At 38.5% G+C, this 144,179-nt stretch overlaps 2 protein-coding genes and 1 long non-coding RNA gene across 6 annotated transcripts; 2 read left to right on the forward strand and 1 right to left on the reverse strand.

Moving 5' to 3' along the window:
- The first annotated feature begins 10,598 nt into the window (after window positions 1–10,598).
- LOC124155803 lies at window positions 10,599–56,728 on the forward strand. 4 transcript variants are annotated; one of them, XM_046529921.1, is made up of 22 exons: window positions 10,599–10,733; window positions 11,315–11,621; window positions 11,962–12,125; window positions 12,640–12,915; window positions 14,743–16,012; window positions 21,178–21,531; window positions 26,868–26,987; window positions 27,164–27,292; window positions 27,442–27,643; window positions 29,155–29,252; window positions 29,848–30,094; window positions 31,051–31,317; window positions 31,708–31,925; window positions 33,981–34,492; window positions 35,442–35,502; window positions 35,643–35,771; window positions 42,145–42,446; window positions 44,745–45,712; window positions 46,659–47,219; window positions 53,635–53,904; window positions 54,350–54,913; window positions 55,426–56,728. In XM_046529921.1, the coding sequence occupies exons 4-22, from the start codon at window positions 12,702–12,704 to the stop codon at window positions 55,588–55,590; spliced, it is 6,651 nt and encodes a 2,216-aa protein (XP_046385877.1). In that variant the 5' UTR covers window positions 10,599–10,733; window positions 11,315–11,621; window positions 11,962–12,125; window positions 12,640–12,701; the 3' UTR covers window positions 55,591–56,728. The 4 variants fall into 4 exon arrangements, with proteins under 4 accessions (XP_046385877.1, XP_046385875.1, XP_046385878.1 ...); XM_046529919.1 differs by lacking the exon at window positions 11,315–11,621; XM_046529922.1 differs by lacking the exons at window positions 11,315–11,621; window positions 53,635–53,904.
- A 2,763-nt stretch (window positions 56,729–59,491) lies between these two features.
- Window positions 59,492–93,251, forward strand: LOC124155804 (GPI transamidase component PIG-S). The gene is made up of 10 exons (XM_046529923.1): window positions 59,492–59,716; window positions 59,806–60,036; window positions 60,310–60,531; window positions 62,468–62,686; window positions 63,776–63,970; window positions 77,416–77,561; window positions 79,515–79,709; window positions 80,107–80,229; window positions 91,367–91,590; window positions 93,055–93,251. Exons 1-10 carry the CDS (start codon window positions 59,677–59,679, stop codon window positions 93,173–93,175), a joined length of 1,716 nt encoding a protein of 571 aa, XP_046385879.1. The 5' UTR covers window positions 59,492–59,676; the 3' UTR covers window positions 93,176–93,251.
- Window positions 93,252–108,292: 15,041 nt separating this feature from the next.
- Window positions 108,293–109,955, reverse strand: LOC124155010. Its single transcript, XR_006864092.1, has 2 exons — window positions 109,617–109,955; window positions 108,293–108,713 (listed from the first exon to the last, which is right to left on the reverse strand). It is a non-coding gene; the product is annotated as an uncharacterized LOC124155010 (long non-coding RNA).
- Window positions 109,956–144,179: the final 34,224 nt, after the last annotated feature.

Here is a 144,179-nt window from a genome sequence, read left to right on the forward strand (position 1 = left end):
CACATCGTTTTATGAAAGAAAAGTAAATGCTCGTATGTACGCCAATGTTCATATTGTCGGTTGTGTCACGGTTATCATCCATGCATGCGTTCACTCGTGTCGGCGGCGAAGAATTTTCAGTAATTTTTCAATGTTTATAAGTGAAATAGCAGTTGCTCCCCAAGTTCTAGTTTATTCGGAATATAAGTGGTGCCTACACTTTAAATACTGCAACATATTCCCATCCTATAAAGAGAAAATAAGAGGTGTTTAAATTTTTAATCGGTAAAAACTACCGATAAGGCAATTTTTTCATGAGAGAAGATTATTTTTGCATTACATTTTCAGATGAGCAATTGGATTGCCTTGTGTCGCTGATATAAGTATAAGATAAATATAATTTTTCACTGAAAGAAGTAGTGACATATTTATGGGCATTGAATAAAATGGCAGGCTTTTAGACCACAGTGCGTCGTAGGAAGTGTTGACCATTTCTTTCTGGGGAATACTCGTACTTTGGTATTGTTCAGTGTTTTTAAGAAAACTAGTGCGAGCAACAAGCATATAAGATAGATAATTTATTATCTAATAGATCTTCGGGCCGAGTAAATTTCCCTTAGTTTCACCGCAGGTGGACAAAATTTTTTTAAATCCTTCTTTTTCTTCATTCTACCTCGTCTTGAGCTCCCCCTCCGATTTTTAGGGAAAAGAACAGAAGGTGGCATTCCTTTCCTCGTTTCTTCTTTCTCGAATCAAGCTCTTCCTTCTTCTTCATCTGTCTTATCTCGTTCTTCTCTTTTTGAGACCCCGACCGCCCTTGATGTCTCCCCTTGTCCAGAGGAGCCTCCTGTCACGGAGAGGGCAGAAGAGCAGCCGTACTCTGCCGACGTACGCACTACCCAACTCGCTCCCTTTTACTCGTCCCTCGTCCTTTGGGAGCAGTTTTTTTACATTTTTCGTTCCAGCATTCCTCGTTGAAAGGGACAAATTGGGATGGTGGTAGCGTGAAATTAGGAGAATATTTTGCGCTCACGACGCGGAAGAAAAAGATAAAAGTCGTGGGAACATATTATAAATATTGCTTTTTTTATTATCTCATCTATTTACGTAATCACTCGCAGGCTTTTGTTTCAGCAAAAATTTCAACGAGCGACTCCATTTAAAAAACCATATATTTCTCACCTCAGCCTCGCAGTCGGCACAGAGTGCACTCAAGTTTGGACGCAAATCGGACTAAAAATCGGAATTGTAGTTTCAAAAAGGAATCTAACTACATTTTTTAGCGTCAATTCTACCATTTATTAGACTGATTTTAAATTTATTATCCCCACAAAAATGCATTTTTTCTCAATTACAATTAATTTTAACCTCTTTTTAATAGTTTAGAGCAAAGCGTCGGCTTTCGTTGTAGATAATGCATTAACATGAAGTTATATTCCTCCAAATCTGAGCTGTCGCTCGATTGATACCTAAGATATGCATGTTGTAACGTTTAGGCTTTATTAACATGTTGAAATAAAAGATAGCAGCTCTTTTTTAGTATAATTATTTAATGCGCACGACGCTTTTCGGCTTACAGAGCCATCATTTGGTACACGACTTGACCAGATTATGGCTCTTTGAGTCGAAACGCGTCGTACGCATTAAATAATTGTGGAAAAGTGAAAATACCTTTTATTTCAGTATATCGAACTTCGACCATATCACGCCTGAATCGGATGAACTTATTTATTGCCCAGCAAAACAGTCGTGGGATGGTTTGAAGTGTTAATCCTGGAACAACATGAGGACGTAACAAACTTATTGCTGTGGTAGGCATTGCCTCCACTATAGCTGGTATTTCGACACCAAGAATGTGGTTTGTGGGGAGAAGTAGGGTACTTTCTTGAAATTTGTTGACAAATTTACTTTGACCAGAAGCTGAGTACGTCCCTCGAATAGGGGTACGCAATGGATTTTTTTCTCGTGATGCCCATGAAGAATCTCGCTACCATTGAAAAATGTATGTTGGAACATCTGTTAAAATACCGGCTCTTCCACCAAGAATAAGATTAATCAATATGGTGAACGATTTTCAAGCAGAAAATGGAAAAGTCTCATACAAATGAGCCTCATATCGTTCTCCATCGTTGATTGACCTCTGTGGTGAGAGTCATTATAATTGAGGGTGCAAAAATTCCATTTTCCACCGAAATTCTTTTGCCGATTGATAGAGGGGTCATTAAACAGAATATTAAGAATAAAATGTGTAATTTATCCCCAGTAAAAAATTATTCTGTGCATGATGTGCAAAAGTACTACGAGATAGTTGCCTGATATTCTACACAAACATCATCTTCAAAATTAAATTTTCTTAAAAAGTTACGGTAGCAGATTAAAAATAAAATGCTCGTTGTGTTTTAATGCCATGGAAATAGCAAAGGTATCCTCTCAAGAAATTCAACTAGTACTTAATAAGTTGAACCAAAATATCGGGTTTATTTTGCTCATCAATGCTTACCAACATTTTCTTAATGAAATGCTTAATGTGTAATATACTATGTAGGTCTTATTACTTATTCGGAGAAAAGGAATATAGTAAAAAGTTTCTTGGACAATTCACTTTCACTTATACCGCTATACTTTTTTAGATAACGGCGTTAGGCTTTCGATTAGTAATCATCATCTTCAGGAGCTAATTATGATGTATTTATCTTACTATTGCTACATAGTTACCTAACGGAGGAACTGATGAATTTTAAAGCATGCGTCAGAATAGGGGAAGTGGATGGGTAAAGATATTTGTTTATCAGAGTGCTGTCTTAACTTTCAATAATTTTTAAAATTTCCAACTGCTCTCTAGAATCTAACTCATAGTCGTTGCATAATTTTGATCTAAAATTTTGGTCTGAGCAATTTTTATCAGAAAACCAACCGTTTGGCCAAAAATGCAAAAAAACTCATTTTTGTGACCTTTGACCTTGAATAAAAATTTTTTCACGCACGGGATCGATGGGGACTTTTCAGGATTTCATTAGAGTGGTATCCTTAAGGTTCATGCAAATTTTCAGCATGTTGGCAATTTATGCAAGGGTACCCCTATTTTTTGGGCTAATTTGACCGGGCTATAAGCTGTGAAATTTTCACTTTTTGTAGTATTTTTTCGTACGAAATTGCTATATTATATCTTTTCTCCAATTTTGAAGGGCCAGAATAGCATCAAAACCCATTTCCGAGTATGGACTTTCCTAAAATATTCCAGGGAAGGGGCCCCGAATACCACCGTAAGATCTCAACATGACCCCCAGCCGAGGGCCCTCAATTACCTCAGACTGGCCCTGTTCTAAGGCCACTTTAATTAATTCAAATTTGGTTTAAGCTAAATTAATATAAATTTTTGCTTTACATTTTATTTCCCAAAGGACCTGCTGTCATAGAATAAGAAACCTGTTCTATCCATCCTGTAGCGGATACAGATGGGGGGCGCGCTCCCCCCCTTGCGGGTCCACCTGCATTGCAGAACCACAATTGTAACATTTTTATATATAATTAGATGGTATTCTCTTGAATATGAGTAAAATAAGTTTAAATAAAACTATCTTAAACTTTGCATGTAATTTGATTGTTTTTTATCTCTATAAAACTACAGCTAGCTCAAGTAATATTTTGCGCCCTCTTTGAGTTTTTTCTGTATGCGCCACTCAGCAGTGGCGTAACTATGGGAGGATGAGATGGGAGGATCCCTCCCCAAAGCTTTAAAGAAATAGATAAAATATTTAAAGCTATTGTCTAGTTTTGGCATACAATAACTACAACTGCTTAAAGTTAAATTTTAAGTGCCAAAATGATATACAATGGATTTCCATTGAGTTCAGCATTCTTTCGGGCTGCATCCGCGTCCGTTGTCGAAGAACCACAACAGTTTCGCCAGCTCTCCTGCCAGCGTCCTCAGGTGAAGGATGAAGTGAAGCTTTTAGTCCTCTCTTATATGTATAGTCAATTGACTATATAAGAGAGGACTAAAAGCTTCACTTCATCCTTCACCTGAGGACGCTGGCAGGAGAGCTGGCGAAACTGTTGTGGTTCTTCGACAACGGACGCGGATGCAGCCCGAAAGAATGCTGAACTCAAGTAATCACCGCGGAAACCTGCGTACGAACATGGATTTCAATTCATTTCATTTTTGGAAATTTTTCTCTGTATTCCCGTTGAATGGAGGGTTCTCCACCCTAGGCCCCTTCATCCCCCCAGAGCATATTCCTAGTTACGACACTGTGTCACTGTATCCATCTGCATTGGCTTGTCGGTTTATGATCGGGTTATGTCGGTAACGGCTAGTTGTCTTCCCTCAGAACCGGGTTTCAATCCAGGTGGTGGTAAATAGTTTTCCGGGGGAGCGCGATCTCTGCTTGAGAGTAGTGTGGAGGTATTTCCCTGTTCGCCGTATGGGACGATGATCCCCCTTGAAACCTTTCGCTAAGAGTGGGCTAATATCGACGCCTGGTTTCTAACCGCCCTGCCCATCCCCTCCTTCCCTCATATCGCAAATGACCTTAGCTAGGGATTGGGCGGTCCATGAAATCGTGAACCGGTTCTCGGCTGGGAGAGAAACCATTTAGGCCGGCGCGCCGTCACAAGTGGTTTTTACCGCGGCGATGCACCCGTTTGTGGACCGGAATTTTTAAGAAGACTCATCACTCTCTTTCGTCCGGTCATTATTTTAACCTGCTTCACACGATCATTTATTCGTCCCTCAGAGTGATAGCTACAGCGATAGGTTTTCAGGAACCAAAAGAATGATCACTTGACCAATCATTTTCTGAATCACACGGTCATTCTCACCGTCCTTCTTTTCCCATCGCTTATTCCGCCGCTTTCCGCATTTGCAACTGCCATGTCAATTACTATGGCCATTACAATCATAGGCGGATTTAGGGGTGAGCACGGGGGCACGTGAAACCGCCCCCCCCCCCTTAGACGCTTAAAAAATAGACAAAATTGTTTATTCGGTTGTAATGAAGTTCGTATTGTTTTGTGTATTACGTAGCCTTAATCATTTAATTTCATATTAATAACTTTCATATTAAAATAAAGAGAATATTTCGTATATTAATTGTTGTATTTTTTTTTAAACTCAAGTATGAGTAGATGTTCAAATCAGTGAGATTCGCGGATGATCAGGCGTTGATTAGCCAGTCAGCGAGGGGGCTTCAGGCTCTAGTGGATGCGTTATACGAGCGTTGCGAGGAATATGGGATGAGGATTAATCAAATGAAAACTAAGGTTATGCGGTTTTGTAAAGCATCACGAGCGAGGAATGTGAGACTCAAGATAAAGGTGGGTGGTGAAAAACTTGAGCAGGTTGAGCAATTCAACTATTTAGGCAGTACGTTAAAGGAAACGGATACAGTAGTAAGGACATAAGGAAGAGAATCGCATTAGCGAAGGAGGCATTCATGAACAGGAAGGAGCTTCTGAGAGGATCGTTGTGTAAGAGTTTAAAGAAAAGGTTAGTGAAGAGTTTGATCTGGAGTGTAGCTCTCTACGGTGCGGAAACGTGGACACTGAGGAAAGAAGACGAGAGAAGATTGGAGGCATTCGAGATGTGGGTATGGAGAAGAATGGAGAGGATGAAATGGACGGAGAGGAAAAGGAACGACGAAGTGCTGGATATGGTTGGCGTGGAGAGGCATCTTTTAGATGAGATATGGAGGAGGCAGAAGGTATGGATGGAGTTAGTGCTTAGCGGTGAGGGGATGTTGAAAATGGTGTTCGAGGGTAGAATGTTAGGGAAACGAGGTAGGAGAAGGAAAATAATAGGATTTGTAGATAGATTGAAAGAGAGTAGGCCTTACAGTGAATTAAAGAAGGTAGTGCTGTAAGGAAAGGGAGGCTCCCAGCTCACTTCTTGAATACTCCATGAAAACCTACCTTAATCGGTAGAATACTAATAATAATAATAAGTATGAGAAGATCGTTTGCGTATCAGACCATTGGCGCACCTAAGAATAAGGCCTAGGAGGGGTTTTTGGCGCAATTAATGATGGAGGTTTGAGGGGGTGTGGAACATACGCCAGGGTAAGCCGGATGTGACCCCCTCCAGAAAAATTTTAGGATAAATGGTTCAAAATAGTGAATTTTACGGCTTTCTGAGGTTTATTTTATTAATACTTACACTATTCCATAAGTAATATTAATCCAATTAAGTAAAATTGATTAACCTTAGCATTTTCTCTGAGCTCTGGGGGGATTTTAACCCCTAAACCCCCCCTCGCTGCGTCACTGCATCAGGCCATTGTGCCCCCCAGAAAAAAATCCTAGATCCGTCCATGCTTACCATCGCTGTTTGCGGCCGCGCATTCTCATTGGTTGAAGGATGGTGCCAGCGATGGGAAAAGGCATGGGATTTCCATCCCTCTAGCTATCGTGGAAAATGACCGCGTGAAACAGTCTTTTTTTCCGCCATCGTTGGAGCGATAGCTGGAGCTGTCCCTCAAAATGGATGGAAAAAATGGTCGTATGATTCAGGTTTACCCTATTACTGTTTCCACCATGTTGACTCGTGTTCAAATCCCGGCGTTGGCAGAGATTTAACAGGGACTGCCCCACTTCGTGATTGCTGTGTGGAGGACATTTGCCGACACCGGGTTTCTTTCCACCCTTCCCTTATGGCGCAAATGATCTCAGCTGCCGGTCGCCTCCTCCATATATCATGCCATACCTACCAATTACTGTTTTAAAATGTAGGCTAGCGTCGTGAAATTTTCAGAGTATATAGTCTAGACCTAAGGTCTTCAACCCGCAGCCCCAGGGCCGCATGGGGCCCACCGGCTAATTTCTTGCGTCCCCTATGGGCTAAATAAAATATTGTATCGAGCCACACAATATAAAATATATATCGACACGCTCTTCAAAAATAAACAATGTTAAAAATAAAATAGATTCATTGAACTTTTTAACCGTTAAAGATTACTGGCCTTTGAAATTATGAGTTTTTTATTTTATTGATCAGATGGTTTAGTGACGTGGAGCATTGTGACCCTCCGGACGATATGATATCGATTTTGGGCCCTGACATTAAAAAAAGTTGAAGACCCCTGGTCTAGATCCTTATCAATATTAGCCAATATCCCAAATTTGAAAAAAATTTCCCTATCATTTTGTCATGTGTAATTTTTTTCATTTGAGCAAGGGGAAAATGTTGATGAAGATCTTTTATATATACCTCTTCACGGCTAGGCTTATATCCACCGAGTATTGACGAAGCGCCAAGAACAGAGAAGAAAAAAGAGGAAGTCTTTTTAACCATAAAAAGAAGACAACTTTTTAGTTGACCACATTATGATGGCCTGATGAAAACAATCGTCGCACGGCAGGTGGACAGGAGAAGGGCAAGGGACGGCCCCGAATGAGTTACATTATAGACACGTTATGGCGGATGTAAAAGAGAAGATATACGTCGGTACGAAAGGGCTAGCGGATAGGATAACGGAACAGAGAGATGCGTCAAACCAATCTTAGGATTGTTGACTTACGATGATGATATGTATTTCGATCATCTGGACATGTTTACTTGAGTTTTAAAGAAGCAGCGATGGAAATACGACCGTTTTAGCGGGTGTGATTCGGCCCCTTAACCTGTGTTTTTGCTGAACCAATTTATTTACTGAACCTTTTTTCTTAAAGCACCGCGAGTTTTCCTTCTATGAGTGGTTTTGCAATTTTTATTTAACCTACCGTGTGAGCGATGGTAAAACTTTCTTCAGTCACCAAAGAAATAAACAACATCACCAGGAATCGTACTATAGAACTCTGACTTTATGCTGTATGTACTAAAATGTGACTGTACGCCTTATAGATGTAGGTATCAGAACTGCTTTCCTCGTGCCCCAGTTTATATTACATATCCCGCTGCACCGTTGCTTTCAATTTCGTGTGAACCGCCATGTCAGCTCTAAGAATCGCAGGTAAACCGATCCACCGGATATCTGCCGATATTACTAAACATAGCTGTCGGTTGCCTCCGAGGAGGTACTGTAAATTTTACAACCTCCTTGGACGCCTCCACTAAATATCATTTCACTGAACGCTAACATTCTTATTTCGATAGAATCTTACCTATTCTTACTGCAGATTCATTTTCAGTTTCAACGAAAATGCACCTAGTTTTTCTTCTAAAACCCATTGCTACATACCGTTGATGGATGACATTTTTACTTGCTCTTATTTCCATCAGGCGCAAGGCCGCGATCTTTGGATCCAAACCCTTTTAACCCTTTTCCCCAACATGCTTCGGAGACAAAATTTTAAGCGCACTCCCTACAATAGGGAAATTGCATACTTTTTATAAACAGTATGCTGATTTACTGCTGTAAATACTTAGTACCGCAATGTACTTTTTCCGCTTATAATTCAGTTTAAACACTAGAAAATGACTCCCAAAATTCTCCCGAGTTTCGCGGGAAAAAAATACCGCCCCCGCTGATCTCACGCCGTGACGTCGAAATTCATAAGGAGTAGTAGTAGATCCAAGCCCAGTAACGTCTTAGCTGCAGGTTTGGAAGAGTCACGTTGCATTTAAAGGAGAACATGGCTGAAAAAGGAAAGATACAAGTGGTGCATTGTTCCTCTGTGCAATAACACCCCAGGAAATATTACGCGCTCCGATACGTACCTCCACCACTGGTGAACTTCATATCCCCGCATTTTTTCTGGTACAGCTGAGCAGGGGCGCAGCTAGGAATTAAGGCTGAGGGAGGTTTAGGTGCAATTAATACTGGGGTGTGTGGGGGTATGGAATACTCACCAGGATAAGCGGTAGATAAATGGTTGAAAACGGTGAGTTTTACGGCTTTCTGAGGGATATTTTATTGATATTTACACTATTCTATTAGTAATATCAATCCAATTAAGTAAAATGGATTAAACTTATTAATTTTTCTGAGCTCTCGGGGGGAGTTTTAACCCCCCCCCCCTCGCTGCGCCATTGCAGCTGAGACAGGTGCAAAGACGCGATAGTGGCATGGGAAGGCACCAATTGTGGCCCTCCCATGCATCACTTCCATCCTCTGGTCTAATCTACCTTATATTGGCCCCGTTCCCTGAATAATCCCTTTTAAGGAACATCCTGGGTATACTCAGAGGAAGAGCTGGGTTGCTACGTGACTGTGAAATAAGCATTTTCCAACTGACATTTAAAAAGAATGAGCTAATATATTAAACTTCATTGCCTATTAGACACAACGCAATACTATAATGTTGAGGTCGGCTCGACGAATTACCGAATTGTTGATAAAAAGTATTGATCTATGGATTTTTAACCTACCTAAATTTAATTCATTTATACTGCCAACTAGAAAACCAGAAATTAAATTATATTTACCAACATCCGGGCGGGTGCTTTTTGAGATCCTCAAAAGAGATCATATCTTGGTAAATAAGGAAGTCCATCTCAAGCAAATTTCGCAAATTCGACCTGCTTTAAGTCCATGAAAATTAATTAGGCCTCGGAATTGTGATAAGCACTATTTAATGCAACAATTCATTGGCAACATAGTTCCAATGTTCCAAGAGGGATGGAATGGGATAAAATGGAGGAAGTAAGTACGCTTAGGATGGTATCTCTCAAACATTTCGGGTGGTTTGAAATTCCTTCGAAGCCTATAGTCAGGCACGAAACCTATAGTCAGGACTTACAAAAAATATTGGGGGGCCCAAACCGGGGATCTTTTCCCGGGAAATTTTATAAGTAGTGAATTGTAAGTCTTTTATGCATTTTATAAGAGTCATATGATCAAAGTTAGAACCCTGATAACTCTAATCTCGATATCTGGACACTCCAGGGAAAATCGACAAGCCTGACACTTTTTTCCTCACACCCATAACGAATTATTGGGGGGGCTCGGGCCCCCTCAAGCCCCATGGAGTCGGCGCCACTGCCTATATAGTCTCTGCTTGCATTGCAAATTGCCTGCATGGAATCGGGCAATGGCTGAGACTGTCATCTGCATTCTCTCCGAAACGACGAAATTCTCTCTGCCCTCTGTAATTCTACAATCAGCAGGGGTGCCGACTTACAAAAACTATTGGGGGGGCCCAAACCGGGGACCTTGCCCCGGTAAATTTTATAAGTAGTGAATTTTAATTTTAAGTTTTTAAGCATTTTAGAAGAGTCATATGATCAGCATTAGACCCTGATCACTCGAATCTCGATATCTGGACACTCCGGGGAAAATCGACAAGCCCTACACATCTGTAACGAATTTTGGGGGGGGGGCTCGGGCCCCGTCAGGCCCCATAGAGTCGGCGCCACTGGCAGTCAGTAAAACGTCGTAAAAATTGGTGACGCGTTCGGTTCTGTTTCTGGGAAGATCTCTCTATCGCTAGCGTTAGGGATACATCTCGAAAAGTAAAAAACCCGCCTGCCAAAAAAAATTCAGGATGTTAGCGGAGCTCAAGTAATATTACGACGGTGAACCCACTCTATCAGGGAAATCCTCAACTAACCCCTTGCTTGTAACTGGTAAGTATTGAGCTCCTACCATCTACCGGACATATGGTCAACTATTAGTATCTTTTTTTTTTACTTTTTTCACCCTCGGAAATCGGTTTTGTCGGCGAATGAAGTTACTGTAAGAGCCTGTAGGTGTCAGGGTTGTTGCCCATGTTTCCAGGTTCGCAGCGTCTTGAAATGCTAAATAGATATGTGTTTGTGAGGTGCAAATAGCTGTGAGAAGGATGTAAATCTGTGAGAAAATGTTGGAGGTATCGTTCAGGTGAGATATTTATTATTTTTTATGAGATATAAAAACATATTTGTGGAAAATGTCTTCTGTATATCGTTTAGAAGTATGAACCTCGAGGAGTGCTGCTGATGGTAAGAATTACCTATAACATGGCGTGTTGTGATTACAATCACATGGTTGATTTATTTAGTGTATTATTATCCTTTTTCATTATTTACACTGCGCAATTTATTTCCAATGGTATGTAGCTAGTTGTCCTACCGAGGGTTGCTCTACCTTTCAATGTGCATTGGTTCAATAATTGTCATTATTTATGTAATTCTTATCCTGTTAATTTTACCAGTGGTATTTTATAATTATGGATGATTTCTCTCATCGTATATGTTGCTGATTCACAACTAAGGGCCATTATGAGCTGAAGTTGAGATAATTTTATCCTCGACGTATCAACCTCCATTTTTTACATAGTTACTAGTAGAGTCACTGTGATTACCATTTATGAATACATGCATGGTGTAAACATCGGTGCTATTCATTTTATTTCCTGAATGATTTCTGTTATCTTAAATAGATCAATTGTATTCCCTCTTTTTTTGCCATTACTCTTCCAGGCAAGTGCGATTAATGTGTGCTTCTTCTTTGATTGGTTCATGGAGTGAGACCTTTTTGGTGACTTATTACGTTTAGCAAGTGCACACACGTGAAGCCTTAGAAATTGTTGAATTCAGATTTAAATAGCATCAAGAAGTATTTCATTATCAAGAGAATGCGTACTTGCTATGCGAACGGGAAAGTTAACGACGGGGTAGTGCCACTTTCAGCCATCTTTCGTGTCTCGCTTGCGATGCCTCTCATGATATTCGTGGAAATGCTGAGTTGAAATCAGCTCATTCAAATACTCATTACGAGATATTAAAGGTAATATAATAATACCCAATCATATAATAACACTGACCTGACGTAAACATAAACATTAATTGACATTTTTATCTATCACGAAAATGATAGAGGATATTCCTCTCTCATTTTTCGCTAATTGCGTTTTCTTTTCCTTACACTGTTTGCAAATTTTAGCAGTAATTCTTGTATACCTATGTTTTTAAATGTGCCACTTTTCACCGTTTTTGGTGAAATATTGAATTTATCTTTAATCCGTGTCATTTTTTATGATGTGCTTTTGTATGATACGTATTGATATTTATAATCATTTGGCAATTTTATACCACGTTTTAATCATTTTTCTCCCATTGCTTCATAGAATTACGTTATAGTATGTCTTAAAACCATCGCCTTTTCGCCCCTGAGGCTTGGCGAATGATGGTTTCATGTGCTGAAGTAGTCGTGTAGATGTACGCCGCATTGATTAGGAGCTACCATATTTGCCAGCCGCTTCATCTGGCAAGATTTAGATGTAATTGCCAGGTATGTTGCATTCATTTTGAATCAAAATCATTCTCGTATTCTACATCGATAAAGGTGCAAATATCTGGTTTCTCTTTCGGTATGAATAAAGCTGCTTAACGCCACGCAGTCATTTTAAACATTTTATCGGGTATATTCATTGTGTTTCTTCTTGTAAATTTTCATTTCCTCTTGGTTCACATTTGAAGGCTAAAAATTTGCCAAGTATTACTAGCTTCGTTATGCCTAAAATCAAACCGGTGAAGTCGTTATTTGTGTGTAATCAATGACATGTGTATATTATGCTAAAGAGTTGTTACTTTCGTTGGATATTTAAATTCACAATGTTTTCGTAGCTTTGTTATGCTATCATGTTAACCGTGCTGTATGAATTTCCATTATGCAGGTTTTTTATTCGTACATATATTTGGTCGTAAAGGCCGGCGGAATATGTTGTCTTATGGGTGTCCAATTGTTGTTTTCAATCGTTAATGTCGAAAGATAGCGGAACTGTAATATCGATGAATGCTTACAGGTGTGGAAGGCATTTTCCTTAGGGAAGCCTTTTTGACGAAAGGTGTGCAGCTTATCAACCGCATGGTTAATGCTGCTCGAGGCATGATTGCTAGGAGGCGAAGGGCTAGGAAAAAGGCGGTAGTGGTGGAGGCCACTGCTGTTGCCGGCGGAGAAGAGGAGGAAGAAGAAGAAGGCCATGATGTTGGTGCGACAAATTTGGGAGATGCTGAAGTTAGAGTTGAGAATGGAGACCACAGAATACCAGATGATTCCGGAGGAATGGTCAATATGTCAGGTAATTGACCCTATTCTTTGAAGAGATAGTTTTTATTTAATCGTTTGATCAAAGCTGCGGCAGGATTTTGTTTGTGTAAGCCCTATTCTTTCAAATGGTGAAGTAGCTGCATTTGTGTTAGTAATTTTGTCAAATTTCAAGTATATAGATAGTTCTCTGATGTGATGGAATAAGCCATGGAAGATTCTTTTTGCCGTTGCTAATTGCCGTTCATGCATTGAAATTTTCATATTTTTTTCACTCAGTTGGCATTTTTAGTTTTTATATGTTGAAGTATAGGCTTCAGTGTGGTTATTTATTCCTCGGTTAACTTGTGTCTCAAATGTATTTCGATCAATATTTTGGACTCGAGAGTCACTACATCAGTGCTATTATGACTGTTAAAATGGCTAAACTGTTAAGATAGGTCCTTGCTGAATACTATTTGAATGTATCATACGGCTTTTGAGTGAGTGTATGTTGATATGCTTAAATTTGCATCTTTACTGCATGAGTACATAACTATTCTGAAGTTTTTTTTAGAAAAAGCAGTTGATAATGTTTTCATGACCTTGACATGTTTTATTTTTCTGTATGAGAATGTAAAATTCATGTTGGAGTGGTACATTGGAGGGTAGTGATCAAATCATAAGACTAATGTGAATTAAACAGATGGGAAGTCATTTTGATTTATTTTTAGTCTTCTGGGATATGATTGACAAAGTATTTCACCTCTTTTTTTAGTTCTCATTAGAATGTAAAATTGACAATATGAGCAAGTGAGGAAGAATTTTGCATTTTTTTCTGCATTCTAATGATTTCTGGAGCAAGAAGTCCCTGCATAGTCTTTTCATAATTTATCTGTCAATATTTGATGGTTTTGAGAACCTGGGAGAATTTTATGTTGATATCACATTCTTACCATCATTCATGCCATCCATCCTTTTAAAAAAACCTAATTTTTACTGTCCAAAATATACTGGCAGGTACCATCACTCTTCTGTGCTGAATGAGTAATATTTGGGTATAAACATATGTTCGAAAATTCAGCATTATCTACCATCAAACTTATTTGTATTTTCTGGTATGTCCAGGATTTCATTAATTTTTCTTGAGAAAAGAAGAAAAATTTGTTAATATTTGTCCCATTATACCTTCTGTCCTGTGTCTGTTTAGCCAGGAAGACACATTGGTTTAGGAAACAGATTAGTTCAAAATGAATAATTATTTAATATTGTTATAACATTACTTTCAGCCATAGTATTCTCACATTTTGTTTACCTTGGTATAATAGTTAATTGAGTTGTTTTTTTGCATTATTCATTTGGAAATTTAATGAAATGTGAACACTTATATTTTCCTAATCAAAGCCCTGATAGAAGTCTTAGCCATTGGAAAATATTATATAATCATGCAAATATTAGCTTTTTCAATTATTCCGCAGCCAAACCTTGTCCTGCATGGGAAATCACTTTCAGAGTAATTTCTTATGCTGCCATGAGTATAATCTGAAGATTTGGTCATGTTATGATTTCCCTTTAAAGAAGTCTTAGCCATTGGAAATTATTACATAATCATGCAAATATTGGCTTTTTCAATTATTCCGCAGCTAAACCTTGTCCTGCATGGGAAATCACTTTCAGAGTAATTTCTTATGCTGCCATGAGTATCTGAAGATTTTGTCATGTTACAATTTCCAAGTGTAGTGATAATCATCTTGAAATACAACCTTTTCACATGGTATTCTGACTCCTTGTAATTGCACATATTTTCTTTGGCTATTACTTTCATAATTAAATGTTAGGGTAGAATTTTCCTTGCACTCACTGTGAATTAATGCCATTGAAGGAGCGATGTTCATGGAGGTGAGAATGAATGGAGCCCTTAATGATCACCTTGTCGAGGAAGAGATCATCGATGGAACTGATGCTGGGAAGAAGTACAGCAAGCTGCGGCGCCTGATAGAGAACGATGAGAACACCAATGGACGAGATATGTTGTTGGTGGCAGAGGATGTTGGCGACGGCATTGGGCAGTGCTTGGTGATGGTGGAGGATGATGGCTGCATGGGCGGAGAGGTTTGGGAAGGCCTCGTGGAAGAGGAGGTTGTGTCCGAGGAGACTGTCGTGTACGAGGAGGTGGTCAGTGAAGGTGTGGAGCAGTGTGATGAGGGGGTAGCCCCTGCCCAGACAGTCTACAGCACGGCAGAGGATGGAGAGGAGGAAATCATCGCATACCAGGAGGAAGAGTTGGCCGTGGGCCACAATACAAATGGGGAAGTGATCCAGGAGTGGGCGGTTGAGGAACAGGATGGTGAAGTGGTTTCTGGTCTTGTGGAAGAGGTGGCCAGTTTGGAGGTTGTGGACGGTGAGAAGGGAGATGAAGTGGACATGGTGATAGCAGCCGAGGAGGAAGTGGTGGAGGAGGGAAGTGAGGTGGGGAATGATGGGGAGGAGAACAGCAATGATCAGTCTGAAGTGGAGGGGGATTTGCTGGAGTCGGTTCAGGGGTGTTCTTCGCCCTCCCATGTTGTGGACAATGAAGATGATGGGAGTGAAGGGAGGAATGACACCATTGGGGATGGTGCCCCAGCGGTCGGGGCCTGTCCTTTAGAGGCTAGTTGCAAGGAGAGCGAACGTGGAAGCTCTGTGAGGGACAGTAGCACAGGTGAGGAAGACACTGGTGATATTGAGGATTATGGCATCAAGTCAGCCTCAAGGACACGTGCCGGTAGTACTGATACGAGCTGTTCATCAGATGGGCCTCACGGTGGAGGTTCACTTGCTGGTGAGCCTCCTTATGGTTGTTCCGGCATGGATGGTGAGGATATTGGGGCAAGGAGAAGGCGGCGAAGTAGTCGTATCCGTTCACTTCTTGTCACAGGGAAAAAGTGTGCGGGGAATGTAGCCAAGGCGGAGACCCAGCCTGAAGAGAGTGGATCAGACAAAAGTACGTGTGTGTCCAATGTGATTTCTTCCCAGGAAACCCAGTCAGCCATGGTGACACCAGCATCCCCTACAGACATTCCTGTGGCCTCACTGCCGCAGCCAAAGCCACCCCAGCCATCTCCTCCTCTATCGTTTCAAGATACTTGCAAACCTGTGAAAGTGAAGTCCAGGTATGTACATATGTCAGGAGGTGGTATCAGTTGCTGATATGGGTAGAAAACTGTGATATCAATGTTAGGTACTGAACCTTCAGGTGACCTTGAAAAGAGGCTTCACGCAAAATATTATTCCACTTATGGGCCCTAAAGTATGTGTCGTATCTTTCCTCAATGGTTGATGCATCTACAGAGTGAGTTAAAACATTTTAGTAATGATTTCATTTGATCCCTTACTTCTTTTGGTTGCCAAGCTGCTTGTTGTTGTGACTTTGGGCTTGCTGGATCCATAATCTAGTGCTATGAAGACCCTAACTCTTTAAGTTTATGACACTTACAAACAATGGTTTCAATTTATTTGTACAGTTTTGCTGTATATGCTTCGTTGTCATATATAAATAGCTACTTCTCTACGTCGTGTTTGTATGGTGGTTCCAGGGAATTAAAACATATTGTTTAGCTAGGAATAGTTTTTCTGTGGATTTATCTGTCCTGAATTATTCTCTGAATTTCTTATACAAAACAGTCAAAATATTTTTCCAAGTTTTGTATTTTAATTTAGTACATCAAGGGGCTTCATTAATAACAAAAGAATTTTTAAAGGCAAGAAGAAAGTGGCATATTTCTGTACTCTTTCAATCCATTATTAGTCACAGTATATCCTCCCAAAGGTAGAAATCTGTTACATATCTTTCAGTTGGAAAGTGAACTCATGGGTGACCTTGACCTTGAAGGATGATGATGCTGCATACAAGCATTTCTTGCATTAGAGGGTATCCATAAACTTGTTTGATCCTGGCCGAAGCATTTGTTTTAGTTATTCCCAACCCATAAATGCCTAGTTCAATGCACTCATTTCAATGCTTATTGAAATTTATAAGCCAAGAAGAGATTTTTTGACCATTCAGGAATTAGAGGCAGAATACAAATTAGCTGAAAATATTTAAAAGTAATTTCCTAATGTTACGAGGGTAAATAATTCAAGTGAAAGCAAAAGGTGACCTTGCCAGGGTGGTTTGAAAACTGATAGTAATATTTTTGGCTCAAGGTCGCTGTCAATTCTGTTTTATAGAGAGACTTAGGAAAACAATGGGCTTACTTAAAGGATCAAGAAAATACCAATGTAATACTATTGTAAGAAAACACTCAGTTCATATATTCATCCTTACTGGATCGTAGCAATCTCTATTCCTTGGTACCAATAATACTACTGTGACCTGTTCTGTGCATGACTGCACTGGAGTGTGCAATCCATGCAAAATGTAAAAATATATAAACTAAGATATATGGATGACTCAAGCATTGGCACTGAAATTGTAGGTAAAAGCTCAGATAATTTAATTGAAGGTGTAGCTATGCGCCATATATTTGAATGGCTATTGTGGATTTATGCGCACTTAGAGTAGATATGCTAATTAACAGCATAAGTAAAGGATCTTCTGTGATATCTCACATTATTGAAGGTGTATCTGGGTTGTTAATTGTTTTGCGTGGATTGTTGATATTTTGTATTACCTGATCTTAAGTGGATCGATTAATGGAGAAATAGCAGTGTGTGAGCATTTTATTTGCATTAAATGCTCATGGGTGCTTGCTAGTAAGTCCTTAATTTGCGATGCATTGTGTTTCTGGTGTGCGGTTGATTTCATTATTTATAGTAGCAGTGAGTACTTTGACCTTATAACTTTTATAAGTCAAGTATTTCTAACCTCATGAAAATTGCTGTTCAGCATATGTGCTAGCTGCATTCGGAGTGGTAATGGAAATATAAAGGTTTTTAATACTTCAGATTTTTGTTTATCCCTGAAAGTAATCGAGATAAACATTTTGGGTAAGTGGTTTCTTCTTGTATGCTTCACAAATTTGGATATACAAGGACTGTCCAGAAAGAAACTGACGTTTTGAAATAAAAAATAATGTGAAAATAACAATTTTTATCCTTTGCATTTTGAAGGTATAGTCTTTGCTATTTTTCTACATAGTCGCCATTTAAATTAAGGCATGTATCATATTGTGGCGCAAGCTTTTTAATACCCTCTCAATAGAAATCTACCACCTGCGAGTTCAACCACTGGTTTACACCGTATGCAGTTCAGCATCGGTGTCAAATTGTTGATAAGGGAGCCACGTCTTCATCGTAGAACTGGTGGTAGTCACTTGGTGCCAAATCCGGGTTGTACGGAAGGTGATTGAAAACTTTACATCCAAGAGTGCCAGGGTACAATTGGCTGTGTGTGGACAAGCATTGTTGTGGAAAAGCAGAACTTTCTTGCTGAGTTTCCCCCGATGCTTGTTTTGTATCGCGCGTCTTAATTTTCTGAGTCACTATTCCTTGATTTAACGATTCATGAATGTGGCAACACAGTTCAATTGGTTTTTTGATTTTTCACCGACAAAAACCTTATCACAGCTTGCATTTCACAACTGGCAGAATTTTCATTGCAGCGCTCATTTTAACACTCCACTGTATTCAAGGCACGATAGGGGTGATGCACAAGCTACTGTGGCTGGTTGCATATGGAGTTTAGAAATACTCTTATCCCAAGATAGTGATGCTAGTCCCGCCCACTGCTATGCCATTCAAAAAAGTCTTAACTTTCTGGACAGGCCTTGTACCATTCTTGCACTGATGAAAATGTACTTGAAAATTCTGTTGAAACCATTGAAGAAATATATGTCTTTTAAGATCTACAGTATTACTACCAACCGTCCCATGAATCCTAAGGGTAGAATTAGCCCTCATCATCTGTAACTATGTGAATTTTTTTCGTAGTGCATGAGAACATGGTTAGTCTCAAAATGTTGCAGAGATGTTTCTTCACACAATATCCCACGCCAGTAGGTATATTCAGGGGTAGAAAACTTATTTTCACTCAGACAAACTATTTCTTATCATTTGCTGTGCCCCTATGTAATTTGTTTGAACTATTGCTGTCACGTTCACTCTTAATTAGAGCTAGTACTAAATAACAATTATGTTGAACAACAAGGAGGGTGTTAAAATAAAACCTGTTTACTCACATGACTGTACAGACGTATAAATTTAAGAAGTGCCTCTTATCAATCAAACTATGTAGAATAAAATTTTCTCACTTTTGCTATCCAGTAAAAATTCATCTTAACCTAATAAGTTTTACATGATTATAAATGTTACCAATAAATGCCATTTATGATAGGTGCCACAACAAACCTCTCGTTGGAAGGGTTAGCAAATAAGTATTGCGAAGATTGCGGTATAGTTCATTTTAAACATATTATTCTTCTGTAAAATCAATTTACTCAGCAATTTCCCGATTAAGAGTATTAGTGGCAATAAAAGGCTGTTCAGAGAAAATTTCATTTCTACATTTTTCCTATCCAGTATCAAGTTGAGTCTAATACGGCATCAACAAATGTTATTATAATATAAATATCATTATTTTCTTTGCACATATCTAACGGTTGTGTACGAAGTAACTTTCACCAATAGATTGGCATAGTAAAGAGTTTCATGCAAAATTCAGAAATGAGGTAGCATAAATTTTAGCATGGATGCAGTAGTTTTCTTTCAAAAACATGAATTTCATTTTTACTGCAAATTTCAACAATTTATACTTGATTTTCTTCTTTCATTCTTTGCTCATGCTTTGAAAGTTATTTTGAAGCTTGTACAAGCCATGTTTGTTCTGTTAGGATGAGGATCTGGGGATAGTTTTATTTTCATTTTTTCAATAAAATGTGCTGGAAGTACAGAAATTGACTTGAGGAATCCAAGATTATGAGCAATACTTAATGTTTCATCAGCAACACTGCATAGGTACTATGTAGGTACCCCCAAAAATTGTGGTTATCACACCCTTTTTAATGTTATGTCCATAAAATCAATTGTGAGTAAAAATAGATGCCTTTGTATGGTGATGTCCGTTTCTAATGGCAAAGTTTATATAATCCCCACTGTCATTAACCAGGGAAAGGGTAAAAATATGATGTGTTCAGAGCAGCTTACCATCCCGAAAGGCATTGACACTGATTTGCCATCTTTGTATCACATTCAACAAACCTCAAAACAGTGCAAGGCAGAATTTATAAGGCGTAGATGTATTAGTGCTAATGGGAAAATAATATTGTAAATTTTAGTAATACTATCTCAAAATGCATTTGTGCATATGTTGTGATATGTGCAAATAAAATAATGATACATATTTGCATTAGATTAACATTGGTCAGTGCTGTATTGGACTCAGCGATTAGGAAAAATATAGAAATGGAATTTTCCCTGAACAGCCTGTTATCAATCTTTCCACAGTCAGATTTGTGGTGGCACCTATAATTAGTGGCTTCTTATGGTAACTAATTTTGTTAATTGACAAGGTTATGTGGGCTGCAAATATAAGTACATATTTTTGCTGACATGGTTCTATGAAAGTACACATTGTGTTTTTAATGTCGGTAATACACTCTCTCAACACTTAATCACAGTGTTTAAGAACAAAATCACGGACAACTTATAGCTGTGGAGGCATCATGCAAGTGTTCCAATAGCTACAGGGAGGTTGCTATCCCCTTCAACCGTAAAAGGTTCAATGTTTTCCTCTAGCTGAAGCATGTAGCATTTAGCCTGCCATTTTTGCCACAATTGCAGGATGCATCATGAGGGTGCTCATTCAAGGTTATGTTTTGAGCAGTCTCCTCTGAAGCTTGATCAACCAAGTACATTTTACAGTTGCATCTGAAGGTGATTCTGGTATAACTCTGTTAAAAGTCTCTGGCACCTAAATTTGTGGAAAATCTGGGAGAAGAGGAGAATTTGACCAGTTGGGAAGTTGTTTAGTTGGAAAGATAAAGTTTCAGTCTGCTTTAGGCCTCGAAGGGAAGTCAGGGCCATTTCATTGGGTGACCCTTGGGGGATATTGTTAAACTATTTATCCATAATTATCTTATGAAAACAATTGCTTTGAGGTTGGCATTGAGTGTTAATCAAGTCTCAAAAAAGAATGGTCACTCATCCATAACCACTTTTCCCTGCAAGTAGACTTGCCTGGCCCAAAAATGATTTCGGCGCAGGTGCCATAATCTGAGAGCATAACTCTAATCTTGGTCAGCAAAACTTGGGAGGCATCAATTAATTCTACTGATTTTTTTCAAATGCTCAATTCAACAAATGTTTCCCTCATCACATGCTACCGATGTTGCATTTTCAGATGGAGACGCTCAAGTGAGCTGGAGATGGGTGGGGGCAGGTGTAGCGACAATGAGATGAGGACCACGCCCCCACCACCGGTCTCACCCCGCCTACCTGCTCCTCCTCCACCCCCACCTCCTTCCACGTCCCTTCCCTGCTCGACAGTGCCCTCTCCTACGTCCCTCAATACCACCGAATGTTGCTCATCCGTCACTGACCAGTCTCCCTCCACGTTTGTCACTCCATCTTCCAAGCCCGACGGAGCTGATGCTAAGAAAGGCAGCGAAGGGAAGACTGAGAAGAGAGAGAGGGAAATGGAAGAGAGACTGAGGAATTTTGAAATTGTCGATGAAAATATTTATCTTACAGAAAGGTAAGGAAAGTGAAATGTTTGTGGCATTATTCCATGTACATATATGATCGAATAGTGTGTATGAATAAAATGTTGGCATGTACTGCTACCATTCCCTTGGCAATGTAATTCATCTACATCTTTGTTCAGATTCAGATCACCTGTCCTTTAGTTACTGTGTTGTTGAATTATTTATCTGCTACTTAATCTTGGCTCCTTGATTCCTTTCAATTCAACTTTTTCATATACCATCTTTATATATTTATTGATTTGTTATGAAAAAAATTTCTATTGTAAAATGGAGGCAAAAGATTGTAAGATAGCATGACACAACAGCCAAGGTACATTTTCTGGGATTATGGGTAAATCCACGTCAATTCAACACAGAAAAGTGGCATTTTCAACCCGACCATGTCAGATTTCTTTCAAATTTGGTGTATTCATTGGTACTGGTAAGTGATGGAAAAATACCAATTTGTAGAGGTCAATGATGATTTTGACAAAAGTTACAGGTCCGCAAATGTTGTAAATTTGTCGAAATTTCCGTGTGTCTCTCTAAAGATAAATGACTGTAATTCCGGTTCTATTCAAGGTAGAAATATAAAACTTATGGTTTTGGAAAGGTAATGTATAGGGCTTTACAATGATATACAATATGGCCTATTTATAATAATTTTAATACTCGAGGTCATTGACTTTGACCTTTGACCTTGAATATCTCAAAACACCCCCCCTTCAATTTTTTTAATAAAAATATATGTTAATGCTCATACGTTTTTCTACACGCATACAAAATATCAAGATGGCACACTTAAGGCGTCATGCCCAAAAAAATATTTGTCTTCAGAACTACACAAGCAAAATGCAAGAAGTACCACTTAAATGTGAAATGCCCATTGTTGAACGGTATCGGTCATGGCTATATCATTACAGTGTTACAGAAAACAATGTGATGGGTAGCTTCAATGAAAATATAATAAAACTTGGTTTCACCTCACCTCATAAGTTTCCAATTAAATTATCGATGATCGCCAGGTCTGATCCAGGGAGACTGTATGTCCTTCCAGTTTGTTTCAAAGGATCGAGCCTTGTGAGAATGATAATGATGATGATCTTTTGATGATATGACTGTCTGCTTTGGTAGGGAACACAAACGATGGAGACGGTCCATGTGGGTGCAAGAATCGGGTTTGTACTTCATCTGTGTCTTGGTAAGTGTGTACGACATATGCAACCCACCAGTAATTATTGTATAAACAAGCAACGAACCCATGTATGTCTGTAAACAGCATTTCTCTCACCACAGCTGTAACTGACTCTTCTCTACACTCTGATGAGATGGAATATGCCTTTGTCTTCACTATACCTTTTTTAATTGGTATGACACAATGAAGTTTATGGGTACCAGGAATCGTCCTAGTATTTTCGAAACGATGCTTTAGCTTGGCCATGTCTTCATCATGATGGGTAGTCGGTGTATAATTGAAGGTACATGAAGGGATATTTAATTTGCTCCACTGAAACAACTCTCGTGCTGTCAATATGTGGTTATCGAAAGGTCTCTTGAGGCTTGCAAGTGTGGCTAGTCTTTTTACAGTCCCTGCAACCCCATCACAAGGTCCTTTGCCATGAGCTGTAGTAAAAAAATGCCATTCTGCAGTGACATCAAAGTCTTCCTGATGGTAGCTCAGATTAATGAAATTCTTTCTATTTTTATATTGGGCAGCACATCCATCGGAAAAATAATAAATGTGCTTTGGAGTTGAAAAGTGGCATTTCAGGAAATTGATGAAATTGCGCTGGAAACAATACACGCATACGGTATCATGGTGAAGGCAGTCAGATATTTCTACATATAACACATGTTGTATTTTATTGGATGTAACGTCTCGATAGTAAGCCACGAATGGATGAATTGTGGCCTGTGAGTTATTCCAGTGAAATCCTTGAACTTCATCTTGAATGATGAAGGAGTAATTCTCTGCAAAATCACAAACCACAAGATATTCATTCTCTTTGAGTTCTTCTTTTGTAGTTTTAAAGAATTGTGACTGCTGTTGTGTTATGAATGATTGTGGTATTAGCTGCTTTAAACAGGATGAAAATGCCTCTAGGAAATCATACGTTGATTTTGTTAAAGTCTCTAAAACTGTCCTGCCAGTGGTTAACCAACACTTGTACGAAACTTCATCTATGCCATTTCTACGGAAGAGTTCAAAGAGATAATCATTTAGTTTTTCTACACATGGACAATAGAGACATGCACCTAAGAAGCATGCTGGAAGAGCGGGATTGCATGTAACAAATGCTAAACAATGCTTGTATGATGGTAACGTATGTTCTTCGTGCTTGGTTAGCTCCTTAATTTACATCCTTCAAACATCAACTTAAAATTTTGGTGGGAGACGCAAACGCAAACAGAATGGGTTCCACTAGCACCCGCAAGAACACAGTGCTTCGGCCGCAATTCACAAAATTTGGAGATTCCAATTTTTAAATCTGGATATGTTTCCTTGAAATATCTGTACATTTCCTTGAGATTGTGCAACACTAGCTGCTTCTGCTTATGCAGTCTAACCCCATTTTCTTTCACCGACACATAGTCCTTTTTTCCTGGCATCATACGGCTCATGTTATAGTCACAGTAAAAGTCATGTACACATCGAAATGTTTTCTCACATAATGTCTTACCTGGCTTTGGATTTGGTGTTACTAAAATACCATATTCTGCCACTAATTGTTTGGCTCTCCGTACAATGTAATCTGAGGCAGAAAATTCTTTCATGGTTTTCCTAACACTCCAGCTCTTCGGAAGCACGGTCAGAATCTGTACCTTGTCACATACACTGTCTGAACTATGAAACTTATCTTTGAGCTGGGCTGTGATTTCACTTTCTGCATTTTCTACACTCTCTTTTTCAGGTTGCTCCAAATAAGTATGCTCCAAAACTGAGGCTACCTTTTTCAATTTTTCTTTTGGGTAATTCTTCTCATTTTGAAGTCTCTTTTTCTTCACAGGAGATGCACCTAAACACTGAAGGCTACTATTTAAATAATCCAGGGTAATAGCAGGTGCTATGTCATCTTCACTTACATCTTCTTTGGAAGTCCCTGGCATAGCAGAGGCTACTTCAGCATGATCTGATTACTTCTGTGATAATTTTTTTCGGCATTTACTGCAAATTTTCCCACCTATCAATACATTAGGTGATTCATTTGCCATCCAATCCTGAACGTCTCTCAAATTTTTCTTTACTCTTGCATGGCCTTCTTCTTTAAATGGATTGCAACAGTACATTTTTGACTTGAAAGCCATTTTTCACAAACTAATGTTTCACATAAAAGAAATAGTGCTAAAAATCACTTATGCACTTCACTGTAGTTCCGACTGAAGTCACATCCATGGGACAAGCAACAGATAAGTAGCTTAAATGACTGTATGATTCTCACTCTAAATTAAACCCTCTGAATCTAATCAGATTAGTCTCTCCCAGTTTGATTCAATAATGAAAATATGTAATTAGGTTAACTGAAAATTAGTCTTAATTGCATTAACCACTCAAGCGTGACAAAAAATGCCCGTAGTTCCTCTCTAAGCGTGCGCAACGCACTGTATGCGTCTTCTAAATGCCATGCCTAAAGCGTGGGCGATAGACCAAAGGCGTCCAAGTCTTTCATTAAGAATTCCTATCTCTTACACTTCCTTTGTACTTGTGTATGTGTATTTGTGTACTTTTAGTAAGTGTAAATGAGATATATCTGCCTGCTTTCATTCTGTGCCTCTTCATTGCCTTCGTTTGCGTGCTCGTATTTTTTAATGATATTTTTTCCAGCTGATGTTAGCTTGCTTTCTTTAGGAGCAGCGTCTGGTGGACCCTCATAGAAGATATTCTTCCACTCACGCTCCGATTTATGTGTTTTCTTAGCGATTGTGTGGGGCGCTGATTGCTTTCCTCTGTGGTTCATTATCATCTGCTTTTCTTTCTCTGTCATCGTGGCAATAATAGTGAAGGCATTGACCTGAATCTTGCAGCAGGGGGGGGGGGGGCGAAAAAATTACCATTTTATCTAGTGTAAATTGGATACCGAAAGGGGGATTAGCCCCCCTAGCTCCTCTTTGGAACCACCCCCGGATTTTACCAATTTTAACTGTATTTTCATTGAAGCTACCCATCACATTGTTTTCTGTAACACTGTAATGATATAGCCATGACCGATACCGTTCAACAATGGGCATTTCACATTTAAGTGGTACTTCTTGCATTTTGCTTGTGTAGTTCTGAAGACAAATATTTTTTTGGGCATGACGCCTTAAGTGTGCCATCTTGATATTTTGTATGCGTGTAGAAAAACGTATGAGCATTAACATATATTTTTATTAAAAAAATTGAAGGGGGGGTGTTTTGAGATATTCAAGGTCAAAGGTCAAGGTCAATGACCTCGAGTATTAAAATTATAATAAATAGGCCATATTGTATATCATTGTAAAGCCCTATACATTACCTTTCCAAAACCATAAGTTTTATATTTCTACCTTGAATAGAACCGGAATTACAGTCATTTATCTTTAGAGAGACACACGGAAATTTCGACAAATTTACAACATTTGCGGACCTGTAACTTTTGTCAAAATCATCATTGACCTCTACAAATTGGTATTTTTCCATCACTTACCAGTACCAATGAATACACCAAATTTGAAAGAAATCTGAGGTGGTCGGGTTGAGTGGTGTGTTGAATTCACATGGAATGACCCTTATGATCTATGTTGGGTCATCCACCATTTTTAATTTTTGGCATTCCCTTTTGTTGGCACAAATAATGTCAATGCTGTGGAATGCAGTCAAAAATCTTACTATTTAGCATCATATGTTGTAGAAATTGACCATTCAAATGGTTCCTGTGTTCTCTTGCTCTTTTGTGACCATTATTCATTGAGGTCAGAAGTCAATGGAGATGATAGGTAAACGATGAGACTAATCTGAATTGCATGTATAAAGGAGGAATTGCTGTTTGTTTTAAGTGACAAATGTAATGTCTGATTTTGGAAGTTATTTTTAATTTAGATGTTATCAGAGAATGAATGATGGGCAAGCTATAATTTGGGTAAAGGTATGTAAATTTGATTAAAAATGTCAATAATCCTTATTCATGAGTAAAACGCCACGAAATCTAGCCATTATTTTGTATATGTATTCCAATCTAAATTTTTGTGGCATCATAATAATGTGGGATTAATGTCTTCCTTGTCCTTTCGAATAAACACATGAATTTGGTCAGAATTGGTCCTAGTATATCACAACTTTTGTGACCTTGAATTCATTTGTATTTGTTCTAATTTATTTTTTTTGTCTCAGGACAAGGAGTAAGGAAGCCAAGCGCATGGTGTGTGATTGCACTCTGACCAAGGAAGAGCAAGCAAGAGGGGAGCCTGGTTGTGGTGAAGACTGCCTGAACAGACTGCTCATGATAGAATGGTAAGAGAGGGTTTTTTTTTCATTATTATTATTATGGAGTTGATTTACTGAATATTTCTCTTCAGATTTTTTTTATTGAGAAGTCTTCTAACTTGAAATGTTTGGTTCCATGGCAACTGATTGCGTAAAGGTGTGTATATTTGATGAATATCATTATGTTTGTCATGTTTTTGCAGTGGCTCACGCTGCCCTGTTGGGGATTGCTGTACAAATAAACGGTTCCAGAGGAAAGAATATGCTAAAACTGAAATCTTCCGTACAGAAAAGAAAGGTTTTGGTTTGAGAGCATTGCAAGATATGCCAGCGTGAGTATGATGTTTACAAATTTGATGAAATATATTGATCTTCTTTGATACCTCTGGTTCTTGGAATTCCTCCAAGTTCATTAAAAGGAATGAAATGGCATAGTGTTCAATGTCAACAAGAGATTCTTAATTTGTATTTACCATTTCAGTGGTACATTTGTTATGGAGTATGTGGGAGAAGTGCTAGATCCGAAGGAATTTCGCAGGCGAGCCAAGGACTATGCACGAGAACGTAATCGTCACTATTATTTCATGGCATTAAAATCTGATACCATAATTGATGCAACTCTTAGGGGGAATACCTCACGATTTATCAATCATTCATGTGAGCCAAATGCTGAGACACAAAAGGTAAGGATGCATTATTTTTGTGATAATAATTATCATTAACCATGTGTAGGAAAATGAGAGGCATCCATTGGCAAAATGGTTGTATCCTTTCTTATGTTCTTTAAGCATTACCATGTGGTTAAATGTTAAATTTGATTGCTGTAACTACAAGGGTCATTTGATAAGTCCGTGACTTTTTTATTTATAACGTAGTAACTATAAGTACAACAATAGTCCCCTTCGTTGCCATCTATTAGTAAACGGCTGTGAGATTTCGACGTAGTGAAGTCCTTTATTCTGCGTTTAACAGCCATTTAAAGTAGACAACCTTGTGAACTGCTTACCCACCCTGCCTATTCTCCAGAATTAAGCTCCTGCGAGTACTTAGTTTCTAAATATCAAGAAATGGTTAGGTGGTAAGGTATTTGGGTCGAACCTAGAGGTTATCACTGAAATAAACGCCTATTTATTTTGAGGGCCTTGGTAAATGCTATAATTTATAAAAAATATATATTATTCAAAAAGTCCCGGACTTATCAAACCACCCTCAGGTCATAGTCTTATTATTTATCCTGATTATGCATTAGTAATCATGATCACACATACTGCTACACAAAGTGGTCTAGTTATGCAAACAGCTTATTTTTTTTATCTCCTCAGAACTTTGAGTGACAGATGATTGTTTGGTGGTATGTATGATGGACTGAATACCTGACCGTAACTCTAGAGATCTGCATTTGCATTCCTATACAGACAAATGATTTTTTCAGAGCTAATATCTTCCTTCATATATGTGCTCATGTACGTGTACTCAAGAGGTGGGACTGAATGTCAAGCAAATTGTTTCTGCATTACTTTATGTTATATTAAAGGTATCAAATAGCATTGAAAAGGTGGCATTAAATGATATTAGGATATCCATTGTGCATTATAGTAAATTAAGTATGGCACAATGCAGTTCATTGTCTTATGAAGTCTGGTTTACATTAAAGCGACTCATCTACTATTTATTTCTGTGTTTTGTTTTGTTAGTGCTTAAAAATATTTACTATTTTTTTCCATCAAATCAAATCATAATTACATGTAAATTGTTAATTTTGTACCTAGCATTGTGTGATGACATTGAAAACTTTATATTTGGCTTTCGTGAGTTTCTGGCCTTGAAAATTGGCAAAGGTATTGCTTGGCAACCTCTTCTTGGCAGTGTTAATTTTGGATCCAGTAGGGGTATTCTTGAAGAAATGTTGCATCACAACAAGTCATCAGTGTTTATTACATTAAATTTTATCAAATCTTGTGATGAAAATTTAGCCAATAGAAGAAATCCTACTTTATTGATTAATCATTCAGTTTATGTGTGGAAATGTAATTTTCTTGATTTGAAAATTTTAAGTACCTGGCTACTATGGAGTGGAGGGTAGAATAATTATGCATGTGATTTCCATTAAAAGGTGTATATTTAATGCATCTGCCCTCACATATTATCTTCTGTTACAATTTAGGGAATATTCATTTCTCTTTTGTTTTAACAGTGGACTGTGAATGGAGAGTTGAGAATTGGGTTCTTCTCCAAAGAATTCATTCCATGTGGGGATGAAATCACATTTGACTATCAACTTCAAAGATATGGGTAAGTTTAATTTATTATTATTATTTGCTTATCCATCTCCTTAATTTGCTGTCACAATTTTAAAGCTTTGCTCTCTAGTGTTTTTGTTATTTTCTCCTTACCACCAATCATAGCCACAAAATAGTGTTGCAGCTCTGTCAGCATTGTGTTTAAGTATGAATAGTGAATTTATTTTATTACTGTGTAGTTCTTGAAATAGAAGTGACAGATAACTGGTTAAGTATTGTCTATTATTTCTAAATGCATTTGGTACCAAATCATGTAAAGGCTTATTAAATCCTTCTAAAGTATTACTTTTGGGCAAGTTCTTAATTTTTTATATTTTTTGTAATGGAAAAATAAATTGTATTGATTTTTGGATTCATAGGAAATGCTGTATATATGCTTCTATTATTTGATTTTGAAATGTTGAAATAAGTCTCCTAAAATACCAAATTAATTGTTTAAGTAGTCGGTTCTTGATTCACTGCGAAGGACATTATTTTAAATTCTCAAATCTGTTGATATTATTATAGTGTAACCGAAAGTGTTTTGACCAAGTGAGGAAACTTGGAATCTTAAGTTGTCATATCCCAATGCCTCTGTTTGCCAATAGGAAGGAAGCTCAGCGTTGCTACTGTGAGAAAGCCTTGTGTCGGGGATGGATAGGTGAAGACCCAGAGAAGGAGAAGCGGGGAAGTGTGAGCAGTAGTAGTAGCAGTGGCAGTAACAGCAGTCGGTCCTCATCGAGTGGGTTTGCTCGTGAGAAGAAGGAGAAGGAAGCTGCTGCAGCCGCCGCTGCGAGAACTAAGAGGCGAGAAGAAAAGAGGAAGGATCCAAAAGAATTTTTTCAGGACATGGATGTGAGTTTCAAGCATAGTGAATCTTCATTTTAGAAATTGGGGTAGCTAGCTGTATGGGTTATGAGAGCATCCTAAGTTAAAATTCAGTAATTCCTTTGAGTAAAATGAGACATTTTTGGACTAGCATCAGGACATTAGGACTGTAACCTATTATTTTTTGTGCTCCGAACAAGTGCATTATTAGACTGTCTTATTACATCAAGTGTTGTGCAACCTGTAGGGTTTTATCTTCTGTAGCCTTTAAAAATTCAGGTTACTGATGAAAAAATATTAATATTATTATTATTAACCTTTAAATATAGTGTCACCTTAGGAGTTCGGCACCTTTTGCTGCACTTACAATCATTTACCCTGACAAGTCTCTGCAGATGAAAAGAAGCAGAGGCAAGTTTTAAGTTTAGGCATGGGGAAATTTTAGAACGAACACTCTCTCACTTATAATAACACATCTAGAAATACTAAAAGTGTTAATGGCACTATGGAGGGTTATTGATCATGATACATTATGAAAAATTTGTTCCTGTTTTGTGCCCAGATTAGGGAGGGCGTTTTTCCCCTAGAATATTTACACAGACTAAGACGTATGCAGTCTTGGAATGAAAGGGATGCAGTGCTTTGATACCTAATGCAATGAAAGTCGTTAATGAAGACATTTCAGCAACAAGTCCATTTCTGTGTTAATATTTTTGGCAGTGTAATGTTCACTTGCCTTTTCAAGTGCATTACTTTCACATACATTTATTTAAAATATGAACAAATAATTATGTTGATTTATATTTTTCTATAAAAAATATGTAGTAACATATGAAATATCATTTCTTAAATGCATTAGTTTAAGTTTGCATTCTCTCTTTTGTTGAAACACCTCTAAGAGTAATGTATAGTAATATTTTATAAATTAGCTATGCATTGCAGCTAATGTCTACGTTATCTTTTTTCATCCTTTCCATTGGTAGTTGGAGGAGGAAATAGAGAAGTTATGTGCATCAGGATTAAAAAATCGTGCTCATACTTTAACTCTGTGTCGCTTAATGGTGAGAGCAGAAGAACGTGGAGCCCGTAGCAGGCTGCTGGCTCTACTGAGGAATGGTGAACAGGCATGCCGAAGGTTATTCCTGGATTATCATGGTCTGCGCTTGGTTTGGAGTTGGATGATAGACATGGGAAGTGGAGTATCCCCAAATGCCATGGACTGGGAAGATACATTGAGCCTTCGGTTTGAGGTATGTGCTCTAGCCTTGGGCATCTCAGTGAAATCTTGCTAAATCTAATAGGTATTAATTGTACTGTTTTTGCCTTGACTTCATAACAGAAATTGTAGTGCAGTGAAGATAACGAAAGAAGTAATAATCTGGATTGGAGTTCACTGCTTAGGGAAAATAATTGGGGAGAAAACGTAGCTGGTGATTTGTCATTTATTTAAAAGATAATTTTGCTAATAAGGAAAGTTTTCAAATAGTTTATTTAATAAATATGATTTTTTTGTGGATATGGTTGTTCAAAAAATCCTTACGTTATGTTTGTTGAGTTGCCTTAAGCATGGTGATTACCTTTATTTAGATCACTCAGTTTTACAAAATTCAATTTTTTTTTGGCTTATTTCACTCTTGCAGATCTTGGAGACTTTGGCGCAGCTCCCCATTTCAAATAAGACAATGCTGCAGGACAGCAAAGTCTTAAGTGTGGTGCAGCGTTGGTTATCACAGCCTCTCCCACCCCTCCCAGTACTGAACTCAGCAAATTCCACTCCTTCTCCTAGTCCAGCAACTTCCCCTCCGCCTCGTCAGAATTCTAGTGTTAATGGAAAGGAGCTGAACAGGACCAAAGAAAGGTCAGTGATTTATTTTTCTATCCTATAATTTAGTGCACTTTTTACTCTTCAGATAAAAATAATGAGTGCTTCCTGCTTGTTTGTTTGTTTCATTTCTTGTTTGCATTTTTGACCATGTCAATGTAGTTAAGTACAGTGGAACTTAGTACGTTTCCCTTTAGCACATTTTCCACCTAAACACAGAGATTTCTCTTGGTCTCAGTACCATCGAGACAAAATACAGGTAAAATTATTAGGTTAGTACGTTTTAAATAGTGGCGCTTTCCTGGATAGTGCACTCAATCACTTGCCATGGCGCAACCCGCAAGTCATTTCCTTATATCTTCTGAAGGTGTTTTAACTTTTGAAGTCTTATTATTTAGAAGAAAGTTGTTTTATTATTATCTGTCATATATCTTCCTACTTTCATCCCACACCTCTCTTTCTACAACCATGATGCATCTAAATGCATTTCTGAATGTGAGGGGTACGTGTGTCATTGCTTGACAAGTGTTGTGGGAGCAGAAAATGCTTTGGATCTCAACACAAAGCTTGACGCAAAAATACTTTATCTCGTCACTGGAATTAAAAGGTAGATTATATTGGATAAAGTTTAAAGTGAATTTAAATTGTAAAATATAAATAAGTGCATTATTAAGCGTCATATCAATATCGATATATCGATCATTTTAACAATGGATATGGTTTCGTTTCAAGAACAAATGCGGAAGGCGGTTGCCGTGATTACTGGTAAATAAAGTTTAACCAATTTTTATGATGTTTTAAAACAACCAAATGATATACTCAGAGTTATTGTCATATTTTCAGAGTAAGCTGTGAGGAAAAAGAAATTACTTAGCTCAACTTGTAAAACATATACATGATAAATCACGGAAGAATGATGCCGTTATGTAATTGTCTCAGGGCAATGTATGAAACATTGTGAATTTCATTGACATGGTACTTTTTCTGCTATCCAGTTCTCATTTTCTTGATTTTCAATGCGAAAAGAGCTCAAAAAGGCGATCCTACTTCCGAAAGTAATTGTAATTATGACGACTTTTCCACTGAGTGCTATTACCCCAATCGCTATAATCTACTTGCCTGGTTAGCATGTTTTCCTGGATAGTGCTTTCATTTTTTGTTGTCCGTTCAGAAATGCACTAAACAAGTTCTACTGTAATTGAGAAATAAATATAAGAGTTAGTTCATAAATAATGAATAAATGATAGATGAGAAATAATGATGTAAATTTTCATATTTAATTCTGGCAGAGTAAAATGGGTACTGTGAAATATGAAGAGTTATTTAAAACATTATCATTTGAAAATTCTCAAGGTTGAGTCCATTCCCTGTGTATCCCATGTCAATCATATTCACTCATTAAATTTTTAGACTTATAAAATCCATTTTTAATGTTATGAGTGCCATAATTAACCCTCTGGACTGAGCTGTATTCTGCATGGATCACATACTTGAAAAATTTTTTTAAATAAAAAATAATTTTCTGGTGTTAGTGATAATTAAGCCATGTGAACAGCCTTATCATTAGATTTTAGTGTCAAAAGCAGGAGCAAAATAATATACATTTAGATACTGTATTAATGAAAACAGGGATAAGGTCTCCAAAGGACCGGCGTATCAATCAACTTTCTAGACTGATTTTTTGCCACTTTGTAAAGGTTTATAACTAACTATGTAATTTATCATTAGAAATTTATATTACTTTTCATTCAACCAAATGATATTTTTATGCAAATTTGTCATTATTGTTTAGCCATTATTATTATTTACTTCTATTACCAAGGTTTTTTTTATTTTCTTGATTTTCATGAGTTAAAAGTGGTCAGAAAAGTGTATAACCATGGGGCTTGATTTTTTCATGATCCAATTGCATTTTTCAACCATTTCTATATTCAATTTTAATGAAACACTGATGAAAACCTGTAGCACATAACTAAAATACTCTTAATGGAAATGAAAGATAAGTCCTTGTTGAGCTTTATAACAGAAGATCCTATGAGAGATAGATTACAGTCCACACCCAATAATGTTAGTGATTGTATTCCTCCCTAGGTTGCCGTTAGGCGAGGAAGATGTCCCAAATGATCTCGAGTCAACAAGGCCCAAGGGGGATGTGGACGAGAAGGCTGGTGAAGGAGCGACTACCCTTAATCTGGAGAACGAGAAGCAAGTGGTGGATGCGGAGGGCAACAAGGAGAACGAGGAGAAGGGGAAGTTGGGTGGTAAAGAGGGAGGTTGGCAAGGGCAGAGGAACAGTCGGAGGAAGGCTCAGGTCCTGGCTGGTGGTGAGGATGGGACTGAGGAAGTGGAGGAGGAAGAAGTGGAGGAAGATGAAGACGAGGAGGAGGAAGAGGAGCTGGAGGAGGAGGAGAGTGTGAGGGGTGTGAGTGAGGATAAGGCTGTGACAGGAGAGGGTGGGAAAGTTGAGGACCGAGAGGAGCGTCAGAGGATGCTGTCGGAAATAGCATCATCCCTCTTGCAGGGCTGGAGCTCCCTCAAGGAAGTATTCAGGATACCAAAGAAGGAGAGGATCGAGCAGATGAAGGAGCATGAGAGAGAGGCAGGTGAGTCACGGTCTTCCAGTGTCTCACTGAGGCATATTCATGAATTTTTTTGAGTCGTTTTGCTCGGGTCTGAACAGTATGGTGTTTTAGAAGTGGCGGTGTAAGAATAAAATCTTGAAAACCAGTTTTTCCTTAGGGAATGTTAAGCATTAGTGAGGAGGAGGATGTGTGTTTACTTGTCAGAAGACAGATACTGAAATTAAAATGTGGGTGACTAACTTTAACTGACACTGAGATTTTCAATGCTTAAATTGATGACCATTAGCAGTTTCCCTTTACTCATCCAGTGGAGCTATGATGATCCAATGTTCAAGTTATTGCTTTTTGTTTTATCGATCTATCATTTTATGTTCTTGGTTTTAACATTGTGCTTCTTATTTTCTGAATGAAGTGAAAGTTTCAACCAACAACCACAAGAGTTGAATGGCGATAATGTCACCTAAGATGCAGATAAACTAGAAAGTTATCTTAAAAAAAAGATCTTTTTATATCTTTATCAGTCTTTCAAAAAGGTTTTGCGTAAGAATTAAAATTTTTACCTGATTTGGATCTAATCCATTCCTTTTGGCCTCGGTTATTGACTGTAGTGCTAAACAGATGTTCACTATAAACAGAATTGTTGGAACACAAAGATATTGTGTTGCCATCTGGTCAAACCTTTTGAAGGGGCTCATAGGCTCAGTAATGGCCTACATCTTCGGAAAATCTTGGATTTGTTGTGACCTCCCTGATGTATCTCTTACTCGTACAAAGACTGGGTACAGAAACTAACCAATTCCTTAAAAAACTGTAGGTAGGAAATTTAAGTGAAAACCTTGTGTAAAAAATTATGCAATTTTGATTGAAACAAGTGAAGTGCATGTATGCATACATTAGTTCATGGTAAGTTTTGGCAGGTGGTGGCATTAATTCAGTGACTTTTTAATGTTCTTCCGATCTACATTTTCAGATCGAGGGTACAAGGAATATTTGGACAAAGAAGGACATCATAATAAGCAGTCGTATGACAGGTTAGTAAAATCTCCTCTTGCAAAATATTTAATTTTTTGTGTGAGTTTTAGAATACTAATTATGAATGGTATCAATGCATGCTTGTATAATTTTAGTACGTCAGTTTCCAATTATTAATCCACTACTTCTTTTGAAATAGGCATTGGAGGTTGGACAGATTTAGAAGTGGTGATCACCATGACAAGAGGGAGAGGAAAAGAGGCCGAGGTAGTATTGATTCAACTGGCACTGACAGACCCGCCAAGAAAAAGCCATTGCTTGCAGACAGGTAAACATTTCCAAATCACCTCTTATCTGTTCTACTGTGTTATCCTAGTTTTGTCCATCTGATTTTGTTTTACCATAGGCTGTACAGTGTACATATTGTCAATCAAAGATGAAAACTCCGATGCTGTGTGAATTGTGACCCTAGTTGGTAATCACTTTGCCATTCAATGATATGTATTGCCTCAATTTTCTGTTATTCTTGAGTGCTGAGGCTTTCGTGAGAGGTGGCCATTATTATTGCAATTAGCAGTAGCATTGCTTTTCGAAATTGGATGCATAAAAATGTGGATTAACTCACATGCTTAATTTGCACATCCTATATTATCACATGTTTGCCATGGACAGTTATAATTTTCTGAAAAGTTAGCAAAACAGTATGAGTCTTAATATCTAAGAATTTTACTGTACTAAGTAGCTCACATTCTGCCTCCATGAAAAGAACTTTCATATCCTCAGCTTTTCTGAACCCAGTCACTTTGCTAATTAAGGAATGTACAGTAAAACCCCTCTTTTACACTTTTGACGGGGACAAGGAAAAAAAGTGTAAATTGCGGGAAAGTGTGAAATCGAGGTTAGGCACAATTTAATGAAAAATAACCCCTTTAAATATAGTTAAATGTTCTATTTTTCTTATGAATCATGTTCTAAATGAATAGTAAGTATAAAACCTTTAATTATGATAACAAAAAATTCTTTATTAGTACTGAACTCTCAGTGAGGTAGATCATATTTTCTGATCAGATTTTTAGGTCATATTTTCTGATTTCATAGATCAGTCTTTAAAATGTTCTTCATCAGCTTTTTTAAACAATTTGCGATTTCTCCCTCATCAACTTCTTTCCATGATTGTGCTACATAGTGTAGTGCATCTAAAACTGATACTTTGAAGCTCTTAGGGTCCCTCTCACTGTCCATTAGATTAATTGCTTTTCTCACTAGAATCCTTTGGTAGTTGGATTTGAATACATGGATTATCCCTAAATCTAATGGCTGTAATTGGCTGGTACAATTTGGTGGGAAGAACACCAGTTTTATATTCCTCAAATTCATATTTTTTGGGTGGGCTGGGCATTGGTCTAAAAATACTACAATTTTTCGGTTTTGTCCACCCATATTGGCATCTAGAGCCTGCATTTGTTCCTGAAAGAAATGTAACGTTATCCAAGCTTTGGTATTACAGTAAACTCTTGATTTTACGAAGTCAGTGGGACCGGAAAATTGGCACTTCGTAAAATCGAGTTTCGTAAATTCAAACCTTTTTCGTAAGTAACGAAAAAAATGTTCGCTTTTGTTTCTTCCGCCGTTTTTTGTCTTTAGTGGTCTTATTTAAATGTTTTCGGTGGTTATTCTCGGTATAATTCATAGAAAAGGGTTTTTGCTATTGATTTATGATGTGAAAAATCGTTAAATAATTATACCACCATAAAATTCCCATTTCTTGTTCATACTTCAACATCAACGATCGCTAAAGAAATTCCCGACCAGTTTAGAAAACGTAATCAAATAATGAATTGCAATGTTTATTATAAGAATTAACAGTAATAAATTTGTGGTTAGGAGCCAATAGCTACTATTAAGTATGCAAAAGAAAGATATTTGTTTCTGACACCCACGGAATTTTAGCGGCTGCCGGCCTAACCGCCATTTATGTCGCCCTCTATCGCTCAGTGACGAGAAAAAAAGAAAAACAAGGGTCTTAGCCCGTTTCCAAAATAACCTTCGCAAGTTAATATTTCGAGTTACTTCGTATTTTCAGTAGAATGTGCTCTATTTTCACTGAGATTCAATTACGATCATAAATAACGTAGGATGTGATTATCTTCTGGCGAATATTTGAAGTAAATTCTGTTTGAGTTCTCTGTCCGACTACTGTGTTCCATCATCTTCGCAGACGTTGCCATAAAAGACTTAATTCTTCATCAGTACTGTATTCTTCTTACCGGGTGTGAGGTGACCTGTTCATATAGTATGTTTCTCTCCTTTTATGCCGACAGGAGCAAGGTTCCAACCGGAAAACGACAGGAGAAACATCTTACAGTATCGGAGAAATATAGATAGAAACGTTATTATCCACATTGATTGTTTTCCTACAAGAGACGTTTTATCATTTCTCAACGTGGTTAAGTATTGGTTCGCTAGCGTGAATTCCCAAAAAATGACACGCAAAAACCTGTACCGTCACCTCATTTAGTTTTCGTGTTCCTTTCTCCGCCGTATTGAAAGTTAGGCAAAGGATCATTGACATAGAGAAAAGATTTTCTTAGTTTTAGCACTAAAAAATAGTCGCGCCATAATCGTAAATAAATATAGTGTGGAAAGAGCAAAGAAATTAATTTCAATTGAAAAGTCAGCTGAGAAGAAGAGAGACAATTATAAGTGCGGCACCATTTTCCCGATAGTGGAAGATACTTCTTCCGCCTCTCTCTGGTTAATAACTTCCCCCCGTTGCAGGTAAAGATGAACCATGCCCTTCTCCACAATCAGGGAACGTTCCCAGTGGGTGGGGTGAATAAGAGTGGGATGGGGATTGCCTGAGGGAAGAAGTGTGGTCAGCAGGAGGACTGGTGAAGGGGGCAGGACAAAGAAGGGTGGGGAAATGGCCTTCAGCTCTGCCTCAGTCTACTTTTGGGGGCCGTATTTTTTTGCGACGCACACAAGCTCAGTCTCCTTAGGGAGGGAGTGAATGGGAAATGCTGGGGAAGGAAGGGTTTGGGATGCGTAAGGTGGGTGTCAGCAAGATCAGCCAAAGGCGGCAGGAGGGAAGGGACGGCTTTGGAAAGACAGAACCCCAGCATGGGAGAACAGGGAAGCGCGTGAGAAGAAAGTTCATGGTTAGACTTGGAAGTGCGTCTTCATTACGAGAAGCCTGAAATATAAATTGGCGGTAAATAGAGCCCAGTACTTAAGATATTTAAGTTGTTCATTCACAAAGGCCAATATATACACGAAAAGATATTATGGCGCGGATTGCATGTATCAACGTCCATTTCGGGATGTTATTAATTTCTGTTCCCATGTATAAAAGTAGCAAATAGATTTTAAAGAATGATAATCATGAATAAAAATATCTAAATCGATATCCAAACGCACATGAGCAAAATAGATGAATGTATACATACCGATCCATCGCAAGTAATACCGCTCAAACTTCTTCCGGTATAGGACTTTAAAATCCTGGATAATGCCTTGGTCCAAGGGCTGGGACTTGCTAGTCGAGTTCGGGGGTAAAAAGAGGACTCGAACTTTAGCCAATTTTAGATCTTCCACGTATTTATGAACGGTGGCATTATCCATTATTAAAACAATTTTGCTGTTCTCTCCAGCAATTTTTCTCTGTAGACGTATAACCGTTTGCTGGAAAATTTCTCGGGTCATCCAGCTGTTTTAATTTGCATGGTAAAAAACGGGGAGGGCTTCCAATTTTACATGTTTTAAGCACCGTGGCCTTTCAAATTTCCCAATGACAACGGGCTTATTTTGTCCGTGCCCGTTTGGTTGACGCACAGCCCCACAGTAACACGCACTTTACTCTTTTTCCCCCATGGCACCTTTGCCCTTTTAAACCCAGGGTTGCGTCAGGTAATGCATTAAAAAATAGCCCAGTTTCAGGGGCCAGCGAGGGTGAGCTGGTCGAGGAAAGGGTCCCGGATTAGGGACCCTTCGAAGTGCTTCGGCGAAAAGTAGTCAAGTAGTCTTCGAAGTACGTTCACAGCAGTGCAAAGGGTTAATTAGGGGTGTACGAAATACTCCGCGCGACCTTCCTGACATGTTAAACTACGAATTATTGTCGATGCTATGTTTACGAACAGGCACGTAAATAGGGGCATAATGTCAGCCGCGATATTTTAACTGAACTCCTACTCCCCCTAAATTCCTACAGTGAGGTTTTTGGCGACCCATTTCTCTCCAAAGTTGCATTATCATTTACGATTTCGCACTTTTGATGGACCACAGTTGGAAGCGCTGATTTTTTAGCTACTTACACCGGCGTAACTAGTTTTGTTGACAAATTTTTCGCCGTAGTTCGTATAAACGAATGCCATTTGCTCCTAGGGACCGAGCCGAGGTTCGTAAATTCAAAAAATTTCGTATAATCGAAACTTCGTATAATCGAATAGCGCCATGTATTTAGCATAGGCTTTTCACCGGGACCGCAATATCACTTCGTATAATCGAAAACTTCGTAAAATCCTGCTTCGTAAAATCAAGAGTTTACTGTAGCACCATAGGTTGTGGGATATGTCTTGATATTTTTAAAACATCTGGGATTTTGGATTTTCCAATAACAAATGGCCTTAACTTTTCACTACCATTAGCATTAGCACCTAACAATACTGTTAAACAAGCTTTGCTATGCTTTCCACTAGGGCAAGATTCACCTCTAAAGTCTTACAGGGACGTGTATTGAAAAAAGGCCCGTCTCATCTAAATTGAAAATGTCTTTTGGAGCATACCCTTCTATATGCTCACTTAAACAATGTTCCTTCCACTGTGCCACTGTTAGGGGATCAACACTATTGGACTCATCACAAATTGTTTTGTATTCAACATTATGCCTAGTCTTAAACCCGCTTAACCATCCGTTTGAAGCCTTGAAGTCTTCAATACCCAGCCTCATTGCCACATGTTGCGCTTTTTCCTTTAGAATAACTCCGCTGATGGGTATGTTCGAGGATCTAGTGTACTGAAACCATTCTTTTAAAATTTCTTCTAGTCTAACATATTTCGAGTACTTAACATATTTTCGCCTCTTTGCACTGGGTCTGCATTCCACCACACTGGTTTCTATCTTTTTGCGAGTTTTAACAACAGTGTTTAACGTGGACACTGGAATCCCAGGCTCTTTGGCAATGCAAACGCGTGAGCCTATATGTGAGTCAACTCTTCCCAAAATTTTAATTTTATCTTCTATTGAAAAAGTTTTCCTCTCTCGTTTCTGGGCCATTCCGTATTTGTTTCGCGTTTATTGACGCTGTCACAAAAAGAGCAGGGAAAAAGAGATTACGATTAAAACGACTTTAAAATTGATCGACGAACTTGGTAATAATGTACACGAAGGAGAACACCCAGTGCGTGGATCATCACGAGAACGACCACGAATGTAAACATAGCGTCTATTTTCGTAACTACGATGCTTACAAGTGAAGTGGAAAACCTGCAATATTTACCACCAACAAATGGAATGAAATTTAAACGTCGCAAACAACTTATCTCCAGGAAATCCCGCAATCATAAATACTCTAATAGTAATATAAACTCTATGCCCGCGATAGTGGTCAGAAACAGATGAAGAAGGAATTATTGTAGTATTTCAAAGAGGCCGTATTAATGATAGTGGTGCTGGTGACAGGTATGCCAAAAAGGCAAGGAGGCTGTAAATACAACTTCCTTTCCTATATTTACAACCTTCTTGGAAAAATGTTATCCCAGGCTCCGATCTCTACTCTTTCTTCTTGATTACGGTGCGCTATCCACCATGTTCCCTTTGGCGGCCTGGCGTAAATAGCGGGTCATTTGAAATTTCGTCAGCGTAAATGCGGGGAAGACTTAACATTGTAGAGATACTTAAATCATCGGGACTTGACGAAAATGTCTCAAATAGCGGGAAAACGTATATTGCGGGGGCATAAAAGCGAGGTTCTACTGTATATCAGTATGTACCGTGAACTGAAACAGAATTTTCTGCTGCTGCTTCCAATTTACTGCCTCCCATAATTTCTATAAAAGTTGGATTCATTGTAAATTTTCCCTTGTTTTGAACATATATACCAGAAGTATTTGTGGTTGGAATATCGATATTTACATCTGAGACCTGTGCCCTGTTCGTTCTTACTGGTGAATAGGTGTGACTTTTCCATCATGTTTACCATCCAGAGTCATTCAGTGCACCTTAAGTAATAACTTCTTTCAATTTATGTCTAGATGTCTTGCTAGAGCCTTCAGAAAAACTTCCCACTTTCAATAGGTCTTAAAAAATTAAGTATAATAAGTGACTTAGTGAATTAAAAAAGCTTGTAACATGTGTCGATCATAGGAAAAGATGTTATTGATATTTGCTGTTTGATGTTTCCTTGCTTAATATATTTTCTATGGTTTTTACTTAGCTAATTTATTTGTAAATTTGTTTTCTCATGAAAACAGCTTATTCTTTTCTAAGGATAGATTTTCTTGTTCGAAGCATTGAAAAACAATTTCTTGGAACTAATCCTGTGGGTTGTCAAGCCAAGGTTAAAACTTTCTTCATAATATTGCTCCAAATCAATTGTTTTTAAGTCCTTATTATTCCAAACACCTTGTTATGGGATGCTAGTTGAACTTAATAGGGTGATCTTGCTGTGGAGAATTTTTACCTAAAAGTTTCTATGTTTTCACAGAAATCCAAACATGACCAAAGCAGAAAGGCGGCATCTGTTTGCCATGAAAGTACAACAAGAGGAGGAGGAGAAGCAAAGGCGTCAGGAGCAGTTGTGGCAACAGCAGCAGCAGATGCAGCAAGCTGCCCTGGTGTACACAGATCCTAACATACCTCCCACCATGTATGATCCTGCCACGGGATATCCTTTGTACTACGATCCTGTTTCTAATGCGTGGGTGCCATATCCTCAGGTGCCACAGCAGCAGCAACAGCCATCTGCCCTCATTCCCATCCCAACTCAGCCCATTATGCCTCATCCCGGTAAGCATCTCATAATAACAAATTGAATAGATGTTGCAAGTCCCACTGGCAGTTTTCAAGTACGTTGGAACACTGAACAGTGGTATTTGCAGAATCTCTTTCATTTTCGATGGATCAGTTCCACCGCATCTCATATGAAACTACCAGTTTCATTCATCACGTAACAGTTGTGCCCTTTGCTCACCAGAATTTTGTTTGTGGTTGTTTATATTTTATGCCCTTTAATTTAATGCCATAATATTTTAAAGAATTAAGTTCCCTAAGGCTGTAGAGCATTCATCCTTTTACAATGATGTTTGTTCTAATACAGTAGAACTTGTTTAGTGCGATTCTGAAGGGACAACAAAAAATGAACGTACTATCCAGGAAAACATGCTAACCAGGCGAGTAGATAATAGCAATTGGGGTAATTGCACTCCGTGGAAATGTCGTCAGATTACAATTACTTTCGGAAGTTCTCGTAGGATCGTGTTGTGACACTAAATGCATGGTAACGCTAGAGGAACTGGACAATCTGTACCAAATATTAAATATTCTTACATTTCTAAGACTTTGGTAATGGATATTCAAGGTGTGAAAACTTTTTTTTTTTTGTGCATTTCAAAGTGATATGGTGGGAAAAACTTGCTAATTTCAATGTGTGGAATTTGCTTAGAATTTCAATGCTTACGTTTGTGTTCTTCGTGAAATCTTTCTTATTGCAGTAGAGCTTTGATCTATCGTTGATCGTTTTCCCACATGCATCGTTCCCCGTTCCTGATCCCAAATGAAATTCCAATCAATGTAATTTTTTCCCATTTCTCTTGTCCCTGAATTATCATACATCAAAATATTATTTTCTCCCATTGATTGTTTAGAAATCAAGATCTCAATGTATTATTTTCCTACATCCATTGTTTGAAAAAATGAAGCCGAGTATTAACAATTTGCCATTTAGTACAAAATACATCAGATACCTAGCATTGTAGCGAAACTCATTTCCTTGCGGTTGAGCTTGTCGGAAATTGATGCAGCATTTTCTTTGAAAAAAGAACATTAGATTAAAATCTATGAGTTATAACATAAATCTCACTTGTCAGTCACTCACAAAGGGATATGTTCTCTAGATGTTTTGTAACCGCCCTGTAGCCATTCAAATTTATCTGCTTATCAGGGGCACCACTAGTTAGAAATGAGTGGGTAAGTTGCCTATTCTTTCGGATTAAAACTTCTGCAGTGCAGTCATATAGTTACACTTTACAGTTGGCTCCACACAAGCAATAGCATCAGTTCCATAGTTAGCCTCATACGAGTGGTTCTGTACTTTCCATAATGTGTTGACTACAAACCAGTGTGTGTTTTTTCAGTGTTTGTTTAGTGAAGTCAGCTTTCATTTCTATTAGTTTTATTTTTGTTTGATTTGTCTTTGGGCTATGGCCCTTCAAAGAAGCAAAGATTGACTGAAGATAATTGAAGAAGTAGAAAATAATCTGGGGAAGAAGAGTGTGGACATTGAAAACCGCCTTGCATGTGGTTGAATGCAGCCCAAATGAACTGGAGATTTTGTGGCACTATGGCATGTTTATTCTGTGGTCACTCGAGGTCAATTGGGAGAGGAAAGGAGTAGTGGAAGTGGAGGAAATGGAAGCAGAGACAAAGGGAATGGATATTCCATGCGTCACTTGCGATCAGCAAGGCACTCGTCTGTGTAGACAATTTGCTGGAGTACATAGTGCAGTGAGAACATGAGTACATTGACATAATCACTGCTAAAAAGATTTGTGGTGGGGAAAGCCATCAATGAGTCCTTTAAGCTATCTAAAATATTAGACCAGGGCATAATTAATAATAAATCGTTTGATTTGCATAAATTATGGCACGCTGTGAATATTGGATCTTATTTATTTACAATTTTCTCATTCGTGCATCTGTGCTCAATTTTCACATCAGACAGGAATCTATTAAAGCAGTATAAATGCTGAGATGGCATGCAAATATTTTCTAGTGGCATGTTCCCTTAGGATATTTGATAGAGATAATAGTTGAACCAAATAAAGTCTGTAGTGTTTTCATTAATTCAAATTTTCCTGTATGCAGCTAAATTTATGTTTGAATCCTTTAAATGATATCAAATTAACTTGCTGAAATCCTGCTTCTCCTGGTCTGCAGGAAACTTGTCAAGTTTTCCCGCATTCATCTTTTCTTCATACATCCTGTTAAAAAAAACGATAGATCGAAGTTTCACAGTACTTGACAAATTTTTTTTTATAGAAATAAGCATAATTTCAGACTTATGAATGGGTTTTATCTCCTTTGCAGATCCGAATGGGATTCCTCACCCAGAAATTGGTGGTTATGAGCCTCACATGCCGAGTCCCCACCCTTCTCCCCACCATTTCCTCCAACCCACGGCTTGCAATTCGTCCCAGCCCCCACCGCCACAACCGCAGCAATCGCCGCTCCTGCCCACCCCCCAGATGCCCCCGCAATCGCAGCCCAGTCCCCTGCTCCCACTCCCGCAGTCCCCCCACCACCACCAGTCATCGCCCATCAACGGCCCCCACCAACCCGTTCAGTCACCCCTCCTCCCTACTCCGAACATCCCCCCACTCCTGCCTACCCCATCGCCCCTGCTTCCCACGCCCTCCCCTCTGCTCCCCGCTCCCCCACACCAGTCGTCTCCCCTTCTCCCTACCCCCCAGATCCCTCCCCAACATCCCCCCCAGCACCACCCCATCTCCTCACCCCTCCTGCCCACCCCTCCACACCCACCGATGCCGCAGCACCAGCCGCAGCTCTCCCCCCACCTACCCGGTCAGCAGCCTCAGATGCAGCCTCCTCACCAGCACCCTCCCGTCATGCCGATGCTTCCCCCACACCAGACTTTGCCCCACCCGCAGCCGCCCCTGCCCCTGCTTCCAGCTCCTCCCCCGCACCCTCAGCCGCCAAATCACCCACCCCAACCAAACCTTGTTCATCCACCACACACGCCTCACCAGCCTCCCCTCCCAAAGTCCCTGCCGCCCCCTCAGAAGGGGTACGAGCATAATGGTCGCTCGACCCCCACGTCCCTCTCGCCCCTAGATATCCCCTTGCCACCTGGTGGGCCACCACAGCCCCAAGTTGGCCCGCATTCGCCGCCTTCGCCATCAGTTTCACCGCAGTTGGCTCCTGCACCTGAGTTTATTCCTTTGCCATCGCAACCTCCACCTCCTCAGTACTCAGTGAATCCAACTGTTTCCACGTCACAGTCTGTGTACACTCATACTGCCCACCACACACAAGAGGTAAGCTAACCATAACATATTATTTTTGTTTTGTATGTACATATTAATTTTAAAGAACTTGTATGTTTGTCTTAAGGGCTGTTTATGCAGTACATCAACTTGTATGAGTTAATGTCTAAATTTATTAACTTGAGAATGAACACGAAAATGTGCCTTGCAACCACCCAACTTACGCGAATGCATGAACGGAGAATAGAACCTGTTCTAATTTGGTTCATGCATTCGTACATGTTCCATTCCGGTCCACAAAAATCATTCGTGCAAACAGACATTAACTTGTACGTGTCATTGCATCGTGTAAACAGGCCTTTAGAATTGAAAACTGGCTGTTATTTGAAATTGAACATTATGAATTGAAATTGAACGTTATGATACATTATGAATATAATTGCAAAGCTGAAATTGTTGCACCAATTATTATATAATTCCGTAGCTTTTAATATTATTTTCAATGAAACTAATGGAATTCATTAAAATGAACGCATTGACTTGGTTATTGTAAAATATCCAAAATTCTCCTATGGCTATGAAATTCATTCAGGCTGAATCTGTTAAGTGACTGCTTATTTTATTTTCATGAATAAAACCACTCACCTGACCACTGTAGTACCATTTAGTTGTATATTAGGTGTAGTGAAACTCAGAATTGTGTATAGTTTGTACGTCCATGGATCAGTATGATTTGTGCTGAGGTGAGGTGTATATGTACATATTTTGTAATTGGTTTTGCTAGTCATACCTCCAATTTTACAATTGTCTCTAAGGATATGAAAGGGAATGAATTATATCTGTGATTTCGAGTATTAAGTCGTTAAAATTCCATATGGAGAAATAACTATCAAGATAATTGGTAAAGGTGGGTAATAACATTTTATTTTCCTGTCAAGAATCATAGTTTTCTGTTTTAGGAGATCATATGTTTTAATTTCTGGTGTTTCTTTTCCAGGCTCCTCTCCCTCATGGAACTCCACCAAGTTTTAACCAGCCGGAGGTACAGAATCCTCCAGTTTCGAATTCGGGACCATCAGCCGTCAGTCAGCCCTTACCAGTTGCTCCTCAAGCCCCGGCAGTGGTCTCCACACCTTCCCAGGCTCCCCCGCCCACGTCAGACCAGATAACTCGCCTCCCGTACCCCCTCGGGGTGGTCGGAGGGGCTTACAATCCCCCTCCACCGCCACCCCCTCCACCCCCACCTGTGCAACTCCCCCCAAAGTGGAAGGCGGCAAAAGACGCCGAGGGGCGGACTTATTACTATCACGTGAAGCTCAGGGTGCCTCAGTGGGAGCCGCCAGCATGGCCCCAAGAAACAGAGTCCAAAGTGCCGACCATTGTGGAGGAGGTTGAGGAGGAGGTGGAGTCAGAGGAGGACGAGGAGGAGGAAGACGAAGAGGAGGAGGAAGAAGAAGAGGAGGAAGAGGTGGAGGAGGAGGAAGAAGAGGAGGAGGAAGTGGAGGAGGCGGCTCCAGCGTACGAGGAGGGCATTTCCAGCTCTGAGGAGGAGGAAGAGGTAAGACCCCTGATATTGGAATTTGACTTCTAGTTCATGACCCAAGTGTGTGGGGAAAATATCAAAGTAGAGCATATAATAATTATCACCATATATTTCTGGGCGTAAGATGGCATAAAAGGACAAAACCTAATTTTTCTCCTTGAAATATAGATTTTAAGCTGCACTCGTCATGTAGGACTTACCCTACTTTCTTGTTTTTATTTATTGCTGGTACAGCATTGCCCTTGCTAATTTAATATGGTCACCATTTATGATGGAGATGCAGATGCATCCTTTTTTGTGCTACCTTGTGCGAGCATTTTTGACAGTTGATTCTGTAGTGCAGCATGAAAGTTTGAAAACCAGAAATATGAGACCACCCCTGACTTTTGAGAAGATTTGCCAGGATTTTAAAAGTCGTCTTATACGCCGGAATGAATGGTATGCTGTCTTTATTCACAATCATATTTTGAAATTCAGTCTAATTTTAAAAATAGGGAAATAATATTCTCCTTTACACATTCATGTTCCACTCAATTTATTATAGATCATGGTTTCGACCCTTTTGTCATTACCAAGTTATTACCTTGATTTTGTCATTTGTCTGCCAGCTTTTGTTGCAGTTTCAGTTTTTTTATATGCTGCCTATTACTAAAGTATTCTGCCTTAGCCTTAAGCATCTGCCCACTCAACAGAGTTCCTGCATAATGTAGCTTGCAAAAGCACTTGAACAAAGCTACTTCTAGCTCTTTGTACTACACATTCCTTAAGTGCTTTTCCTTTAATGGTTTGCCCTTATGCACCAGACAGACTTATCTTCTCTTAGTTTTTTTTTAAGATAAGGGTGAAGAGGAAGATAAATTATACCACTTACCTGCTTCACTTTTCGACAGTATGCTACTTTTATATAGATCTAATATCTTTATTTTCTTGCTTAGACTTGATTTTTTTTGTTTTTTGCCAATGTTCCCCTCTTTGTAATGGTTATGACTTGTTTTCTATTCACCGACACAAGAGTGTATGCTCGACTGCCATGAGAACGAAAGAAGATGAAATGTTCTCAACTTTAAATCATGCTTCATTTTCCTCAGAAGTAACTGTAAAACAGCCAGATGGCAGTTAAAAGCATGCAATTTATACTTGACACTTCTTTTTTTTCGCACAACTTAACACTGCTATTAATTTTATGTCTAGCAGATCGCTAGCAATTATAGTGATTAATCTCTAGTGGTGAATTGTTTTGGTATATTGAATATTTCATAATGGCTGGTGCCTAATTCAAAAAGGCCTGGTGTAAACCATATCTTTTTACATCCAATCATGAGCCAATTGATTTTACATCTGTAATCTCTGGTTTTTGTTGGGGTCGTTCAAGTGGCCATACTTGAACACACATGATTCCACTTTATATGAATAGTTCTGAAAAATGTTTGAAGTTATGAGTTGATATGTATTACTGTCTTGAATTGCATATAGTATGACTTCATGTACTATTAAAGAAAGACTTATCAGTAATGAATTATCAAAGCTCGATGGTTTCAGGCTTAACTTTGTGAAAATCCATTGTAAACAATTAAAGTACCATGCCTTTTTAAATTGTTGATAATGACATATTAGATTGAATACAGTGATGTGACTTCTTCTGTGTGAGGACGTTAAGGGTATAGTTCATTTGAGAATTGTTACTACCAATACGATGTTAAAATTTGCTGTATTACTAAGAATTTTAGCTGCATTACCAAGTCAACTTTCTGTTTTCTTGTAATGTGTACAAATAATGCTTGCTTTACAACATCTTACCAAAGTTGCTGAGGACACAAATTTGCTCTAGCAAATAATTAATTCATGGAACTTAACCTAACAAAATATTTCAATTTTACATCAAAAATATTATTCTTGGTATAGTATTATTTTTACCAAAAAAAAAGAAAAAAAAACATAGCATAGTTACATCTTTGCTTTTAGCCATTGTTTCATATATTTTTGTACTGGTTACTTATATGTTTTATTTAATGTTATGTTTTTATTTTTACACCAAAAAACTCTGTATAGTATAATCAATATCTAATAATTGTATTCATGTAATGGCAATGTCAACAAAGGCACACACTACAGCAATTTAATGCCTCATTACCTATACCCTTTTTCTGAACTCTTGGTGGCTGGGCGGTAGAGGGCTAGTAGCCAATCAGAAGCGCTGCCCCTTCCACCTCACCATTCCCCTCCATCCCCTTACCCTTTTCCCCTCCACTCCCCTCCATATGGCCAACCAGCGTTGCCAGTCTGTGGAAATAAGTTTACATGAGGCAGTACAAGCATGATCTCTCCAGATTACATTTGGCAACACTGCGAGCTGGAGAGCCATGTTCACTGCATGAAGTCAGAGAGAGACTGCGGCCTCCTACACACTTCCACCTGCCACTCTTCTGTGATTGGCTAGAAGAGTGGGTAGGTTTTGAGCGTGTTCAAGGTTACCTGCCATCAGTTGGGAAAAAGGGTATAATGATATCAAGGCCATTAGAAGTGTGTTGAGAAGTATATATACACATGTGATATCCAGCACAAATATTTTTGCATATGTAGGAATTACAAAGGGGATGGGTAAATGTTTACTGTTTAAAAATGTCACCATTTTTTTGTATGCTCTTAAGATCTTTATTTTATTGTAAAAAGAAGGATGACTAATACAACTCTTCTTACACTTACACTTCCCTATTTCTTACAATTTTTGGGGGTCTCATTTAAAATGCAAAAAGGGTGTTTTGTATTTTTTCATTGACTGTCGTATTCTTATGAGGAGGATTGTAATCAGTCGGGAATCTGTTTCAATCAACCGAATCAATTCCTTATCATCCCATTATAGTCCATTTGTCTTTAGTTTAATTGGGAAGAGTTATTGTAGCTGAGGTGTAAATTTGAATAATCTTAGAGTCTGGTTGCTCTATCTTATCAAGTGCTATAGATGGGATTTTCATTCTAGTCAAAGTACGATTAGTTCAAAAACATCTTGGCAGACTAGAGTCACTGAGGCCAAATTATTTGTTTCCAGATCATATTATTTTCATTTAAGCAGTGGCCCTTGATATTTGTGCATGCCATTTTAGAATATCTTTTATTAATCAGAACATAATTGTGTATATAAGTAATGAATATACTCTCAAGGATGGTTTTTGTTTGCTCTAATCTTTTTATTTGTTGGGTGAAAAGTATTTTTAGAGTTTGTTAAGTCCCAGTTCTCATGGCGTCCTTGTAAAAACATTGTTTACTTGCATCCTTATGATTTATATCATTAAGACTCATATGTCCACCAGCTTAGAATTTTTTTTCTGTTTTTCCCTGCTCTTTATTTTCCTTTAATCTTTTTGCATCTTAACTCTCTCTCTTTTGAATAATTCCCTATATTTATAAGTCTTCATAACTACCATTGTAACAAAGGAATCCACTGTACTAAAATTAATTTGTTCTAGTTTAATACCAAAAAAATTGCATGGTTTGCTTAGAAATCAATTAACCGATAGGGCTTTTAAAGAAATTTTATTATGGCTATCAAATGTTCGTTTATCCCTGTCTTTGCAATCATCTAAAACCTACATTGTAGCACTGCCTTTGGATATGATGCAAACTAGAAATTTTGTGGCATGGCATATCTGTGTCACTCTTTATATTGTATTCAGGTGACTTTTATGGAACAAATGAGGTAAAATATTTGGTATTGGCATGGTTGATTTACATTTTTGTGCAAAAGAATCAGTGTTAATCTGTTGCCCCATTAGAAGCCTAATCTCATCATGAGAATAAATGTTTTTACCAAGGGAAGCATTCTTTCTATTATGAGCGTGGTGTAAGGCTTTAAGGCGAGTATGAAGAACATCGAAGTCTTCTTGTTAATTGTGTAGAGATGGGGTTAATGCTACATTTTTTATCTTGCCAAGGGAAGTAGTTAGTCCATACTTCATGATAATATGTTGTTAAGATATGGGCTCTTCTATGAAGGTAAATACTAAACACCTTCCGCTCTCTGGGTCCTGCCCTTGTGTTTTGCCATTTGGGGTTTTGCGATGACGTTTTAGCCTGTGAATTATGCACTAAATATTAGCATAGTTTTAGAAAATGTTTAAATTATGTGAGGGGATTCTACCAGTAAAAAAATTAATAATTCTCAAGTAAATCTAGAGAATCAAGTAGGTTGAGAAAAATTGGCATCATAAAATGCTGAAGAAGCCATGAAACTATGCCCCAGCAACACTCAGACTGTGAGCTCATTGAAAAATTGGCCAGTCTGGCGTAGTATGGAAAATGTTAATTGAGAGTTTTTGCATGAAACGGCATTCTAAAAAGTAATCGTACTGATCACTTCTAATTTTATTATTAAAAAGCTGTGTTTTGAATTTTTGTATTTAAATGTACAAATTTCGTTGAAATGGAAGCGTTCTGCATGTGCAATGAATCCAATGCTCATTATTTTTTGGAATGAGCATGTTTTACTTCATTTATTGTAATTATACTGACTAGTCTATTTTATGCATGATACTCTAATACATAATGTTATCAGTCATTCGATCAATCGATTGCTGTGTTATTTATCAATCCATTCCCTAATCTCTATATCCCACCTTCCCCTTTTCATATACTCTTCTCTGACTTCACCTGGAGCCTTGATTGTTCACTCTTTCTAACGGCGATTGATGATTTCATTTTTAACAGAATCATTTGAAACTATGGATTAATTATTTTTCAAGCCATCTTTCATCTGACTAAAATCATCGAAGAAATCAGAAATAGAATTACACACCCCTTCCTATTTTTCAATCACTTTTTTTCATGCATGCAAATATTCAAATGGCTTGAATGGCTGGAGCTTTTCAGTCGATGATTTAGTTTTGGTCCTAATCACATAGTACAGTTCTGCCTATATTTTGACTTGTACATTGAAATTGTGACCCAGTTGATAACCTAAATAGAATTCCTTCACATTTTATGCTAGGAAAACCTCAAATCATTTTGTACTCATCGTCAATCTTTTAGATGCACTATCAATAATAATCTAGGTTGAACAATGTAATGATATTACTGGGTCATCATTCTTAAATGCTCATGATTTTGTTTTGGGACTTCGAGGTTATCTACTCGGATAGTGATTATGTACTGAAAGAGGTTTCAATTGAATTTTATATGAAGCTTGGTTTCCATACCTGGAATGCGTCTCTTGATGTCCCATCATTACCATTTTCTCCTTTTTGTGTTCTGTGTTTGTAACCTAGTCACAGTTGTTTTCATTTCTGTAAAGTAGTCGAGATATAATTGATCTAAGGTTCTTGCACATTCATCTTGGAATACTTATTGTACTTTTACTTAAAGGTTTGTGACAGGTAAGGTATTTAATTTTAAAAGTAGTTTGTCGTTAATGCGCTACTCAGTGTTTTTGTGTTTAATGTATGCAAAATTTGTGTCGGTAAAATTTAATCTGTTATACTTCATGTTATTGTATTTTATATTTGCATGTCATTCAGTATTGTTATTTTTGTCTTTCTGTTGAAATTCCATTTATTTATTGTCAGTTTTGAATTTTTTAAATTGCTTGATGAAACTCTATCTTTTTATTTTGATGATTTGTTTATGCTATGTCGGGAAAATTACCCCAACAAGAGTTGCTGCCTCTATTGGTTTGCAAGGAAATCTGTTTCAACTCATATGGCATATTATTCTTAGGCCTAATTCCAAAGAGAGAACTTAAAACACTTAAGAATGTCTTAGTATTTTTATTATAATGATCAGATATACTTGTGGTTTGCTTACCTCAACCACAAGTTGTACTGGTCATCTGAATGGAATTGCATATCATAATTTAAATTCAATGCCCAAGAAGTATTCTATTTAATATTCATGCCAAAAATGTCCCACAGTATTCCTTTGTAGTCTCTGTATCAAGCTCATTGCCTTGCACTTGGGCTAGGTTCGTGGACTTAATTGGAGTTCCAGTATGTTAGAAATTTCTTCATTCCGAATTAGGCCACAGGGTAATATGCCATAAGTAAGGAAACTAGTGGTGGCACATACTTTGTCAGGATACTTTTTCCTCCATAGCATATTCAATTGGTAGTTAATATTATCCTCTTTTTCCACTGGAGTGATTATTATGTGAAACTCATTTCTTATTTATTGGTGTTGTGTAGTTACTAGGTGCTATGATTTTCTCTTTGAAAAAATTCGGATCTTGTCTCATTATTTTTAGCCTTAAACTCATGATTGCAACCTCTCTTCATGGTGCTATAATCTGTGGGTTTCAACCAATTCAGGGAGGATTGAGGTCCTCAGACATGTCACACAGATGTGTGATGGGAGGTAGCTGAAAGCTTTTTTTCAATGCCGCAGCGACGGGAAATCATGGCTCGTAGTCATTATATTCACTCACGTTTGCATAATTTCTCCTCAGATGGAGGAACAGGAGGAAGAAGAAGATGAGGTCGTTGAAGGTTCTCATAGTTCGGAGTCACATTATGAGAAGGATATGATCCATAGAAAAGCGGCGGCCCATGATAGACTGATGGCGGTTGAGGAGGGGTGGAGGGGAGAGGGGGGCGTGGAGGAAGATCCAAGGCACAGGAGGCGTCGGAAGATGTTGGCGATGGTTGGGTCTTCTGCAGCCAAGAGGGAACAGAGGGAGCGTAGGCGGGAGGGACTAGTGCAGGAGAGAATTATCAGTGTGAGTGGATTCCTTGAGTTATGACACAAAGAGATATCCTCATCCTTTCTTTGTTTATCAGACTACCTTCTATTTATTTATGTTCTCTTTTTTTATAATTTGTTCACCATGCTACTCTTAGCTTCCTATCTTTGATTGCTTCTGTAGTTTTATTTTCATTGCTTTCATTTTTTGAGTGGATCCTGAGTAAATAATTATTTTGTAAACCCTCTACATAGAAACTGAATAGTGTCCCATGTATATTCATGTTATAAATGATTTATGATGGGTACTGGGACATACATAAAGCTATCTTGCCTGCTCTGGAAGTACATCTTTTTTATTTTTAGCCGTCATGTAGGAAGGATATTTCCCAAACTAGTTCATGGGTTTATTGGGAATGGGGTGATATCCTTTATAGGGGCTCATGTTCTCATTTTTCTCTCTTATTATACATACTTTACAGCCAAGAAGGGAGAGTGACCACAGTGAATCCGACAAGGTTTACCGTCAGATCAAGGAGCGCCTGAGGCGACACAAAATGGCAAGGGAAGCTGCCGCTGCAGCAGCAATTGCATCCATGCAGGGCAGTTCAATGGTGAACCAGCCCCCACCAGGTGTCTCCTCCCCCACGTCTGCTTCTCCAAGACGGCATGGGAACCATAGGCACCATCATAGGCATCACCACCATCACAGGCCTGGTTCGCCAAACTCTTCAATCTCTGCATCCTCTGGTAGCATGCAGCGTTTGGAAGAGGAAGGTGGTGAGGAAGGTGATCTGGAGAGATCGTTGAGGCATATGGAAGAAGGGGACCAGGAGAGGGATGAGTTGATGGAGGGTGATGAGAGAGAAGGCACAGTGGTTGCTGGGGCTGATACATCCTCTTCGGATATGGCTCGTCGGATCAAGGACAACTTCAGGGTGAATATGGCTGGTGTCATAGTCAGCTGTTTGAATCAGCACCGCCGGCCAGATTGTAAAAATGGGAGAATTGTAAATACTGAAGACTTCAAGCATCTCGCAAGGAAGGTGAGTGAGAAAATGGTTCAAGAGTTTGATTCTGTTTACCACTAATCAAAGAAATTTACTCATGCCCTAATTTCTTCCACCACCTTAGCTATAAAATCCATCCTTTTTTCTATTCATACCTGCTCAAATGTAAATTTTTTGATCTCTTTGTGCGGATCAGTACTTTTAATTTTTTCCCTTCGAGGCACTTCAATATTGATCATTTTCAATTGCATTCTTTATAAGCCTGAATTATGCTCATGGATCCAAGTAACTTAGTTATTCACTGAAGGAGGCAAAGCACCAAGGTGGTACATTAATAAAGAAACTAATGCACTTCTTGTTATTCAAGTCTCTGAAGAATTCTCCAATTACAGTATCTGTTTTCAAGACAAACAGAAAATTGGCTGAAAGTTAATATTCTTGAGGAAAGAAAATATTTCCAATCCATTCCCTATCTCAGTGCTATTACTCCTCCCTCCATCATGTCATATTAGCTTAAATCTCCTAAAGCTGTTTTTCTTTCATTACAGTTGACGCATTTTGTGATGCTGAAAGAGCTGAAGCACTGCCGGAGTGTGGGTGACCTTGAATGCAACGAAAATGTAAAGCACAAAGCGCGTGATTTCGTACGTAAATACATGTTAAAGTTCGGTGCTGTGTACAAAAGGCCCACCAGTGATAGGGAAGATCATTAAACCGCAATTTGAAGGCATCTTGGAATGATGGACTTGTTTGTGGCTGTGATTGTGTTTACTGTGCCAATGAATTGGGTTATCCCTATCCTAGACTCCGTTGAAAGTTTATTACTTGCCAGGTCTGTTTCCACTTTGAAAAAATGCAATACTTCAAAGAGATTATCAGAACAAAGTGATATCTTCGTGGTGTATTGAGAATCTCTTTCAAAGACCATTTAGCAGAAATATTTTTCGTAGCCTTATCTTCAAGGCTGAAACTTTTTTTTAAAAGAATGTTCAAAGTGATTGCAGGTGGACGGCTTTTCATCTCATTGACAAAAATATCATTGTTGGGTGGCATATTTGCCTATGGCTTTTCTAGGCATTGAAATGTTACCTTGATTGCTGTAAATTTTTTAGTGGATTGTGAAGTGATAATTTAAGTATTCATTCCTACCTTACTTCGCATTTTAAATATCTGTTTACCTCCTCCTGTTGTTAATAATGTTAGATCTTTACTTTCCTTTTATAACTTCCATAATTCCTACATCCTCTAACCTAAAAATATTTTTGGTGTTGCACTGTTACAAATGATTCCATTGGATACTCCGCATTTATTTGTTGTTACATTTTTTTGTGAATTTGCCATATGTTATCATGAAGCATGATTATAAGCTTTTTGCACGATTGCAAGTGAAAGACAGTAATCCTTAAAAATTAAAAAGTCAAATTTTTTAAGAGTTGATTTTCAGTTGTTTAGAAAGTATCTCTTAATTTATATCCTTGTTTTTATATTTTTAATGAGAGATATTTTCGTGTGAATCGTGTATCATAATTGTCCTGTGAATTTGCCATTTCTGTGTATATTTCCATGAATGCCAGTCACAGTTTGTTCTGTGAATTTGGCTTTGACTGATTCATTTTTACTCGGTAACAATTCACTCGTAGGGCCTGGAAGCCCTAGGTGTATATTTTGAGTCAATCCATTGCCAAAACCTGACCCATCTTGTTTGAAATGTCACTGAAATCACTAGTCTAGAGATTCATCAGTTTTTTTTTTTAGAATGTAAGATTTTAGGACAGAGTTGTAAATCTATTGATTAGAATACATTTTGGCTTGTACAGGCACCGTGTGTAATAAAGTTAACAGTTGATTCATTTTCTGTTACTTTCATTTAGGAATTATAAAATGGTGAATTGTTATCCACTATAAAAATTTGAAGTGCATATTACCAAAATAATGTTTCTCTCTTTGCTTAGAGCTTTTACATGAAATGCAGTACCTGTTGAGAGGAAATATTTCATTAGCGAATATTCTTTCAAGACCTTTTTTGCATGGAAGTAATTTTTTAAATTATACTTATTACTCACAATATACATTACAAAGTATTTTTTAGTTGGGAATTATGTAGTCACAAACCACTTCTATCCAATGGTCCGTCGAGCAAAAAAATCGTCATGAGTTGAGATTTGATGATAGATATCAGCCAATCATGGATTGCAATATCATTTATGCACACTTATTTTAGTCATATTCTGTACTCCAAGAACCTAATTGTGGCAATTTCTTTCTATCTTTTCATCAATAACTCTGTTTAGTGCACTATACTCAGGCATAATTTAGTGCTCAATAGGCTGGTGGACACTGGCCATTAGGATTACTTATAACTCTTAATAGAGTTCAAAGATAGCTTTCCACTGTGTAAATTAATGAGGGCCGGGAGCCCTCTCTAAGGCAGGCAAAGCACTGTGTTTTGGCTGCTGCCTTCAGCCGTATGTTTTCCATGGCATGCCATCTACAATAGCCATGTAGCTTTTGGCCCCTATGCATTTTACTTGGCAAACATCTCTGTCCATTGCAGAAAAGTTTCTCGGGTTTTCCACCGGTTGATGTCATCCATGTCTCCCGATGTTTCGATCCGTGACTTGCTGATCATCCTCAGGGGATCTTCCGAAGAATTCGGAAATTCGGAAGATCCCCTGAGGATGATCAGTAAGTCGCGGATCGAAACGTCGGGAGACATGGACGACATCAACCAGTGGAAAACCCAAGAAACTTTTCTGCAACTGATACTCCGGGAAAACCTAAGATCATACATCTCTGTCCATGGTGGAGTTTGAAACGTTATTTTAACTTGAAGTGCTGTGCAGTCTTCAGTGGAGTACATTAAGTCAGATCGACTGAAATTGGTATTGTGGTGAAAACCAAACCACCTGTGGTGTAAAGGAGAATGGTCTTCCCTCAGGATCTCAGGGCATGTAACCATAGTGTAACTAACGCGGATTGAAAGATGCCAGTGCAGACTTAAATCTTCCAGGTATTGTATTAATTCTTCATGATTCGTAGAAAAACTATTATGTACCACCCTATCCATCCGAAATATATTCTTATAAAAATATGTACCCAGACATCAATGGAAGGGGTCCAAGTGTGAGAAGTGATGTGAGAGAGAAAAGGGCCAAAGTTGCCAAGAGAAAAAGGAATGTGCCCAAGGCCAAAAAACAGCAAAATGCACACAAATAGGAGAGGAATGCATTTTTTGGGATGTTGAAAAAAATGTACTTCTGATCATTCTCATTCAGGTGGCAACATTGCATAGCATGATGAGGACTGGGTTGCAAATGGGGTCAGCATTTGGCTGATTGGCACTGGCAGTCACCATTGTATTCCACCCTGCAAATTTTCCTATTCTCTGATGAGTTGCTTGACTCGTTGGCATTATTAAGAATTGCAACATTACAATCAGTCTCGTTTGAATTCCTCGAGTGAATGTCACAATTATGATCTTCAACACAATGAGCTCATTCAACCTTTTTTTTCCGTCTATTGTAATAGAGTTAGAAAAATGAAGACACCCATATTTTGATCATTCTCGAGCTACTCGCAACAAAATATTGATGGGCTTACTCCTTTTGCTGGTAGGTTTGTGATGTTACCATATGTTTTCCATGGCATGCCATCAACAATAGCCATTGTAGCTTTTGGTCCTGGCGTGCATTTTTCTTGGCAAACATATCTGTATTTTATGGACTCTTTCTTAAGGGCTCACTGGTTCTCCACTACCTCTCAGCCATATGCATCCATCTCAAGTGATTCGTTGTCATTATCACTCCATGGAGGAATTCTTTCCGTTAAATAATGTGTCTCTAAACTAAATGATGAATTAGAACTTTAATGGTGTCACTAACCAATGGCGGATCCAAAATAGGGATAAGAGGGTTGGGGGGGAGGAGGCTGGGTTTGAGGGTAACCTCCCAGTAGTAGTGGTGGTCTGGGAGGTTGCGAAAATATAGGCTTGTAACAACACGTATGCAGTTGCGTCATTACAAATTTTTCAAAGAATTAAGTTTTTAAAACAAAAATTCATGTACATTTTTAGTAATTTTACCTCATGCTAAGTTTCTATAAAGTATTAGATTTGTATTCCTTATTATAAAAGACTCAAGGCAGAAATGTTTTAATCAGTTTTTGCTCAATTACTCTAGCCTACTTGGGTTTTCGAGGCTCTCCTCTCCTGATTATATTAATATTCGACAACTGAATAAAATTACTAGGGGACTATAGCCCCCCTACCCCCTTTCTAAATCTGCCACTGACTCAAACGGGCGGCAACTTTTTCAAAGTTATGAGGTTACTTTTTTCGTTATGATTTATCTTTCCCATCAATCTATCGAATTATATTACCATGATATTACCTTATTAAAGTGCAATTTTGAAGTTGAGTGGACGAACCCATTCTTACTTCTTGTATTTTGACCACAATTTTCAAGCAAGCATACGTACCAAAATGTTGAGAAGCTGGAATCACTAAGAGTAATTTCTCTTCCTTGTTCGCTGGCAGAAATGTTATATTTAAATTTTACATAAAACCGCCAGAAACAGAAATAACTATGATTTCAGCGCCCCTTACGTTTACTTTCGGAACTGCATGAGCGAGCTCCGATCAAAGTTGCCGAGAATTTAAGTGACAGTGGTTTTTTCAGAAATTATCTGAGAAAATAAGTGGGAATAATCAGAGATAATGCTTCAAAGGTGATGTATCGAAGACTGTACTGCATGTGTCAGATTTGAGAGTATTTAAAGCTTCTAATCTAGGTGGGCAAATTATGGCGGCGGAGAAGGATGACACGAACGATCAGAAGGATGGTAATAAAATGTTTGTTTTGAATCATTGTTCATAGTTTAATGTAAATTTGTGTCTCTAATGGCTAATATGTTGAACCATCCATTTGCAGAGGATGCCAGAATGTATGCAGCCCTTGGCTTTGCTTTTATTTTACTTGTTGTCGGCATCCCATTGTGGTGGAAAACCACCAAAGTTCATCGTGTTGCCTTGCCGTACGGTAGAATAGGCGAATTAGGTGATGTTAGTTTAATTCATGAATTTGAGGTTGATGTTGTTACCACTAACGAGTTCAGGGCGAAGAAATTGGCCGAGGATCTGCAGGAGTCGTTTAAATCTTCCAGTAAGTAAAGCCTAGTCGAGCTCCTCTACCTTTAATCTTGTTTCCAGAATTTAATGCTAATGACCCCCAAATCGTTGGAGGATAATATACTGTTTTTCCTCATCGTAATATGGTGTATTTATCCCCATATTCTATTGCATTGGTGTAACATCCTATTACTTAGAGAACGCGTTTTGTAGCCCATAAGTTTTCTGCAGTCAATCGTGTTGAAATAAATATTTATATCATGTAATTGTTGATACTGATGTATTGTGAATTTTTTGTGTTCCTTAGAAATACTGCGCCCTAAATTTATTGGCAGATCAGCTCAAGCAAGTGAGATGGCAGCTCTTGGAGCAATCCATAAACTAAGAGACCTAGAAGAAACTGCTGATCTTCCACACCCATTAAATCCCGGCTCTCTTCTTCTATTGGAGGTTCCAGGCTTAGCAAGGTTCACGGAATCATCTGTTGTTCTAGGGAACCGTCGCACTGTGTACTTCGCGGGTGATGTATGTGAGTAGCAACTGTTAAAAGGCTTGCATTAAATCTGGGTTGAAACAATAGTTAAGTGCCTTAAACTATCTTGCATTGAAAATCCTGATAGTGTGTTGATCTCTTCTAAATCTTTCCATTTTAAGTCACTCGCAGAATTTCACTCTCTTCCAGGTGTATTGTGGCCTTTCTCCTAGTCTATTCTCCACCATTGTCACTCTGAAATTCCTTAATCTTTCGATCATGCAGGCAGTCCACCCTGCATATAAATTTCTTGAAATATTCAAGCAATTCAGATTTTCTCTTCGGTAGATAAACCATTGCATATCTTGAAAAGCCATCAATAAATTTGCCAAAGTTAGTATTTAGCTCAATTTAAAGTCTTGGGTTTGAACAGACCTGCCACATCTGAATGGATTCTATCTATGAACCTTATTGAATTTTCTTCATGTCATCTTCATTCGGATGCCCTAGTCTATCAAGCTACATGATGGTGGATACTCAAGATACTTTCTTCGCCTCTGAAATAACCTTCACATCCTCAATATTAACTCCTCCAACTATAGTGATACAGTTCTAATTGTTGACTAGAAATACCTTCAAGAAAACTTTTTCATAATCAGATATCTCATTTACACCTTGACAGTAGGAGATCTTCATTATTATCTTATCTAACACTCCTTGTGTGAGTAAATTATTCTTCAAGTCAGGGATGTACAGTAAATCTGAGAAATCAATATCAAAACCACCACATTCACTGGTGATCTTTAATTTCATTGTACTGTCAATTCTTCTGTTTTCTAGAGTATAGCCACCCACACCCACATCAACTTGACCAGTTATTGTATGGAAGTTAATGAATAAATCCTTCCTATATGTCATGAGGTCTGACACTCCACCGTCTATTATCCTCAATCCCTCACCTACACTCTTACTTTGGTGAGCACTCCCAAGCTTTATATCCCCTTGCAACAGCAGAATCTGAATTCTGATTCTTCCCAAATGGATTAGCTTTCTTTTCAGGGAACTGGAAAGATAGATACCCCTCTGTTCCACAGGAATAATGGACTTGAGGATGACTATTTCTTCCACTTTTACCTTCACTCTTTCCTTTGCCTATGAATCTACCTACTCCAGTGGGTAACAGGACTCACACATACTTATCTCCTCAGAAATTCTGAGGAGATGAGTATGAGTGAGACTTTGTTTTCTCTTTGCATGCATAAAATCTTTTGCTCTTCATTAGCATATCAACCAATTACCTTGTGGCTAGGTTAATAGTTCTCGGGATCGCCACCGGGTCAGGAACTCCATATCTGCCAACGTTTCGATGTCCGACTCGGTCATCGTCCTCAGGGCTCACAGCCTTCACCTTGTGGCTAATTTTCCCTTCTGGTTACTCTGAATGAAGAACTTCCAGTCAGGTGGAATGCCATTAAGATAGACATTAGCCAGCATATCTTCATCAATATACATACCACAAATTTTCTTTAAATCCAAGAAAAGAGATATATTAGTGTAAAATATGTAATTTATATAAAAATATTTTTTCTAATGAATAATTTTTAAACCTAATAAAGTGTTAAATTTTGTTTTCATAACCTTTGATGTGTTACTACTTGAATGACCACGGCTTGCCCCCCTCTAGTTTTGATCCTAATTACGTCCTCGTCTTGAACCTTTGTGGAATGTAAATGGTCAAAGCAAAAAAGCTGTAGCTTAAGCTTCAGCTGATTATAATTATGACACAATTTAAAAATTACCTGAATGATTACAGCATTCTTGATTCTTTCTCTCCCAAGTTTTTTTTGTTAAATAAATACCCAAATATATGTCTGACTGACAATGAGAAGACAATTTATCAAACACTTTGATAATAGGCCATAATAGCCATGGTGGGTAATTGGCCACTAGAAATTTTTAGGGTTAATGGTTTAAAATTTGCATTTATTTTCAGCTCATGTCAAACTTGTAGCAGTCCTACAAGATTGGGTTTTGCAGGAGAATTCTATCAAATTGACGATTGATGCTATGGAAGCTCCAACAAAAGTTGGTAGAGATGCTTGGGGGCGAAGACGTATTGCTCCCTCTCCATCGTATGATCTCCTGTTGTCATTGGTTATCCCGAAACCTGAAAGCATACATGTAGTTTGGGATATCCAAAAAGCTGTTTCAGGTATGTTGAATGTTGTGCTTCTACGATAAACATTTATTACTAATAGGGATGTGCAAGTAGTTTGTTCTGATCCTGAACTGAGTGTTGAGTTGAGTTGTAACTACTTTTGGGTATTGAGTTGAGTCTGATAATGTCTAGACTAGACAATGCATGCACCAACATACTCTCATTCTTCCAATCCCCAAGGGAATTTTATATTCTGAAGACTTGGCCTGTGATGTAAAAAGGAGAAGATGATGAGAAATGTTGTTGGTAACTGTATCAGAATCAGGAGATGAATGAAAATTTATGACTCTTGAACAGTTCCAATGGCACAATTTAAATGAATTAACCTCTATCAATATGGCGACGCTTTAATTTAAATGTATCAAAACTGCGGGGTCTGAGCTGGGCCACCGGGACACCAGGACGTATCCCGGTGTGCCCTTTTTTGTCCCATCTTTGGTGCCCTCCTGTTCCAAAACTGACTAATTTTATTGTCAGAATACCATCATAGCAGTTAACTTGATTTCAAAGGTGTCTTATTTAACGGCATGATTAACATCATCTTGAGTAAGCAAAACAATAATTTGAATTATCATTATTCGTTCTGGATCATTCCGGTAGTCCTCCCCTTGCATAGTGCTGGTGCCCCCTGGCCATGGCTGTCCACCACCCTAAGAAGGGGTCCAGCACGTGCCTGGGTCTGAATAAAGGCATTTACACAAATTTAGTAAAGATTATATGTGTAAATGAATCATTTAAGATTTGATACTTTCAAATTCTCATGCAGAAAAGCCAATTGTTTTACATGTTCATGCAGTAGGTTTTGACATATTCATGGTGCATTTCAACTGTCTGCAAAAATTTTTCTTTCCAAACACACTTATGTGGCTGGAATGGATAAGTACTTTCTTGCCAAAATTGCAAGGTTAGGGAACTTCAGGAATTTTTATTTAAAATTATATCAACAATTTTTATGGATCTTTAATCTTAGTGGAATTTAATTGGAAGAAGGGAATGAACTATAGAACTTAGCTTTAGTGTTGTGGACCCTAATAAACAATTTTTTATTTCTCAATTTCATTTCACTCACATTTCCATCTGAAGACTACTTGAACTTGTTCCTGAATCATCTTTCTCGTCTGGCTGAGGTGAATGTAAAATCACAAGTGCTGTATTTTGTTAATCTTGGGGTACGACCCAAGTTGGTTGAAACTGGAGGACCAATGGGATTTGGAAAGCACTATTTTATATATGAAGATTTTTTGCCCCACATCATTACTCCACTGGAGAAGAAAATAGGTAAATATGCTTTTTATAATTTTATTGCTCTGATTTTTCAAATCTTATGCTAAGGTAATTAGAGATGGGTCAAAAAGAACCTAACTGCCTAAACGAGTGTTCACTGGAATGAACCGGTTTGAAAATGAACAGTTCTCTAAAATTCCCTGTTCAATGTCATGTCTGCACTGCACACGTGTGGCATGTTCGGTCCAACATGTGTGCTCACCAAGAGATGTCCTGAACAGCAGCTTATTCCAGCAAGTGAGTTGTGGCTACAACAGATGGAGGTAATGATGCAGAACATCCAAGGCCAACGAAGTGCGTCATAGGCCTTTTCCCTCCCCTTCCTTCTCTATCTTTCCCCTCCGTCCACAAATACGAACAGTTTAGCTGCTGAACGGTTTGAGTGCCCTAATATTTCGAACGGGTGTTCAATATATTAGTTTTGTTTGAGCTGTTTGTTTTCTCAGGGTGTTCATTTCTTAGAGGCCATTCGTTTCCCCACCATGCTCATTTTGTGGAGGCTGTTTGATTCCCCAGGACATTCATTTCATGTTCATTTCCCCTGTCTGTTCATTTGTGATCTTGCGTTCATTTTGATTTCGTGTCCATTTGAACATTTGCATTCACAGGATGCGATGGTTCAAGTCATGGTCAATTTATGGGTCAGTTATCTGTTTTTATTTTGTGCTATGGTTCAAAGTTCATTTAAACATTAGGTTAAAACTTTATTTTGATTAATTATATTAACACGTTGACCGCCATGCCGGTCATAATGGCCGGAGTCGAGTGGCTCCCGTCACGCCACGCCGGTCATAGTGACCGGCCTCCGAGCAACTGCTTCAAAGTGGATTTCTGACGCCGGAGTGACCGGAATCTCTTGCTAACGTATGGGCCATGACTGTTGTGGCGTCAGAATATAAATATTTATTTTTAAGTAAAGTACAAAAACACATTTAATGTTTCATGATCCGGGAATAGTTAACGGAATGAAAAACACTAATGGCGTCAGAGGACATATCTACTAAAAACATCATGGCGGTCAACATGTTAATGGAAAAAATTGGAGATGGGTCGAATAGCAGATTTCTCGAATTCGATTATCGAATTCGAATATTAAATCATTGCTCGAATATTCGAATAACTCGAATTTCGAATACCTCGAATACGAAATGATGAATGCTGGAATGTTTGACTCGGTTGCCTATGCAGCAGGCAACACAAGATTTTGGGGAGTAATTTTGATTTCCTTTAAATGATTCGAACATGAATTTAGCTGAATAATGAATATTTTAATTTTATGGAAACAATTGGGCATATAATTAATTCAACTAACATCGCTTTACCCCCACTCCTGCTGCCAAGTGCTAGCTGACAATCTGAGGCATTTTGCAAAACACTAGCTCTTTTCCACCGGATTTTCTTAAATTATTTTCAGTCCATCTTTGGGAGTTCTCACGAGATAAGAAGATGAATTGGAATTGCTATCAGGGAGAAACCAAATATTCTGAGAAAATATCCCTTTGTCTGGGACTGTAACAATAAAGATTTATAGCACCACTCATAAATTGTAACTTGATATATGTTTTCGGAAAAAAATACCGCATCAACTTCCGAGAAGCTCTGCTGCTCATATCGAGTCTCGCCAGAAAGCTAAGCCTCCGTCGTATTTTGATATTTATTTCTTTGCGTAAAATGCTTAAATAAACTTAGAAATACGTCGTGTTTGGTCTTATTCTTTTTGAAATTACGCGCACATTACTAATATTTCAATTCAATAAAGGTGTAACATCAATTGACGAAAGTCATTCTTAGACACCTTTTGTGCTTATAGATGACTCATGCAGCGGTTGACCTCCACAGAAATGGGGAACTTCGAAGCTGGTAGGAAAAAAAAGGTCAGGAGGGGAGAAAAGGGAGGGCCGAAACACGTTTCTGTTGTTCTCGTGTAACTTGGTATTTTTTCGAAGCTAAAAGCCGCTACACACGTTCCAACCAGACCACCCAACTGTCGGGACCAACTACGTTGGCGCCGACAGTTGGAGGGTGTGTAGGCCTGTCGCCCGACGAAAACAGTCGGACCCGACGGTCGGGCGGTTGGTCCTGCAAGACCATCCAACCGCCGACCGCCCTACCCCGATTTCTGTGGCGTCGCAACGTGTGTACCGTTATCGGCCGACTCTTGATCCCGACCCGACTCAGTCTACCCCTGGATTTGGTCGTTGGAGGTCGTGTTTTGTGCTAAAATGGCTCAAGTTTCTAATGAAGAGAGAGTTATGACAGTGGCATTGCTGGAGTGCTGGAGACAGTACCGGTGTTTATGGGATATGAAGGATGACCATTACTCCAATAGGGATAGGAGGAACGAGGCTTATAATGCCCTTCTAGAAATTTATAAAACCTCAAGTGGAAATGCAACATTATCAACCTTAAAGAAGAAGCTGGAGAATATGCGAACGGCATACAAAAGAGAAGAAAAAAAAGGTAAGAAATGATAAATAATCTTTTCATTCATTCGTTTTATTAGTAAATATTCTATGAATTTTGAGGTTAACAAAGTAGTTATAATTATTACTGCAAAATTTAATGAATAGAACACAATATAATGTGAAATATAATGAAGCAATGACATTTATTACTTTATCGTTACGCCACAGGTATCAGCAAGTGAAACTACCGGGGCTGCTAGCGACCACGTATACGTGCCAAAGTTGTGGTATTACCAATATTTGAGTTTTCTCTCTGAAAAGCCACAGATTTCAAGTGGGACGGAAACGTTGGAGGAAGAAGGCGAAACAATTGACACTCCACTTACCGTAAGTACTTATTTTATATTATAAATGCAAAACTTAGAGACCGACTCTAATCATCTGTTCTTGGAAGGTCACTCTCCCTTCGTTATTAAAATAGCGTGTAAAAATTTGTCGTACTCTATTCCCTTCTTCATATCGTTCCCTCGCGGTAGATTGACAAAGTGGTACCAGTGAAGGTAATTGTCTCCATTCACCTTGCTGAAACGAGATGTTATCAACATCCTCTCGATCAAATGATGACTCATTTACGTATCGGTGGTTTTTGTTCAATAAGAAATTGTGTAAAACACAGCAGGCTAAAATAATTATGTCCACTTTTTCAACACTCAAAGAAATTGCGTGATGAAACACCCTAAATCTAGATGCTAAGATGCCGAAGGCATTTTCAACCACCCTCCTTGCACGAGAAAGTCGGTAGTTGAATATACGTTCATCGTGAGATATATTTTTAAGTGGGTAAGGTTTCATGAAGTGTTTGTTCAGCCCAAACGCGCTATCGCCAAGAAATACATAAGGTACAGAGTTATTTGTGCCTGGTAATGGTGAGGGAAGTGGTAAGTGAAGTGAATTATTTGACAACTTCTTGTAAAAGCGAGAGTTATTCAGGATAGTGGCGTCTGAAACGCATCCATTAGTACCAGCATTAACATACATGAACTCATACTTGGCGTTAACGATGGCAAACAGTATTTTACTGAAAAATTTCTTATAATTGTAGTACAAGGATCCGCTATGGGGCGGTTTTTGAACAGCGATATGCTTCCCATCTACAGCCCCCACCGCATGATCGAAGTTCCATCTTTGACGAAAATCTTTTTCCACTTCTTTCCATTCTTCTTCACATGTTGGCAACTGAAACATGAAAAAATCGTATGATTATTTTCAGGACGATTGTGAACCAGGCGAAGAACCTCCTTCAGACTCAACTGTATTACCACCAGCTGTTGAAGGACCACCAAAAAAAAAATTTAGGAAAAGTCTTGACAAAAAAAAAGAGGAAATGATCGACGCAGTCCAAGCTCTGCTATCAACCCAGGAAAGCGAAAGCAAGATCATCGGTCGGTCGTTGGGAGTCCAACTGCAGAAACTGGAGGCAACTCAACGAGCTATCGCGGAAAAATTATTCGCTGAAGTAATTTTTTACGGGAAAATGAATAAGCTCACCCCTTTCTCCACCATTAATTTATATCCATCACAACAATTGCATTTTCAGTACCCTATGCGCCCTCAACATTCACCTTCGGTTTCCCCTACCTTTACCCAATATTCCTCAGACCCCAGAACTCCTTCCCCTTCTACAAGTTCCAATCAAAGGCCACAAACACCACAAATTAATATTCCTCAGCACATTCCACTCCAAACCCCATATCAAAATACTCAGCAAATAATGATAACAGAAGAAATTCAACAAAGCTCTACTCTCCAGTTTCCAAATATGTATGTAATTTTAATATTCTTAAAGGTTCTATTTTCTGATTTTTAAACAGTGGTATACCTGTGTACGCAATTGATTGTAATTATTAATTTAAGTGATTATTATATTTAAATTTGGAATTTTTTCATGGTAATAAATTTAAAGGTTATATTTTCTGATTTTTTAAAAAGTGGTATACCTGTGTACGCAATTGATTGTAATTATTAATTTAAGTGATTATTATATTTAAATTTGGAATTTTTTCATGGTAATAAATTTAAAGGTTCTATTTTCTGATTTTTTAAACAGTGGTATACCTGTGTACGCAATTGATTGTAATTATTAATTTAAGAGATTATTATATTTAAATTTGGAAATTTTTCATGGTAATAAATAATATTTTACTATGCATTTATTGTACTTACCTTTCTGTATTCCTTCAGACTGTTGTAAATAGCTTCACAAGTTTCTGGTATTATTCTTGATAACAGTTGTGGAGATATGGCAGCACTATACTTCAAGTCTTCCAACGACCTTCCAGTGGCTAAATAACGGAGCGTCACCACAAGTCTCTCTTCAGCACTCACGCATTCCCTCATAACTGTATTTTTTCTATCAATTTGAGGTTTGATCTTGCTCAGCAACTCCATGAAACACATTTCGTCCATCCTCAAATAGTTTCGGAAATCATTTCCATCCAATTCTTTAAGTAAATTCATGTGTGTGAAACTTCGTCTCTTGAGCAGCCACTTCTTCGCCCATACTCTTCTCTTTTTTTTTACATCCTCGATGAGGACCAAATTGGCTAAAGCCGAACCCAATTTTTGATTTTTGGAAAAATGCGGAGCCATGGCCAACACAACCCAGAATCAACTTCAATCCACGAGATCACGTTGTGTACTGAGGAATATTTAGTAAGTTGGTCGGGTCGGGTTGGGTCGAGTGATTTGGTTGGGACGTCTGTAGAGCTGGCCCCGACAGGAATGGTCGGGTAGTTCGGTCGTGTCGGGTGATCGGGTCGGAACGTGTGTAGCGGCTTTAAGGTCTTCGTAATATGATCCCTGCTGAGCTGTGACCTTTTTTTATTTCGAAGAAGAGGAAAGCCTCAGAGGGGGGGCTAGTGCTGAATGGAGAGGGATACCGGATCTTGGGAAATGCGCTAATGTAAGTATCCCACGGTACTCACACAGCAGTTGACCTCCAGAAATGGGGAACTTCGAAGCAGGTAGCCAGAAAAACGTCAGTGGGTGAGAAAAGGGGGGAAGGCCGTGAAACACGTTTTTATTGTTCTCGTAACTCGATATTTTTTTCGAAGCAGGGGTCTTCGTAATGCGATCCCTGCGCGAGCTGGGACCTTTTGTTTGATTTCGGAGAAGAGGAAAGCGTCAGAGTGGTTGAGGCGAGTGCTGAATGGAGGGGGATAGCGGATCGTGGGAAATGCTCTAAGGTTGCTATCCCACGGCACTGAAGTTCTCCTGGTGGGGGGAATCGGGGATTTTCGGATTTTTTCACCCGACCATTTTCGGTTCCCCTCGTCGCACTCTTTTCACCGCTAAAATCCACGAATTTGATGTAATTCGTCAACTTGCGTAAAACGGCGCTGCGAGCACTAAATGACTACAGTTATCTACATTTTTCCGAGTCAACTACCAACGACGTGCGTGCGACAGTGTATGACGCGAAATTCAAAGTATTCGAGGTATTCGAGGCGGTACTTTTCGCATAACTATTCGAAACCTCGAATATCGAATACTTTCTAGTATTCGAGTATTCGCGGATACTAGTCGCACATCTCTAGAAAAAATGTGTTTCAGCAAACGGAAAAATTAAGCATAAATCATTTAATAATGTTATATCCACTTTATATTTTGTTATTTAGTTATTCGTGTTGATATAAAATTTTAACTGGGTTAATCTATATTTTACCCTGTGTTGCTATAAGAGGTCTGTACTGATGATTTTGGGAAACAAAAATTTGTCTCCAACTTTCCTCAAATTACTTGTTTGTAGTGTAATAAGACATCAAAGGGGAAGGACTTGGTACTCTTACTGAGAAAGTCTACTGAGGTATATACAGTAAAACCTCCTAGTAGTGAACCTCTTTACTTCATAAACCTCCATACTTCATACCATCCCTACGGTCCCGTCAGATTTACATGTAAATTTATAGGCAAACCTCTTTTTAGTGAACCTCTTTATCTCGTAAAACCTCTACTTATCATACCAAGGAGACACCCCCGAGATGGCCTAACTACCTCTGTAGATCATACCGAGACAGCTGGAGACCAATAATGCAGCCACAATTACGTACATGGAATGACATTTTCAGCAATAAATGTTTCACGCTTATTTTTTTTTTCATTTACACCTTTAATATGTTGTAATTTTCTTGTTAACCAGTAGTTATGGCCATTTTGTTCCATATGAGAGCATACCTAACAGTAAATAAGAAAAATGGTATCCAACTATCCTAATCATTTTAAGTGACTGATGAATAGAGAATGTGCACGTTTTTGGGAAGTGATCTTAAAAAAAATTTTAACACTTTGAGTGCTAGCGCTTTAAAACCTCATCCTTACTCCAGTGCTGGGCATTTTTACGAAAGTTTAGAAATTTTTAATAATTTTACTACAATACATAGAAATTGAAAATAAAGACGACCACATTGTTTATAAATTTATCTTTAATTATGTATTTAGGTATAATATACGCAAATAATATAATATTTTTGCCATCTCTACAAAAATAATCAATTTTCTTAAAAAAAGAAAATTGATAATTCCGGATTTGTAATACAAATGATAATCACAATTAAAATTAAATATACATTTTTCTTTCAAATACCATTATGTGAAGTGTGAGCATCATTTTTATCGACTATTTATGTTACATGATTTTTTTTGTATGATATATTTAAAAGCATGGAGATACACAAAATCCTAAATTGCAAATTTTGCACTCAAAAGATGTGTCCTTTCTCCTTGCCTTCCCTGATTGCTCTGTACCCTTGTCAGAGCACACTTTACATCTTCTTTGAGCCTTTTTCTTTTCTGGGGGAATTGGTATTCTACTGAGAAAATGTTTTCCGGAGAGACGGGTTAGATGACCTCCACTAGGACCAGGTCCTGATGAAGGTTCTTCCTGAGTAATTGCAAGGTCACTGCAGAGTTCCTTCATGAAAGATGTCATTGGAATTTTTTTCCCTGTAACTTAGTTATACAAGACACATGCATTTTGTACTGTCATCAAAATCATGTGGAAAGCTAATTTCCTCCACCATTTCATACTACGGTGGTCAAATACACCATAGGACATACGCTGGTCAGAAAGGTCTACACCAAATTTTTTCTTATTATAGATATTACTATATATATTCACCACTGCAGCTGGCTTAGTTCTTTGGTTACCTCTTCTGTCACTATAGGTCACCATTTCTGATGTATGTCGTGTACTTATGATGTACACATCACGCTTATCCTTCCAACATAACACGAGTACATTACCTTTCCTCCTGTAAACTTGTTCCCCACGACTTAGTTGAGGATTACGAAGAGCACTGGGCATCCCTCTCCTATTTTATTGTGTTGTTCCTACCAACCCCGTTTGGAGACCTTCCAATTCCATGGCAAGGAAGGGACTTGTATAGTACCTGTCTGTATACAAAGTATGCCCTTTTCCGGCTAAGTTTCCAAGAAGCCTTGTAACAACATCTTTCACAACATTGTCCTGACGAAAATACGTCGAAGTTCCAAATATACCCAGAATCAGATTCAGAGAGCATATATAACTTGATGCCATAACGGCTAGGTTTCTGAGGCATGTATTGCTTGAAACTTAGCCTCCCTCTGAATGCACACATGTCTTCATCGATGGTCACATCCTCTGCCGGTTGGTATGCACATTGAAATCTACTTCTGAGCAACTCGAACATGGGACGAACCTTGTGTAGAGGGTCAAAACCTGCCTCCCCTTTCTTCTTTGCACTGGTGTTATCATTCAAATGAAAATTAGCTAAGATGGATAGGAATCTATCCCTACTCATGACACTAGGGCAGAAATTACATGATATGACCGGATCTGTGCTCCAATGATTGGCCAAAGATGGCCTCTCACTGATGCTCATGTGCAAAATAATTGCTAGGAAGAAAGATTTCGTGCTTTCCCGGCGAATGGACTTGGTAAAGAGTTCTCGGGATCGCCACCGGGTCAGGAACTCCATATCTGCCAACGTTTCGATGACCGAGTCGGACATCGAAACGTTGGCAGATATGGAGTTCCTGACCCGGTGACGATCCCGAGAACTCTTTACCAATTGCTAGGAATTTTCGCACATCACCCAGTGTAACAGTTTTCCACTTCAGCAGCCTGCTGTTAGGAGATATTTGATTCAAACTCCTCTTTTTCTGTAAAATTTGCCAAGCATAAAGATTTGATTGTTCCTTGATGATTTTTATAATATCATCATCAAAAAAATAAGAAAAAAAATCAGCAAGAGGAGTGGTTTTGTCGAGACCAGTTTCCTCAACCATACCAGACATTCCGGTGAAAACATTTATATTTGGAACATGGTCTATTTCACTCCAACCTCCATCTTGTGCATCTGCCATGATCCTTCGTCCACCTCTGCCTCGTGGCCGCCCTCTTCTACCTCTCAAACTCCTTTGATTCATGGCCGCTGCTTCGGTCTCACAATCACTGGTGCTACTGCTGTCACTCGAATCTAAAGGAACAAAATAGAAGTATACAAAACAGGCATTTGAGAAACCAAGTTGAAAATATTCAAGAAACCTTGAGTAATATGTAAGAATAAAATTATCTAAAAAACGACCTTACGCAATATTTCACAAGTAACGTAAGTGGGCTTCAAGAATAACAGAGGTCGTTACGCAGAATAAAAAAAATACCACACAAAAGACATTAGCTTACCTAAGTCAGATGTCACTTCGTTTAAAATGAAATCTGGATCATCTTCACTAAGTTCAGCATCATCAAAAGTGCCACTGTCATCCCATTCCCGACGTAGTTCTCTAAGAATATCTTCATCACGGAGCAGAGCGTCGGCCATAATGACTGCTATTTTCCACAACTGACAGGGTGATGCAATACCTATATTTTTTCGGTCATTACTGTAGTGAGCTGCCATCTAGAATATTTTCTATACACTAACTCGTGTAAGCAACCGATCTAAGTAGAATTCAGAACGTAATATTACGCCGGCCACATAAAAGACGATCAAATTCAAACCGACGTAATATTACGTTGCCCGCAGTTCTACGAAGATTCACGAGAACGTAATATTACGTCGTTAGCACTCAAAGTGTTAAACCTCAATTAGGCTAAATTCCGAGTCTGAGAATAGAGAGGTACTTTTTAAGTGAGATATTCATTATTAAAATTTGCAAAATTAATGATGCGCTGAAACACCAGTCGGCCATATTCTCAAGGCTGTGACATCATTTTGGTTGATGTGTTCTCAGGCATACCTTGTTCTTTAGGGTGAGACCCTCTACAGCGTATACTGAGTTTGGAAATAAGCCAGGTAATGGCTTATGAACTAGATTAAAAGTGTGTACATGCTATCATCTACATCTTTTAATTCATTTATTTCTCGGTTATGCTGACGACAATACTCTATCAACTTTTCTACCTTGATACTACCTAATCGTATTTCTTACTCCTCGGTTCTCGCATTTACTTTCGTTTGCAGATTTATAGTGACATTAAAATTTAGAGACACTTAAACAGTGATGATCCTTGAAAATGGTACGACTTAATTCGTGAAAACTAAGTCACTAATTAGTAACTAACTATCTTAGTAACAGTACCCGTACTACTAACTAAAAAACGGAAAATTAATTTTCGATAAAAAGTGATAGTTTGGGTATTCAAAATGTTTGTAATTTAATTCCAAACACAGTGATGCTAATATTTTCCAAATCGGATGTGAAATAAGCTCATTATTACGTATCACAAGTCGGGACTACTTTTTGGAAATGCACCGCGCGCAGGGATTCCTCGCTTAATGGATAGTCATAACAAGACACTTGTACCTTTAAAACCTATAAACTTATGCTGTGAAGAAATGTAAAATGAACCAATTTTTTAATTGTGATAACAAATGCTTCGAGAAGCGTTTGAAACCGAATGAATGAAAAGTAATCGTCTGATCAAACTATCAAACATTTGATTTCCAGCCCGAGAGATTTCCATCATTCATCCGGACCAAGTTTTCAATAATATTATTTTTAGATATACCTCACAAATGCTATTCATAAACCTCAACCAAGCAAATGTATATCTGACTGACATATCTCTGTTAGCGAAATGAAAATAACTTGTAGAAACATTGAGATAATCAGAACTCTGCTTTTGAATACATTAATTCTACGAAAGAACAAATACGTCGATAAAAAGTGCGTTTTTTTAAAGAAATTAAGATCAGATTACTGCTTAGACTGGACCAAAGTGTAACTTCAGTTATTTGTGCTTACGTTTCAAACCTTAAATAGCCCAGAAGAAGAAGAACCCAGCTCAGTAGCGGCAATTAAATAATGAACTATGGATTTTCATCCAGTCACCACGGGCCATAACTGAATATGAAAAATTATTTTTTACGAGTCAGTAGGTTAAATAATAATAGAATAGAAAATAGTTAAATAGACAAATTAAATTATGATCGGAAATGATAATATTACAAATATTGATAGTTATCTATGTACCGGCACTTCCGTAAACCTTCGAATCGTGCTAACGAACTTTTGGCCAACTACCTACTGTAAACAATCTTACTTAATTCACTTAGATGTAATTTCCGATGACGTTTCCCGTCGATTGCTTTTTATTATGAATGAGGCAACACAACAAAAAAGCTCCAGTTCAACATTAAAACTTCGTGCCGAGGCATGAAGGTATAGTCCAACATAATCAGCACGGTCAATCATTGAAGCATCCACCTTCGGGATATTATTTGAAGAAACCTTCACGAAACCATATCCATGATAAGCACTTAAACGTATTTCCCTTTACACAGATCAGATCCACCAACTTTTTCCAATGCACACGTAGTTATTGTTTCGTAAACACGATCATAACACGATAGACACCTTGCACGCTGATGAGATAGAACAGAATGACGTCACATACCGAGGAGCCAATAGATGAGCGTTTTCGTATGCCCAATATCGTTGCGAAAAAAATGCATATTAAATATTAATTATTAAACAAACTAAGCTACAATTAATGCTGTTAATCGAAAGTAATGATATTTACGATACACTTTATCGAATAAAATGCATTTCAATCGTAATCCTCCCGGGTGAACATACTCTATTAAGAGAGATCACATTGATTTCTCTTGAATCATGGTAAAAATTACGCGATAGCGCTCGCTTTCTGTTATCATTAAATATATTTTCATTGATGCATGCATGTTTATTTAAACGCATAAATATAATGGTTTAATAGACAGTAGAGCCTTTCATTTCCAAAGGATATGAAAAAAATGGTGCCTATCACTAAAACCTCTCTGTAGTGAACCTCCATAGATCAAATTTTTTAAATATTGGCCCCCTACATTACGATGTAAAGAGGTTATCATCATATACATCATTTTTGAAGGAATGAAAACAATGTGTTACCAACGGTGATTTTATTTGTTGCCATTAGGTTTTTCATGTTGCGACATTTTATGTATTCCTCTGCCTGATTTGAGATGAAATCCCCCTTAAATATTGTGACCACCTACCTTAATTGCACATAAGTACACCTCAAAGCATTACAGTAGACTCTCGTTAATACGAACTACGTTATTACAAAGTCCTCGTTATTGCGAAGCAAATTGTTGGTCCCGAAGAAAAGGTCTATCCAAGCTATAGGAAAAGAGACGTTACTACGAAATTATTGTTTTTACGAAATTACGAACCTCAGCCTCAGTCCTGGTTCCTGGCGGTTACAAAATGAACTTAATTACGAAGTTCCACGCATAAGCAATGGAATTGAGGTGGATACTCACTACGCTAAATTGAATAATCGTGCCACGTTTGATTTCTCCTCATGCACTGTGACCAAGAGCGTTAATTATGGTTCTTTCTTCACCAAACACACTACGTCATTCTTTCCTGGGGAATCTTGGTGGCCAACTCATTACAGCTCATAGATTTGATGGACAGTTAGTCGTCCTACTCACATTAGATTTATGAACTTTCGGAGATACCAGCATTCCAAAATTTCAATTTTTGTGCCTTTTAATTTGGCCATTGCTACGAGGTGCGGCATAGAGGAACTCACACTCTGGGCATAATCTGAACAAAGTATTATGTATTGAATCCGGCGTGAAGTTAGGAATTGTTCCGCGTTACGTCCGTTCTTCCTTGCTGCAGAGAGTGATTTTTTGTCTCTGGCTGCACTGCCCGCCCATCTGGATCAGTTCGTCACAATCGTGAGTTAGTGCTCAATTGTTATGCAATATTGCATTCTGCAAGGTAACCGTACTCCTCGATGTCTTGCATACAGTCCGGCCGGCGAGAGTTGTCCGATAACGGCACAATAGGAGGGGCGGATAACCCTGCACCAGCTTGTACATGATATGCAATGGGAAGGTCTTGTTAGGGTGAAATTTCTCCAGTAACCATACGTATTGTTTTTGAATCTGAATTTGTAACCCAAAGGAAGAGACCAGGAATGTGAAGGAATTCTGGAAAGCCTATTTCATTATCGTGGGATACATTTTCTTCGTTACCATGATCAGAATTTCTTGTTTGTTCTATGAATGTCCAAACGGGAGTATCATGCAGCTGCTAGATTTGTGAGTCCCATCTTATATCTACATGAACTCTAGGGCATCACTACCAGAATAACACCTACATGAACTCTTGGGCATCATTACCAGAATAACACCTACATGTAGAAAACCCCTTCTATATCTGCGTTGCCATTTTCTGCTGTGAAAATAAGAGATTGATAGATATATCTATGGAATACTTTAGAATTCATCTTCTAAGCTTTTATCTATGAGCCTTCTATTTTGTCCTGCAAGTGATGAATTGAAACAATAATTATGATTTCTTTTGATATATGTTTTGAATTTGCTGCAGTAGTCAAGTGTATGTTTGGTTAGCTGAACTTGTTTTTATTCAGAAATTGTTAAAAGTGGAACAAATTATCTTAGATTCATGATAGTACAAGTGTTTAATTGCCAGTGCCATTGGTGATAATTATTTTATTTTTTTATATTTCAGCCTCTCAAGTAGCACGAAACCCTACTCTTAACCTGGTGCTGTACGTGCCACCTTGTGAGGATGCCCCATTGTACATATATTCTAAAAGAACAGCTGCACCTATCCCAAATAATGCATTCATCTCTCCTCAGTGGGGTGGCATTCAAGTGAGTTTACTTGATGACTTTGCTTGTACTTGCATCTGCTTCATAATTGCTCTTTTACATCACAGCTTTATTTAAGTTTAAGCAACGTATGCTGATGTTGCAACGTTGTTGATGTCTAATATTTATCCATCTGGTGAAAGTAGAATGAATTAATCTTTGCATGTTTTTATCTGCATATACTAAAAACTGGCTGTGCTTAATATTACACATTTCTTATGTGGCAGGTGTTCAATGACTTTGGTTTAATGATCTTGATCAATACTTTGTTTACTCTGAATCTGACTTCTAATATTTTCATCCTTTTTAAGTTATATGTAAAACTGATATTCTGAAACTTGTTGTGGTCTGTCTTGAACAAGAATCCTGGTAATTAGGTACAGTCACTTTCAAAAGTCGGTCCTCATGGCCAGCACGAGCAACTATGTTTTCTGCTGAGCTCGAACTTCGGGTATTGCCTGTGTCTTCTGTGCCTTGAAAGGGCCATTTTGACTGACTGTCACCATCCGCGAGAGTCTAACCAACGCATTCTTCACTATTCTTAAATTGTTAGCATTTTTCAAAGGATGATGTGGAGAAAAAATTGGAGTATTATGCTCAAAATGCTTAAAAAAATTTATTTGTACTATATGTGCTGTATAAGTTTACCAAACAACTCAAATGTTCCTCTCTCTTACTCGTGCACTGGGTTACTTGCTGGAAAAACCTAAAATTCTTCTCCTCTTTCTTTGATGGTGGAATTGTTTGGCTGTGGAGGGGGGGAGGGTTCACGGGGCCTTCCTACCTCTGAAATCGTGCTTGGGATGGTTCAAGTAGGTACAGTGCAACCTCGATATAATGACACCCCACGGTGCACTAATAAACACTCGCTATAGCGAATTGTCGCTTTACCGGAGGTGGAGCAAATAATAGCCAATATACCTGTTGCGAACAGATATACAGGAACAGGAGTGGTGCGGCGACAGATAAACATCTATCCGATAAACGTAAGCATAAATCCAGACGAAAGGCGATGTTTTTTTGCATCACTAAATTTCCTTACTCAAATAACGAGTAACTATTCAAACAATTTATAAGCGCCGCACTGAATACAGTAAACTCTTGATTTTACGAAGCAGGATTTTACGAAGTTTTCGATTATACGAAGTGATATTGCGGTCCCGGTGAAAAGCCTATGCTAAATACATGGCGCTATTCGATTATACGAAATTTTTTGAATTTACGAACCTCGGCTCGGTCCCTAGGAGCAAATGGCATTCGTTTATACGAACTACGGCGAAAAATTTGTCAACAAAACTAGTTACGCTCGTATGGTACGCAGTATGGTACCCAGCATATTTGGAGTTTACATTGTATTGATCCACTCATGAATATGCTCAAGATTTTAAAGTACAATTTTTGGACTTCATTTGCATTTCATACCTTGGAGTAAAATAATTATAAAGTTGAAAGAACGGAGTTCAGAAAAAATGAGAAAAAGTTCATCCTTTGAATATAATGTTGCCTTTTTTTTCAAATATGTAATTGGCATGGAAAAAATTTTCTAAATATGAATTTTAATTTAGTAAAAAAAAATATGTTGTAGATTCACAATGCGGTGATGGTATTTTAGGGAGGATTGCTGGAGGTCATCCATGGCTGCATTGGAAGTTGATGGTTGATTTTAAGTTAGGACTCTGGAAAGTGGTAAATACTAAACAGAAATAAAAAGAGGCTTGAAAATTGTGGTGGCATCATACTTAAAATCTTAAATTTCATGTCTTAGGGGTTAAAATATTTATTTCTCAATTTGAGCAAATGAAGAAGTAATTATCAGATAAATAAATTGATGTTTACAATTTATTGTAACAGTGGAATATGCAGAGTTACGTGTGTGCATTGTACTTAGTGACAGCATGTTTCATTGTAAATGTATGATATATGTCCTTCATTTACTTATTCTTTCCTTTTTTATAGATTACTGATCCTTCTCCATTTTGCATCAAAACTGAAAAAGAATCTGCTGAAAATGAGGCCACCGTAGACTCAGGATCAAAAGTGAATATTAGCATGCCCTTGCTGAAGAATACTGTAGCTGTACCTATTGATTCTGTAAGAGTCATGGGAATATTTATTGCTCAACTTCGACTATTGGTGGGAATACCTGATTTGGTAATTATCATTCGAATGTACATATTTATTTAAGTTGGGCTAAACATATCTTTGATTGCACTGAAATAGAAATAGTCATGTACACAAGGTTGAATTATTATTGTTTGAATATAGTACATACTTAGACGTGAGTTTCGCCTCAAATTAATGCTAATATTTGGTGGATTGACATTTCTCATTTGCTGTTATAAAATGGTACACTGCTGTTTTGGGATGCACTGATCATGAAAATGGAAAAAAAACTCTCCCTGGTGTTAATTTTTCTTATAGTTGGGTGTGTTCAAGTTAAAGTATGACAATTTCTGTTACTATGAGCAATATTTCTGTGGTTGTAAACGTGAAGGGTATATTTTTTGCTGCTACTGGTTTAATTTATTGCATTCGATTCTCTTTGCAGGATCCCTTGCCTAAGACTGAAGTGTTACCTCTTAGTGGTCCATCACCCAGAGAATGGGAAATGGATCTTTTAGCAAGAGTGAGAACAATTGAACAGATAACATCAGCAAAATTAACATTACAGGTATTGATCATATCCTTTTTCAGTTTATATAAGAATATATTAGGTAATGTAGGGAGTCAACCTGGCATGTAATCGCTACTCTTAGTACCTCAGCTTTTTATTGCTTTTATTAATTTTGACTATGCATACTATACTTCAAAATTGGGTAGTGTGAGCAACTCAGAATTCAAGATAGGTCAATTTTGAACAAGTTGCAAAGCTGAATTAGAGTGCTTTCACAGCTCTTTGTTGCATCACGGGAGCTCCCGCCTTGCCAGCAAATTTAGCCCTTCACATATCTGTGTTGCAAAAACAAACGAAAGGTGAAAAGTGTTGGCTCCTAAAAATTGGCCCAAGAGCATATCATTTTATGATTTTGAGCCAAACGCACAATACATATGTTGTTTTGTGCATTTTCACGCAATTTATTTCTTAAAATATTCTTCTTGACTATTATATTAGCATTGGAAGTGAATATGGCGACCATAGAGTCACTGATCATGTATAAAGTGATGACACCAATGCATTATTATGACCTTTAAGTTTTATTTCCTAACTCAGAGTATACAAAAAATAAAAACATACAAACACGAAACATACACTTAGTGAACATGAGTAACAAAAAATTTTATCAGGAACATTTATTTATGATAATTGTTGTTCTAACAGGTTGTCTCAGCCATATTATCTAAATAGCTTCAACTGAGCAGATTATGAGGGCACAATTATAAAATATAAATTGGCAATTAAATGACTGTCGTCACCAGCAAGAAGCTCTCACGCTGTATTTAGCTTGTGATACCATTGACGGGTACATACAGTAAACTCTTGATTTTACGAAGTCAGTGGGACCGGAAAATTGGCACTTCGTAAAATCGAGTTTCGTAAATTCAAACCTTTTTCATAAGTCACGAAAAAAATATTCGCTTTTGTTTCTTCCGCCGTTTTTTGTCTTTAGTGGTCTTATTTAAATGTTTTCAGTGGTTATTCTCGGTATAATTCATAGAAAAGGCTTTTTGCTATCGATTTATGATGTGAAACATCGTTAAATAATTTTACCACCATAAAATTCCCATTTCTTGTTCATACTTCAACATCAACGATCGCTAAAGAAATTCCCGACCAGTTTAGAAAGCGTAATCAAATAATGAATTGCAATGTTTATTATAAGAATTATCAGTAATAAATTTGTGGTTAGGAGCCAATAGCTACTATTAAGTATGCAAAAGATAGATATTTGTTTCTGACACCCACGGAATTTTAGCGGCAGCCGGCCTAACCGCCATTTATGTCGCCCTTTATCGCTCAGTGACGAGAAAAAAAGAAAAACAAGGGTCTTAGCCCGTTTCCAAAATAACCTTCGTTAAGTTAATATTTCGAGTTACTTCGTATTTTCAGCAGAATGTGCTCTATTTTCACTGAGATTCAATTACGATCATATCTTTCTTTATCTTTATTCATCCACGGCGAGGATTGGCCCTCGCGGATGCTGTATACAACACATTTATGAAAACATACAATACAACGAAACATACAAAACATGTACATTGGATTAAAACATTAGATTAAAACATTAAAACATTAGAAACACATACATTACAAAATTACATTTAAATTTACATTTAAAATAAAAGAGAAGAAAAGTCCAGCTCAAAATACTCATGAATAGAGTACAGTGGATAATTGCACAGCCACTTTTCCAGCACATTTTTCAGTCTAGTGATGCTCACTGATCTGGCTTTGCTGGGTAATTTATTAAATAATTTTACTCCCAAATTATCAGACTGGTTGTTGGTCTTAAACAGCCTACAGTAATTAGTATTTAGGCTATTTTTAGCCCTAGTGTCATGAGAGTGGATGGTGGATCGAATGGGGTAGGTATCTAAGTTATCTTTAATGTGCATAATGCTGCGAAACACAAAGAGGCTGTAGATGGTGAGGATATGAAAGTTTTTAAAAATTGGCCTGCAGTGGTCACGGGGCCCAGCACCACTCAGAATCCTCACTGCTTTTTTTTGCAGTTTTAGAATTTCTTTGGTTTCTTTTGCATGTCCCCAGAGTCGAACACCATAGGCAAGAATACTATGAAAAAAAGCAAAATAGGCTAATCTCATGTACTTTACATTGATACAGGTTTTAAGTTTCCTCAATAAGTACAAAACCCTAGAGAGTTTTTTGCTGACTAGGAAAACATGTGAATTCCATGTCAATTTAGCGTCAATATTGAAGCCTAGAAGCCTGACAGGATCATTGTTTAGCTCAGTACTTTTAAGACAGCATGTAAGATGTTGTGTCTTACCATTGTTCAGAAAGAGGTTATTGGCTGTAAACCAGAGTTGAGATTCTTCTATTGCCTTTTTTGTAAGAAGTCTGACTTGGCTAGGAGTATTGCATTTCTGCACCAGAGTGGTGTCATCTGCATATATCATGCAGTCCATAGAAAGATTGTAAGGTAGGTCATTGATTAGAATAAGGAACAAGAGAGGACCAAGGACGGACCCCTGAGGAACTCCATGTTTCACTGGAAGAAAATCAGATTGGTTACAATTTACTTGTACCATCTGCTTTCGATCAGTGAGGTAAGAGGTCATGAATTTCAGCTCACTGTTATGAAAGCCGTAGTATTGGAGTTTTTGCAGGAGGGTAGCATGATTGACGCAGTCAAAGGCAGAGGTTAAATCACAAAGTGTGAGTGAGACACATTGCTTGTCTTCAAATGCCCTTGATAAATTTTTTACCACTGACTCAACTGCCAATTCAGTGGATTTCCCCGGGCGAAATCCAAACTGGGAAGGGGTGAAGAGATTGTGTTTCTCAAAGTGTACTAGAATTTGTGTATAGGCAATAGTTTCTATTATTTTAGCGATCACTGATATAATGGTGATGGGCCTATAGCTGTTGGGAAGAGTAGTGTCTCCTTTTTTGAAGACAGGTATGACCTTAGAATATTTTAAGGAGTCTGGGAAGTATCCAGTGGAAAAACAGGCATTAATAATAATAGATAGAGGATGAGCTATAATATGTATTATGGACTTAATCAGATCATTGGAAAGCCCATTGATGTCACGACTGGTGGAGTTTTTAAATTTTTTTACTACATTGAAAATATCCCTCGTACTAATCCATTGCCACTGAAATTTAGGAGGGGAAATCAGGTGTTTATTGAGTAGTGCTAAGGCATCACACCTATTATTTGTGATTTTTGATAATGTGGTGTCCACGGAATTGACAAAGTGATTGTTGAAGGTATCGGGATCAATTGTAATAGGAGATCTGTTTATAGAAGTGCCTTTTTCCCTGTTGATCACATTCCAGGCAGCTTTGAATTTATTAGAGGCACTATTAATGAAATCCATGTTCGCATTTTGTTTCGCTTTTATTGCTGCGAAATGATACTCCTTATTCAATCTTTTATACACTTGTTTCAAATCCTCAGTGGGTTGTCGCTTGTACTCATGATAGGCATGTAGTACACTTTCCCTGCGAATTTGGACCTCGGGATTGTTTGAGTGGCCACGTGATTTAAAGAATTTTCGGACTGGGACAGCTTTTCTGGGAAAGGATTCATTAAAAAGGGAGATTAAGGTTTCAAAGAACAAAGAGAAATTTGAATGACTGTCGTTGAGTGAGAGTAAGCTAGTCCAATCCACACCACCAAGCAGGCCTTTAAAGACTTCAAGGCCGTGAATGGTGATTGGACTTATGTACCTAGTGCTGGATTCCCTAGGTGGACTATTGTTAATTGCAATCAACTGAAAGAGTATGGCCATATGGTCTGCAACAAGAGGATCGATGACAGTAAGGTTATATGCATGAACATTAAGAGTGGTTATCACATTATCAATACATGAATTGTTCCTCGTAATAACGTAGGATGTGATTATCTTCTGGCGAATATTTGAAGTAAATTCTGTTTGAGTTCTCCGTCCGACTACTGTGTTCCATCATCTTCGCAGACGTTGCCATAAAAGACTTAATTCTTCACCAGGACTGTATTCTTCATACCGGGTGTGAGGTGACCTGTTCATATAGTATGTTTCTCTCCTTTTATGCCGACAGGAGCAAGGTTCCAACCGGAAAACGGCAGGAGAAACATCTTTCAGTATCGGAGAAATATAGATATAAACGTTATTATCCACATTGATTGTTTTCCTACAAGAGACGTTTTATCATTTCTCAACGTGGTTAAGTATTGGTTCGCAAGCGTGAATTCCAAAAAAATGACACGCAAAAACCTGTACCGTCACCTCATTTAGTTTTCGTGTTCCTTTCTCCGCCGTATTGAAAGTTAGGCAAAGGATCATTGACATAGAGAAAAGATTTTCTTAGTTTTAGCACTAAAAAATAGTCGCGCCATAATCGTAAATAAATATAGTGTGGAAAGAGCAAAGAAATTAATTTCAATTGAAAAGTCAGCTGAGAAGAAGAGAGACAATTATAAGCGCGGCACCATTTTCCCGATAGTGGAAGATACTTCTTCTGCCTCTCTCCGGTTAATAACTTCCCCCCGTTGCAGGTAAAGATGAACCATGCCCTTCTCCACAATCGGAGAACGTTCCCAGTGGGTGGGGTGAATAAGAGTGGGATGGGGATTGCCTGAGGGAAGAAGTGTGGTCAGCAGGAGGACTGGTGAAGGGGGCAGGACAAAGAAGGGTGGGGAAATGGCCTTCAGCTCTGCCTCAGTCTACTTTTGGGGGCCGTATTTTTTTGCGACGCACACAAGCTCAGTCTCCTTAGGGAGGGAGTGAATGGGAAATGCTGGGGAAGGAAGGGTTTGGGATGCGTAAGGTGGGTGTCAGCAAGATCAGCCAAAGGCGGCAGGAGGGAAGGGACGGCTTTGGAAAGACAGAACCCCAGCATGGGAGAACAGGGAAGCGCGTGAGAAGAAAGTTCATGGTTAGACTTGGAAGTGCGTCTTCATTACGAGAAGCCTGAAATATAAATTGGCGGTAAATAGAGCCCAGTACTTAAGATATTTAAGTTGTTCATTCACAAAGGCCAATATATACACGAAAAGATATTATGGCGCGGATTGCATGTATCAACGTCCATTTCTGGATGTTATTAATTTCTGTTCCCATTTATAAAAGTAGCAAATAGATTTGAAAGAATGATAATCATGAATAAAAATATCTAAATCGATATCCAAACGCACATGAGCAAAATAGATGAATCTATACATACCGATCCATCGCAAGTAATACCGCTCAAGCTTCTTCCGGTATAGGACTTAAAAATCCTGGATAATGCCTTGGTCCAAGGGCTGGGACTTGCTAGTCGGGTTCGGGGGTAAAAAGAGGACTCGAACATTAGCCAATTTTCGATCTTCCACGTATTTATGAACGGTGGCATTATCCAGTATTAAAACAATTTTGCTGTTCTCTCCAGCAATTTTTCTCTGTAGACGTATAACCGTTTGCTGGAAAATTTCTCGGGTCATCCAGCTGTTTTTATTTGCATGGTAAAAAACGGGGAGGGCTTCCAATTTTAAATGTTTTAAGCACCGTGGCCTTTCAAATTTCCCAATGACAACGGGCTTATTTTGTCCGTGCCCGTTTGGTTGACGCACAGCCCCACAGTAACACGCACTTTACTCTTTTCCCCCCATGGCACCTTTGCCCTTTGAAACCCAGGGTTGCGTCAGGTAATGCATTAAAAAATAGCCCAGTTTCAGGGGCCAGCGAGGGTGAGCTCGTCGAGGAAAGGGTCCCGGATTAGGGACCCTTCGAAGTGCTTTGGCGAAAAGTAGTCAAGTAGTCTTCGAAGTACGTTCACAGCAGTGCAAAGGGTTAATTAGGGGTGTACGAAATACTCCGCGCGACCTTCCTGACTTGTTAAACTACGAATTATTGTCGATGCTATGTTTACGAACAGGCACGTAAATAGGGGGATAATGTCAGCCGCGATATTTTAACTGAACTCCTACTCCCCCTAAATTCCCACAGTGAGGTTTTTGGCGACCCATTTCTCTCCAAAGTTGCATTATCATTTACGATTTCGCACTTTTGATGGACCACAGTTGGAAGCGCTGATTTTTTAGCTACTTACGCCGGCGTAACTAGTTATGTTGACAAATTTTTCGCCGTAGTTCGTATAAACGAATGCCATTTGCTCCTAGGGACCGAGCCGAGGTTCGTAAATTCAAAAAATTTCGTATAATCGAAACTTCGTATAATCGAATAGCGCCATGTATTTAGCATAGGCTTTTCACCGGGACCGCAATATCACTTCGTATAATCGAAAACTTCGTAAAATCCTGCTTCGTAAAATCAAGAGTTTACTGTATATGTTATGCTGATCTATGCTCCTAGGTGACTGTAATCTAGTCTAGGGTTAACATTTGTCTTATGTTTTGCAAAGATAAGAAATATCTATGCTTAAAACTTCAAAATAATGGTGATTAATAAAATAAATTGCATTCATTACTCCCATTTGAGCCACTCCTGCGTACTTGTATACCTAAGCTTCCCATAAACAAACACCAATTCGAAATCGCTGGCGAACTGCCACCTTCACACCGAGAAAATCCGACACGATCAGATTTTTCTGCAACGACACAGTGAGCTGGTGACACGACGTAATCAATTATATATAAGACAGGCTCTGATTGGCTCTCGAGCCGTGACGTCAACGCAATGCCAAACTGTGAAGGCACCCTTTGGTAGCTGATTAAATAACTTTTCATGTGGGTGGGTTGACCCCTACACTGAATGTTTGAATTCATATGCCTGTGACTAAGTCTGGAGTGAGCTGTAACCTCGTGTATTCAAACAAACTGTATTAGTTGAGTCACTGGGAAGTTGAAGGTGGGCCAAAACTGACTTTATCTGATGTCAAATTTTCTCTGTCTGGAAAAGTTGTTGGGAGTTTTCAGGATTTCAGATCCAAAATTTTTTGAAAATCAGGCAAATCAGATTTTACTAACCACTGCTCCCTCAAGTTAAAATTTTATGAAAATTCTGGCGGAATAAGTGAACAAACACAGTTGGTGCACAAAGGTAAGGCAAGTTTTTTCCCTACTGCCTCCTGAACACATTGTTGTGCGGCTGAATGGAAGCTTAAAATATGGTTAGTTCAGCATTAATATTTGTGTCCCTCCAGTTTTAAGTCCATGTATTTCAAATATTTTATTTGATTAAGTATGAACAGTAAATTTATTTCTTTGCTTTCACATCTTTAAAACTTAACCAAACCAAGTGTCTAAATTCTTACTTGTGAAAATGCAAGGTTTTTTTCTTTATGTGTTGAGTCTTTTCGAGCCAAAATTTAAATGCTTTTTAAAATAGGATCTCTTATTTAATGGACAGACAAGAAAAAATTGCAGAGATTTCACATTCTTTGTATTTTTAAAAGTTTTATTCACTAATGCACCTTTGGTTTTCTACTCCTAATCCCATTAACTCTCGACCTTTACGTATGTTCTCACATCAGTGTTAGATCTTAAACGTGAAATGCTTTAAATAATCAATGTAAGAGTATAATATTTTCTCACATGAGAAAAATTTTATAAAATTCAATAATTAGAAAACATCATGTCAATGCATTCAGTAAAATCCTTCTCGGGCTAAAGCACTACTGTAAAAGACTTTTTTCTAGTGATGGGTCGGTTCGATTCCTCGATTCTTCGATTCCTCGATTCTCGACCAAGAACCAGAATCGAAAATGAGCACTTGCCAAGTTGAAAAATCGATTCCGATCCCAGTAGTACTTGAAAGTATAAATTTATATACGACCGCGTTTCAAACAGCCATTTGAATTTTCGCGCCACGTAATTGTAAGAAAAAAACACATCTTCTAGGGATGTGCGAGTACTCGAAAATTCGAGTCGAGTAGTTGATAGTCGTTTCGAGTAGCATTACGAATGTCGAGTCGAGTAGTTACGGTTACAGAGCTTTCGAGGCTAGTAAGTCCAGCAATATCCCGACAGGAAACGCTATCATGAAACTCATGTAATAATACAGTTTTTAATGCCGATAAGTCATTCTAATGCCTTGGCCTGGTAGTTTCAGTTTGCCGAATACACTGTAATTGTCGACGTGGGCGCCGAATACCTTTACGCCAGCTGCGGCGGCCGATCGTCTTCCGACCCGATGCACACTGGCCCGAAATCGAAAAAAGCTGGAATAAAGTCCAAAATGACCTTTTTGGGGATAGAGACTTGAAAATTAGCGTAAATACTCATGAATCATTACCAGACATAGATTTATATGCCATTTTACATAAATACGACCCTTTAGTGAGATACAGTGGCCCAAACATGACCAATTTTTCAATGCCACGCGACATATCATTTTTCCTCAAAAAATCTTTGAATTTATCCAGGTAATGTTGCGTTGGTATGAGATTTATGGAATAAAACACCCAATATTCCTTTGACCTGGTGCTTTGCCTATACTTTGGATGACTTTTGAAGATTTTGGCTCTCATGTGTCTGGTTTTACAACGCAAAATGGCTGACCCGTTTTTCTCGTGAAATTTGACATAAAGTAGACATTATCTTTCGTTTACGAAAAAAATGACTCGGAAAATTTGAACCACAATATAAAGTAGAGATTTCTAAAGAGTACTAAGTAGAAATCTTGGAAAAAAAAGTTGGCGACAAAGGACATAAGAGCGATTTTTGCAATCGCGCATCAAGGCTGAGCTACACGCCGCGGAACTCTGAGGCTCGGTAACTGAGGCAGATTTTTCAAAATTTTTTAAATCTTTAGTCTTGAAAATCGTCATTTAAAGCATGGATAATCGTCTTCATTGACTTAAAACACAAAACTGAGGATGTTAAAAAGGATTATGTACAGATTGACTTGACAATTTAGCGCATTACTCGAGTGAAAATACTGAGGATTGGATATTTTTCGAAACCATCCCGCGCATAAGAAATATGGCTCGGGTATTGAAGTAAAGTGAAGAGATTAAGACGTCATGCTTAAGAGAGAGAAAAATGAACTGTTTCTGTGAAAGGCAAAAACCGATACCCTTTCTCCCTTTCCATCTTCGGTGAGGTGAGTCGCGTGGAAAGGGGAGTTTTCACATCACAAGGCTCTTTTAGCCTTTTTTTTTTACTGCGTCCGTCCGATGTGATATTCATTTGTAGCGTTTAGATTCTTTCTTGAACTTAAAAAAACAAGAGTTTTTAAGGTTGATTAAATGACGTGAGAAGTATAGAATTTGTTTTGGCTCTACAAAACTAAAGCTTAGTTCTATAGTTCGTTCGCTTCGTCCACTTGAATTCCATGAAGATTCAAGATCCATAAAAATCGTTGATATAATTTTTAATAAAAATTCCAATGTTTCCGAAATCTCGATACTCGCGAGTAATTTTCAACTCGACTCGAGATCAAAAAGTGCTACTTGCACATCCCTATTATATTCCAAAGGAGCAAATGCAGACTAGGGAGACTATGGTCAATATACAGTGATGCATTTGGAAAAGTTCCCAAAGTCACCATGGCAAACACTGTTGAAGCTGAAGTGGAAGCTTAGTTATCAGAGATGAATGCACCACCAAATTCCTTCCCTGGGAAATACTGGAAGATTTGTATGTCCTATCCAAGGCTGAAAGTATTAGTGAAGAGGTTATTTGCCATACCGCCATCCACTGTGTTCAGTGAAAAACTTTTTAGTTCGGCAGGAAAAATATGTGATGTAAAACGAAACAGGCTTTATACCGACAGAGTGAAGATGCTTTGCTTTCTGAGCAAAAATTTAAAGTCTGTAAAAGGAGACTAAATTTGTGAGACATTATTGATAATGATAAGATATTTTCAATATAAGATAGGTATTATAGGAGATAATTTTATTTTAAATTTAAACATGAGTGCTAATATTATAAAGTAATACCTAAGAGGTAACACCACTTTTCAGGTATGTTCTGTTTTGACATTTAGCTATTATATTTTAATTACATAGTGATGATATGAAAGATGCTTTTGTCTACTGATTCTTTCACAGAGTAATATTTTTTAAGTGGTTGTCTTGTTGCCTATTTTTCTTGGAGTCTATGGTGTCAGAATCGATGGAATCGGTATAGGTAGAATCGGAATCGATAAAATTTTGGAATGGACCCATCACTACTTTTTTCAGGTGTTACAGTCAATGCAATTCAATAATGTGAGTTTAGATAACTCCAGGAGTGCTGAATAAAGAACGGTGCCAGAGCCTTTCAGGCTTAGCCTCAAATGACTGTTGAGGGCTCACAATGGCTTCAGACCTTGATACTCTGTGACCTGAATAATTAGCTGTAACACTTGAGCCCAAATGAGAAATTTGGATTGCAACCCACCTTTAAGTTTGTCCAAAATGCCGTGTGTCATGAAAGTAGTGAAGCTCTTCTCCATAGCAGTTAATTAAGTTGAAGGGTTACCAGTGAGAGGGCCCTCATACTGTTAAGCTTCGATTGCCTTTCTATCATACAAGTATCAAGTTCTCTGAATCAATGAACTTTGAACCAGGCTGACTAAATATAGGTAAAAGCAAGAACAATGGGCAATAACCTTGACAAGAAAGCTGCCCCGAGTGCTGATAAAAATATGCTGTGCATTATCTCTTGGAATGTGTAGGAAAGCCTTTGGTAACGGTGGATACTCATTAGGGTGGCTTAGAGATGGTTTATTTACATCTTCCCACGTTGGGGATTTCATTTAAATATACATAATTTAGAACGTGAAGGAAAATTCTGGGAAAAACTGTCGTGGATTCAAATTTGACATTGTCAAGTTTTAAAATATTCACAAGTGAAATTACTTATCTGAAGATTAAATTGTATTTTTGGTGTTGTACAGCCTGCATAAGCCTAAGCCTGCATAAAATATTAGGTCCCAGCCTAGCGATAGTTCAGCAGGCCATTTTGATATTGTATAACTAACCAAATAGGCCATTTTTTTTCAATAATTCTGACCGGGTCTTCATAATAATTCACATAAACTTCATTTATTCATACCCTTTATTTTCATTATTATTACTTATTATTTTGCCATAAAAATCAAGTTTGCTGACTACTTAAATATGGTCATTCAATGTTAGTGTGAAAAGGAGAAGTTAGAGCTTATATTTAAAATCAGATTGATGTGAATTGGATTAAGGGAATTCTTCGTATGAATAAACTAACTTGAGTTTTTGTTGTTGGTAAGTAATAATTTCCCTTCTTTTTATTTTCCAGTCTTTGTCTCAACTGTTGGCTGAAATAGGGAATATTGTAATACAAAATGATGTTGGGGCTAGTGTATGGGAAGCAACAGAAGGTGTGGAGAGAGCCACCAAGCTTCTTGCAGCTGGAGACCTACTTGCTGCATTTGCGGTTTCCCGTGATGCATTTGTGTCTGCTGAGAAAGCTTTCACAGATCAATCTCTTTTGGCCTTGCTGTATTTCCCAGATGACCAAAAGTAAGTTATTAAAGTAATAGAAGTTTTCTAATGAACTAATTTTATAGATTTACACATCTGTATTTTCAGTTTTGGAAGTACATATGTACATTAAAATCCTAATTAGCTGTGCAACTATTATCCAGGGTGCACATTATCTGTGTATGAATTTCACCCTTCTTCAATGCATGGATACAATAGGCTAATTATTTCCATTAAAATTCCCTTCGTGAAACACAATTATTTTCTATGTAGGCTAGAAAGGAATATGTCCAGCTTACTTGAAATTCAGCTCCAGTATTGCAGAATGTTTCAGAAAAAAACTACTAATTTTAGGAGATTTCTTTAGTGGACAACCAAATACAGATAAACTAAGAAAATGCTATCTTCTATCTTTAAATGTATTTTTCGTATCTATTGCAAATATGCAATTATTCCTGCAGCCTTGCGTGCAGCTGATTACAGCCCAAGGAAACTGGAGATTTTCGCTGCACTCAGGCATGAATGGTCCTGAGATTTTGTTTGTGTCCTAGCCTTGAGATACTTTTGGCTTAAAAGCTTTGGAATGAGGAGTTAAAAACTCAATGTGAAGTAGAAATGAAGAATGCTGCACAAGTTAGCTGTACATTTGCAACTTAAATGGGATAACTTTGCTGTTGATGCCTGTGTAGATTTTGTTAGGTTTAACTTTCTTCTCAAGCTGTGGCAGCATTGCAAGAAAGAGATCAGGAAAAGCAGTATTGCAAATGAAAGACATTGATGCACGTAATGGTGAGATTTTGTATTTTATGAAATAACTTGATTCCTGATCTTTGCACTAATGCATTCTTACTAAACCATTGTCAGTAAGTGGTGCATATAGAAGTGATAGTGAGCTGATATTCAGGTATGGCTTCCACTCCAAACTAGATTGGCATCGATGGAAATTCATTAAAGATTCAAGAAGTTGATTTTTCATTGAGCCTGAAGGACAAATGAGATGATGTTAATTGTAATGATGGATTTTTCATTCAATAGAATGGAAGTTGTAAACGTTGAGGGGACTGCAAAGAAAGATATAATATAAGATTGTTGGAATCCTCTCTCGGAGTGGTAGAGAAAAATAGTACATTTGTATGAGTTAGCTACACATTGAAGTGCCAAGTTGGAATGAGGTATGGGTTTCAGTTTTTGCTTCATAAATTATTGGGCACCTTCTTTCTATTCATCGTAACTATCTTCATTGATTCAGTAATGTCTAACTTTTATGGTATCTTTCTTTATTAAATATGTATTCTTAAAATGTTCGTGCAGTAGTATAGATTGGATTTAACATGGCATTATTAGTGGTTTTGGCTAGCTGTAATTTGACTTTTTGAAATTGTGTGTTAACTTTTATAGTCTGGCATTACAATGCCTTAATGGATAACATTGTATTTTTGAGTTGTTGATTTTAGGTCATACAAATAGGAACTAACTTTTAAAATACCTGTTCTCTTTTTACAGATATGCTGTTTACATTCCGCTGTTTTTACCTGTTATGATACCTGTTGTGTTTTCTATTAAAAATATTGTGCTTTGGTTTTCCAAAAAGTTGAAAGGTTCATCTAAAATTAAAGAAGAATAATTATGTATTGTTTGAATCAAATTTGATTTAAATTTATTTATACGATTTGTGTCTAAATAAATTTTTTTTCCTAAAAGCTTTTTGGGTAGTTAATTGTGAGTTATCACTCATTTCTGTTACTTTTATTGTGTAAAGGGTTGTTTCTTTCAATAAGATTTAAATCATTTTTTTTCATAAACTGAAAGTTCTAGATACATATTAAGCTTTATACATAGTTATCTTCCTTCCTCAGTCTGTGGATTTTGTTTCTGTCATGCTGCATACCATCTTCCTGAAGTCCCTTTTTAAAATGTGAGAAAGCTCTATTGAAGGGCATATTACCATTGAATCTATCTACATGCCTTGGTGTATTCCTTGATCTTCCCATTATTTGAAGTATCTGTTCCTCTAACTTCGTTTTTACCAATCCTAAACTTCTTTTTGTTCTATCCACTCCCTCTATCTCCTCATTATCTCCTCAATTAATTTAATTTCATTGCCCAGTATGAATAAAACTTCCTCTTCATAAGTAATTCCTCTCTGCAAGTTTGGAACCATATAAGTATGTATTTTAATTTTGATTCTCATATATTTTCCTTTAAAAAATTTATAGAAGTGTACAGCCTTAGTTTTCTTGTGGATTGATCCCCATGCTTTACATTTATTCTGTTTATTTAGTGACCTGTGTCTAGCGAATTAACATCTGATCATATGCCTACCTTGCTGGCTGAAACATCGATTCATACATACATATACTGATGGCTAAGTTCTAACAACACGTATCTCAAATTCGGCCGGTTTGAGACAGGTATCGTAAACAAGGTGTAATAACATTAAAAAAATAAAATACAGGCAAAAATAACTCTTTGTTTGAAAATGAATGCTTCTTTTTCAGTTTTATGAACTTTTGATTTTTAATTTCAGTGTGCTAGTAAAAAAATTGATCGTTCTTTTTCTCTCCTGAGAAGTTGCTATTTTTGAGACACGTGCTGTTAGAACTTAGCCATCGATATATTCTTCACAATCCCCCTTAACATCTCAGCACAGTTATTAAACAGCACTGGCCTATGGTCTTGTGTAATGACCCAGACTGAGAATGCCCACCTTTATTCTGTGTTTCTTCCCCCACTTGGGTAGTCTGAGAGGGACGAGGTACATGAAAATATACAGGGTATGAAGTATCTCCTGAAACTTTCTACTTGATTAGTGGCTTATAAGTAGTGATTTTGTTTCTCGAGATCGTTTTTAACATTATGAGGTGTGTTCATAGTTTTTAGTTTGGTGGAGGTTTACGTCAGTCCTGTCTCTGTATGGTTTATAGGGGAAATGCTAGTCCATATTCAAAGCTCCTCGATGGAGGGACATTACACTAATGGAGTCTGAGACTTGGCAACTGTGTGAGGACAGAAGTTTTGGCATCAGTTTTTTCAAGTAGTGTAAGCAAGAAAAAAAGTTAAGTCTCCATTCTCAATTTAATGATTGGGTGGCTGGGAAGGCATTGATATCTCTGAAAGGAGAGCGTGAGGCTGGCCAAGCAGCAGAGTGCTGGATAGGGGTGCCCTTGAGGAAATTCTTTCTAGTAGGAGCTGTCTTGCTCTTGCTTCTGTTGTGTAAAGTTCTCCTCTCTCCTTACCAGTTGCCAAGTTGAATTTTGACAACTTATTGTATTAGAATTGTAGATTTTTGAATTCACAAGGAATAATTTTTTTAAAGGTTTACATAGAGAATCATGGTTGTTCTTGTAGCTATTAGTTAGTAATACATGTACGCTATACATGTATGATTCTTTATTTGATCCTCTCTAAATCTGTGTAAATTTGTCCTAGCAAGATTCTCTTTGTAAATTTTTTGATATTTGAAGCTATTATGAGTTCCCATGAATATAGTGGTATAAAATTTTAATTTGAGAAATTGTTTGTCTCGCAGTGGAGAAATATTTTTGCTAACATTTCTTACCACTGTACTTGACCTATTAAGGTTAATCTGTATGCACAATTATTCTGGTCATTAACATTTTTTTGGAAAATTCCATTTCAATATTCTCCATGATCAGGCCTGGAGTGTTTACTTTCTACTTGTTTTCTATTAATACATGTATATTTTACAAAAATATTTGTTTTGGTTTAGGAGCAAGATTAACTACTCATTTATATAATAAAAATGAATCCAATGAAGACGCAAATAATAATAATAGTCATATAGGAATGACATAATTGTGCTGTAGAGTGACTGAAAATGAAGCAGATAGGCTTAGAATGCAAGGAGTTCGGGAACATTAAATACACCAATAACAAGCACGACGCAATGAAATTAATCGATTAAGACACAGTGCTCTTCTAATCTTGGATCAAGTAGCATTTAACTGCGATCGGGTGGTAGATTATTGTTTCATTAAATTAGTAGGTGTTGGGGGAATGAAAATCAGTTGTCAATATTGTAGGGTATTAAGATGCAGCGGTGAATCTACTGGATTATGTTGTGCTGGTGGAAAGGTAAAATTTTCGCAACTGGTGCCACCACCAGATCCATTACATTCATTAGTTTCTTGAATGGGAAATGATTCTAAACACTTTTTGGCCAACATTCAAAACCATGACAGTTGTTTTCAAATGACTTTGTCATCTTTTTATATTCAAACACCGATAAAAATGAAAAAAAAATGATTTATCAGAAAGCATTAATTTGATCAACTGTACTGTTACTAAGTTGTACTTAGCTTAAATGAAGATATTATATTCATTTGAATAGTGAGGAAGTTTTACTTAATAGCCACATTTAATGGTGATAGGCCAAAAATGGTACTGACCGAAAAAAAAAATTTAGAATAGGTACTTATTGGTTGACATAATAATCTATAACACAATGATTAGATAAACATGGTTGAAAGACGGGACGAGCATCAAATGTGTGGACTCCCACAGATATTTTATATCCAAAATTTGCCAAATAGGTTTAGCAGTTTTCAAGTTTTAGCAAGGACTAACTGCAATTGATTTATGTATACATACATAGATACGAAGGTGATTTCTTTTACGCAATTCTGGCTCCTAAAAACTTGATAAAAGTTATTAACAATGGCAATTTCATCGGTAAAAAGTGAGATTATCATAGCTTATAAAATTTAACAATAGAAATCTAAAAAAAAACTCTAAACTAAGCTTTTCGAATAACCCGTTCAAATAAGAATCAGGTTCTTTTTTTTCTTCTGACTCCTTTATTTTATTTATTTTTATAATATCTTTTTACGCTAAGTATGTTAAATAATAAATAAAATCAATGAAAACTTAGATTTTTATTATTGCAAAAAACTCTGGTTGAAGTAATCTAATTATTTTTAATTGCACCTTTGATATATCCTTCACGATAGACGCGAGCGTTGTAGGGGTCCTCAAAGCTCGGGGCCCTCGGCGATCGCCGACCAGCCGACCTGGCCACACCGCCCCTGGATATATACTGCCCCCATTGATCCGCCACTGACTGGGTCTATTAGCAGAGTTCCTACGAATATGCTAGAATCTCATATTTCTTTGGGGGAGTTTTTCAGCGAATGAGAAAACATTGAATCCAAGTGAGTTGTGCGCCACGATAAAATGGTGTGTCATGCAGGTTTTGCTGGTAACGCTTAGATTCAGCCTGGATGTGGACAGTCATAAAGGGCAGACTTTCGAGTGATGACGAGTTGGGAGGCAAGGATCGAATTGTGTTTCTCGAAGCGTGTATTTTTTTCCTCCTGAAGCCTGAACGAAAAAATAAAAAAATGCGAGGCCAAACAAGTAGATGGGATTCTGTCCGCAGGCACCAGGCAGTGTTTATATGGTCATATACACTCGTTCACGGGACGAGAGTGGGAATGGAAAGGGGTCGTAAATTATTCTCGAAATAAGGTGTTGTGGTGTGGTGGGTGGCTCTGGGCCCTTTTTGAGCGTTGTTAAAAGAGTTGGAGGTCATTAAGAGAGGGCCATCTCTTCAAGTTCACTTGATTTTCCTACCTTTCCCGTGGACTTGTTCTCGCAGATGAAAAAAAGGAAAGTTACACCTATAAAGTGGGAGGATCGAGTTTTGTTCATTGCGAGAAAACTGGGTTCAGAAGTTAATTGCGCGAAGAAAGTATGGCAATAAAGTCCGGAGGAGTAATTCATGATGGAACTATAGATACATCGCGAAACTAATTTTCGACTTCCTTGGGAAGTTCATCGGCGGGAATTATGTATTGAAAATCGCTTTACTACTTTCAGCCGGAGTTCTTGTTGAAAGTTAATGGTCTGGACCGGTTGATTATTTTTATTTATCTTGGCGAAAACCTAAATTATAGTGATATTGTGCGGACACAGTGATGCCAGAGATATTTTACGGTTTTCACATGGGTGTATTGTAATTTGTATATTGTATTTTTGTCTACGCTTTCTCGTTGCTTGGTGTGTGACGTAACGGTAACATTTTTATAAACCCTGTCCAAAGCGAAATTTGTTCTCTGCGAAAAATCGTTGAAATTGTTTGTAATCAACTTAGTAATCAATTAAGTTATTCTAATATGTCTTGATCGTAATCCGTGTAAAATAATACAATTTTTTGTTTAAATATTTTTTGAGCCTAGCTCACTTTTGCCATTATTTCCTTCAATTTGGCCGTTTTTAAATAAATTGGTTCTCCGCTGAAGTTCCAGGCTAACCTATGCATGTAAATGTTCATGAAACAGTTATTTTTTGGAAATTAATGTCGCCAATAATTCTGTTTTTATTTTTTTCGTCAGCTCTCCACCAGGAATTGCATTTTGTGCACTTTGAGAAGCCAGAGGAGTTAACTCTATCATAGCTTTTATTAGAGCCATAGTTAATCGGAAAACCATAGCAATAAAAATGCGTACTCGACCGTCGAGGGAGTGATAGGCACTCAGCCGGGTGATATGTAGAATCTCTCTACTTTTCGTTTGGGTATTTGACATCCGTCCGAAAGCCCATTAAACTAATAAAAATAGAAATTTCAAAATTAATTTTCTGGAAGTTGTTCATGGAGTAGATGACTCGTAATGATATCATATTTCGATGAGGAGATGGCGAAGTGTATAGTTTGATCGTTATGCATTGTTGAATGCCGATTGAAACCGCGGCTTTTGCCCGCTAATAGAGGTGCTAAATCTTGATCCGATGACGGCTCCATGCTAGGGGCTGATTCCTAGCCTTTCGTATTCGGCAGATGACTCGGGGGCCCTCACGGTCTCAATGCCTCCACGTGCTTTACGCCATTTGTCCAAGCTATGTGAATTATGAGGAAGAAAAATGGCTCATATGTGAAAATAAAATGTAATTTTGTCATTTCTGATGTTAGTTAACGTTTTCAGAGGAAAGATAAACACCCAACGGCGACCTTATTATTTCTATTTTAGCAGAGCGTTAACGAATCGTAATGGTAAATCCTAGCTTGATTTTTATGAGGATTTTTGGATCGAAGAAGAAGAAAGGGTTAAAGGTCTAATGTCAGTATTCGTACCTATTATTCTAAATGACTTTCACGAGCTCGCGCGGAAGTTTCGTACAGTGCTCAGACAGGAATTTTGCCTCGAAATTTGCTTCAAATTTCTTCGACGTTTATCCACGCTACTCGTGGATAGTTGCGAAACGATGATATAGCCGTCTTCGTCTCGGGAATTTGAATTCTGCACCGTGTCGGAGGAGGATGATCTGATATTTAAAGGAGTTAATTCTATACTCATGCGTGCTATTACCTGAAAGAAAAGCACTAGACTTATATTCCATATGTGCTATTATCTGAATGTATATGCATTGAACTGACATGCGTCTTAAACTGCCGAATTTAAACAGCTAACCAAATGTAAATCATTATATTTGACTAATAATAATTCAATCGATCAAGTTTCTCTGTGCTGATATATTTATCAGTTAATACATTATATTGAACTATCCAAACTAACCCTGCAAAAACATTGAGATAACAGATTCTCAAGGCCCCTTCAATCAACTTCACCAACCATTTCTGACTGAAGAACTTGATTATTGCTCGAAGTTGAAGTTGCCCAACGATTGTACTTATCTGAATAATCACGGCTTACTTAACGTTCGCTGGCCGAGGATCCCGGACTCCAGCGGTGATAACGAATGAGAGCGAAGAAGGGCATGTCTATATCGTTTTATGGCTCCGAAACGTGTAGGTACGTAGGTACTAAAGGAAATAATTTGGTGAATTCGTACCCCTGACGCAGTTGTTTTCCCCGGGGCATCGAGGCAGGTGATCAAGGGCGGATCCAGGATTTTTTCCTGGGGGGCAAAAGGGTCTGACAGGGAAACGATCTATTCCGACTTGAGATTAAAAACAAGATACAACAATTACTGTACGAAATATTCTATTTATTTTAATATGAAAGCTATTAATATGAAATTAAACGATTGAGGCCACACCTCCGAAAACAGCACTATTTGGGCTTTGCATCTGAGTTTTTCGATAACATTTAACAATCAAAAATACATCCATACCTAGGATAAGGGTAACTTACCCAGGCGGGACTCGAACCTACGACCATTGGTTTGGCAGGCGAGGACTTTACCCGCCCCCACTGAGGCCGGTAGAAATTAAAAATGTTGTCAGTTTTTCAATCGTCTGGGGGGGGGGGGGGGAGGGGCATTCCCCCCGTGACTCCCCCTTAATCCGCCTATGTAGGTGACCCTATCAACCCTCGGAATATCACATTCTTTGTAGGTACATCCTAAATTTTTTGTTAGCAAGCATGGAACATAGGTGTTCATTTGACCAATTAATTTTCTTGTTATTGTTGGGTGAGTAACTGGCTTAAACTTTATGTAATTTGAATATGAGGTATGTAAATAAAATAATAACCAATAATTATATGTACTAGTGTAATACAATAACGTGTGCAAATTTTGGTATAACATTGTACATGTGATTGTACGTACATGTGCTACTGTCTGTGGAGCTGTCACTTAAGTACCAAGAATTGAATCGATCATTCGTCAAAGGAATGTCATCAGAATTTTTAAGCAAACGTTTATAACATCACCTCAGGTAATCATTTTTTGAGCCGCGTTAGTTGTTGAAGCTCTATCTACATCTATGTATTCTTCTAATAAGGATCTTCCATAGTGTCTGAAAGATTAAAAAATAAATACTTATCGCACATCTTATTAAAATAAAGTTTTTCTTTCATAGGACACATCGATTGGCATTAAGGGTACTCGGGATGTGGAAAAATTATTGCTTTATTTTAAAGATCTCGTCTGTCAAACTTTATGAGCCATTATGAGAACGCCATATTGAAGTACTATCGTTTCCAAAAGTATGTAGACACCCACGGACCCCACGTAACTGATGTGGTCGGGTCGGTAAAAACTTGGAGGGTTGGCACATGAGGTAGCCTGCGTCTCTCACAAGTACGCCAACAAGAGCCGACGAGGACGGAGTCAAACTACAGGCTCAAATGCCCTAGCGGATAGAATGCACTGAGGAAAATCACGTTCACGCACAGGTTGGGCGGTCAGTGTTTTCTTGCGAGGTCCGTGGCGAGGATTTCCTCTCTTAAGATTCATATTTGGACTCACCGTGAACACGGATTGTATATGTGGCTCCGTATCTGAGTAGGATTACTTCACGCGCATTTGTTGCACTGAAGTAATGAGGGAGATTCGAATTTTATCAAATTGTAATTTTTTTCCACTTTATAAAAGATTAATTGATAACATCAACATAACAGAATTGATAACAACAACATAACTCGAGAAAAAAATTAACACAGAATTTTTTTCTTGAGTTAAACGCTTGAGTTTGACATTAAAATGCCTGGTCTCGAGGTTACTATTCCAATGCTTTATAAAAATTGTTGAATCCGGAATTCGAAAGATCGTCGTAAGATGTAATTATTTTGATGCGATTGGTATTATGCAAATTCTGTGACGGAAAAATTCACTCACAAGGAAACATTTAAGACACCAAGGGTCTCAGTTATATTCTTATGCAATATTTTTTATTTGATTGCAAATGAAATGGAAAGCGTCATCAGAAACCACTCGAGAATATCTACCATATCTATGAAGACCTATTTCGCCAGCGCCTTCGAACTTCGATTCCATTAATATCGAACACCGCACAAATAATTACAAAGAAATCCCGAGGCTAACCGATTGAACTGATGAATTAACTCATATTATTAGACGATTGGTATGATATTCTGCAGCATGGAAGTGGAAGGGACAGTTCTTCTACCCAATACAAGTAATGCAATTACGTGTGCGGTATGTCTTACGGATACCAACCAATTTGATGCTAACCCTTTATTTAAATGGAGAAACATAGAGAAAGGCTGTTATATGTGTATCCTATTAAGTAAATAATAAGACTAACGATATACGCAAAAATAGTCTATATGGCACTACATATCAATAGGGAACTTGCATATATTTCAGATATAACAAATAGCCCCAAAATTATATAGAAATATATGTTTGCATACCTCGGTGAAAGTTTTTTTATTATTTTATGACGTGGTTTGCGATATTTAATGCATCAAAGTTCACGAGAATTTTCAAATGCAAGTGAGAATCGAAAACGCCCGATGATTGGCTGGTAGAAAAGTGACGTCATAGTTCTGTACGAGGCACGGCGGCGCGGCCATGGTAGAGGTTGCATACTTGAATACAAGCGACGGCGTGGTTATGATTCATTTATTGAAGTGAAGACGTATCGGAGTTGTTCATTGTGACTTCAGGGCTATTATTTGATCTATTTCTCCTCCATTGAAAGCGATAGATTGCGTAAAGATGAAGGAATATGGTTATTCCTAGGCTGATCCTAGCAAGCTTCCTGTTACTGATTCCATCATGATAACAGGGTATTTTAGTGAAACTGTAGACTTCGTCGGCGCGGAAAGTCGATGCCGAGAAATGGAAAGGTAGCTGATGTGCATCTGAAATGTTTTATAGTTCATAACAAAGTGAGACTTGCGTATAATATTGGCGAAAGCGTATACTCATGTGAAATGTGTATTCTTTTGGCAGTCCGGTAGAGAGTCTTATGGTGAATTTATTTCCACCTCGAAGCTGTCGATGATACTTTCAACTTAAAAATACCTTGCCTGGAGGGCGACAGGAAGCTCTGAGGAAGCCAGACTATTAATGTTTCAAATTAGTAGCGATAATATAGACGAACTTTCAACACAATCTACCATCTTGTGACTCAAAAACCCTGAAGCCACTTCCTATTCTGCAGAAAGAAACGGCCAATCGCACTTCGATCAATATAATAAACACAACGTCTTCAGGTGTTAAGAAGTTACTTTTGTAAATGAAAGCCTTCCTAAAGTAGCATTAAAATGTGAATATTTTCCAAACAGAATCTTTAATACATTTTGGGAGCTGTTCTCACGATATATCTGAAACCTACTCTATAGGCGAGCTCATCGTCATTGCGATCGGTTGTCACTTAAAAATTCCGTATCGGAAATCCTAGAGGGATGACCTTCGACGATGACCGTGATCACCTGCACTCTCACTATCATTGGAACCCGTGGTGAAAATATCATATCCCAATCCAATTTCTATTTGGTTTTTACTGGGGATAGAGCAACATAGAACTGCACATTCTTTGGACAACTTTGGGTTTGACTTTCCCTCAAACACCCCATTTCCCCTGTGGTGCACATCAGTCCTATCTTTATACGATGGCCTGACAACCTTTAAATGGATCCTTGGTTTATCCTGACAACCAACTAAATGGAAATTGCTGATCCACACGTCTTCCTCTATCTCCACAGTTTCCAAATCAAGGGCCGCGGAACATTCCTCTTGTGAATCAACTTTTTCTGAAAAGCAAGCAACGGCGTAGAATAAAATCAAAGAATGCTGCGATTCATTTTTTGAGACCACCTCTGGATTCCATTCTTTTTCCATCTACAACTTCCTTTATCTTTCGGGGTAAACTATGGGACAAGATAATGTTTAAATATTTTCATTAATTTATAACAAAATATAAGTTCTAGAAATACTCAAAAGCCATTTTATTAATCCGCACTGATGAGTGTAGATTAATGTGGAAGATGAATGCTGTAGACGTAGTAGTTTTCCCTAGGTTGAGTTGCAAAGTTCATGAAGTTGACAAAACGGCTAATTTTTCGGTGCGCGAAGTCATTTATTGCCCTGGCCGTGTCTACATTTTTGAATTTTTTTGTAATAAAATAAATCAGAATTTAGGATAAAATTTCCTTTAAAATGACGTATAGTTCATTATTTTAGCATGCAGTGAAGCCAGGATATAAATTTGCAAAGTACAGCGGCACATCATTTTGACGCCGACAGTAGAAGAAAACGCTGTCTTCTTGGCTGGCATTCGAATGCATGAGGATCAACGTTGCTCTGTATTTTCATATTTCCTCCCTTGATTTTAAACATAATGGAATTTTTTATGTCCTTCCGTAACTGAAATTGAACAAGTGCCATAAATAATTTGAGTCCATCGTAACCACAGTCTAAACATATTTAGACTGTGATCGTAACCATCGAGAAACACCTATCTCGATTTTTGTTGAGAAGTTGAGTTTTTATTCTACGGCGGCCGAATTATCGAAAAATCTCAGTTTCAAGTTATTCAGTCGATGAAATATGGAAATATTATTTATATTAAAGTTATCTTCGCTCACATAGCACACGGGTTTATCATTCCGTTTATTATACTCTTATTTTTCCGTAACGCTCATCCCGACAGACGGCATGCATCGAGGTTTTTCTTCTAATTTCCTCCGTGGGAATGCAGACGAAATTTTTTTTCTGGGGTGTTATTGCACAGAGGAACAATGCACCACTTGTAATTTTTCCTTATTTCAGCCATGTTCTCCTTAAACGCAACGTGGCTCTTCCAAACCTGCAGTTACTGGGCTTGAATCTTGGACTCGTACTGAACTATGACGTCACGCCTAAGATTAGTGGGGGCGGTATTTTTTAGCCCGCGAAACTCGGGAGACTTTTTGGAGTCATTGGGTGCTTTCCAATCGCGTATCTGCGCTGATCTGTTTTAAACTGTTTAGCTCAGAGCGTGTTCCAATCGCAGCTGTGACGTCATCTGCGCTAAACAGATGGGAACACACCCAGCACCGTCGTTCGTCTGCGCTAGCAGACAAAACTTGTGATGGCGGGAAAATATATTGGTGACGGAAAATGAATGCATGAATTCCACCATCTCAAAGATACGTATGATGATCATTTGAGAATAATAAACAATAATTTCATCTATATATGTCTTACATAAGTTTAATTAAGGTCGTAATTTGGGAAATATAATATTATCTTCGTCAAACGTAATGATTGATATAACGCATGAGCAAAGATCGATAGCAAGAGGAGGCTAGTAGATTTTCTAGAGTAATTGTCCTTATCAAAAAAATTAGAAATGGAGAATGTAAGCTATTTAACTAAAATGTTATAATGCTTAGATTCTAAGCAGATTTATTTCATTAGCTTACATGGATAGCGGGCGTATTATATACCAAATATCCTTTAACGTTCATGTGGCATTAATTGCATTCCATTAACTGAAATTCAGTACCGCAAAATCACTATAGAATCGGCAGATTTATGATGCGGTGTTAACACTTTTTACGGCTTTTCCTGCGTGATATGGATGTAAGTTGTACATGTATCTCAATCTAGAAATGCGAAATGAAGTATAACTGGTATAACCATGTTCTTCTTCCATGGTATAACTGCCGGCACTGTAGCAGTTCGGGAGAGGTAATTATTATAAGTAGCGATGGTTCCATTATTTTCTTTCAATTAATACTTAATAGTGCTTTAACTAAATACAAAATGAAATATACGAACATTTATCATCCTTCTTCAATAATAATGTGGCGAAGGTCAGTTCAAAAGCTACCGGTCATTTGAACATTAAACTTTTGCCGCCGATCGGTCCACACACCAGCGCAGATGCGTTCCAATCGTCTGTTTCAATGTGCGCTAGTGTGTTTCAATCTGTTGCGATGTGAGCTAGTCTGCGCAAGGTGATTGGAAAGCACCCATTATCTAGTGTATAAACTGAATTTTAAGCGGAAAAAAGTATATTGCGGTACTAAGTGTTTACTGTAGTATATCAACATACTGTTTATAAAAAGTATGCAATTTCCCTATTGTAACTTACGCCGCGTCACGGGCCACGGCATTCCATACCATCGGGGAACTGCCGCGGACTGCGCGCGCGGCAAAACATCGAATTTTATTTTACATTATGCTAACGGTCGAGGTTGAGTTTTTTGGATGGACACTCAAAAACGTTTGATGCAACTTAACATAAATACCTTGAGGTAACTCGGTGATCCCTTTTTTATAGTCGTACATGAACACAAAATTTCTACGAAAAACAGAGTCCTCCAATTTGTATCGTATCGACGATAAATATCGAAAGACAGTGACGAAATTAGGTTCTAAGAAATATAAAATAAATGTGGAACTAAATCAATTATATCTTATACACAATTCACTTGCTAAAAGATTCACTTTCCAACGTCCGTCGAGCACGGTAATCCACGGGCCTGCAGGAAGCTCCGAAGTGTGCCACACGTTCGAAAAATCGATCTTAATTTCGGCGTCGTGGGTGGTCGCAATTCTCCTTTTGGTATCATACTCCATAGATTTTGTTGTATATGTGGTGTAAATATCTCGAGGTAAATCGGTGATCCTTTTTTTATAATTGTACACGAACACAAAATTTCGACGAAAAACAGGGTCCGCCATTTTGTATCGTATCGGCCACAAATAAAACAACTGAGTCGTGAAAGTTGCCAAGAGTTAAGCCGTGTCCCAATTGGCCATTTGGCTATGCCAATTCCAGAATTTAGCCATGACGCCATCTTGGAAGGATGTCCCAACTCGTTAGCCAGCATAAGGGAGGGAATTTAGGCAGCTAACGCGGCCGCCAGATTTAGGCATCGAGGAGTGCATCCTTCGCCCCACTTTTCCCATGATTCAAAGCGTGCAAAGCGTCTTGAGGAGAAAGGGCATCATGGCTGTCAACAAGGGATGGTACTTGTTTGCAAGTAGTGTTGATATTTTGAGACTTGTTCGAATAATTATTAATTTTTATTTTGTTTATAATAATGAAATTGCGTTAATGGAAGTGTAAGAATTACGGTGAAATTAGTTAAAGAAAAGGCGGCGTTAATTTTAATGCTAATTAAGGTTTATATGCTTCTTATGTAGGTATGTATATGTTATTTTATAACTTTTTTTACCGATCACATGTTATCTTTTGCTGCCGTTTACTTTTTTAACGTGTTAAATAATGCTTATTGATGTTTATATGCTTCTAACATATACTTAATTATGTAACACTATGTCCAAATTCTTATTTATGTAACACTTTTTTGTACATTAGGTTAACACCCGTAAGATTAAACCATTATTATTATATGTAATTGGACAAAGTCCCGAAATTGGAATCGTAATAAGTGACAAAAATTAAAATCTATAGTGATTATAAGATGATACCGAAACCTGATTTATGTACGTAAACCATACTTAAAATAAATTTTGAAAATAATTCCCAAGTCAGACGGTAACCGTTTGAATAGACTAAATAGACCTGTTCTTAATAATACAAAACTAGAAATTAAATTGCTAAAATATAAGGAATTCGAAAAGTACTTGGTTGAGAGACGATTTAAATACTACAAACCAATTAAAAGGAATATACGCTAACATTTCGCCACAAACTTAGCTAAAACCTCATTAACAAAACCATATGGAACTAAAAATACGAATTTGAAAGTATACCCCTACTTTACTATTACGAAAAGGTTGTCTAAGATACTAAAATTATGATTAAATACTCTTCTCCGACATCTAATTCTCAAAATCACTTGTGACATTACATTTTAACAATTTAGGGTGGGTTTTGTTCATCATTTGTTCAAATCATTCCGATTATCTCTTGTTTTGCATTGGCCTAGTGCCCAGTAGATGGCAGCACCTGCGCAAGGATGTCCCAATTCATGCTCCCTTGTGGTTGGCTGCCCAGAATCTGGCTGGCTAAATACATGATGCCTAATGGCTAACGAGTTGGGACACGGCTTTAACAATAATGCCTCGTTCACATTACGATCGTCCGAGCCGTCGTCGTAACCATGGAGAATACATTATATAGGAGATTAAAGAGACTGCCACTAGGTGTTGCCATGAGCATCCCGAGCTAACGAAGTGTTGCCAAATGTCGCAGTGTTGCCTATTCTGCAAAGACGGGTCGCTGCATGGGGAAACGTTTTAAAGGGCAATAGGACGGACAGAAAACAGAATTAACTTTTCGACTTGACCACTACCCGTTAATAAATACATTTCAACGAATCACTGAATAACAAATCGTCCTTTTGTCAATTTCCCGCTAACTCCATGACCAGCAGACGACGTATTCCGTAATATATACGACGCCTCTCACAGTGCACAATTACCTGCTTAACATGTCAGAACATCGCAACTTCTGGATTCCCCTACTCTAAGTATTGCGATGTATATCGGTAATGTTATCGGAGTATGACATTGACTTTAGTTGTCATAAGGCACAGTGAAGAAAACCACAGAATAATTAAGCGTAAATAAAGTATGACTTTTAGAAAGTATTTGCACGAGAGGGATCAGTGAAAGTTTAGAAATCGATCTTAAAAAAATACAAACACATTTCTCTTATCAACGGAAAGAGCGATTGGTACAGATAAAGCTCAAAACCCACTAAGCCCCGAACTCTTTTGATTTCAAAAGCAACGAGAAAAAAAGGCACCGAACACAACCATACAAACAACATTTCGGACGTGATGCATCATAAAGCGTTGAAGATATGGCAATTAATCTAACAATGCTCGTTGCATTTGCAACGGATGTCACAGTGCAAGATTAAGAATGAAGAATGCTATTGACTAAAAAGCGCTACCCTATCTAACAGTTGTCCTTCACAGAATTGAAATTTGGCATTTTATTATGACTATAACACAAAACTCACCTGTGCATGGATTTGCAAATACTTGCCTCTGAGGGGGTGGCACTCACATTAACTGTAACACACATTAGAAATCATGCAATTTGCAGCTGTTACGGGAAACGTGGAACGGATGTCATGTAGACTTAAATAATTATATCCCAATTATTGTTCACAATCACATCAAACAGAAATTTATTGCCAAAATTGTAACTTACATAGAAATTAAAACAGAAATCTCTTTAGTCCAATATCAAACTATAGCTATTCACTGTGTGAGTCACACACCACGTAAAATAACTTTCCTTTTATAAACAGTTTAAACTTAAGATGATTAAGCACAGCAAATAAATAATGAAACAACACTGAGAACAGTTGATACAAAAATTCAAGCCTTGTATCGTTGAAATCACTTGCACTACACTAACCTAATTGCACTATGATAACACTGACTGCTCCAGAATAGTATTAATTGCACTTCACTTTCACTAATTTAACTTCGCTCCCACCAATTGCACTACTCCAGCGGCCGTTTCTGGCCCAGCATCCTTGCAATCGAAACAGCAAAACCACGGCAATACTCCACCTAAAAGGTAGAAAACAGATGATGTAAGAAAACTGATTTAAAGGATGAAACACAAGGATCGACAATACAACACTCAATAAGAAATAGTTTAACACTCATTACAAATGGAACATTTTCTAGTTACCAATCAGTGAAAGTTTAGAACTCTATCATAAAAAAATACAAACATATCTCTTATCAACGGAAAGAGCGATTTTACGTTTCAAACGGAAAGAGAACTCACTTTATAAAACGAAAAGATATCAAATTAATTCGACGATGCCCTATTTTCACAACGCATTCACTGGCGCGGACATAAATTCGTAGGTATTGCGAAGAGGTTCCTATTCCGCCATTGCGTCAGCGCATCAATCCGCGAGATATATGCATCATCTAAATAGAAGCACATGGCAGATTAAATTGATCTCTTCACATTATCAACAATTCTGCCTTGAAGTCATAACACTACATCGATTTTCCCTGATTTAAACCCCACTTATTTAGAAGACAAATAGAAAGCTTTCAGTCCAGAGAAGAACATTCATGTATAAATGCCAATAAGGACGCCAAAATGGAGTCGCCCGCGATATCCCCACGATGTGTAAAAAAGGCGATTAATTGCTTACCGGCCGACTTTAAAATATTTTATTCGGATATAAACAGCAAACATGCGTATTCAAAAAACTTTGGATCTAATTTTTCATAGGTCTTTAGCCAACTTGCATATAGCTGGCACTTCCCGCCATTGCTGGCGGGAAGTAACAGCAGCACATTTTCCTCCCCAGTGGTCACTTTCCTCCCACGGCGAATGATAACCAATTGTTATCTCATCACAAGATATGTATATTAACGTCTAATAACAGAAATTTTAAAAAAATCGGCCAAAGTTGATCAATCCCTCTTACCAACTAAAATGGTACTCACCGTAGCCACACCATGCCATAGCCTTGGACCTGCTTTCTTCCAGATATCAACCGAAGTGTTCACTTTTTGCGTCTTCTTGTAAGCGGTCGTGCATCCCCACACATAACAAGTTCGAGAATTGCAAATATTTTCCAAAGAAAATCTCACAAATTGATGAATTCCGGAGCTCTGCACACAAGCGTCCGTTGCCTTGCGTTGGAATGTAATGACTAAGCAACCCAGAGAATATTTTTGTCGCGACAAGTGGCAAAAGTGGGGAACTAATAGACGCGGGAGTCGGACCACAGCGCTTTCGGATTACAACGGGTAGCAAGACAACTAACCTGTGTAATGTATTAATCATGGTCGTAACTATCGTGCATTCACATTACGATGGTTAAAACCTGTGCTGCCCTCAAGTGCTGACATCTAAAGTGAACGGGAAATTGAATGTTAGCAAAGCTGTTGAGGTATGCATGGACAAGATATTACTGTGTTTAACGTGTATTTACCGAATAATTTTTCTTCCGCCCATATTCTTCCTTCCAAGGACAAATCCATGAAATGTCCATGGAAAAAATAGAGCTTCACGAGCTTTTCGTCTTTCTCTTGTCGCTTCCATTTCCGGTCTCCCAGCGCCTAACCATCGTAAAGTGGCAACGTTCGGAACTACGTCAACTATAGTCAGAACTTGCATTCACACGACTAGTTCGGTCAACTATCGTTAGGACGACGGCTCGGACGATCGTAATGTGAATGAGGCATAATAAACCGCATAATAATATTGTACATTTTTGTTTCTTTTGAATTACTACAGAAGGTGTGGCATTAATTTCAACATGCTGAATTCCGAAAAAAATTCAATGAGGGCAATTTTTGCGAAATTTGTTTAAGTTTGAGGCCAAGTAATTTGTTTAAAAAATTTACCTATGAAAAACGGTTTGCGTCAAAAAATTCACTAATGTATTGACAACAACTGCGCAAAGTTCCAATTTCCGCACTCAAAAAAATCGATTTTGAGGTTTTGTCCAGCTTTTTTTCGATTTCAGGATTTCAGCCCACTGTGCGCCGGCCGGTGCGGCGATGTCAACTCACTAGATACGTCGCACTGCGCATGCTCGTGCGGCATCCCAAGACTTCTAGGCACTAGCGCGAATGCGCGGTGGTGCATGGCGGTCATTCCACTGTTTAGGGTTCATTGAATGAATGGATGAGATCATCTCGAGTGCTGTTTAATTGGCGTACAACATCAAAGGGATCGATCCAAAATTAGAGGCGTCATAGCACCGGAAGCCCAATTGTACGGTGAACGATTGGGGCGTTCTGGCCAGCGCCCCACGGCTACAAATACGAAATTCTCGTGCTATTTTTGGTTGTTTTTCCTACATTTTCGATGTATTCGATTGAAAAAACTTCTTTGGTTGATTCCACGTAAGTGTTCAGTGATGGCAAACTCAATGGAAAACAATTATGGAAATAGGCCCTGTGATCATCCCTGCCAACTCTGAAAACGATTACGTGGGGGAGTCATAATTTGAGCCGTCATTTTCGCCATCCCTGAACTAGTACTCGGATATTGGTCGCGTCATTCTAGCTTAATTTGGCATAAATAGATATTTATAGTGGCAGTAATTAAAAACTAAAAAAACTGGACAAATAATAAGCAATCAGCTCTGGGTCGTTGATAAAAAATTAACGCGTACTGGATGTTATTCAAATAATGAAATTCAGTGGAATATATAATCTACGGAGATCAATGGGAGAATAAGGGTAAAAAATTATAATGCAATGCAATTAGAACCAATTAGAATTAGCCAACCACGTCATCAAATTTTGATGCATCCCTAGGTACATTCAATGAAATATAATTTGGTTTTGGCATGCCATAATGATGTTGTTACGATGCCTTTGGTGACATGCATCATGATATGTAGGGCAATTTGGCTATGCAGGGAAAAATCACATTAACACACCGAATTGAAAAATTACCAAAATGAAAGCGTTCGATTAATATTATTTAAGCTAGTATAGTTAATCGTGAATGACCTACTGCTCTCACACAATTTTTCATGCCATTAAATGAACAGGATGGGTGGCAACTAACAATTTCGATTCCACAAAGAGCAAAAGAATATAATTTTGAACGTGATCATAAAGTGTGACATAAGAACAGAGAATCAATTCTTCGTTGTATGCCCTATCAAGGAGTTCCTCTTCTTCTCAAGTATTTTCAATTCGTGTACCATTTCTTCGTACTCTTGGAGATCGGAAGCCATATATGATGTACCTATCCGCTGTCTTCCTCGCAGCTGAGTATCACCAGCTACCATTCCTCCGAGAAATCCAGTTATGCGTTGGTACTGGTGTCATTCTTCGATGGATGAACGACAATGGCGTGGGAATGATGTCTTCTTTCTCCACCTTCCCATGCATTGCCGTAATCCATGCGATTCGTCTGTGAAAAAAGAAAACATCCTGTTCTGGATAATGTTTAACTGATCTCTAATACTAAGAGAATTAAATTTTGAATGGTGTCGTTCACACAGAAAGTTGCAACTAATTGAAAGAGTTTTTTTATAGAAAATTAAGATAAGCTTCGACCAAAAACATCCTTCCCATGCATTTTTTCTCCTTTACGTTCAATGTAAGAAGATACGAAATTTGTCACACAGTTTCCACGAGTTAGTGACTTCATTGTATTTTCTTGTTCAATTATTCGTTTTTAGGAGAATCATATATTAAGGGGAGTTATCGCTAGTAGTGGCGGATCAGGGACAAGGGGGCTAGATGCGCTCCTGGGGTCACTTCCCAGCACCAGAGGGGTCGCAGAGGTAACGAAAATTTTGAGGATTTCGAAGTTTGTAACAACACATTAACGTTGTCCAATTACTAATTTTCCAAAGAATTAACTTTTTTCAAACAAACATTTATGTGCATTTTTAATAAATTGCGTTTTAGTGGCTATTCTTTCCTGTATATATTCGACAAAATTACAATATTACATTTAATTTAGTGCATATTGTATACTCCCTCTCTGGATCTCCCACTGATTGCTAGCGAGAATGAAAACCACCCGAGACAATTGCACAAGATCAAGAAGTAGCTGAGAGGCGGCGACGAGCTTGGATTGTGCTGTTAACCTCATTAACTTTTGTGCGAGAGGGCGATGACCATCAAATTTTCGTCGCGAAGAATTCGAGAAGTAGGTGACGCAATTAAAAAAGGAAAAATTTAGATCCCTCCATTTTTAAAAAGTTATCACAATAAATGTAAAAATAATGGTAAACGAGCTCTTTGTGAAAATTTCAAATTTTCGTTAATTTTGTAACTTTTATCGTCTTCAAAGATATACCGTAAGAATCAGTAATAGATAAAGCATATTACCATTTATTATCTCGCCACCAATAGCATTTTTCCTTTTAATTCCTTTACTCTCGGATGGAAGAACTCGATAGTTGCCGGAATAAATGCGTTCATTTGCGACGTCGACGTCGATAGGATATACGACATTTCCTTCGCCATGGAAGTGTATATGTTTACCTGCATCCAATTCTGACATTCTCTCCGGCTGTTCTCTTCTCATGTGACCTTTTAAAGCCATCAGCTTGTTTTGGTTCAGTATGGCGTGCATTTATTGCGAAACGTTTGGCGTTGTGGTTCCCATTTTTGTAACCCTTTTCCTCATCCAAGCTTTCTGCCTTCCGTTTAACTGTCACGCAAGAACGATATGAAGCGCCAGGATTTTTTGGTGGGGAAAGCTGAGAATTTACCACCACAAATTCAACACTGACACGAGTAGTAGTGTAATCTGTTTCCTCGGGTCTGCCTTTTGCCTTTATCAAATTGCCTTTTGCTTTGAGGTTCGCACTTTTGCGACCAATTCCTTCGTTTCTGCCTTCTGTATTCTGTTCAGTTGGCACGACGGAATGATTAAATGTGCCACGGTTCACAGGTTTGGAATGGATTGAATTTATTACCTCACCTTCAGCATCTGGACGAACGTCGGTGTTACCCCTTCCATGGTCGTGTCCTTCACTTTTATTTTCAGCCGGCATGGAAGGACGGTTTTTGTCACCATGCGAGCTTTCACTGGCGATGACAGAGGTTCGTATCACTGGATGCTCTTGAACACGCCCTCTTTTGGCCGAATTTGCATCATCACCTTCCTCTCCGTTGAGTTCTGAGCACAAAGCGTCGCTCAGTTCTTCTCCAATGACCTCCGCGACCAGCGATTCCTCCTCGGTGTCGTCGAAGTACATCTCGGACGCGGATGCATTGGTTCCCCTCGCTTTGGGGGATTCGTGTTCTTGTGTATACCCGCGAGAGTTCCGGATGCCATGGCATTGAGGAGAACGAACAGGTGGATGTTTCGCCTCTCCTTTTCTTCCAGGCTTTTGGTAGTCACTCTGGCCAGGTAAATCAACCATTTTTCTGCCTGATTGAGATGCTTCTTGGGCATTCCATTCAAGCTCGGTTGAATGTGCTCCAGGTGGACAATATACTCATAATCCAGCCTCTCCTCCAGGCTGTTGCCCAGCACACTTCCCAAGATGCTCGATTCAACTCTGTTTAAAATCCGTTCCATGATGTACGTGGCGGAAAATATAGATGGCGAGATCTGCTCTTTGGTATCAACTCCAAATCCATTAAATATCCAACGGCGAAGCCAGGCCAACCATATCCAGCGACAAAGTGCTGGATATGGTTTTTCGAGGAGAGGCAGCTTTTGGATGAGGTATGGAGGAGACGGAATGAATGGATGGAGCGAGTACTTAGCGGGGAGGGTATGTTGAAAATGGTGTTTGAGGGTAGAATGTTAGGGAAACGAGGGAGGGGAAGGAAAAGAATAGGATTTTTAGATAGATTGAAAGGGAGTAGGCCTTACAGTGAATTGAAGAAGGTAGCGCCGGAAGGAAAGGGAGGCTCCCAGATCACTTCTTTAGTACTCCATGGAAACCTACCTTAATCGGTAAAATACTGTAATAATTATTCTTCATGTCGATACGATAGTCGCGAGCATTGTGGGGCCCTCGGCGATCGCCGACCAGCCGACCTGGCCAGACCGCCCCTGTTCGAGTATCATCTTGTTAGCCGTCATTGCTGCCAATCCTTAACTAGTACATAATCCATCGCGTGATGCGGGCTTGATTTTGTATATATACCATCTTATAGATCATTGACAAACTTTGTATTGCAAAATACTGGACAAAAGTGGATCGCGCAACACTCGCCACAGCGCCGCGGACATTTTTGAAAACCGATTAAAATGCGACCAAAGTGGCACAGAAATCAGCCTTCTACGGAATGAAATTGAGTCTCCTCTAATGTTGGTGGAAAGATTGCGTAAACCATCATTCTCTACATCACTATGTCATTTAAGGTTTCCTTAATATATACTAAAGTCGTCCTCAAAAAGCTCAATAATGTCACCAGAAAATGTATTTGTTCTCGTGCTTTGATTAGCTGCTGCTCATTCCACTTAAGTGTCCAATGATGGCAAACTCAATGGAATAAATGATGGAAATAGGGACTATGATCATCTCTGAAAATGACTACGCCCGAGAGCCATAATTTGTGCCGTAATTTGCGGCATCCCTGGACTAGTACACGAATATTGGTCGCGACATTCTGGCTTAATTTAGCGTGAATAGAGATTTTAAGTGGCAATAATTGAAAACTTATATTTGGACATATAATTAGCAAAGAGCACTGGGCCATTAAAAAAATAACGCGCACTGGATGTCATTAAAAATAATAAAATTCAGAGTAATAAATAATCTATTGGGATCAATTGGAGAATAAGGGTAAAATATTATAATGCAATGCAATTAGCCAACCACGTCATCAAATTTTAATGCATCCCTAGATACATCCAATGAAATATAATTTGGTATTTGGCATGCCATGGTGATATTGCGACGATGCCTTTGGTGACATGCATCATGATATGTAGAACAATATGGCGATGCAGGGAAAAATCACATTAGCACAACAAATTGAAAAATCAGCTAAATGAAAGCGTTCGAATAAGATTTTTGAGCTAGTAGAGTTCATCATGAATGACCTACTGCTCTCACAAAATTTTTTAATGCTATAGTATGATCAGGATGCGTGACAACTAAAATTTTTGATTTTACAAAGAGTAGAGGAATATAATGCGGAACTAGATCACCTATTGTGTCATAATGACAGTGAAACTAGTAATATTGTCTCACAGATTGACGAGAGTGAATATCTTTTTTGATATCCATTCCATAATATTGACCCATTTGAGATAGTTGTAATTTTAACATATTTATCTCGCGCGTGATGTCATCCAGTTCGCTGCGATGTGGCATCCATACACTTTGGAGTGGAACATTTGGGTTCGACAGTCTCTGCAGCCCTTCATTGTATGCCCTTTTCAAGGATTCCCTCTTCTTCTCCAGAATTTTCAAATCGCGTTTCATTTCTTCGTACACTTGGAGATCGGCAGCCATATCTGCTGTACCTCTCCCCTGTCTTCCTCGCGGCTGAGTTTCACCAGCTACCATTCCTCCCAGATATCCAGTTCTGCGTTTGTACTGGGTCCTCCATGGATGAACGGCAATGGGTGTGGGAATGATGTCTATTTTCTCCACCTTCCCATGCATTGCCGTAATCCATGCGATTCGTCTGTGAAAAAAAGAAAACATATTGTTATAGATTTAAGAATTTTTTATAGAAAATCAAGATAACCTTCGACCAAAAACATACTCCTCATGTATTTTTTTCTCCCTTAAGTTCAATATAAGAAAACACGAAATTTGTCACTAAGTTTCCTCGAGTTGGTGACTTCACTGTATTTTCTGGTTCATTTTATTCGTTTTTAGGAAATTATACACTGGGTGGAGTTATCGCTAGTAGCGGCGAATCCAGGATAGGGAAAAAGGGGCTAGGTGCGGTCGTGGGGGTCACTTCCCAGCACTATGGGGGGTCGGAAAGGTTACGAAAATTTAGAGGATTTCGAAGCTTGTAACAGCACATTAAGGTTGTCCAATAGGGTGGGCCGAAAAAAGATCTTTTTTCCTAATCAAATTTGCCCCGTGCGGGAAAGTTGCGAAATGATATAAGGATCTCGCACACAAAATTTTTTTCAAATCGGATAATATTAACCACTGCCGCCCGAGCTCTAAAGTTAAAAATTTTGCGAAAAATCAGGCTGATTTCAGAATCAAACGGCGATGAAGACGAATTTGATGACAATATGGGATAATGGATAATATCAAAGAGTGGATACATGTTTATAGTTTATGAAAATGAAATTTGAAGTTTATTTGACAAAACCTATGGTTCAAAAAAATGGCTATGAATTAACAACAAAATTAGAGTATAGACCACCCGCACAACACAACTCATTTTTGCCTGTTTCTAAAATTCCATTTTGGGGGCTAAATTTCGGGTAAAATAATATTTATTTCGATTGAATTTAATTTTTTAGCAAATAAGTCATCATATGGTAGTAAATAATCCCACAAAACGTAATAATAAGGTAATTTTTTGAAATTAACATCAATCATAATGAAGAATAACGTATCTACCTGTGGAGTTATTTTCAACAAGAAATTCAGCCAAGGCTGAGAAAAAAACAGAACCTGAACACCAAGCATTTCACTAAGTAGCTCTCTGCTAGTTTCGTGAAGAAACTACCCAGAACTCACCGCGAGGAAGAGGCTACCATCGAGTTTCACCCGTGTCCCCCCCAGCCAACCTTTCAAAGGATACAATTGTGAAAGCACATCAATTAAGCTGACAAAATTATTTTGTGATTTTTTTCGAATTTCGGCTGAATTTTTCTGTATCTTATGCACGATAATGCCCATCCATGCCTCTATTCTATACTGCACACGGATTTTGATGCTAACATTATCATTGGTATCATCCTTTCAACTGTTTGTGTATGGCAGGGAAAAGGTACGTCTAATACAGATCTTTCCGTAACAAGGTCTTCCAAGTTTTTGTTTGTCATCCCAGCTACTATTGGTGGTTGATTTACCTCAATGCTTCCCAGTCAACCAAGTCGATTTAATTTTGAGCATCGAAGTTTAGCTTTGGAAAATTCGAATTTCCTCAATTCCTCCCGCTGAGTTTCTCGATTTCAATATATTTGTGATTGCCAATGCACGAATTTGTCTGCGTTCCTCGGCTAACATAGCAAGCAGAATATTCTCTGTGTGAGCAAAATTACATTTCCCTGAATTATAGAGTAGCGGCGTAATTTGATATCTCTATCCATATATTTCATAAGAAGAATCATGTTCATAATATGCTTGGGGCCTTCCGTTCAATAATGTCTCAATTATATTGAAAACAGCATTGGAGCGTAAACTTCGATAACAAATTTTGCCACGGTCATCAGTTCTTTTGACGGTGCTGAACGATAGTTCATTGTAATGAAGCAGGCAAACAAACCAATTCAAAGGTCTTCTTAGGGCTATTTCCATTCTCCTGATTACTCCGGCATGGCTTCCGGTGTTGACCTCAGTTCCATCGCGCACAATTGCTTGCAGTCCATCGATAATGATCATTTCCTCCGCTAGAGAATTCATGATGGAATCTTAGAGGCCAATAGCTTTGCTGACACATGGGGTGACATGCCATAAGTAGCGTGAACCTGGCTCTTGAACGAGAGTTACATGCTCCTCCACTATTATTTTTCGCTTTGATTGACTATAAACGAAAGCAGAGTCTTTCCTCTCGTCGAAGTAAAGCCCTTGCAGTTTAACAGTTCCCACATTCCTCCGAAGAGACGTGCGCAATCTTTCCCTTTCCCATCTAACTCTGTTCTTGTCAACAACAAGTACATCGACTCCTTGAGTAACCAACCCGATATCTATTAGGTGCGCAGGTGCAAGTGCTGCAGAGGTATGGTTTGATATACAGAATTATTTACAGGATGAGACAAATCTTGGCTATTTCAAATTGCTTACACTAACCTTTTTCCATGAAATCCTCCCCTTCACTTGCATCAAATACCTCTTCGTTCAATATCATTTCATCACCTGAGTCTTCCAAACAGAAGTGTTATGACAAAATAGGGTGGACCATTCGGGTGTTCCTTTTTTCCTTCCAACCTGCAAAGCCTCGTCTTCCTATTTTTGGTCTCCTGCACATCGATGGCGCCTATCTTCATTTTCCTGCCTCTTCTCTGTCCTTAGGGAATTCCCATTCTAAACTAGGCATTTTCGAAGGAATATCACAAAATTAGTCTCACTAAAGCAATTTACATGCCGCACTATCAAAAAGCTGACGTGCGTGACGAAGAAAGTCTTTCTTCATATCAATGAAAGCATTCTTGTTGACAGATCGAAGAATATTGCGATTATTTCCATGATATTGAATGATTCGTCAAAAAATTTGCCTATATCCAACAACTGGCGTAGAGGATCTATGCCAAATGCCTTCAATGGCATAAGTACTGTCTCCGCGATTCCCGGCAAAGAAATAATGGTATTTTAACTTTCTTCTTCAATGTACCGAGAGTACAAAAACAATTTCATCATCTCTTCATAAGTGGGCTAATCATTACCCCTGAAATTTTCGGGTGCAACAAATATCACGCACTCCACTCCACACCTGGTACGCTTTCCAACAATTCTAACCATTGCGTCAATCCTCCCGTAATCCTTTGGAAGGTTGGTTGGGGGGACACGGGTGGAACCATAGAGGTATCTCCTATCATAGAGGTGACCTATATGGGTGGAACTCGATGGTAGCCTCTTACTCGTGGTGAGTTCTGGGTAGTTTCTTCACGAAACTTGCAGAGAGCTACTTAGTCAAATGCTTGGTGTTCAGGTTCTGTTTTTTCTCAGCCTTGGCTGAATTTCTAGTTGAAAATAGCTCCACAAGTACGTTATTCGTCATTATGATTGATGTTAATTTCAAAAAATTTACCTTATTATTACTTTTTGTGGGATTACTACCATATGACGACTTATTTGCTAAAAAATTAAATTCATTCGAAATAAATATTATTTTACCCGCAATTTAGCCCCCAAATTGGAATTTTAGAAACGTAGGCAAAAATGAATTGTGTGGTGCGGGTAGTCTATACTCTAATGTTGTTGTTAATTCATCGACATTTTTTTGAACCATAGATTTTGTCAAATAAACTTCAAATTTCATTTTCATAAACTATAAACATGTATCCACTCTTTGATATTATCCATTATCCCATATTTTCATCAAATTCGTCTTCATCGCCGTTTGATTCTGAATCAGCCTGATTTTTCGCAAAATTTTAAACTTTAGAGCTCGGGTGGCAGTGGTTAATACTATCCGATTTGAAAAACATTTTGTGTGCGAGATCCTAATATCGTTTCGCATCTTTCCCGCATAGGGCATATTTGAGTAGGAAAAAAAACCTTTTTTCGGCCCACCCTATTGTCCAATTACTTATTTTTCAAAGAATTAACTTTTTTAAACAAATATTTGTATGCATTTTTATTAATTTGCGTTTTAGTGGCTATTCTCTCCAGAATATATCCGACAACTGAACAAAATTACATTTAATTTAGTGCATATGGTATACTCCCTCTCTGGATCTGCCACTGATTGCTAGCGTGAATGCAAGCCACCCGAGACAAATGAACAAGAAGTAGCTGAGAGCAACGAGAATGGATTGTGCTCTTAATCTCATCAACTTTTGTACGAGCGGGTGATTACCATCAATTATTCGTCGTGAAGAACTCGAGTAGTGGGTGACGCAATTGGAAACGGAAAAATTTAGATCCCCCGAAATTTAAAAACTTACCACAATAAATGTAAAAATAATGGTAAACGAGCTCTTAGTGAAATGGAGAACTTGCACATTTTTTGAAAAAAATAGAGGAGGTAGAGGACGTTGAATCTTGCACAACGCAAAAAACCAGAGGGCTAGGTAGCGCTTCGTTCCCGAGATAAAAATTCTCAAAGTTGTCGAAAATCCAACGGCGCGAAAAACGGCGTTCGAAAGGGGGCGTGGTTGTTTCCAAGGGTCTGACGTCACATATGCCGTTCCGAGGACTCCGAGGTAGTACTGCAGCGGGGGCCGCCGTTCCGGCCGCTTCCTCCGGGACTCTGGGCGGCACTAACGGGGAAAAGGTGCACGGGCGGAGTTTTGGGGATGGCAGGGGAGCCTTATATGGTAATTAAATGTAACTTAAATGGCAACTTGTCAGAAAAATTGCGTAACATTTATGTCAATAAAATAGCTGCAGGATTGTTAAATTTAGAAAATAAGATAATTAAGAAGTGTGATTAGGTATTGTAATTTAATGAGTCAGTGAGAGCTTGTCTATTATTATAGCAATACTTGTAAAAAAAAGGCATTAAAAACATTCTACAAACCTCTGAAATCAGTATTTTACCATAAGTTTAGAAGTACCTCATATTTTCTCAGGTAACTCATATTTTCATATTCACATTGCTTACATTTTGCCATCCAGAATCCAACCATTCCACTTATGGAATATAGATATAGGTTGTTAACATAGACAGTTGACTTCTGGTGAAATTTAAATTGACTAAGGTTTTAAAAGAAATTGTAAAGTATAATCCATTAAAACATTTTATTGAAATCTAAGGGCTTTCATTAAGAGTGGGAATATATTTTTTCTCCAGAATTCCCTGGCCCTATCAACCAGTGTCTTCGCTAAATTTGTATCATAATTGACAATTTTAATTTCAATTTTGGAATTGACTTCGTACTTAGGGTCAGCAACGCACAATATTCCTTTTTCCTTCCCATAAAACAACATTTGGAGTTGCAGTTGTGCATGACATCTTCTGCCCACTTTCCCACATTTGCTAATATAATTCTTGCATGTTTCAGATGTGGGACACTTCACCTTTACCACATATTCAGAACTAATAAGGCGATGCCACAAATTCAGGGAGTTCAGCCTTCAATAAAAGTCCTGTATTTTCAAAACTAACACCCAACTCTCGTCTTAATGACTTAATTACATCACCTTCTAGGTCTTTCCCCCTCTTCATTGGCCCTGTGATTTTAAAGGGCCGAGCACCCAACAGCAGCTCTGCCAGGGCACTACCACCATCCATCTTACAGTTAGCCTCTGTATAAATCATTGAGGCACCCACTCGTGCATACCTCAACTTATAACACAGGTGACATGATGCCTGCCCAACAGTCAATGATGATGCTTGTAAACAAAGGGGCAGGGTCATTTTTGACTTAGGAAATTGAATGAAGTCCTCATAGAGCTCCTTGTGTAGGCTTTCGCGGAGTGGTGAGGATTCAGCAGACAGGTTTTCGGAGTCACTACCGCGTAGATTCATCTCTGCAGACGACAGTTTCGCCGCCATTGCAGCAGGCTTCTCGCACCGGCCTCCGACGGGGTGTATAAGATCTGTATGTACGGATCTCCACTTCATTGACCTGAAGAAGCCTGCTGTAATGCCGGTGAAACTGTCGTCTGCAGAGATGAATCTACGCGGTAGTAACTCCGAAAACCTGTCTGCCGAATCCTCATAGAGCTTATTGGTCAAATTTTGAGTTTTAAATAAATTATAAAATTCCCGAATGAAATAAGTCCAACTGCTCAAGGGAGTGAGAGGGAGAGTTGTAAGCCAACAGGACACATTAATCGTTATTTTCCTTGCAGTCCATCTATACCCGGTCCTTGAAATCACCAATTCCAAGACTTGGGTACACAGGCTTCAAATTTCATAGATCAGTGGCCTTAAGGAGTTGATTTCTCACACCAGACAAAGGTGGTTTGCGCCAATAGCACTCAACTTCAGTTGGGGAAGGCTCTAAGCTCTTGTTGTGGAGCCACACTAGGAAAGCCAAGGCATGCTTGCATCCCCCTTAAGCATGAAGTGGTAAACATTGCATCATTAGTCATCTTACAGAAAAATAATTTACATTTTATTTTTTACAAATTATTATTTTACATATTACCATCGATTTTACGTGAATATTTTGTCTATACAATACGTCGGTATACGTCTAAACTTTGATGAAATTACAATAAATTTAAGAGTTACTTGAAACCATTACAAATAAACATCATAACATAGAGGTACTTATAAAGCCATTAACTGTGATCTCAGCTACTAATAAAGATATGCATGAATTAGTTAATAACTAGTATTAATGAATCATTACGCCGAAGCATTATAATTACCTGACGACGCTGTGCAATCGTGACAGTCAAGGCTCAAAATCGTCTTCGACGCTTCGTCGAACACCATGGTGGCATTATAATTTTTGACCGTAACTTTACGTTCCAGAAAAACACTTCACTCGGTATAAATTATTAGATCTTTGTAATCGCACACGTCAAATCGCCCTCTCATGTATTCTTATCTCATAGATCTGAAATAGAGATTCATAATGTAAACATTGCGAAAAGGTCACATGTATTATCACAACTTTGCTAATAATGACGACCAACTGCAACAGAATTCACATGAAAACAATTTATATATTCATTTATTTTGTAAATAACATAAAATACTTACCGCAAAGCCTTTACATTTCGTATTTCAGCTGATTTTTACTTGTCACAGCTCATTAAGTACTCCATCATTTTGGGAGAATCGACTTCGGGCAGATTTTCGGACTCTGCACGAATATATCCAGCTTCCATGCCGATAATTCTCTGAAGTGTGAAATAAAAACAGCTAGCGTACTTCTTTTAACTTATACTACAGCGCAGGAGATGTATATACCAAGGTAAATCCACTTTCCAGCGTCTCGAACTGATAAACACTTTGTTATGCCTGGTTACCATGCCACGGAACGGCATATATGACGTCACGCGTCATGAATGCCGTAAAACGATATCAATATTTTCAGGGCGCTATTGTTCAATTAATATGCGTCACTCAGGTTAAAGAGAAGTATACATATTAAAGATTTTTGATTTTCTATACGATGCATGAGTTAAATTGCCTATACAAAATCCTTGCAAGTTCTCCATTGTCAGGTTTTTTGTTATTTTTGTAATTTTTATCGTCTTGAAAAAATGTACCGTTAGAATCAGTAACGATAAAGCATATTGTCCTTACCAGGATTCAGATATGATTTGCAATGGCCTTTGACTCACCGCAAATAGAGAGAATGTTAAGACTAATAATTTTTTACACGATTAAGTCAATGAAGTTAGCAGGTAAACTTTTTTGAATTATTTCACTATCAAGTATTTTAGCAGTTCATCTACTTTTTCAATTTTTGTTCACTTGGCTATTAATTATTTTCATATATTCCCACCTGTATCTTACTTCATCAACGGTATCGATTGAAATATTTTCATTTCTCCTCCTTCGTGATTACTCACTTAAATGCTAATCCCAATCGAAAGAAACAACATGAAAAAAAAACGCTATCGTCCTAAACACCCTATCAGATCTACCGCGGGATCTCGGTTTTCGCCTTTTCAAAGCTGGTCTCACGCACAGAAATCGATGCCCGCTCTTGTACATATTTCGTATGTAAATCAGAGGAAATAAACCCTTTACTCTCGGCAAAGGTATTTCAATTTAATTTGAATTATGTACTTACATTTTGGGATGAATGCATTTGGTAGTTAGAGTGGCAGGAACACTTGCATCCAGGTGAAGTCTGGCCGAGGTATTGGCGGGAAGGGGTCGTCTGTTGCGGATGGAGCTCTTTATGCCCCTGTAGCTTCACTTCGTTGATGATTATTTGCGTCAACCTATGCAGTAGGGCCTCTCTTATTATTAGGGGATCGGGCTGTTCCCACAGCCATTCGTTTTCCGCCTCCTCCCTCAACGCTCAATAACCAAGAAATCAATGCGAACTGCAATGCGAAAGTTTAAGAAAAATGTACTTGGTGAATTACTCGAAGAAAATCCGAAATCCTTTTGGTCGTACGCGAGAGAGCTTCAGGGAAAACATTCAACCATAGATTCGTTATTTGATAAAGATGGTAAACTTGTCACCGAAAATATTGGCAAAGCTAACACTTTAAATGCCCACTTCGAAAGTGTATACACTACTGACGATACTCAATTCAATGTAGACATCCCATATACTGAGGATTTGATGGAAGAAAATCTATAAAACGTGATGGGATAACTAAACAACTGCAATCGATTAAGAATGGTAAATCTCCGGGTCCGGAGGGAATACCCGCGCGTGTCCTCAAAGAGTTAGCTCCACAGATCGCGCCTTAGAGATCATATTCAAGAAGTCACTCTCTGAAGGGAAGTTACCGCCCGACTGGAAAATTGCAAGCGTTACACCCATTTTCAAAAAGGGAAACAGAAATGACCCAGGCAACTACCGGCCAATTTCACTAACATCAATTATAGGCAAGATACTTGAACATATCGTTGTTAGTAATATCATGACTTTCTTGGACAGACGTAACTTCCTCCATGACTGTCAGCACGGATTCCGAAAAAATAGATCCTGCGAAACACAGCTCGCGCTCTTTCTTCACGACGTTACAAAATCTGGTGAATCGAAAAGACAAGTTGACGCACTATTTCTAGATTTTAAGAAAGCTTTCGACACTGTACCTCACAACAAACTTTTATACAAATTACAGTCATGCGGATTAAACGAAACAGTTGTAAACTGGATACGCGACTTTCTCAGAGATCGTAAACAAAAAGTAGTTCTTGACGGAATTAGCTCTGATGTTGTAAAAGTTACATCAGGTGTTCCGCAAGGAAGCGTAATCGGCCCCCTGTTGTTCATTATATACATTAATGATCTCTGCTCCCGCATTAGCAGTAAAATACGTTTATTTGCTGACGACGCTGTCATCTATCGCGAAATTAGTGATCACTCTGACTCTGAAATTCTATCATCGGACTTAAACAACGTTCATTTGTGGAGTCAAGAGTGGGGACTCGAACTTAATCTGAGCAAATGCATGGCGGTACATTTCTTGCGGAATTCGTCCAACACTAACAATGTTTATGCAGTGGATGGCATTAACATAAAGGCAACAGACGAAGTGAAGTACCTGGGAGCTACGATAACCTCGAACCTCACGTGGGGAACACATATAAAGAATATTTGCGGCATAGCCCTGAAGAAATTAGGATTCGTCAAGCGTATTGTGGGAAGATTTTCGGATGAGAAAGTAAAAGAAAGGTGCTATTTCGCTCTCGTCCGACCGCACCTTGAATATGCAGCGAGTGTATGGGATCCAGTGCAGAAAGACTTAATCCGCGAACTGAATAAGATACAAAGGAAGGCTGCGCGTTTCGTCAAAAACCGCTACGGGCGTACAGACAGTGTTACCCAGATGTTAAGCGAATTAGGCTGGGAGCCGTTGGAGACTCGGAGGCTGCGCGCTAGGCTTAGATTGCTTGAACAATTAAGAATGGATATCTTTAAGAGCGACACAGAGAACATAATCTTAGAGCCACACTATATTTCCAGGTCCGACAGAAGCGATAAATTAAGAGAGATTTTTTGCCGAACGGATAGATATGGGAATTCGTTTTTCCCCCGAACAATAAAGGACTTTAATAAACGCTTGTCCCAACCTCGTTAGAGCACTTCTTTTTTTTTTATATAGCTGTAAACGGCTGGTGTCCTAACACCCCCTGCCACACGCCTTTTAGGCGGCTTGCAGGGTATTATGTAGATGTAGATATCCTCGTAAACGCTGTCCAGGAGTATCTCAACTTCCTCTATTGCCTCGCCTCTCCAAGCCCGGTTCACTAGCTCCAGGAGATATCCAACGGCATTTCTGAGATTCCCAGATTTTCTGCGGGTCGCCTCGGTGGTGGTGGGTCAGTTGCAAACCTGTCACCAGGCATCGCACCTTTCCGTTGTTCCCATTCTTCTGTGGGTCCATGTTGGCATGAATGCCTGAAGTCATATTCAGATTTGAAGCGATTATTCTTCGCGTCCATTCCGTGGGCACAGAATTCCATCTGCTCAGCTGGCTCATAAGGATCGTGGAAGGCTCTAGGTTTTTGTGATGGAACGTAGTTTTCGTTTATAGCGACACCTTCGTTGTGAAGATGAGGGTTCTTGCGATCCATTCCATGGGCCCTATATTCCATCTGCTCAGCCGGCTCAAGAGTATGGTAGGAGGCTCTGGTTTTTTGTGATGGAATGAAGTTTTTGTTTATAACATCACCTTGGGTATGACGATATGGGTTCTCGCGGTCCATTCTATTGTCCCATTTCTTTCTATCGTCTTCAGCCAACATATAAGGATAGTTGTTGGCGTCAACGCGTTCTGATGGGATATACATTGGATCACCTTCGCCAAGGCCAAACGCGTCATTGCATCCCATTTGTATGTTACGGCACAATATTTTTTTATTAGGCGGCATAACAGAATATTCCAAATCATGAAATTGCTCTGGTGAGAAGTGGTGTGCATTAATACCGTTATCGTTCCCATGAAAGGAATGATTCTCGACACCAGTTGCATTTTTCCTTCCAATTATTTTACTCTCAGATGGAAGAACTCGATAGTTGCCGTAATAAATACGTTCATTTGCGACATCTCCTTCGCCATGGAAGTGTGGATCCCTGCATCCCATTCTGACATTTTCCCCAGCTATTCTCTTCCCATCTGACCTTTTAAAGCCATCAGCTTGTCTTGGTGGAATGTGGCGCTCGTTTACTGCGTGACTTTTGGCGTTGAGGTTCCCATTTTTGTGAGCCTTCCCCTTATCCAAGCTTTCTATCTTCCGTTCAGCTGGCTCGCAAGAATGATATGAAGCGCCAGGATTTTCTGGCGGGGAACGCTGAGAATTTACCACCTCATTCAACGATGACACGACTATTAATGGAATCTGTTAACCCGTGTCGGCCTTTTGTCTTAATCAAATTACCTTTTTCTTTGAGGTTCGCACTTTTGCGGCAATTACCCTCATTCCTGCCTTCTGTTCAGTTGGCACGTCAGAATGATTAAATATTCCACTGTTCACGGGTTTGGAATGGATTGACTTTATTACCTCACCTTCGGCATCTGGACGAGAGTTGGTTGTACCCCTTCTATGGTCGTGTCCTTCTCTTTTCTTTTCATCCGGCATGGGAAGACGGTTTTTGTCACCTGGCGAGGTTTCACTAGCGATGACAGGAGTTTGTGTCACTGGATGGAGTTGACCACGTTCTCTTTTGGCCGAATTTGCACCATCACCTTCGGCATTTGGACGAACGTTGGTGCTACCACTTCTATGGTCGTGTCCTTCTCTTTTCTTTTCATCCGGCATCGGAAGACTGTTTTTGTCACCATGCGAGCTTTCACTGGCGATGACAAGAGTTCGTGTCACTAGGTGGTCTTGAACACGTTCCTTTTAGCCGAATTTTCACCATCAACCTCCGCTCCGTTCAGTTCTGAGCACAGAGCGTCGCTCAGATCTTCACCAACGACTTCCGCGACCAGCAATTTCTCCTCGGTGTCGTCGAAGTACATTTTCGGACACGGAGGCATTGGCTCCCCTGGCCTGGGGGGATTCGTGAGCTTGTGTATCCCCGTGAGAGTTCCGGATGCCATGTCATTGAGGAGAACGGACAGGTGGATGTTTCGGCTCTCCTTTTCGTCCAGGGTCTTGGGCCTCTCTGACCAGATAAATCAACCATTTTTCTGCCTGGTTGCAAAGCTCGTTGGGAATTTTAATCAAGTTCGGTTGAATGTGCTCCAGGTGGACGATATACTCTTTATCTAGCCTCTCCTCCAGGCTGTTGCCCATCACATTTCCAGAGGTGCTCGATGCACATCTCTTTAAAATCCGTTCCATGATGTACGTGGCGGAAAATATAGATGGCGAGATCTGCTCTTTGGTATCAACTCCAAATCCACTGAATGGAATCGATTATGAGATTCAATAGCAGGAAATTAATGCAATCTCTTATTTGCACGAATTGTTTTCGAACTCTGCTGGCCGAAGTCGGAACTCCGCCGGCTGTTGCTGACTGCAAACGCCTGCGAGATGACTATTTTCTTCCTCTGCTACTCAAGTGATTGATGTATTACTCACTGTAGCTGTTTTATACTGTAAATAGTGCGTTTTAACTTCGTTTATAACACCACAATATGCTATTGCATCCGCTCTCTATCGCTTGGAAAATCCAATTGATAAAATGTCACCGTACGGCTACGTTTTACTGGTTTCCAAGGTGAACGAAAGTATTGTTGCGGCGCCAGATATGCCCTCTCCCGGCCCGCGGTAGTATCGGTAGTACGGCCTTTCGCCCTATGCTAAATTCAATTGTTTGAGTTGAACTCAGCTCAATGTAGGATAGGATGGATGGAAAAAATATGCGTTTTAAATATTATAATTTTCTCTGAGTGGTAAAAACGATTCGCATCCTCCATCCTTTTACGCCGGATACTGATTTTGAAGCACGTTGCGTATGTTCAATGTTGTTTTTATTTTGATGATGGGGGAATGAATGAACCAAAATGATTTTCTATCACTACGAGTCGGCGAAAAATCGCTCTTGATTACAATACTAATAATAAAAACAATATTTTCACTCACTGTGTATTAATGTGAAGTCTAAAGTTTTTAGCGAATTCGCCGAAAGCCACATGTATTTATTTTTTTTTTATAATATACCGGTTTTCTTGAGAAGGCTTCCGCGGTGATTTCAGGTTGAATAGTTGATACCCCCCCCCCCCCCCCCGCAAAACCAAATTCCTGATTACGGCACTGAATAAATTTATTCAAATACATCATGTCAGAGTTAGTGGGAAATGTTTCACTACTGAAATGATATTGTTTTCTTCTTCGGTATCTCTCAACTGTCAATTTATGGAATATTCTTTTCTGGAACCGTGTCACACAGTGCTTCAGACACCATTACCCTTTTGGTTCAAAAGCCCCGTGATTCTTTTAAAAGGGTCTTGATGAATGAGAGCGAAAATACTTTCATATGGTAGGAGATGTTTGCGGTTATTAAACAATGAAAATAATGCTGGGGCGAACTTCTTTCTCTCCGTGCCAAAAGTATAGGGACTTCAGTTTGAACGCTTATAAAAACCATACCCTTTAATATTTTCATATGATTTTGGTATCATTACTTTTCTTGTTTTTTCTCGCGTTCATTTTAAATTTTGGTTCGAATAGTAGTATGTGCGCAAAGAAATTCATGGCTAGCCCTAGAATGAAGGAGTCACAATCATATGGAACAAAGTGGGTTCCTATTTCAAAAGTTCACCATAAAGGCAGTTGTCTATTAGGTAGAAGTCCTAAGAAATGCAGAACGAAAAAAAAATGGGAGAAGAGCGCAAATGTGTGAACTATGAAGAGTTTTAAGTAATTTAGATTGTATGCTACATTATCGAGTTTATTACCTATACTTCATGAAGCAAAAGAGTAGGAGTAGCTACATCACAGCTGCGATAATACTCACAGCTCTTCATCATTCACACATTCGTGCGTTTGTGCCAAGAGGATTGATAGTTAAGTGTATTAAGTAAATGTGTTAGTGTGAGTGACCTTGATTCCATATTTTATAGACTGACCTTCGGTTGATCCTTTTCCACGCTTATGCCATTGCTGGGCGAATGACACTGAAACAGCCTATTATATTCTATTTATTGCTTTCTCTGGAGTACGCGTTTTGGAATTTTCGTTTTTTTCCTGCGCTACCGCTCCTTAGTTAATTTGATGTTAAAAGTATTGTAATGCGGATAGCTCGGAGGCTACTTTTAGTTAAATAATTTCGGTCGTTTAAAAAATTCGGTAGACACTAATTTTTTCTTGAGTCATCAGCATAGATTACGTTGGATGTTCAGGATGTCTCTCTTAAAAATTGAAAATGTATTATGATTTCGATTTCCAACCCACCCACAGCTTCACCGCAACTACTGCGCACAGTGTAGACCTACTTGGTCACGGAGCGACGTATTAGTAAAAGGTAAACGGTGAGTCCAAATATGAATCTTAAGATCGGAAAAACCTCGCCACGGATCCCGAAAGAAAACATTCCGACGGCCCAACGTGAACGTGGACGTGAGTTGGCCCGGTACATTCCATCCGCTAATCTTAATTCTGATTGGGCTCATGCTCCTGGAGTTTGACTCCAGATTCGGTGGCTAGGCCGCGTCCTCCTCCGCCCCGTCCTCCTCCGCCCCGTCCTCCTCCGCCCCGTCCTCGTCGGCTCTTGGTGGCGATGCAGGTCGCTTTATGTGCCAACCTCACAAGTTTTCACCGACCCGGCTCCATCAGTTAAGTGGGACTCCTGAGTGTCTACATACTTTTGAAACCGATAGTGCGCCTAGTACCATCAGCCTCGGTATAATTGCCATGGGAATTAAAGAACCTGGATGTCGTATTGATCTGCGCATTGGCTCGGTAAGCCAAAGGTTTGTGGTTCGATTCCCGGTCCAGGGGAATTTTTTGTCATGGCAATTGCTGTATAGTACAATCGTTTCCAACAGTCTGCGTGCGCGTGTGCTAAACTTACGAGTTGAATGAATGGGGCGAAATTCGGGACTGGAAGCCCGGAGGAACCCCGATGTGCTCGAGCGCGGACACCAGGTTCCTCACTTCCAAATTCTTTACGATGTGGCATTCGAATCTGTGTTTGACTGCAGCTATTCAAGCTCCGTTGCATTCCGTCCTCGTTGGCTCTCGGCAAAGTGAATCTCTTCCAGCTAGGGCCACACTTTTGTGAATCTTGCGCAAACCCTCGCAAGTTTTGTTTTCTCCTTAAGTTCGCTCCTTTCATTCAGCACTTGAGTTGAGCATGAGAGCACACAGATTTTTGGAAACGATAGTTTCTTTATTGATTGAGCACTAGTTACAGCATTGATTTGCACGTAGCTCTTTACGTGACGCCCCTATGTCATTTATAAATTAATGATCATTATGGTATTTCGATTTTTTCAGTCACTAAATATATATTTTTCTCATGCGTAAGCTAGCGTTTCCGCAAAAGTATTTTTGAAAATTTTAATTTTCAAATGAATATTTATGATAATTTTGCATGGAAGCATTGGCGCCGACTTCATGGGGCCTGAAGGGGCCCGAGCCCCCCCAAAAATTCGTTACAGATGTGAGGAAAAATGTGTCAGGCTAGTCAATTTTCCCCAGAGTGTCCAGATATCGAGATTCGAGTTATCAGGGTTCTAATGTTAATCATATGATTCTTCTAAAATGCTAAAAAAAACTAAAGTTCACTTCTTATTAAATTTATCGGGGTAAGGTCTCCGGTTTGGGCCCCCCAATATTTTTTCTAAGTCGGTACCACTTCATGGAAGTCATAATTTTTATCGTCAGCTGATGAATTGGAATGTTCAATTAGTCAGCATATAAGTGATTAACTGTCTTTCTAACATTAACCATCTTACATTCTAAAGTATTATAAAAACTCTAATTATAGTATGAATCGCATGCGTAGTCTGTTTTTGCAGTCTTCAATAACCTTGACGTGAATTGTATTGTGAGCGCCCTTTTTTATGCCACAAAGCAGAATAATTTTTCCGGGCTGTGTCGCTGGGATTTAAAAACTTTCATTTATTTAAATAAAAACTTCCATGAAAAATATGAGCATCAAAAATTATGAATAAATCATAATCAATCCGAGTGCTATCCAACCCACTCTGTGACGGGAGCAACGCGACGTCTGCCGTGACCGAAGAGCGTATGCATTGCAGCGTCGGATTCATCGTACGTACGAGTATATTGCCAAAGCGCCAAATAAGGATGGTCAAAGTATAGATGAGTATTTCGATGGCTAAGTTCTAACAACACGTATCTCAAAAATGGTAACTTTTCAGGAGAGCAGAAAACGATTAATTTTTTTACTTGTACACCGAAATTCAAAACCAAAAGTTCATAAAACTGAAAAAGAAGCATGCATTTGCAAACAAAGAGTTGTTTTTTTATTATATTTTATTTTTTGATGCTTTTACACTTTGTTTACGATACCTGTCTCAAACCGGCCAAATTTGAGAACTTGGTCGTACGCACGAGTATATTGCCAATGCGCCAAATAAGGATTGTCGGAGTATAGATGAGTGTTTTGATGGCTGAGTTCTAACAACACATATCTCTAAAATATCAACTTTTCTGGAGAGCAAAAAACGATTAATTTTTTTACTTGTACACTGAAATTCAAAACCAAAACTTCATAAAACTGAAAAATAAGCATGCATTTGCAAACAAAGAGTTGTTTTTTTATTGTATTTTATTTTTTGATGCTTTTACACTTTGTTTACGATACCTGTCTCAAACCGGCCAAATTTAAGATACGTGTTGTTAGAACTTAGCCATCGATTTGGAACTTTAATTAAATATCACATTTTCTTCGTTTCTTGGTGTAACTTCCTTGGAGAACATACCACCCTCGAGAGGAAACGAACTTTCACGAGTGTCTACTATTTTCCGCTCTCTCCCATCCCAGGCTCGTGCACCTAGAGGCAATTCCCCCATTCCACTGTCTGTGGGATGGATCACATCACTTCCTCCGCTGCCGAGTGGCATGTGAATTGTGGGACGGTGACGGGCCATTCACGCCCACCTCACTTATACACGCCTGAGCTTGGAATTTCAGAAGTTCACTCATTGATTTGGGCACGGGCTTACTTACACCTGCTCCCAGAAAAAAAAACTTCCCTCCACCTTCTATCCCTTCTAGCACACTCCTTTTCCCCCATTCTCCCATGCCTCCTACCCGCATCTCCTCTCAACTGCCCCCAACATGCACTGTCCATCAGGGTTGGTGCCACAGCTTAAGGATATAAGGGCGGAGTCGTCGATCCTAGAAGGGAGAGTGTTGCCATCATCCCCGTGAAGCTGCCTCCTGCAAGTTTTTTTTTGTCTTAACCTTTTTACCCTTCCATTTCTGATATTTGGGTCGTCTCACTATAGGGATGTGTAATTTAGGGATGGATAGGCGCCTTCGGGAAACGACTTAAATGGCACATAGCGTGGCAGCGTGCCTTCAATTAATGCCGCTCTCAGCAGTCGTTTGTTTGTTCAGTCCCTGCGATTACTGATGTGCCCTCGGGATCTTAAGATGGCATGCCTACGTCCATCGGCCTATGGTTCGGAAACTATAAATCGTCATCGATAGTTCAGGTGATGGAACGGGGTTTACGGGGCGGTACGAAAATAACCCGCTATTCATTGGAATTGTCAACGAAGCAAGCTGCATATTCCAACGTCATCAGTAAGTAGAATGTCTTTTGATATGGTTGAGTGGGTAGTATGATATGAGATTCCTCTTCGCAGTATGCAAATTCGTCTTCTTTGACGACCCGCGTTTAGACATTGCTCTGACCACGTTTTAAATAATCTGGGTTACTGCTACAGGCTTTTTAAGAATATTATCGCCTATACTTGCGATGAAATACTACGATTCTCATATTAATATTCCAATGATTCTCCATAAGAATTGTTATCGACGAAAAATCAGCCCTGAAATGCGTCAAAGCGGATACATAATTTGGAAATTAATCGTTGAAAATGGAAAGCAAATGAAACCCCAGCTAACATTTCCATACGAATGAATGTACATTTCTTGAAAACATTTGCCCATGAAAACATTTTTAAACAAAATATTTGTTCCAAACGAATGTTTTGCTGATTCCAAGGATAGATTTCCAGCCAGATTGAACATTCCACAGTAAATTTAGCGAGCTTTAACTATAATATTGCATTGCTTCTTTTGCATCAGGTTATTGGGTTTTCCCGAAGAAATAACTTTCATCTGATGTTATAGAGGACCGAATGATCTAGTTTTTTTGCCGAAAAATAACTTGTAACAATCGTGTTTTATGTGACGTTTTTCAATCCGCTGCGTGAACGACTATGAAATTCACATAAATTTCCATGAGATTTTTGCCATACCATTAATCCTGTGGAACCACTTTCGAAGTGCGGACCTTTGGGGCTCATGGCTTCTACGCACATCACTGCACTATTCAGGTTCCTTAAATCCATTTACAATTTTATTGAGGTTTAAAAGAAGCAGCATGAACCTTGGTGACCTTTTGAAGGGAATCTATGAACCTGCTTAGCGTAGCGGATAAAAAAAGGTATTGGTTCGTGTTTTGATTCTCGGTCTAGTGGTATTTTTATCAAATAAAATAATGTGAATTATTCAATATTTAGCGGTATGGAATTTATAATATAAATCATTTGAAAAAAATATTAGATCGAAATCAAAAATTTAGGGATGAATTATTAGTAATTCATCCTTGAATTGGCTAACCCCGCTTTCTACTCGGCTAACTGAAGTCTCCCAATCTGCACGAACCGTGCTAAGTGTAAGCATGTACAGAGAGGAAAAGTATTGAATTTTTCATAGGTTTTTTTATTCCATGGCCATGTTTAAAATTAGTCAAAGAAATTAAATTTTCGAATGATTTAAATACCATTCACATTGGCGTTGAAAAATGGCTTCTTAGTGCTAAAGTAATAGTATTTCACCATGAAGTTCGATGCATAGGAAACACGCAAATAAATGATGGTTTAATGTAGCACTTATGCTACACCGGCACTGAAGAGGCTAATGTACTATCATAGTTTTTTTGGTATGATTTTGTCTTTATCACTCCTATATTTTATCATCAGGGAGATTGAGGTGTGTAAACCAAGTCAGAAATTCGTATAATGAAGGTTTATGCACGAACGGGAGTGTACTGAAATTAATGTCCATTCACCCCCTTCTCCAGTCACATGCAATCCATCCAAGTCCGTGATTGCGCTGCCAGCCCTCCCATCCAGGCCTCACATTCGCGAAGGCAGGCGGGCGTGCGTCTTATAAACCATTCCTCGCTCTATCTGCCCCTCATTATTTTCTCAGATTTCATCCCCCCTCCTCTTCCCTTTTAAACCTCCCCTCCACTGGCGCCGCCTCCCCCTAGCCTTCTCGCCTCGACCCAGCATTAGCTTCCCAACCCCTCTCCCTCACCTGCCTCCCCGCCCCGTCCTCCCCCGAGGGCGCCCGCCCCACACGGTCCCTCCCTTGTTTGCTTAAGACGGCGATAATGCCCCCATCCGCCCCCCAGCCTTACATGCCCCTAAACTCGAGCACGCCAATTACCTCTCCTTATCTCTTCCGCCCTGCCCCTCTCCACCATCCACCCTCCCCACCTCATACCACCCCGCTTTCTACTTCGTCTGCATGAACCGTGCTAAGTGTGAGCATGTACGGAGAGGAAAAAAATCTTGAATTTTTCATTGATTTTTTTTATTTGGCGGTCATGTTTAAAATTAGTTAAATAAATTAAATTTTCAAACTATTTAAATATCATTCCAATTGGCGTTGAAAAATGGCTTCTTAGTGCTAAAATTCGATATTTCATCATGAAATTCGATGCATAGCAAGCACAAAAAAGTAATGTATCATTAATTTTTGGCGTGTTTGATTGCCAAAAACTATGATAATATGACCTCTTCAGTCCAGTTCACGCAGAAAACAATGTATCATTGTTTCTTGCGTGAACTGGAATGATGAGGTGAATTTTATTTTCATAGTGATTTGGTATGATTTTTTCTATATCACTCATGTGTCTATCATTTTCTATATCACTCTATTAGCATGGTTACGGATTGCTTCAGTGCAACACCTCCTGCCCTCTCTGTAATAAATTTAAACTTTTTAATTTTTCATGTATTTTGGGAATCTTGATACTGGAATTCAATTAATAATAAATAATAATTTATATTATATGAATTCTGATAAATAATGGGTAATGAAAAGTACGACTTCAATGTTATACTTTAAAAATATTATGGCAATTTTAATGAATTATATTGTGAACTCGGGTGTTTCTTTTTCATTGTTAAACCATGCTATTTGGTACGCTAGTTGTTTATTACAAATTAGCCTTTACTTCGTGTGTTTATACTTAATTTTTTTCGTCTGAGAAAATCGTCATTTTTCTCTCCTCTTCCCCGTTTCCCTCCCTTATCCATGCGCAGAGGTTGGCCAGCTTGCTTTCTTTATACCTCTCTATTTATCCTTCGTTCCCCCCTTTCTCATTCTCTCAGAGCTTACTTTTTTATCTTCCCTCTGCCTTATCCATCTCGACTCCTCCCCGCACACACGAAAATGCTACGTAAGTCATGCGTACCGAGGAGGGCGGGAGGAGGAGTAGGTCGTTAAAAGAAAGCATTTCACGTTATGTTTGAAGCTGGTATTTTTGCCTTCCCGGTGAGATGGATGGGAGTTTATGTAGTGATTGTGTGAGGATATGCTGGGAGTAGGACCAGTGGCGCCGACTCCATGGGGCTTGAGGGAGCCCGAGCCCCCTCAAAAATTCGTTATGGGGGTCAGGAAAAAATGTGTCAGGCTAGTCAATTTTCCCCAGAGTGTCCAGTTATCGAGAGTCGAGTTTTCTTGATTTGAATGTTGATCATATGACTCTTCTAAAATGCTTAAAAAAAAACTCATTATTTATGAAATTTTCCGAGGCAAGACCCCATTTATGGGCCACCCAATATTTTTTTTAACTGGGCACCCCTGAGTGGGAGTACCTCTGCAGAGTTCGTTTCCGTACCTCGGTCCAAGTGTGATATTATTTTAGATGGAATTTTTATAAATTCGTCCAAAATATACGTGTACGTAGACTAGGGCGAGTTTTGCGGAGAGCTTTTACTAATTGTAAGTTTTAAAAATTGCAATGAAGTGGAATTTAGGCTCCACTTTGCATTTGGATGACTTATCGGTTTACATTTCCACAATTTTAATGGCTATTTATTTTTCTTGGGCGATGGTTGACTTATTAAATCGATTGAGGCTTTTTTTACTGTTTAAATAAGCTTTCTACAGCTTACAGCGTATTTCGTGCCTCCATGTGTATCACCCAGGGAGCAATGTGATGTGATCGATTCCGTGAAGTTATGCCTTATCACTAACGATTTAATTCTGATAGGGAGGAGAGTGCGACTCGTAAGGGGCCCGGAATGAAAGTCTTCAAAACATATGTCTTCACTGGCATTGTGCTTCTTCCCTAAACACAACGGAAATCTTGTCCTATGCATTTTTGTGGAACGAAGTTATATCGTGATGCGGGCTTCGACTGCATCATGATTGAGCATAAAAAGATTTTTGCTGCTCAGCGATATAATTTTTCCTGTGGCTTGTATTAATTATCATGTGCAGCAATTTTTAAGATTCAACGGTCATTTTTATATATAGAGAACCAGCTTGATTTTTAAAATGTATTTTGGGAATCTGGATACTGGAATTCAAATAATAATAAATAATAATTAAAATTATACATAATCAGACGCCTCTCTGTAAATGAATAATGAATATTTCCATAGACTTCAATGATTGTTTCGATAGACTTCAATGTTATACTTAAAAAAATGGTGACAAATTTAATGAAACTTATTGTGAACTTGGGTGATTTTTTTATTCTTAAACCATGCTATTTGGTACGTTAGTTGTTATTACAAATTAAATGGCTGTGAAATATCTTGTTCTGTCTTTTAAATGGATAACACTAATTACAATTTGTTTTGCCGAAAATAAGTACAATTTGATTATTATGATAATGTGCATTGACTAGGCTTTCATGAATTAACTTTTTTGTCGTAATTAGCCGAATTACTGCGTAGATTATGCAATATGTGTCATGTTTACTGTTCATAATGTTTTTTTATTGTTAAAGATGAAAAGTAGTTAGGTACGTATTATACATATTCCTGAAATATATTTTCCATTATCATTCTGCTGTTTTTTGTCGTGTTTATATTTGCGGAGTTGTAGATGTCGAGAAGGGTGCTATAGGTTTAGAGTTCGTAGATGCCGGAGGGTTTTCAATGATAGAAACGGCGTTTCTGAAGATTTTTGACCGAATATGCGGAAGATTTTTGACTAATTTCCTGGAATATCACCCGTTTATGCTAAGCATAGATTTTTTTATATCTGACGGAAAAATAATGAAAATGGTGGGAAGTAGTGTTTCCTGGTGACTGTTATTTTCTAATTATGAAATTTCGCCTGATTGGTTCGGAATTCTAATTTTGCAAGATGGACTTAGAAAGTTTCAAGGATTTGCATTTTGCATGCCATTGACATCTCAAATGATGCGACCTTGTATTATAAGAAGATAATTATAGGACTGACTGAGTGACAGGTATTTTTCGTCCACTCTCCAAATCTCGTTTATAAACATTTGCCAAGGCCTATGAGAAGATGACAGCCAGCTGCTAAGAAACCTTGGAAATGGGAACTCAAATTATGGTGCCTCTTGGCAATACTTATAATTCCTAAGTGCCTCAAGCATTTGATTCAAAAGAAGGAGTCAAATATTTTCTTGTTCAAAGGCCTTTTCTGATTTGCCCCTTGCTGAGCCTTCTTAGCCTACTATCGCTTGTGCGATTTATTTCATTACTTGTACGTGCCAAATATTGTTCGTGAATGTTACATGTGGCTTAAGCGTGTAATGAACAAGCTATTAGTATTCCCAATGTATTTACTGAGAGAAAGTATGTGCTCTGCTCGAGTTGGGTTTGTTATAGTGTCCATCTACTCTTAAAGGGCCTGGTTGAAACCTCATTGTGGAAGGACCAAGAAGGCGCTCAATAACAATTTATGGAAAGGACAGAGGAATCCTTGGACAGAGACTTTGAGAGTTAGACAGTTTGCTGGAGACTGAAGCCTGAATCACACGATCATTTATTCCATCCTTTTCGAGGGACAGCTTAAGCGATCGCACCAATGATCATGGTAAAAGTTAAGCCTGAATCTCACGAACATTTTTTTCGTCGCGAAAAGTGATCACTCGAGTGATCATTTTTCTGAATCACACGGTCCCTCCCACCGTCGCTTTTCGCATCGTTTCCGATATCACACCTCGTCGTCATTTCACCCGCATCACGAAAATATATGGCGTGTTTATGTTTACCTATGTCGTTCCCACGATTGCCAAACGTTGCGCAGCAATCGCTCCATACGTGCATGCGTTCTGATTGGCTGTTTTAGTGACGGTTTCAGCGACAGAAAAAGCGACCAAATGAGTGGTGAAAAAAGTGATGGGAATCCTCATCATTGGAGTGATCGGGAAAAACAATTGCCGGCGATTACGATCATTTGCGAGTCATCACTCGAGTGATCGCTGGAGTGATCGCTCGAAAATGACGAAAAAATGATCGTTTGATTCAGGCTTTACCGTTTCACGCGATCATTTTTCGCGATGGCTCGAGGGATTGAAATCCCATCCCTTTTTTCATCACTCGGCACACCCATTTTCTTGTGAAATCATCACTGGTATCGCCTTTCAACCAATCAGAACGCACGCTCGCCGACAGCGATTGTAACGCCACGCTTAGCTTATAATGAATGACATTTTGTAAATAGGGAAAGTGACGGAATAAGCACTGGAAAAAGGGACAGTGGGAATGACCTTGTGATTTTGAAAAGGATGGGTCTAGCGATCACTCTTTTGGTCCCTGAAAATCTATTGCTTGACCTACCATTCTGAGGGTTGGAAAAACTGATCGCGTAGTTAAGGCTTTATAGCGTACTCCTTTTTGAATCGAAACATTTACGAAAATAGCCTCTTTGTGAACCTGTAGGATTTTGAAAAATGTTCACCTTTTTTGTTTTTATTTCTTTATCGCTATATGTTAAGTCAAGATAGGTCTCTAGGGATAATAGATAGGAAAATTTGGAGCTATAATGTTTTTTCACTAAGATCGTGCTGTGTGTGATAGGAATAGACCTTCATATTAATTTAAGAGCTGGGTCTACTATTATGTCAGTAATTGGAGAATGGTCGGTGCTATCGGTTATTACTCCTGATTCGGTTTGATATGAGGCTATTACAAGATCCCACAGGGTAGGTAAACACGTTTCATCGGTGATTGATCTAATAGCTTCCTTAATAAGTCACCTGGAAACCGCCACTTAGCTACTACGTTACGTCCGGAGTAATATGCGGCTAGTTGCCTAGATCCATCCTCTCACATCTTTTTCAACATTATAGAGTCACTGAAATACTGCTTCTGCCGTCAAGAGCAATTTTTGAGCATTCACTAAGTTTTCCAAGCATCTTTGTGCGTGTTGAAATAGTAATTAAATTATATTTGGGTCGAAATGAAGTCTTTATTATGCAGTAAAATCCGGAAACAACGAGGGTTTCAGAAGACGAAGTTATCTAATCTGCGCTATGGAACCCGGAAATATTTTAGGAAACAATTAAAAACATTATTAGCTAAATTTTACCTCTAATTTGTTTGCATAATACAATTTGAAAATGTTATTTAAAAGATAACGGCCGCGGTTTATTTTACGGGAGTTCTGGTTTTAATAATCTGTTTTTTTTTCGGCGCGGCAGTTGATGGGACGAATTTTGCCGAAAGGTGGGAATCGAAATCATAATATTATGACTTATGGAGACATGATGAGACCCGCGATGTATCTTACACTGCCGTTTCTTGGGGTGCATCATAAGCGGTTTTTTCCGTAATCATTGACCTTTTATGCAGAACTACCTTATTTATTGTTCTTAGATTTCAATCTCAAAAGAAAATGGTAGGATTAGTTTGGTGAATCAACCCCTGGCATATATTTCAAAGGTTTATGTTACCACTCCACTGAAGAACTCAGATGTTTTTTATCTACTTAATATTCTTATCTGCGTCATCTCCATAATTTAGGAAGCATAAAAATGAACACGATCCGAGCAGAAATAGTATTATTGAAACGGTGTAAGCTAATGGGAAATTTAGGAATTTATCGAGGAAAATCGTTTCACCTGTTATCCATCAGATATGAAATACAACTTTTTTATTCCTTGTAAATATACAAGGGCAGCGATTGCTACGCTGAATAATGTCCTTATGAGGTTGCTGTAAAGGAGCGTTTATTGCCATTTCAAAATACAAACTAATCTGGTAGCCGAGATGGCTTGCTTATATACTGGCGGTGAACTCTCTCTAACGATACGCCGGAAATTCCGCGAACATTCTGGACTTTCTCTGGAAAGAGACGGCCGTCGCCGTGAGTCGAACGTGGGCCGTCCGATTGGGAGTCGAACACCTATTCACCGGTCCAACTTCATGTTGTGGCGGTTAATGAGCCACAACCTTATTAAGGGATGACATAGTATGCGGTAAAAAAATCCATCATGGGTGAGCCATTGCCATAGGATTTTAATATTTGTGTTTGTTTTTTCAAATTATAATATCTACCCGATGACTTGGATTGACTACCTAGATACATCCGCCACAGTATCATGGCAATGATAATGTTTTGATGAACCCATTTGGTCTTATGAAATCTGCAAAAGCCTTCTTTAGTTAGTTTCTGTATTTATTTGCTCGGCGTGTACAATAATTTGGGGAACATCTCGTTCTAGCTGATTGAACCTTTGTATCAGCATTTCCTTCATGCTCATTGGTCAAGCTCTTTGATTGCTTGAACCATGAATGAAGCAAGCAAATTTATATAAGAAAACTACATAATTATGTTAGAAAGAATTTTAGAATTAGTTTGTGACCTCTTCAGGTATGACCTAACTATTTTAGCTCGACATTGTGTTTCAAAATTGAAAATCTGAAGGTTTGCCGACTAAATACTAATTGTTTTTTTAATGAGAATTTATTATAGAAACCATCGCAAATAACAGGGTATATACTATTACTTAGATTTTTTTCTGCTAATTTATACCATTATTAATTTATTCACAAAGTTTACCTGATCGTACTGACAGTGTATTTACGTGACGTGTTAAGCACTCGCTATTAATTTACTCGCAGTGATTTGGCTGGTTTGTATATGCCCTGAAAATTTCACGGTGATAGACTTGTTTTAAGCCAGTAGTTTAGACGGAATGAATTGGAGTGGGCCTTATTGTGATTTGAAGAGGCAAATCCTTGAAGGGAGAGGAGACTACCGAAATACTACTTAAATACTCCATGCAAATCTACCTTCATCGGTAGAATACTTTAATCATATTACTTATGTGATGAAAGACAGAATGCGTCTGGTTGACCCCGAGTGATGCGCCTTCTTAAGCGGGACCACCGAGAAGGCGCCATACGTCACGGAGGAGATACATGCCTAGATGCCGGGTCGTGTGGGAGGAGGAAGAGGGGGGGGAGTGAGATGCCCCCCCTTTGATGGAGACAGGAGCGGGAGGGAGGGGATAGCGAGTTGGGGCATAGCCACGTCGGGGACCCCTTCTATCTCCCTCTCGCCAACGTGAAGTCATAAATATTGGCGCTCGCGATCATCTCTTGGGCGCACAACTCCCAATTAACTGTCGGTGGGCAATGAGGAGGCATTTCCAAGAGACCTCGGGGCTCTTAGGGGCCGTTAACATCTACATCCATGAGAGAGATCCCATCCTCAGCTTGGAGAGATGCACGAGGGAGAGGAAAGCGAGAACTACAGAGGGTCATATCGAGGGGAGGAGATAAGGAGGAAGATTCATGCTCGGGGAATGGATGGAGGCTGTACATCGCCCGTTCCAGGAAGCCCGATATCCACCAGCCGATGCCTCGCAAATAAAGCTCTCTGAAATTTGTTTGTGATCAGTCAGGCAAGGATTACTCTCGTGATGGTGTTTTTCTCGCGTGAGGCCGTGACTGAGGAAAGGATAAGCTCACCTCTCTGTGAAGTGGGGGAAAATGTTTTATAAAGGGAATATTACACAAATAACTACGTTGTATTGAAGTGTATGTTACGAATAAATAGAGGTCATGAGAAAGAAAATAAACTCGATTTTACAAATAACAGCTAGCCTTGAGTTATTTTGCGTCGAGATTCTGCATCGAATGATTGTTGACAATCTATATTCGGACTCTGTCGCGACGTGTTTTTAGTCCACGTGGAATATATCTATTTTCAATCACTATTTTAATTCACTTTTTAATCTAATCAATAGTGCATGAAGGAGAGTATGAAATAATTTGACGGATTATCAGTTAATCCATAGTGCCAATATTTTTTTAATTATTTAAAAATACAACATAGATAATTTTTTCACATTTTTCTTTCGATAGTTCAAGTTCACCTGCAATACCTACATTCTCGATGCCAAAGTTCAAGTGGATATTTCAGTTTTTTATCTAAGAGTAAGTAGCTCCCAGTCGTAGAGAACTCATACCAAGAGAAATGCAGAAGAAGGAGAAAAGTACCGGACTAGGCAAATTTGATTGGGATACGCTCCTGATCATGCAAGCTTGTCACTATTATGTCACTCTGCGTATGTATTTTTGTAATGGTTATTTAGGGCGCACATAAATTATTGCTAAAGTTCTTCTTGTAATCGTTTCCGATTTATGAAACGCAAATACCGATTGCAGCAGACTTGGTGATTGATAATTTCATTATTTTCGACGGCGGGATTTGACGGATTATCAAATCGCGGAAGTTCTTAAATAAAAGTGAGTTTCCATATAACTTGCTGGTTTAAATACCTTTGCAATTAAGGTTGCAGAATTATTCCAAGGTTGCGAAGGGAATATTTGCACTAAATCCAAATTCCTCCGACTAAGTGCCGTATTGGAGCAATCCCATCTAGACATCCAAGTAGGGATCCGCTTATCTCCGAAATATTCATCTCCTCTTATGGGAATTGCGCTAGCACCCTGTGCGGTCGCACTGATCTTAGTGGCTACGTACAGGTAGATGAGGTGGATCAATTCAAGTACCAAGAGTGCTCCGTTTATCTGCTTAGTTAGTTAGCATCTGACCGA

Source organism: Ischnura elegans, chromosome 3, assembly GCF_921293095.1.
Source record: "Ischnura elegans chromosome 3, ioIscEleg1.1, whole genome shotgun sequence".
Taxonomy (NCBI): Eukaryota; Metazoa; Arthropoda; class Insecta; order Odonata; family Coenagrionidae; genus Ischnura; species Ischnura elegans.

Excerpts from the sequence above, each read along its gene's own strand:
- LOC124155804 (XM_046529923.1), top strand. The coding sequence starts at position 59,677 with ATGGCGGCGGAGAAGGATGACACGAACGATCAGAAGGATG. Across the intron at positions 60,037-60,309 it reads GGAGTCGTTTAAATCTTCCA|AAATACTGCGCCCTAAATTT; the intron begins GTAAGTAAAGCC and ends TGTGTTCCTTAG. Across the intron at positions 63,971-77,415 it reads TCCACTGGAGAAGAAAATAG|CCTCTCAAGTAGCACGAAAC; the intron begins GTAAATATGCTT and ends TTTATATTTCAG.
- LOC124155803 (XM_046529921.1), top strand. The coding sequence starts at position 12,702 with ATGGTTAATGCTGCTCGAGGCATGATTGCTAGGAGGCGAAGGGCTAGG. Across the intron at positions 26,988-27,163 it reads AGACTGCTCATGATAGAATG|TGGCTCACGCTGCCCTGTTG; the intron begins GTAAGAGAGGGT and ends ATGTTTTTGCAG. Across the intron at positions 42,447-44,744 it reads GCCCATTATGCCTCATCCCG|ATCCGAATGGGATTCCTCAC; the intron begins GTAAGCATCTCA and ends TCTCCTTTGCAG.